The sequence below is a fragment of the Labrus bergylta genome, chromosome 12, assembly GCF_963930695.1.
Source record: "Labrus bergylta chromosome 12, fLabBer1.1, whole genome shotgun sequence".
Taxonomy (NCBI): Eukaryota; Metazoa; Chordata; class Actinopteri; order Labriformes; family Labridae; genus Labrus; species Labrus bergylta.
In genome coordinates this window covers 24,316,469-24,460,647 of record NC_089206.1, presented here as the reverse complement: position 1 = coordinate 24,460,647, position 144,179 = coordinate 24,316,469, and the positions used below count along the sequence as shown (strand labels likewise).

The 144,179-nt window shown below is 40.6% G+C and overlaps 3 protein-coding genes across 13 annotated transcripts in view; 2 read left to right on the top strand and 1 right to left on the bottom strand.

Moving 5' to 3' along the window:
* Window positions 1–31,673: 31,673 nt before the first annotated feature.
* On the bottom strand, window positions 31,674–121,289 carry mtor (mechanistic target of rapamycin kinase). Of its 3 annotated transcripts, XM_020635932.2 has the most exons (59): window positions 121,142–121,289; window positions 120,571–120,707; window positions 120,253–120,361; window positions 119,867–120,099; window positions 119,432–119,632; window positions 119,174–119,308; window positions 118,819–119,094; window positions 117,927–118,035; window positions 117,514–117,697; window positions 117,265–117,393; window positions 116,859–117,103; window positions 115,751–115,960; window positions 115,291–115,496; window positions 114,279–114,401; window positions 113,185–113,268; window positions 112,288–112,380; window positions 111,242–111,376; window positions 109,912–110,041; window positions 104,716–104,966; window positions 104,520–104,606; window positions 102,420–102,587; window positions 97,918–98,030; window positions 97,397–97,559; window positions 96,817–96,909; window positions 96,290–96,436; window positions 94,507–94,649; window positions 93,100–93,262; window positions 90,907–91,052; window positions 68,439–68,514; window positions 66,091–66,230; window positions 63,176–63,276; window positions 62,530–62,645; window positions 58,883–58,960; window positions 58,217–58,324; window positions 54,211–54,336; window positions 53,371–53,502; window positions 51,041–51,156; window positions 48,445–48,480; window positions 47,657–47,774; window positions 46,893–47,090; window positions 46,337–46,437; window positions 46,055–46,151; window positions 45,811–45,909; window positions 45,576–45,698; window positions 44,902–45,084; window positions 44,607–44,741; window positions 42,234–42,408; window positions 40,703–40,838; window positions 39,688–39,835; window positions 37,778–37,900; window positions 37,206–37,288; window positions 37,019–37,091; window positions 36,859–36,933; window positions 36,192–36,327; window positions 34,619–34,684; window positions 34,433–34,513; window positions 33,972–34,052; window positions 33,445–33,550; window positions 31,674–32,182 (listed from the first exon to the last, which is right to left on the bottom strand). In XM_020635932.2, exons 2-59 carry the CDS (start codon window positions 120,697–120,699, stop codon window positions 32,167–32,169), a joined length of 7,587 nt encoding a protein of 2,528 aa, XP_020491588.2. In that variant the 5' UTR covers window positions 120,700–120,707; window positions 121,142–121,289; the 3' UTR covers window positions 31,674–32,166. The 3 variants fall into 3 exon arrangements, 2 of the variants coding, with proteins under 2 accessions (XP_020491588.2, XP_020491589.2); XM_020635933.2 differs by lacking the exon at window positions 48,445–48,480; XR_010667513.1 differs by lacking the exon at window positions 31,674–32,182 and having other exon boundaries at window positions 33,490–33,550; window positions 34,433–34,538.
* angptl7 (angiopoietin-like 7) lies at window positions 84,021–86,933 on the top strand. Its single transcript, XM_020635935.3, has 5 exons — window positions 84,021–84,560; window positions 85,793–85,893; window positions 86,008–86,202; window positions 86,453–86,648; window positions 86,764–86,933. The coding sequence occupies exons 1-5, from the start codon at window positions 84,200–84,202 to the stop codon at window positions 86,931–86,933; spliced, it is 1,023 nt and encodes a 340-aa protein (XP_020491591.1). The 5' UTR covers window positions 84,021–84,199.
* Window positions 121,290–137,904: 16,615 nt separating the features above from the next.
* The window catches only part of agrn (agrin), a 285,753-nt gene continuing 279,478 nt past the window's right edge, over window positions 137,905–144,179 (top strand). For 4 of the 9 annotated variants that reach the window (XM_065961336.1, XM_065961337.1, XM_065961338.1 and 1 more), the window contains exons 1-2: window positions 137,905–138,353; window positions 140,297–140,558. In XM_065961336.1, the coding sequence (XP_065817408.1) occupies window positions 138,153–138,353; window positions 140,297–140,558 (463 nt within the window). In that variant the 5' untranslated portion in view covers window positions 137,905–138,152. The remainder of the gene's footprint in view (window positions 138,354–140,296; window positions 140,559–144,179) is intronic. The other 5 variants (XM_065961335.1, XM_065961343.1, XM_065961339.1 and 2 more) reach the window with 5 other exon arrangements.

Sequence of the window (144,179 nt, the reverse complement as noted above, 5' to 3'; positions counted from 1 at the left end):
ATGTAAACAGATGTAACCACAACTATGTGCAGTAGTGACCAGATGTAAACAGAACTATATGCAGTAAACGAGAAATAAATATATATATACAGAGCTATGTGTAAGTAGGCAAATACTAAATGATAAGTTATAAGGTGCATGGCGAATAATGGAACAACAGAACTAATATATACAATATAACTGTAAAGGTAAAAATGAGATAAATAAAGTGACCGTAGTGCAATGATGGATAAGAAACAACAGGAATAAAGTTAGCAGAAATGTATGAATACTGATATAAAAGGGATAGAATAAAGTGATGTAGTGCATGAGACCAGATAAAGCAGAGGCAGTTAAGGTGCATGTCAATATAAAGGAAGTTCACAGAAGTTCATGCAGGAGAAGTTGAAGTCTCCTGCCACAATAAAGATGCCATCTGGGTTTTTGTTTTGCTGTCTGATGATGTTGTCATGCAGTATGCTCATGGCTAGTTTGGCGCCCGGGGGTGAACATATACTGCTGTGATGAACACTGCGGTGAATCCTCTTGGCAGATGAAAGGGTCTGCATCTGAGCATTAAAAACTCAAGATCTGGGCAGCAATGTCTCTGGGTTACGGTGGTATCCATACACCAGCTGTTACTAATGTACACACACACGCCTCCCCCTCTTGCCTTACCGGAGTCCGATGTGCGGTCTGCCCGATAGATGGTGTGGCCAGCTAGCTCCAGCTCCTCGACGAAAGAGCGGGCGTTAGCTAGAAAGATGCTCGGTAGTGCAGCTCTGTGCGGAGCACCTAGCCCGGATGCCGGCTCGTCTGCCTCGCTTCGGCCTCCTCTCGCATCGCCTGTGTTGTTTCCTCTCTGTTCGACCGGTCTTCGTTCCAGCCTTGCACTTGGCAGAGCGAGCTATCGCCGCAGGAAATGAGCCGAATTCTTCAGGAGAAGTAGTAGTTGAAGCGTGTCTTAAGATTTATAATTTCAGTTTGTGTGTAGGTTGTATTTTTGGTAAAATCGCTGCTTAATGTCAGAGAGCTCCGGGCCGCAGCATCTGCGCGCGCCGCCATCTTTTCAAAATATTTTCAAAATGTAAGTAGATACATTCTTCTTTAACAAACATCTATCTCAAAGCCCACAGTAATTATTGTGTTGATTTTCAGCTGCAGTTACACTGTAATGTGGCAGCCAGCCATGCATGCAGCCACAGCAGGAAGTTTGAGTGGGCTTGTCAAGCAGTCGGAGGCAAAGTGACTCCACGGTCCTGGAACAGCAGTCTCAGTCTCTGCAGCTTCCCCTCATGTTGTCTTGCTCTCAGCAGCGCACATTAACATTTAATGAAGAAGCAGTCAATGCATCTACCGAAAAAAAAAAAAAAATGAATTGGAATTTGTGGTGGAAGATTTTTCCATCATGACATTGGCCATTGATGTTCATTTCACCTCCCTGCGGAGCTCCTGCTCCATTGTTGCTGGAATCCCAGTGCTGTCCACTTAAATGCCAAATAGCAGCTTCCTTTACTCTGCATAGAGATTATTATGACTCATCCTCTTACAGAAGGGCTAATCTTAGCATCCATTTAGCAAAGAAGTGTTCCACCATTATGACAAGTGACCCCCATTTCTTTTCATGGAGAAGACTGCTTCCTGCTTGAACCAGAGAATGGCCAGCAGGCACATAATTCAAATACTGTCCAGAAAAGTGCTGTGCCTGCAGATTACAAAGAAGGCCTTGAACTGTATGAAATATTAAAGCATTAGGACCACAAAAGGAAGGAAGCCACAAAATCTGCCAGTGTCTAGACGCAGATGAAAGGATGAGAATGTCAGGTTGGTGACATTATGAGAAATGTCTGGCCCTATTGCCCCATCGGAACTAATAAATAAACTGCAAGAAAAGTGGACAATACATTTAGAAATGTGGATGCCAACAAAAGTAAGATGCTATCAGAATGTGTTGGCAGGAGTTCAAAAATGGAAAGTTTGTTTTACAAATTGAGGGTGTATGTGCATTTAAAGGATGCCTTTCTCCACAGTAAGAGCAATCGATGAATGGAAATGTAATGACTGAATTTTGTCAAACAAAAAGACCACACGAAAGTCGATACAGTTTTCAGAGGCTGAAAACATGGGACATAAATACAGAAAGAAACAATAAGCAGGAACAACCACAAGAGAAAGCGAGATATAAAGCAAAACAGACAAAATGAAAGTCGGCACAAAGAGCAGCAATGAAAAAGAAAAAGCGAAAGCTCGGATCAGGGATAATCAAGCGTGAGGCAGTTGTGCAAAATGTACAGCGGTAATTTGGAATCGCACGACTCTGGCATCTGGATGAAGAGGGAGGCACAACAGATTCTCATTTGCCAGAAACAGTCAACGCTTGGTGGGCGTTTCCGCCACTGCTCCCCTCTCCCTCTTCCTCCATGTCTCCCTCTCCCTACCTCCTCCTCCATGTCTCCCTCTCCCTACCTCCTCCTCCATGTCTCCCTCTCCCTACCTCCTCCTCCATGTCTCTCTCTCTCTCCCTCCATCTCTGGAGTGCTTCTCCATTCGGCTCTGCGCACAAATGAAACCTGCGTCACAAGACAGGCAGCCTATCTCTACTATACCTGGGCAGCCAGCCTTGAAGACACAACACCGTGAGGGATCATTTCAATTGTGGAGGGCAAAAAGGAAAATGTGAATTGATAGACTCGGCACACTAAGAGAAGGACATTTGTCTTTTAGGGTGTGTTAAACCCCTTCCAAACTGCTGTGCCTTCTGCTCCTACAGTAACATCTTTATATCCATGCAAATGTTCTCCAGGGAATCTTTTGCCCATTTCCAAGGGCCCTACATGTGCATGTTGTCGTTATAGATATGCACTGTTTCAGGGCCCCAAGAGAGCAGTTTCTACTGGGCCCGGTGTAACTCGCAGACTCCCAGTAGTGAACGACCGCAATCCAGACAAAGGTGGAGACTACAGCGGATATTTATTGTTCTATTTATTTCCCAGGAGGGCCCTGCAGAAAGCACAGAAGTAAAGTCCATCTACTTTACATGTATTTGCAAATTTAATTGGCTAATGAACTCTCTTAGCCGATGACATTTACCTGCACTCCTTCAGAATGATCCATTCATACAATTTCAGCCGCTTGTTCGGGTCTAAGTTGGTCCTCCAGAGGCATTTTAAAGGTTTTCTAGGTCAGATGGGAAATAAAGATTCCTCCAGTGAGTTCAGCTTACACCTTGGCCCTCCTCCGTTCCCAGAATACATACAAAGGGAGGTTTCTCATGGAGCACCCTTAAATGCCTTACAACTGCCATAACCTCCTTTAGCTATGATTATAATAATTCCTCTAATAAAGTTCCTTGGTTTGTCATTATCAGCAGGTCCATGAGGTATATTTTAGACTGACTTTAGAAATTAGAAAACCCAGCACCATCATAAAAAAAATAAAAAATCAAGGGTTATCTGGCAGTGAAGCGGGTTCAAAATTTTCCAAGCCAAAGGGCTTAATTTTGCAGTAGCCAATCAAATGCAAGCACACACCCATGGTTGAGTATCTCTGTTAAGTGACAGCCATATTTCTTTTGTTTGAAAAATGATTATGCCAGCTCTCATCTTGATTAAACCAAACTCATTGCATGGTCCAAAGTGGCATTAAGTGAGAAATGGAATAATGCAATAAATCAGATTTTTTATTTTTGTGATTGACCAGTTTATTTTAATTTTTTTTAAATTTTTAAATTAAAGTATCCATGGTTGTCTTCATAATTTGACCTTAACTTAATAAGCCACTTGTATAAGAGCTATACGGACATATACATCCAGGTTGTATATAGAACCAAGCGTCATAATAAGATGGTCTGGTCTACAGAGGATTTTCTAATAGCATCACCAGCTGTTCCCGTCCTCACACTTCCACCTCAGTTGCTTCACATTTGTGGCACAGCTAGTAATAAAGCATGTTTTTTTTCTCTTTTACTCTTTATTAGAGAAATTTGGATATTAAGGCACTCTACCACAGGCATCGTAAAATCCATCCATATTCAGGAAAAAGAGATTGGTTGTGTTTCTCTGTCCGAATTTGAAGACTCATCCTGAGTCACAGCCTTGTTGGTCACATACAACAACACATTTCATCTTCAAACCAGCAATTTAAGGATTTTGGCCTCTTAGAGAATACACTAAAAAGCTTTGACAACCACAGTCTACAGAGACTCACAGAGCCTTCATGCTTCATGCAAGAAATTATGATATCGCCATTTACAAATATACGGCTACTGCATAAGGCATAAATCTAGATAAAAACCACCTTTCTAACTGCATGATAAAGACTATCAGCTGCAGCTTATGTGGGTGGTAGATGAGAGAGGAAGGTGAGAATAGCAAGAAAGTTTAGGAGCAACAGAGACACTGTGTCCCTGTACCCGTAGTCGCTCACTGTCTCTGTTCCTGCCTGCTCGCCCACAGTGTAAGGAGAGGGACCAACGCTTAATACTGCCAGAAAAACAAGATCCCTCCTGGCAGGCTTTATAGGAATAAATTACCATTATAGATTTGTGTATATTTCTGTCTTCCACCCTGATGGTTTGAAAACCTTGTAAGATTTTTTTGTCTTAATTTGTATGGGATGGGATGGTTATTTTCTTTTTAAATTGAGGTTGTATGTCCTACTTCTCAATAGTACTGTAAGTATATAAGCCTCAGGAGATACTGGTCAGCATGGCCTCTTTAATGAGAGACTGGTGTAAGTGCCAGCATGGTAAATTGGCTATACAGTACATCTCTGCAGATGGGATCGTTTGTACAACGTCATTTACCTAATTTGAAGGAACACAGAGCTAAAAAAACAACGTCTGGGTAAATGTATACATTGAGAAAGCTCTCAGCCCTTTAATTTCGGCTAGCAAGCCACTTTGTTTTAGCACTACTTCAGAACACCAAAAACATGTTCCTGTGACTACAACGCACTGATCAGCTGTTTGGGTCTGCAGGCTTATAAATAGAAAACTCTAAAACATTAACAAAAGGTAATTTTCTGTCACTATGTGATACACAAATACATTTTTTGGAATCTTGAATCTTGAACATTAACACATTTTTCAGCAAACACAACACACAGTTTACTGTGCATATACTTTCATGGACTGGATTTGCCAGGGATAAAATGTCTGCAGATGGAGACCTAAAGTAACATGGTAATGGAGTGATCCATGGCAGCAAAATTTAGGTTGCCAACCGGGTCACAGTTGACAAGGTCAGAAGATTCTCAGCAAAAAGTATTCATAAACAAACTGGTTATTTGGATGGAATGCAATGCACAACAATAATATATAAAAAGGAGGCCTACATCTTAAATTAAAGTGAAAGGTCAGGCATGCCAGTAGCCTATTGGTTATTTTTCACGCCCCATTGTCCTCTAACTGGGCCGTCCGAGTTCAAATTACACCTGTGGCTCCTTTCCCACATACCATTCCCAACCCTCTCTGTCCGATTTCCAACTCGATCTACTGTCTATCGAATAAAGGCATGCAATGCACCAAAAATGAAAGTGAAAGAAAAAATTGCATGGAGTAGCTATCTGCGGACAGTTGCAATACAAAGCCAAGAATCATCATTTGCCTTTTAAATGTAACATGTCAATTTGCCACTCACATTGTTCAACAGAATAGAAAAACTGAAATCCACAATGATCATTATTTTAACAGAGAAGTCACTAAACATAAAAAGAGGCCGAGCTACACAAGTTGTGTGCTCAAAAGTTCCTATGGCTCCCTGCTGCAGTGTCTTTTCTCACTGAGCAAATTTTAGTATTAAAGAAAACCAGAATCATCATATGCTTTCACTTCTAATCTGTGTAAGCATTTGATCATGGCCCATTACCTCCAAGACATTTTTCTCTTGTACTTCATGAATACAACAGCGAGGTAATTTGTAAAGTACAACAACAATCTACAGAGGGACAAAGTCCACTGTCGATAACGTAAAGAAATAAGAAAAAAAAAAGAAGCTGAACCAGGGGCATGTTTTACCACCACTCAGTGATATTCTTTTAAATGAATGGCCAAGTGGTGCATATTCACTTCACAGCTTTCAAACTCTGGTTACCCAGAAGAACAGCCTGCAGTTTAATTAGAAAGCTCTTGGCTCCATTGTGAGGGGGGAAGTAAAGTGAAGGAGGAGGAGGTGGTATAGTAGTCACTGATTGAGCACTCTGTCTTCAAACACATTTAGCAGAATAGAGCAGAGGAAGAAACCTTAAGACGGCAGAGGAAGAAAGGCAGAGAAGTGTGAGATGGTGTGATTGTTTCAGAATCCTAACGAGGGAGAAGATGAGATTACTTCTCGTAAAGTATGGAGGAATGTTTGGACTGCAGGAAAAAGCGTCCTAAATAAGACTTTTTGCTTGTATTATGATCTCAGTAAACTGGTATCTGCATATAAATGCAAAATCCATCAGAATGACGCAAGATTTTTTGGGGCCTTCTGTATTCAATTTACCGTCTGAGTAGTATTGACCGATTGCATTTGAGTGGGTGTAAACAAGAACAGCCTGTGTGGACGGCACAGATGCAGAATATATTTACCAAAATGCAATCCTGTAACCAATCAGCTATCATTGAATTTCCATTAAGCTTTTATTAATCTCCTTAAACATGTAATTACAAATCAATGAAGATATCAATCTGGTCTTCGATGTCATCTTTCAACCTTCTTTCTGGTGTCTCAAGCTGCTAGTTGAGCCATTTAGTGGGCTAAATAGAAAATTGTGAATATCTGATGTGAGTTATACAGATCTTCATTGTCTAAATTACAAGCCCCATCATATTGGCCATCACCCCCAAAGGCTTTGACCAAATTATAGCCAATGGCTTCCTAGATTTGCTCATGTGTGACTAAGATCAGTTTTTTTAAATCATAAATGTGTGAAGTGTACAAGTCGAAAGGACTCTGATCTTTTCCTTTTGATTTGGGTCAGCTTATAATGTGTCCTGAGTCAGATACAGGACTGTCTTTTTGCAAAACAAATCATGGCAGTCAACTTAAAGGACTTTTCTTTGTCACTGTCGCCAAGTGTTTGCTTCTTTGTTGATAAATCTTGGCTGGGTGTAACACAGAGTACAGTTTAGCCTGCTCTTTATGTAAAATGTAACTAACCGTTGTGGTGATTTGGTGATTGGTAAAAAATGAATGATTGATGTCACTGTTTTCATCTATCCAGATGCACATTTGTCACATTTCTGTGTTGCCCGGAGAGAGAGAGTAAATATACACATAAAAGACAGCACTGCAAATCAACTAATAAATAAAGCATTACATTTTAACCCAAGCAGTTTCTTACTTCCAACCTGCAACATCCTGGGTTTGATGACTTAGTTGTTGTTCTTTTGCAGATAGGGTCGATCTAGGACTGACTTCTACACACTGGAATCTGATATTAGTCTGCCTTTAAAGGCTTTATATGTGATTTTTCTACACAATTCTACAATTCACTTAGCAGACGCTTTTATCCAAAGCGACGTACATCAGAGAGAACAACACAAGCAAGGATCTAGAAAAAAAGGGAACAATGTCAGTAAGAGCTAACGATCAGCTTTGAGTCTGATTGGACACACAGGTGCTGACAGGTAGTGACCAGAGGCAAAGCACAACACTGACGGCAGTTCTTGAGAGCTCTAATCAGTATAGAAACCATCTTATAAGTCGTAGTTATCAAACAAAAACCATCGTCACAACTTCACACTTAAATATAATAGAAATCAAGTATATCCTCTGAAAATAACTCTGTGAGTCATGACTGTCTACAATGGGTGTAACACCCGAGTCCCACTGTCTGTGATGTTTTCAGAGTTTTCAGAGTCCTATCTTCACTTTGTTTACATCGCCTGGACGGCCGGCTGACTCCTCCCCTCGCGTATTAAAGTTGTTTACTTGAGGGACTAGAGAAAATTAGAATAACATACTGTACTCACTGCTTAACTGTGTTTCTAGATCACGCTCATTTCAGGTAAATTTACATGCAGTGTGAAGATACGAGCATAATAAAGATCGCTAGCATTAGCATGCTAACACAGCAATGCACCGCAAGTTGTTTTGGTTTCATGCTGGTGCTCAAGGACGACATCTGCTGGATCAAAAAATCGCATATAAAGCCTTTAAAGAGATAATATGCACAGCCACACAATATACAATCAGATTTGAGCAGTTACTGCATATAGAGCACTACGTCTTACAGAGTTTTTAGCCTTTGTGTGCAGCTCTCTATTGAACCATGATCTGGGTCTACCAGCTTAAAGGAGCTGGAGGAAGGAGCTGGTCAGTGACTTCAGTTGGCATAGTCTTCAGGTGAATCAAAATCAAAATCTGCTCCAGTCTCATGTGGTTTCATATGCAGGCGGACCTGCCAACACATTGTCAAAGCCTGGCTGGCAGAGATCTAAACAGGCTAAATATGTTGGCTGTACAGCACGTAGCCGTGTTGCCCTGTGGATAACAAGCCCACCAATGGCACCAACGGCACCAACGATCTTACTGGACCCACAGCGGCATCGAGTAAATGCCATAATGCTCCCATGATGTCTTCCTATGGAGAGAGTGGGCCACCGCTGCCTGCTCGCCTGTGGTTTCGCTGTGTAATGAAATATGTCTCCCTTGATGTATGGCTGCAGGAGAAGCCCAAATCGAAAATTGAATCACACTAACTTAATTTGTGGTCGGGGCAATCAAATTACTTGTTTTGGCTGCAGTGCTGACGATGAATTCATCTTTGTGACAAAGCTGTCACGGCAGCGTAAAGGGGGTGGGGGAGACAGAGTGTATATATATGTGTGTGTGTGTGTGTGTATGTACTATGTTGAATAATGGTAAAAAGAAGTTAGCAGAGGAATTTAACGTCATGTCTGTTGAATGTGTTGTATGTATTGTGCTGGTGTAGTAGCCACCCCAGGCTTTTGGATCCTCTGTCAGTAGAAAGCATGAAGTTCTCCAGAGTTTCATAATAACAACAGTATATGTGTGTGTGTTATATTTTTTTAACAGCAGCCAATAGAGAGCTACAAATGTAAGCAGCTTACACGGGCTCGGGTTGCCCTGTGGAGTAGTTTGGAGGAAATGTGTCAGAAAGTGTCGGCGTCTACTGTATGAGTTCACTGCTGCTGCAGCTGAACAGCTTGACGTCAGCGCCTCAAGAGTCGAAGCTTTACATAGCTGAGGCTGAGCTGAAACACTCATTAATGGGTCAGCTCATCCACATAGCAAAACAAACATATTTTTACACTTACCGCCTGAAGCATTTAGCCACACTGATTACCTAGAATTCAAGACATCTATGAAATTGCGGCCTTCTTCCCAACACACTGGAGGTCAAAGAAAATGGTGTTGCGGTCTCTGTCACACACTAGACAAATACATTCAAACAAGTCTGACATGATTGAACAAGGTTCGTGGAAGTTCACCCGTTTGCCTCAGGATCTTTGCGGAAGATGATAAAATATTTTCCATAGTAGTGTTTGGTGTCTGTTGAGCTGTTAAATGCATAAGCTTTTAAAAGCACTTTCATGGTAGCATGTCAATATCTTGCATATACATTTAACTCTGCAGCCCACAGTTCTGTTTTAAATAGAAATTTTGTGAATTTTTAATCGTTAACAGTTTGGTATTTCCTGTGACAAATTCCTACATTAGATGCTGATGTTGAAGGAGCTGCAAACCTAATATTGTTGGTGGCCTCACTTTAAATTGAACTTATTTGGAAAAGAACATGCACATTACATTAACATTGATGCACCAGAGTTAGCTTAGAGCTAGTTTTAAGTCCCTTGGCAGGTCAAAATTCAAACATCACATACTTATAATGCATCACTAAAAAAACTCTAACAAACATAACACAGTATCAGTATCACAGAGCAGAACATTCACAGAAACCCCAAAATGTTGGTACAAATTAATTGTTGTGCCAAAGCTGTACTGGAACTCTCCATCAGTTGTTGGGAATTATTTTACAGAATGAAGGTCCAGCTGCCGTGGCACTAACAACAACTTGTGATGTTTCTCTTTTCTTTTTCAGGTTAAAAAAAAGAAAAATAATAGAAAATGCTGCTTCTGGGCCTACATACTTTACATGTTTGGTAGTAACTGTGCAGCGTCCTCTGCCTGCATTTTATGTTTTGGTTGACTCCGGAGGTTTCTGGGCGAGGAGTGGGTGTGTTTCCCCCAGCCAATAACAGCACAAAGAGGAGTTTAGGGATTGGATACAGGAGATCAGAGATTGGACGCAACAAACAATACTGACTATCTTTAAATGTGTTTGGAATTTTGGGGTCAAGATGCTTTTAAATTGTTCACGTAATCGAGTTGAATTGTTGAAAAATGTCATCTTAACAACTGTCCATGTGTCAAAATAAAACCAAGAAAATGAAACCAAATTCACCACATTCCCAGAGACAGACTAAAGTAAAATGGAAGTACTGAACCTTCAGCAGGTCATATCATGGGCTTTGTCCATGGAGTAAGTGTTGCAGGGCCACACTCATCTTTGGACTCCAGGAAGTGATGCTGATAGGAGGAGACAGAGAGGTTGGGGACACATTTGTGTGTCACTCCTTCTTCTTTTATTTCACTTCTCACATTGTGAAGACCAACGCCGCAGGCATGGAATAGTTATGCGCCGAATAAATCCCATAAAAGCAGAAATAATAGTTTTTATTCACCGAAAAGAACATGCCAAGCAGAATTAACAAGTTGCGAGATTTGTTCCCTGTTCAACCAATTTCCCCAATTGAGAATAAGTGTGTGATGGGCCATCGCAAATAAAGCCTGTCCATGCATACACACACGCGTATACTTCACATCCGGAGACGTCTCACTCCGATTGATGCAACACACATAAAGCACATTAGAGCTGGATACCCCCTCCTTTTTCAACATTTGGGGAGCACAAAGCCAAGAAGAAAAGATAAAGAAACGACTCTGTGGCTGAATTGAAAGGGAATGATGGATACACATCATTACATCAAACAGTTTCAGATGCTCAAACACAATTCAGCGGGCAAAATTAATGTTTCTGGTCCAAAACCCACAGTTTGAATGGTGTTCTTGCAGGGGTTTTTCTGCTCTGAGGACATTATTTATGAGCAGAATTATTGTCAGTATTGTCAGTTTTGTCATCAGATGAAGAAGACAAGTTCACTGAAAAGGACAAGAAAATGTCCAAAGAACATTGCCAGCATGTTTAGAAGACTTTAAATGTTTGCTGTTTGTATGCTCTTTGTGATAACATCTCTCAGCTCTTTCTTTTGATGGGGATTTAATACAGTTATTGTGAGGGCGTTTGAACAAAATGTGTCTGAACCGCATGAATGGTGTGATCTTACTTTTTGTAAAGGCTTTTTCACAAATGCCCTTCTGAAAAGTTCTGGACAGTCTGCCCCTAAAATCTTCCTGAATTACCTGTCCCTACATGCACCTAACAGCGGGAGACTTTCCATGTCTGACAGGAGTAGGGGGGCAGGACATGACATAAAAAGCATGGCTAGGAAATGAGGAATGATACAAAAGGGTCCAGTGCTTTGATGAGAGTTTTTGCCGCGTATCAATGCGATGTGGAATTGGGCGTATTCACAGCATCTACAAGTGAGTTGTGAAAAATGTGTTAAGACATACTGGTGAGCAGAAAAAAAGAATGAAGCAGCTTTACTTCATGCACAAAGATCACACCAGTTGCCAATCGGTAGTATGATACAAACATCCTTTGCTAAATGTTGCATAGTGCTGTGCTCATGATGGATAAATGTGTGGAAATAGTATAATAAAGAGTATCTAGACCTGCTCTTTTGTAAATTGTTTTGAGATAAAATGTGTTTTAAATAGGGGCGATACAATTAAACATTGATTGATCTTCATCCCTGCCTGCTCACTGGTGGGGAATTATCCTAAATATTTCCTGCTGCATTCACACATCAGCTCACCCTGACTTCACACGGAAATGTTACCAAGGAGCTATTTTTTGATGTGTGTAATTACCATTAGTGAAACTAGCTAGCTGGTTGTGATCTGAAAATACTCAAATAGTAGTCAAATTTAAAATCCAACAATATATTAATTTATTATGTAACTGCCAGACGAGCTTTTTCAGCTGGAAATTTCTGGATATGGGTATGAAGAGCAGATAAATTTTCACCGAATCTTGACATTGAGTAGTAGTAAAAAGTATTTAATTCCTGCCTGTTTTGTTCGAAAGATAAACAGTGACTGCCCTCTATAGGTTCAACCCAGCTATGGCAATTACATTTTTACTATTGTCTGATCTGGGGGAAGGTGACATAAGTGGTACGAGCTTTTGTCAACGACCCCTCAAATCCATCCATTCATTTTCTTCCGCTGATCCGAGGTCGGATAAGTAAACTTGATGTAGTTAAAGCTTCAATATGAAACATTATTAAACATTAAAAATTATGATAAAACAACAAAGTTTGATCATTGCATGTCACCAAAAATATTCACTTAAAATGTGTCTTTTATCAAATGCTTATCTGACAGTGCCCTGATTTGTTATTGTTGTTTTTTAAAACTAGCAGCTAACTAGCCAATCACAGCAACTCTGAGGAGAATGTTTTGAAAACAAACATCTTCATTTAATGTATTTTTTTCAGTTTGAACTAGATCAGTGATGTCATCAAAAGATCAAAGGTGACATTCTAGAACAGAGTTTATAAAGGGAACCCAGTGAACATAGATTCTGATTCTACATTACAGCATCTGAGGAGGACAGACAACGATTCGAGGAAGGCTAAGCTAGTTTAGTTACAGTCACATTTACAGCTACTCATTACGTTATTATCTTATACTAATAACAGCCACAATGCAGAGCCCAAACAGCCAACAGAAGCTGATTCAGATGTTTCCAGCGGTCGATTCAGAAACACTCCGTCCTGTCATCGTCAAGTTCCTGGAAAAGTTCACTCAGGACCAGTGGGTCAGTCTGGAGAAGGGGTTTCACGACCAGAAGATCAAGGATATCATAACGGCCATGTGTGTGGATATAATTAATGTTATATCCAGACACATATATGAAGCAATGGAGAGGAGGAACTCCCGACAAAGTACTCCTCATTCATACAAAAGCTCTGGATCGAACAAATCTAAGAGTGTCACCGAAGACCAGGTGCACCAGTGTCTGGGCAATTCGGTTTTAATGGCCCTTGCGAAGGTGATGCGTATCAAAAAAGTAATTTGTTGCCAGAGCACAGACAAGGTGACCGATCTTGTAGCTAAAGAGGTTACAGACAGAGTTAATACGGAGAGTGTCAGTGAGAGGGACGAACCCTCTGCCTCCAAGAAATTAACAAACCGGCTAAAGAAAATCGCAGATAATGTCTTAATAATTGTAAAAAGATTTTCAAGAACGATGACCAAATCTAGAAGAGAGCGTGAATGTAGAACAAAAAAGGTGAAAACAGTGACACCACATGAGGAGGAGCTGACTGGGGGGAGCAGTCAGAGCAGAACTTCCTCAGGATCTGTTCTTTCCAGAGACAGCGCCTTGTATGACACCAAGGAAGCTGTCAAGTCGATCCTGGAGAAACAGGCAGAGGATATCTCTGCTTTTGGTGGAGAGAGTGATATTTCTGTGAATGGATTAGGACAGCAAGAATTATGGGATGTGAAAAACAAAAACATGTTGGATAAAGTCACCTGTGAGGTTTTGGTGACGGGGCTGGTGAAGGAAATCGTTAAAAAATATCTGAGAAATCACTCTAGTGACACCTGCAAATCAGCCATCGCGCTCATGACTGAGCTGCTCTGGAAAGAGATGAAGGGCTCAAAGATCTCAGCTGATTTGACCCCGGCAAACATGACAAAACTTTTTAAAAAAGTTAACAAAGATCTCTGCAAGGTCATTGGTGCAGGGGAGCTCTGGACAGAAATGCTGCAGCAGCGTCATACCGTCATCACCTACATTATCGACAACCTGAAAAGTTACCTGGTGACCAAGCAGAGCATCACAAGCAGCATTAAAACCTTGCTGGTGCTTAAACTCTCAAGACCATGGTGCTAGTTCACATCAGGGCCTGAGCACACCTGCAGTTAAACCTGCAGGCTCACTACAGGGGGGGATTGGGTTTACTCCGAGTGCTTCGGTTTATCCCACATTTAATAAAAGTTTATTAAAAAAAAAAAATTAAGGGGCACTGGTGGCGCAGTGGTTAGGGCGCACGCCCCATGCATGGAGGCTATAGTCTTCCAAGCGGTTCGAGTTCAGCCTGTGGCCCCTTAGAATTAAATAATAATAATAATAATAATAATAATAATAAAATAATTAGAAAATAAAAATAAATTCATTTGAAAACTTACATTGAAGTCTTTCCTTACCCATGGTCCTTTCCACAGTTAATTTGATCAAAAACAATGAATTCATATAAAAAATAAAATCTAAATAAATCTAAAAAAAAAGTCATGTTTCTCTTTCTGTTCTGTATTCCTTTCCACATTTAATAAAATGTGATTAAAACAAATAAAAAATATACTAAAACACCCTAATTCCTCATTTTGTGTTGTTGTTAAAGTGCAGCACTTTAGTTCTGCTGGTTTAAACCAAGCGGCAACCCCGGTCTTAAAAAATGAAGACAATGTGGAAGTGCAAAATCCTGCAGTTCCTCAAGTGTCCACTTGAGGCTGACCCCAGTAACGCCGGAAGTCACATACACATGACTGGCAAAAAAGCTGTTTACAGCAGAAATAAACATGTTTTCGAAAAACTAAACTAGGTCTGATTAGTTATTGTCATCACTGGCACGCACTGTACGGGGGTGAATTTTTAAAAATAAAAAAATACGATTTTAAAAGTGATACTTGTTATCCATAGTTAGGTGTGTAGCTGACATGATTGACAGGTGGACGTGATGTAACGGTTCATGAAGTGGCTTAAAACCCACCTCAGCTCCAGCTCTCAGCCTGTCGTTAGGTTGACTGAAAGTTAGGCACTCATGCTTCGTCTACTAGTATTTACAGTCTATGGTCCCTGTGTGCCCTCTAGTAGGAACAGGTGTATATATGTGTGTTGTATGGGATGCTAAAGGCTCCTTTAATAATTGTGTTTTGAATTTAAAATGTGCTTCTGAATCTATTTGTTATTTTATTTACAGAGTTTGGCTTGTGTTTGTTTATTACATTTTTATTAAATGTGCGAGACAAATAAAATTGAACTTCTCCTCACTGACCACTCAAAATGCTGCATTGGTGGGACTTCTGATATCGACATAGACAACAATGATGTCGGAGGAGAAATTAATCCTTTTACATGCACAATTTATTTTGTTTTGTTTATTTAATTTACAAGCACCTGGACCTAGTTTTTGGAGGGTACAGTTACCATGTCTGGAGCTGCTGCTTGCGCCAGGACAGGGTTCCTTTTTCATTGATTTCTTTGTAAAATTTGCTAGAATAAAAGCATATTTTAAAACAGACTCATTGGTAATGGAAGTTCAACTTTAGTAACCTAGCAACAGTAGCGTTTAAAGTCCTCTGAAATTGAGGTCGTGGGTGCTGCCAGTGCAAAAATAATTGTTAGTAGACACAAGCCCTGAATGTGTGAAAACATGGTCCGAGTTTAAATTTCACATGAATACATTATGATAGCAAAAAGACAACACAGCGGCACAGTGAAGAAACAACAGCAGGGACAGAGCCCAGGATGAAGCCTGAGTTTTATCTACTGGAGATGCAATAAATGAATGGAAGTCAGTGACACTTAACACACAGAGTACTTCTATTGTCAATCCGTAGCATTTCTTAAACGGTAGATTGTGCTTTAAGCATTGTTGGACAACAATGTAATGCTGTATAGTGTAACATGACAGTTTTTAGTAACAGTGTCCATGATATTTTGAAATCACCAATCTGGTGCTGGAGGTGAAGGGAGGAGGCTAGCAACTATTAAGCTGATATTTGAGTTGTACCTTGTTCTGTTCAGCACTGGGGGGGTCCATGAACCCTGACACTTCCCTGTGAGAGCGTGACTGCAGTGCTGCTGTGTGCACTCAGTGAGGGGTACCTGAAAGAGATGTGACAAGCACGAAATGAGTAATTTATTATAATTCCCAACTTAACAAGCCCAACACCAAATGTAAAATCATCAGTCATTTGCAGTAAATGTTGTAAACACGCTCGAACCTCTTCTGGTGTGGTCCCTCATTTCAATGAATTCAGTTAGTGACCGGAGGCCTTAGCTGTCCCGTTAAAGCTGGAATTATGCATCGGTGTAGTTACAAGCACACATATGCAAAGAAGGGTGTTATGGGTAACCTTAAGTCACGGAGGCTTGCAGGGAGATGACAAACTCACCTCCAAAGTGTCAACAACAGTAGTTAGGATCTGCACACGCTGCACGCTCATCTAGTTGGTACGTCTTCTCAGTTTCTTCTGTCATCTCAGAACAACACAGGTGATCTTCAAGCAGAGTATAGGAAACTGAATTCCTCTTCAAGGTCCTTGGTGTTACTGTGTGCAGATAAATCAATCATCTTTTAGGTATGTTTCATGGATGTCGCAGTTTGTTTTCACTCCCTCTCCAGGGTGAAATTGATTTCCAGTAGTCATTATATACATTTTCTTTACATTATGGTTTCTAAAAGGAAGAATGTGCAACTTTCTGTTCCAGGAGATGTCGCTCTTGAGCCCAAACATGAAACCAAAACAAACTGCTGTTCGGCCATACTGAAGCCTCTACTCTCCTCCAGCAACACACCTTCAACCCCCCTCCCCTCGTGTACACATGAAGGAGTTTAGCGCAAGTGGCCGACAAAATTGTCCTTGGCCTGAGCTTCAATTTCTTGTGTCCTGCATTGTTGTGTTAGCAGGCTAATGTTAGCGCTCTTTAATTAGCTGGTAGCCTCACATTGCATATAAATTGACACAGAATAACCATAATCTAAAAACACTTAAGTGGCATCCAAATAAGAAGTGAGTATGTAATTCTAATTTTCTCTAGTCCTTGACTAAAAGAGCTTTCATACATAAGGGGAGGAGCCTGCACAGCCAGCCATGCTTCTCAATCATTATACACAATCATGACTTAGAGAGATATTTACAGAAGATATAATTGATTTCTGCTGTATTTATGTGTAAAATGTTTCACATTCTGCCTTTAAATGTAACATTACTTCTTAATAGACACATCCAACATACCCTCAAAAACCTGACAAATATAAAACTGTCCTCAACAAACTCTTAGGTGTGCACATAAATGCAACCAGGGGACACATGACTCCACCTTCAGTGGAGCTTCAGAACAGGTCGTACCACCTGATATACAAGTATACATGATGGATAATTGGCCTCCAGCAGAGCACACCTTCATCCAACCCGCCCCATGTCTCATTAACACCCCCGCCATAATGTTTCTGCTCCTCTGATATTTTGATTTTACAGTCACACACAGAAACCACACTGCTTCTTTCTACATAAGGACAGTCGACAGCATCCTAAAAATAGTTCCTGTTTACCCTCCTGTGTTTTGTTGGGCCTGCGTCCTGCTGTGACTCCCTGTGCCAGCTCACTGTTTTCTTTTTTCCTTCCCTTGCATTTCCTGTGTCACCTTCCATTTCCTTGAGAAGAGAGTGAGCAGATGAGTTAGAGCTGGAGGGAAAAAGGTGGACACGATACAAAGACATGAGATGGGTGATACTCGATGATAGAGAGATGTAAAAAAAAAAAAAAAAAAAAAAGGAAAAGACTAGAGGGAGGGAAATGAGGCTGAGGCAGAGTCATAGATGAAAGAAGGGAAATTTGGAAGGTTGAGGGGAGGACTTTGGAGCTTTAGAAAGAGACGGCTTTTAAGAAAGTGAGGGGGATGGAGGGAGAGATTGAGGAAGGAGGAAAAAAAGCTCCGGGGAGAGGACAGAGTTGCAGTGTTAAAAAAAAGAGAGAGAGCAGACCGACTGAATGAAAACTGCTGGAGAGATAGTAGGAAGTAAAGATGCAAAGGGGAGAATATTGTGTCAAATAAAGCTGCTCTCTTCATGTCCTGGCGGGGCACCACTCTGCTGTCAGGTCCACCTTCCCCTGGACAAGAACGGCTTGTCACGTTAATGGCCTAGAAGGAAGACCGTGTCACTTTATCACCTCGCCGCGACGCCAACATGGCCGTGGCTTTTGTCTTTTCAACTCCCTCTCTCCGCTCGACAACTCCCTGGAAGTGACTAATTGATCCTAGGAGACGAGGCTTTTTTGTGTCTCGGGGGCTGATGAACAATGTAAGAAAACGCAGCTGATAAAGGCGGGGAAAAAAAGAAAGAAAGAGAGCAGGATGTGCACCCGGGCTCGGAATAATGTAGCCCACTGTCTGCTGCAGTGCTATCTCATTTCCCCACACAAAAGTAACATCGCCACTTTGTAAATGAAAGTCAGTCAGGCGAAAGATGCCCCTCACGCTCCGGCGGCCCCTTCTTGAGATAATGGGCGCATGCACATTATTTCTGTAGACACAAGATCGACTCAAAAAAAAAAGGCAGTGTGTGGCAAGTAAATGAAATTCATTCAAGTGTGTGTGTGTTTGTGTGTATATGTGTGGCTCCTGAAGCCAGCCCTCCCAGCATTCCTATGTATTCACACAGGAATGCCGAGAATAATTAGTGGGCTTATATCCTATAACACACATCCATTTGGTTCACGGTATGACTCCATATCTCCTCTCATCTCTGCCGGCCTCAGCCCCTTCTTGTGTGGAGTTCCTGGAGGAGTTATTGTTTACTCATCTGCCTGTTGATGCTAAATGCCCCGGCATGCAAGTGAGAAGCGGGGTAAAAGAGAACCCTTGAGCACACAATATGCAAAAGTAAATGTGTTATATTTCAAGAAGGAGAAGAAGAAAGGGGAGGAGGTTTAGGCCGCAAAGCGCCATTGGAAATACGCCAAGAGAACAGAAGGCTGGAAAGCTATCTAACAGAGGCGAGAATCTCCCCTCCTTCAATAGCTCTGGCCCTGTCAGATATGGTTATGCTTATTGGAGACACAGGCGAGGGGGGTCACTGCACCAGCATGCCTCAGAACATCACCGCGCCTGGGTTATGATAAGAATAGTGCACTGAATCATAGCTTACAGAGCAGTTATGTGTATGGATGATGCATGGTGAATGAATTCAAGATTAGGCAAGGGAACTGGATGGGCTGGACACAGTTACACTTCTCCTCATTGTGTGCCCGTGGATAGATGTGTGTGCGGATCTATTTTGGCTCACGGACAACAACGCTCAAGGCCTGAGGATTCTTGGACAGCTGAATTACACGAAAGAGGGTTTTAAGTTTCCTTTATATATCCCCTCATTTCTCTTCTCCAGGATTTATGTCTTCTGGAGGAAAATGGTGGACGATCAAAAATGTTTACAAAGCCCTCTGGTGAAATGTGACTGGAAAAGGCTGAGGGAGGCAAAAATATGCTAATGTTACAGCTAAGTGCATCATTTGGCCCATTAAAGTCAAGAAAAAAGTTATATATCCCCGCTATCAGAGCCTTAAGTGATACATTCAAACTGTTTTTTCTGTTCAGCCAAGAGTTCTTTGCCCTAAGATATTCAAGTTACATTTATAGAAAACAGAAAAGAAACGGATGAGGTTAACAAAGGATTTTAAAAGAGGAGGCTAGTGCTGTACGATACATTTCATTCAAAAATCCATTGGTGGGGTCCATTGGTACCTCTAAGCATTCAGTGGATTATATATTGACTTTCTGCCATTTTTATTTAAGCGTTTAAAAATGCCCTCAAGAATTCCCCCGACACAATAAGAAAGTTCCTCTTTCCGAGAGCCCCTCAGCGCCACTAGAAGCATTTGAAGAGTGATCGGATGACACAAACCAACCACTTGTGTGCTTTGTAAATGTATGCCTCTATGAGTGAAAGTACAGAGAGCTTTCTATACATTATGTTTATGATTGTGTACACATGGGAGTCAGTATAGACATGGTGGAAAACCAAGAATGGGTTTCCAACTTCCTAACCCCTGTGTGTAGAAATTGGTCACTGTTGTATATATGTGGATATAAATGGACTTGAACTTGTATAGTGCTTTTCTACCCTTCTTACTACTCAAATTGCATTTTGCATGTCAGATTCACAAAATTCACACACTGATGTCAGAGGCTGCTATGTAAAGTCTTCATCAGTTCTACACATTCACATATTGCTGATGCAGCAGCTTTTAACCACAGCACGATGTTGATTCTTTGCCTCAACCTATTAAACAGGTTTGATGTGCCTTTGCTCGACCAAAGAGACATTTTCTTTTCACATTAACTTCTTGTTAAGAAGGAACATAATGAAGCTACTTCTCATGGCAGTAAAAGAACAGCTGTAACATGGTGTTCTAGTAAGTCATGTTCGTGCTCCAGCATGCAGAGTACCATAGCACTGGAAATGTGACCGCATACTGGAATGGAGCCCTTTATTATGCCCTTTTTGGGGTTCGTATATTTAATCTCTGTACCTACTAAAGTATGTTCACAATAGCTAAAGTTTGAAAAAAGTGTCTGTTTTCATGAACTGCCGCTCCATGCACCGGCTCGATTCTGACTCTCTCTCTAAGGCTCTGAAGTGCCCCCACGTTCAGAGTCCCCACGTGTGCCAAGTCTGATCTGATTGGTCGGCCTGTCGGCTCTGCCGTAATTGGTCAGTTGCTCAGCATGGTTCTCGAAAATGTCACGCCACTTTTACCATATTGGGAATCCAGCCACTTTGGCTCCGAGGGCCGAGCAAAAACATTAGCACCTTAGCACTACTGTGCTACCGCAGGCTACGGCATATCGTGGGCGTTCTACAGAAGTTAATGGGCGTGCAGCATGAGCTGCAGGGCTTGCCACAACGAGCCAATGGGCTTAGATCAGTGACATTACACTGACAAGACGTCACACTGGCAAAAAAATTTCGAGGGGGGCTAGAACCGATCGTTACATGCAGCTAATGCTACAGCTAACAGGAGGAGGTAGGAGAAGCCGTGTTTCCGCGGACTTTGAATTTTTGCAAATAGATGTGCCTAAACATGCACAGGACACTTGGAAAACACACTAAAGGGCATATAAAACCAGAAAAAGCTTAATATGACCCCTTTAAGGTTGTTCATTACACCTTTGCTTTTCTTTCAGGGACATAAATGTGTGCTTTGCAAACAGTCTATTCATTGACTTCAACCTTTGGTACTGAATGTTTTAGTTCACATTTCAAGCTGAGCAGAGAGTCCTGCTTTTGTCAAACACTGATTGCAACAGCTTGCAGAAACCCCCTGCAGCAAGTCCACCATGATTTAAGAGTCTATAAAAAAGAGCAAAAGGGTAGTGCAACAGTTATGAACTTCTCTTGCAAACATTAGCTCTACCTCCATTTTCTCACTGAACGCCATCCCATCTCATCCCACTCCTCCTCCCATCCCCATCCCCCCTCACTCCCCCTTTCACACCCTAATCGTTGAGACTTACAGAAAAATCAATTTCCACTAGCCGGTGGAGAGGTCCAATGTTTCACCACTGTGTCTGATTGATGACGTGCAGACGCCATCTCACACCCCGCTGCTTTTTATAGCATCTCAGAGTTGGTCGCCATTCAGTGCATTTTTATGGCAAATAATAACAGGAGATGTAATAGCTATTCCCCCCCGGTGAGTAAATCTGAGCAGGGAGACAAGAGGATGGCCCGCCCAGACAGCTGGAGGACAGTCACATGTCAACAAGTTACTTAGGCTGAATGATTGGGTACATGGCTCTGAAGGGTTCGGGGCAATTCGACAATCAGACCTGAAGGCTTTATCTGAGGTAGCCTGCATCCAACCTGAGCTTTAATACAACTAATATACCCACTGCTTTAGACTGAGGATGGGAACCACAAGGTATGGTTGCAACAGGTTTAACCTCTCCAATCAGAAACATGCTAGACAGTTGGCTCTCATACTGCACTGCACATGCTCAGTTAGATCTTACACCCACCAGGACGATAAAAGACACAACCAGTTTCTGCAATTACATATTTCTGAAGGATCTTTTGGAAATGCATTGAATAAATGCATGTATTCAATAACACATGTTTAAAAAAGATTGTAAAATTGAAAACCATTATTCTTTCTGTCTTAGTAATGTATTTAAATGCAACAAGTGTTGCAACCATCCCCAGTCTCCCCTACTGCAGAGTGGCCACTAATAATCTGAGCGAGATGCAGATTGTTCATGTTAATCTCAACTGCCTCCACACAGCCATTCACACGGCTGCAATTTAATACATACAGTGAAGCATGCAGACAGCTTCTATCTGACCACACATGGACAAGACATGTGATCACAGTGCGTGCATGCTGCCTGGTTTAGTTGGTGCCTGTCAGAGAGGCCCCCCCTGAGATATTCACACGTCTTCAGAAAATGGTGAAAACAAACAAGCATGCACACACTGGCAGCTCTGTGGGAGAAAACACCTCGTCTGTGAAACGGGTCAGGGGATGACCAGAGACTTGTTCAAAGCACCAGGAAGGCCGAACTAACAGCTCAGAGCGATGCTGGCATGCAGAGGGATGTCTGTAAATAATAAACCCATCACACCTCTCCTGAACTTGGCAGCTGGAGGCGTGCTACCTTAAAAAAGGAGGAAGAGGAGGAAGCTGTTTCATGATGAGCAGAGTGCTTGATCAGAAGGTTAGGACACGGTTACAATATCCCCAATTCCATTCAGACAAGTGAAATCAAAATTCATGCTTAATGGTTTAAATGTAACACTTGAGCTCGTATTGTTTTAAATAGTGACAAAATAAATGTTCCAAGTGAAGGCTCTAACACAGCAGAGGTTAGCCTCTATTGGCTTCAGGATTACAGCTCCTCTCCTCTTTGTAGCTTTTCTGCCACAAACTAATGTAGCCAACAAACGGACACCTAAGTGGCTACAAAAAAGCAAATGCAGAAGTGCTAAAAAAAAACTGCATTTCCTTAAAAGGCAAGCAACAAACGGGAACGAATCACAATAGACACATATAAATATACATATTTAGAGCCTGGTACCTGGGTCTCTATAATCCTCATTTTCACTCTTCTGAGGTGAGTTAGTATAAAACTCCAGCTTTACCACTGTCCACTGTCAAAGGACACTGCAGGACCTACAAGAAGTACCTACATCAGCAAGCTCCCAAAACCACCTTTTTCAAAACCAAGCTCACATTAATTTCAACATGTCACTCTCTGTTGGTTCAGTCGTTTAAATGGAGAGCAGAGCCCCCTCCCTCCATGAGTGCACCAGTGAAAGTGAAACTTCCCTTGTTAATAAACTGAATTCCTGATGAAGGAAAATGTTTTTTTCCCAGCTCAACAAACCTCAATTTATGTTGTAGCAGGCTGGTGGCTGTGTGTCAAAGGTTCAGGCTGGTAGACAGAGTGTAATGGTGTGGGCAGTGCTTTCTTGGCACACATGACGGCCATTAATAGCATCACTGGAACGCTGCAGTGTACCAGAGTCCACTGCCTGCTGATCAGGTGCAACCACTTCTGTCTAACAGATTTTCTCTAATAGATGCTTCTAGCAGGATGAAGAAAGGAAGCAATTATGGACTATAATCTCTGCACATCAACACTTGCAATCAACTGAGAAAAAAAAGGAAAAATATGCAGTAAAGACATTTTTTGGGGAGCTTTTAAGACTATAAATCTAATGGTTTCAAAATTTGTGAGGCATTTTCCAAGGTCTTAGGACTAAAAATGAACCAAATCTCATGCACAGCACAGTAGTTTTTGATGATTCTGTTCATTGTGCCTGAAAATTAGGAAAATAAGACGATAGGAACCTGCCTGAAGAACACACACACACACAGGCACATGTTTAAGGACCATCATAGTGAAAGTCAATGATTAGTTAAGCTGGAAATGTGCGCTTACTGTAGGGTTGAATTATCGTCGCAGAGCTTTCTGATCAGATCCGAGGCTTATCTGCTGAGTTTTACTTTTCAGATGGTGTGTGAAAATGTGTTCGAGAAGTGTCAGTGAAGGCATCTGTCTCCTATCTCTCTCTGCAATCCAATAAAGCCCAAATGTAATAGAAATGTCAAACTGAATAGCGTCAGTCGCAGCGACCGGCGCTGCAACTGCATCTGCAGTGAGCAGTGAGACAAACAACGTTTTAACAATCTTTATTCATCCAGGGAAGGATTGTGCTGAGCATGCAACCACTCTGAGCACATTGGGCCCATAAAGTCACACCTGGGAGCTGTCGCACACAACCGCAGACGACCCCCCCTCCTGCTCTGTACCACAAGCTGCTGAACAGCTCAGGTGAAGCAAATACAAAGTTAAGGTCAGATAACTGCATCAGGTTTGGAATAATATTATCAGCCAAACAGCCCTGCCCTCTCTCTATTTAACATCAGCTGTCAAAGCTCATGCTCAAAACCTTTACCTCCCCTTGACCCGCCAAATATTACTGGGTGGGGGTGGGGGTGGGGGGTTCGGGTTCAACTGGTGGAAAATGCTGGTTGGAGAACATATTTGACGACAGAGAGGTGCCATCATCAGTGGAACCAAAGGAAACCTTTAACCGCCACATTCACACGGCAGCAAATTTCCCTCTTAAACTCTGTTTAACGTTAAATGCTCTTTAAAAAAAATAACAATGCCATAGTGCTGTTTTCAGCTGGATTTCCAGTTTTAGCTGAGAGACTGACAGATTGTTACCTATTCACATCTTCCAGATTGATCAGCAACTGAACATTTGTTGTAAATCTGGGGAGACGATGGGTCATATTTAAATGTATAACAACAAGCTTGATTACCCATTAGCTACAGTAAGACAACAGTCAATGTTAGCATTTTTGCCACTTATTATCTACCATAACAGTTTGAAAGTGTAACACAATACCTCAGAAAATGTGGGGATCAGGGTCGCTGATGGCCCGGTGGTTGGGTCGTGCCCCTTGTATGGAGGCCGTGGTCTTCAGGGCAGGTGGCCTGGGTTTGGGTCACACCTGCAGCTCCTTTCCCCACTCTCTCTCTCTCTCTCTCCCTGATTTCCTACTCTATCGGCTATCCTGTTTATGTGGAGGCATGAAAAAGGCAAATGTAAGCAAAAAATAAATAAAAAATGTGATGATTGTAAGATTTGGTTTCAACTTTCTTATAATAGATTGGACAGAATTGTTAGCTAGGAAGTTGGACGAATGCTAACAATAAATGTTTGACAAGGGTAGTCTAGTGATTTTATCTTACAATTCACTTAGCAGACGCTTTTATCCAAAGCGATGTACATCATAGAGTGAGTACAACACTAATCCATTCATACACCACCACCGAAGCAGCGGGAGCAATGTGGGGTTAAGTGTCTTGCCCAAGGACACATTGGACATTTTGCTCAGCTGGGGATTGAACCCTCAACCTTAAAGGGCGACGACTCTACCAACTGAGCCACAGCTGCCCCACATCTTCTATATTATATTCACAGCAACAGTTTCCAGGTTGGGAAGCCCAACTTTTGTTCTTATGTCATACTGCTGTGTTCAATGTGGCTAATGTTTGAGAAAATGAGAAATGTTTTTTTAATTCCAAAGGGTGTGTTCAATGGTTTAAAATATGATATATTGTATTTTTAATGGTTTATATTTGCAAATACAAGAGAAAGACATGTCTGCCTTTTGGATGATAAATGTAGACAATACAGAAATTCTAGTGGTTTGCAGTTTGTTATACTTTCTACATTTAGACAAGCAACCTGACACAGCCGCAGAGCCATAATATTTTTATGAAGTGAATTAACTTCCAGGAGTGGAAGAGGGTAAGATGTGAATATGGTGGGTGGAAAATTATTTTCTTTACAAGGTCTTCTTGTCGATTTGTCTGATCCTCTGAATGCTTGCATTGATATGTGTGATATTGAACTACATCCTAACAATGGTTGTTAAGTCATCAGCATGAAGTGAAGTAGCGTACCTGAAGGTCAAATAGCAAAAACAAACGAAGGCCAAGAATGAGGATGTGCACAAAACACTAGCATGTGAAAACTAACTGTAAAGTTTCTCTGACTTCAGACTGCTGATTCACGGTTCATGGCAGTGATGCACCAAGAAAATTAGCAACACTCAACACTGAGGAAGAAGACTGCCTGCAAATATTCAGTTTTTAAACCATAGGCATGTGTCTGGGTGTTTGAGCATCACTGGGGAGGTGATGTGTTTTGTGTTTGTTTCATTTAAATGCTAATAAGGACACAGTTGGTGTGTAGGGTTGGTTTCTTCCAGGTCGATTTAAAAACTTGTGTCCTAGAAACAACACTTCCCAAACCTCGCATATAGGCAAAAGAAATTCTTACCTGCTTCTTGGACAAAAACCCACCTATCAATGATTGGCCAGATTGTGGGGCTTTAAGGTTAAGTTTTCTGATTGGCATTTTTTAACTGCAAGTCTTAGAAAAATTTAATTTCCTGGATTCTCCGGATCAATGTGAACATATTTTCAGCAATTTCTATCTTTTTCCAAAATCTGAAACTTGCTAGCCTCCGGCAGGTTTCAAACATTGTTTTCCTATTTTTGAGTCCAAACAGAATTGAAAATACATCATTAAAAAGATTGCTTTTGGATTGCATATTAACAATACAGAATGACGTGCTGCGATATCCAGAAAAAAGGGGTCAGCAGGAATGCAGCAGCACTGATCTGAATTTAACAATTTTACATGTCTCATGTTTGGGTTTGACTCTAAGTATAAAGTTTGGTCAAGATCTGTGAAACATGGCGTGGTTTGTACGTACACGCTCTGTCTTAATTTTTCAAATACAAGTTAAAACTTCTCAGATTGATTTTTATAACATGGCAGGTTCCTGAGAACTGAGAGCTGTTCAGCACATCCCCCTCATACCAGTGCAATCATGACTTACCTGTAAGGTGACTTAAAGGTCAGGGGTGAACATCTGTAGGTGTTCGAGTCCTGCCTGTCAACAAGGATGCATTTGTCTTCAACTCATTATTATATGCAGCGTTTAGCAGGTGTGTTAGCTGAAAAATGTCTTATTTTTCTGATAAAATCGTTTAATAACCAAAAACTGTAAGAAGTAAAAACTCAACAATACACAAATGTCTAGTGACTATCTTTTGAAAAAGAAAAAATCCCAGCAGCTATTTTATCCAGAGAATGAGTCTGTATTAAAAGGTTCACAGTGGGGTTAGTGGGTCATGAGGAGTAACTCTGGCACACAGAACAAAGCTGCAGTGCATTTTCATTGCAGATTATTCACAGATATCTCCAATAATGAGTCTATAAAACTACCTGATTGTTACGTAAATGACAAACTATGGCTTTTGATTATTACAACAGTTTCTATTCTAGCTACAATAAAAAAAAAAAAAAATTCACAGAGTGGAAAATAGAAAGGATTAGATAAAAGGTTGATTCTTTTTTTTTGTCAAGTCTTTCTAATTATAGGAACAAGATAGTAGAGACAGCGTCGCCACTACTAACAGGATTCAGTACTCTTCATACATTTAGGAGTGAATTTAAAGAGAAGATGTACTCACCAGTAGTGTCTCCTTCTCCTCTTGTTCCTCTGTGTTATTTGGAAGAACACAAACATGAGCATACTGTGCGCCATTAGCTGATGTCACTCGGAATTAAATCTGTAATTTTTCAGTCTATTGACTACTACACAATGCCATTTGGACCCCTCCACATGTAAAGTTCCTGGTGCAAAGCTTTTAATGGCCCCCGATTTTCATCTTTTCCCACCTTGGAGCAGGTCTATTTGTGTCTACAGTGCATTGCAAATACTGTAATTACAACACACATCATGTCATTCAAATAAGCTTCTTAGTCTGCAGTCTTAAGTCAAACAGATGATCACTAAGAGAGAAAGTCTTTCCACACACATTTCTGATGTGCCAGCTCTGCTGAACATCAACACACGGGGTAAACAAGGGTATAGCTGGCGGGAGAACGTGTGTGAAGCGTCCTTAGAGAGCAGCACATCTCAGGCGGGCTAAACTGCTGTCAAGTTCATCGATACCAGCTTTACAGCACAGTGCACAGAGACAGCCTGAGTCCTGGCTGCGGGTTCCGGCTTTAAAGGACTCCAGAGCTCGCTATCGAACTCCTATGTTTAGTCGTCGATATCGCCACTGCCTCTGTCTCTCACAGCTGCTAGTCCTGCCAAAGAGAGGGAGAGAGCTGGAGGGAGGCTGTGTAGCGTGAGACACAAAGTTCTCTTAGAACCATCGGGAGGCTGAAGAGGGTTTTCTTTCAGAGGATTTCTTGGGGGGGGGAGTCATGAGGGAGAGGGTATCCAGCCAGCACTCTGTATGTTTCCTTCAGCTGAACACCGATCTGGTCTAAGTGAACTTAGGGCACAAAAGTTCCCTCTCCTCCAAACCTGAGCGTCACACTTTTACAAGAGCTGTACATTCTCACGGCACCTTAATTAGACCGGCCATCCAGCTGAAGCAAAGACCAGCACGTCGTCCAACATCGTCCTTGGATCCCTGCAGAGGAAATTAATTGTGTCCCTCATTTAGTGGTCGCCTTGCCTGATCCCGTTTCTTTTAATTTCCTCAAAACCTCGCCTTGTTTTCAGTACTCGTCCTCAGCCAGTGAACACAAAATGACTACTGTGGCTTTGAAGGAGCTTTGTTAAGATAACTATGATGTTTTAGCTTGGAGGCTTACATCTTTTAATTGGAAGTCAGTTTTTCCAAGTTTGAAATTGAGTATTTTTTTTTATTTTTTTTTTCTAAAGATGTGACCGTTAACCAGGCCTGTAAAGGTAATGAGCTCCTTTTCATTTGCCGCACAGAAAGTGACAACTCCAGCATTATTCCTCCAGCTCTACTCCTTCAGTCCTCATCACACATTTTGGGAAGAGCTTTACAATTCATGACATCATTATTTAACCAGCCATCAAGCTGATGCAAAGATAGTGTTTATGATGACACTACGGTCATGTGTTTCTTTATGCCATCCTGAAAACACAAGACAATTTTTCATCCACTAGTTTTCACAGATTTTAACACATTGTTATCTGAGAAATATCCATCAGTGAACAAGTTAATTTGGATCATTTGCCAACAAACAGCAGAAGTCATGGTGGCGGCTCCAGGCTGACACATGTCCTTACTTCTTTAACCTAATGTTTCATTGTGAGTTTCATGAGCTGGTATCTTTAATAAGAGTTTAAATGGATTCCTAAAGGTAATCTGTCGATGTTAATAACATACAAGAGTCACTATTCTCATGTCACAGCTAGAATTCAAACACTTCCTGTTCACTTTTTTTTGTCACCATTGGTAAATGGTCAATGAACTTGAACATGTATTGCACTTCTTTAGCACTCTCGTCCTTTACTCTTCTATTTTCCTGAATTCGAAACACTCACCAGATCTTTCTTAAACTCCACCAAAATGTTAGCTGCTCCTGCTTTATCTTTTCCTCAAAACCACATGGCTCGCTTCTTTCTGTTGTGCTGTTTTTGGTCTAGGTCTTATGGGAAACGGTGTTCCTGAAAGAACAAGTACAAAGAAGTCTTAATATCTAAACGACAGCTAAATTAAAACTAGTGCAAAGACACTTCAAACACGTTCATCTGTCTGATACTAAGTTTATTATTTCCCAATAAGTAGGACATTTCAGCATTGCTTTTGCAAACATCTCAAAATTATCTCAAAAAAACATTACCCTGACATTGAACACAATGTTCATAAAAATAAGATACTATGACTTTATGTAATTATGCCTAGTGGTTGGTGTGTGCGTTCCTTTCCCGCATGACATTCCCCTAACTCTCTGTCCCCACCTCTTCGCAACACTCATGTAGGAGTCATTCTTTCATGCCCACTCCCCACCCTGAACACCTGTTCTAACACAGTGTAACTTTGTCTGAGAAGTACAATCTCCTGGGATATACAGCAGGGCTTTCTGGCAGAAAGCCCCGAAGGCAAATTCATCCTGGTACCTTTCTTAGCTCAGTATTTTCAGCATGGACTTCATTGAACAGGTGAAGCCACCGGAGATGATGTTGACCCAGAAGAGATAAAGAGACAGTGACTTTGCAAGATGCCAGAAAAGAGTTTAATCTGAGGGTGGCTTGAACTCATGAAGAGAGCGAGAGAATTGAATTGGGAAATTAAAGGTGGACCACATCCCCCACCCCCCGCCAACAAAAAATGAACACTTTTTGCATAATGGTGCTTTAAGGAAATGGAATTCTTAAAACTTGCAATTTGAATATTCTTCATCCTTGGAGCGTGCTTTGGTTTGTGTGACTACTCAAGAAATGGTGAGAGTTGGAGAGAGCACTTATGAAATCTCTTGAGGTCGAGGGAAGCTAAAGAGAGTGCAAGGAAGTGGAATAACATCGAGAGGGGAGCTCTTGTGGTTGAATACAAGCTCGAAGAAGGAGGAAACACGAACAGGCAACAGGAACAGGCTCTGGTCCCAGCGGTGAGGGGGTGTATAGTTGTGAATGTGTTGCGGTATCCCACCGTCATTCCTCAAGTTTTGGCTCAAGGTGCTGGGCACGGACTGCTACATGTGACAACCTTAAAGGCTGATGGAGCGTGGCCTGCTGCATCCCCTGCCTCTGCAGCCAAGCCCTTCACCTCCCCTCATTTAGGAGCATTGTCTCCCAATGAGATCATTTGTCACCATTGACTCACTCCATGCAGACACCCAAAGTATTTTTTTCTGAGGCCTGAGCCCATTTCCACAGTCGGTAAACAGCTAAATCCCTCTCCAAATCAATGCAACCTATTTAACTTGAGCTATTGACTTGCTGAACCTCTCAACAGACTTGAGAAGCAGAAAAAATACAAACAAATTAGACGAGTGAGATAGAACAACAGCATTGGTCGCATGGACTATGAAAAGTCACATTTTCAGTAATGAGCTTTTGGCGACAGGAGGAAAGAAAGTGACAGAGCAGAGGTAAAGGCAGCGAGAAGAAGGGAAATAAAAGCGAGGGAAAACAGAGGAGGAATGGATCAATATGAACAGATAATCACCAGGCCTCTTTCCCGGTGTGTAAAGAGTGTGACATTGCAGAGGTGGGCACGGCAGGGAAGAGATCAATGGGCTGCATTTTGTTGATCCGTAATCCTTAACTATCTATAAGTAATTAACCTTCAGAGGAGAATGCAGGGGGAAAAATAAATGGAGGAATAGGAGGGTGAATAGCAATGAGTAAAACAGGAGCTACCTTACATTGACTAGATAACAGCACAGGAAACCAAATTAACAGTTTGTCTCTACTGCTGCCTCTGCAATCTGCTTCATCTGATTCGCTTTTCTTTCTGTCAGCGGACGCATTCGCTGTAAATGACTGCATCTCCCTGTGCTGTAAAGAGGAGGATAAATATAGAGCAGCTGGCGTTAGAACGAGCAATCGTATGCCGATGTGGGAGAATGTTTTAAAAAAAAAAGTAGTCTGATTTTGGGGAAGAATGCAGTCTGGGTTTGATCATCTCTCGGCTGATGAGTGCATCCTCTCCTAGTGTTTCCTGAGAAGATGGAGGATCTTATTAGGAGTCACAGTGCCCTCTGTGGGCACTTCAGGAAAAACAAAGGACGGAATAACCGGCCTGTCTTTTCATAGAAAATCTGCCTGATGCCAAAAAGATACAACTTCCATTCATACTGCATTCTTTTTGCCTCTTTCTATTTGAGACTCCAGCAGGTACAGAAACATGAAACATCCTGCTGTGTAGAAAGAAAAGAGTGCGGTCACATGGGGTATATATACAGGGTTTAATGGCACACACATTCCCAAACATCACATCCAATACATTTGGACTTCTGTCTCATCGTGAGTAAACTGCAAAGAACGTTTTAAGTTAGTTAAAGGTAGACCATGTTATTAAAAATGTTCACATTCATATACAATGATGCGTCAGACTGATGGGCTTCCAAGCGAACAGCGAGTGAAGTGAGAAATGTCACGACTAATGAGAAGAATATGGCCACTGTAGAAAGCTTTGCGCAAAAATGATGTTAAAAGAAAGAACATTATTTGGAGAAATGGCAACAGTTTGAGTTAATTTATGATCTTCAGGTTAAAAAGAGCTCTCGAGGTACTTTCTCACGGGATAAAAAGGATCATTCTACAACACAAACTCCACTCTCAAAGGTTCTGCTTTGTGGCATAACAGCCTTTCTCAGTGGACAGCTGTCTGAGTCGAGTGCTCTCCCGTGATTACCAGTGATATGTAACCTTGGCCGAGGACTCTTCACCAAAATGGACACCTAGAAGACAAGAACAAACGATTCATTCAAGACTCACTCCAGCTGAAGTATTGTGATAATCAGGTGTAGACAGGTGATCACGTTTTAGATATGGAAAAAGGAATGCATGTTCTGCTTACAGTATGTGGATAGGGCTGTGTAATAGCAACATTCATGATCATAATCATCAATCATTTCACAGAATTAACCTGCCATCTTGACTGGAGGTGAACTAAACAGACCGACTGAGAGTGACGCTGTATTAACATGACTTCATGCAGAAGACACACTGCGCCATAAGTCGTTTTAGTGAAGAGAGCAGGACATTAAACGTACACAGAGAATCACAATAACAGTCGACGGTCCTGTTTTCCTTAGTTCAACATTTTTCTTACTACCGGTAAACAAAAAAGGAAAACACTTTTTTGTGTTTGTTCTTCCTGAATTCAAAATTATTTCTGATAAAAAGCTGAAAATAATGACCCTTGCTGATAATACATGTAATGTGCTAATCTACTGTTGTGGATTGAAATGTCTTGTTAAAGGCAGGCTTTAAAGTATCACAGTAGAGGTGATCACTAGGGTCATCAAGACAACAGAATTTTTAACTTTAATACGATAACAACATCGACATCTGTTTCGCTGCAGCGCCAACAAAAAAATATCGAACTCCTAGGCATCCAATATTTGGTTATTTCTTATTTATAATTAACGAATAATTATAAGCAAACTCCTGCACACTGTCCAAGTTGCACAAACCCATGTTGCAGATGAATTTGTGCAATACAGACGATGCAACGTAATTTACACACAGACGTAAAGCTAGTTCACTTGCACAGGTTTCTGGAAGACGAGGAGCTAAATATTTGTAGTCTTGTAATCCTGCAGAGTGTTTTTTTTTTTTTTCTTGTGCAGTCGGAGTCAGACCACTGTGGACATGATCCTTTGAGAACGGCGGTGCAAAAGTGCACCGCTCTAAAGGACAGGGTGCACTCCAAGATAATAAACCAGTATGTTTATATAAGAAAATATGCTTCTGCTGGCCTAGATAGCTGATATAAATTATTTCTACATTCTGTATAAAATAACTTTTTATTTTCACTTCATCTTGTTTTAGTTCAACAACTATTTATGCTAATGTTTATTTTATTTAAATGTTTTGATTCTGCTCAATGTCACGTCCCTCTTCATGTTCTGTTTTAACTCTGTGAGGCGCTTTAAAACATTTGAACTGCAAAAAATCAAGTGAAGCAAAAGAGAGACGACCAAGCTGCGGCTCTCACCATCCGATGTAGCACTGGCACAGGTTTTCATGTGATGTGGCCTGCTTGATGAGGAGCTCCACTTGCGTTGGCACATCCAGCGTCTCGTCGTGAGAAAAGTCTCGACCTGCAGGAAACAAACTCCCGTCAGAACGCTTAATCCTTCACAGGAAAATTCAGTGTAGCATGAGATGAAAATCACCAGAATTTCTCCTTCTACAAATCAAAAGTCTACTTCAAACTGTTTCTGACAACATTCATTAAGGGCGCACTCCCACTAGGCCAAGTAATCCTGTGTGCTTTAGCCTGATTGTGAAGTGACAAATAATTTCACTTTAATCTACACTGTAGTTTACGAGTGGATAAGTTATATGCCAATTAAAACCTTTCATTCAAGGTTATGTATTAACAAATGCATACATTATATCTGAAATGATATCAGGAGGAACTTGTGGTGAAAAAAATAGCGTCACAAAAACTGCCTGCTTATTTTAGAGTTTTGACCTTTTTTGTAAATCTAGGTTGCTTCTTGTGCACTTCTTACTTACCTGTAAGTTTGTCTCTCACTCTGTTGATAATCTGAATGGCTTTCTTGTTGAGCGCCTCAGGTTGTACCAAGCCGTCTCCAACTTAAAAAAACAAAACACAACAGTCTATCATCAGCTTAAGAAAAGGCAGATTCTCTCTCTCTCTCTCTCTCTCTCTCTCTCTCCCTCTCCCTCCCCCCCCCCTCTCTCTCTCTCTCTCTCCCCCTCTCTCCCTCCCTCTCTCTCTCTCTCCCTCCCTCCCTCCCTCTCTCTCTCTCTCTCTCTCTCCCCCCCTCCCTCCCTCCCTCCCTCTCCCTCTGTTCAACTCTAGAAAATCAAAGTGCTGCCTTGAAACCGCACAGCAGTTGCACCAATCATTTATGACAGCTAGAGAGCTTGGTATTGTTAACAAGCAGAGAAAAACGAAAGGGGTCTACAACAATAAGTAATCTGTGGAATGACAAAACGAGATGGAAACTCACTGAACGAGTGAATGGATTCAGGCACGGTGGTCCCAGGTTTCTTGTGTGTGGTCTCTCCAAGGTCTATTCCCTCGAGTGCTTCTGCAAGGACACGACACAATAACAGGTTCACACACATTTTTTTTTCTACATTATTGAATAGACAACAGGAAGCTTTTATGGCCACAGTTTGTACTTAGTACTCACCCACTGACTGCCCAGCAGTGTACGAGTCTGTCCTGGTGCGGGAACGCTTGTTGCCTTTGGTGTTCGCTGGGGGTCAAACAGGGGAGGTGTGTAAGAACAACTTCTTTTTGACATGACAATTACTACTCTAACCTAATACTAGCACTACTAGCACTCTGTAACCTATTTGTGTGTCACACAGGAAGCAGCAGAATCGTTCTGACCTTTTCAAATGCAGAAGTTCTTTTCCCCTTCAAATGTTGCTAAAGCTCTGATATTTATGAAAAACACAGGTTTTACATAAAAAAAGCAGACTGTGTCTAATGTTTAAAATGTTACCTACATACATACGTATAAGAAGAAAATGCACAGCTCTTTACAATAAGTAAGCTCCTTTAAAGATTTAAACTGATGCAGCCTGCAGTCTCTTTAAGTTAGTATGAAAACATGGTGAGTAAATATTGTTTTTGAAAAACACCTCAGAAAATCCCTGGATAATTATTTCTTCAAATAAAAGTAATGTTCAAATGACGACCCTCATTCATAATGAATGTAATTATTTCTTCTATTGTGAATTAAAAAGTCTTGTTGTAGGCAGCCCTGACAGTCTAAGGCATGTCAGGCATATTAATGCGACGACAAACAACCTTTCCATGTCTACACTACCTCTGTAAGCGTTTGGTCAATTTCACTTCCGAACATGAGTCAAATAGATTTCCATTTTACTTCCAGGGCAACATTTTTTTTTCTCTTTTGACCCAATCCGATTTGATTTAATGCCTAACATTAACAACCAACTCAAAAAAAGTGGAAAACGTTTTGCTGAAATTCACAAAGATAAACTTTTAAATTGCGTCCCTGACATCGACTTTGTGCTCAGCAAAGTCCACAACATGCAGTTTCTGTGCAGCAGTGTATCTCTTTCTAGTGCCGCTTGTTATGTCCATGTGGGGTTTGCAATCCTGCTAGCTACCCGAGCTCTCAGCCTACAGCAATGTTGAGAGCTTCAAAGTAAAGACCCACACCCTCCCACAAACTTTCCTGGAGTCACGCTGCCCTCCACAGGTCGTCACTTCTATGTCTATGTCTTTAGTTGAGGAGACTTTTCCATCAAACCAGCACTCACATCAGTAATGTTTATTTACTTTACCGTATGCCACTGTTTTCTTTAGATGCATGATTATGACCTCATGAGGAAGAAAAGCTGTTAAAAAGTGGCACCACCAGCCTGGTCTGAGATGCTACAGTATGTTTCCCAGCACATTTTGCAAAGTGAAGCTGCTGCTTGAAATACACAATTCATTTGGGCCTGGATTTTCAGTGGGTGAGGGTGGCGTCTGCACTTGCATTCATAACAGCACGTCTCAGCATTTTAAACGCGTATATTGGTGGCACTGGTTTATAGGACGCAGTCAACTGTTTAGATGAGAAAAATAGGTGCAAAGTGAAATGTACGCTCGTGGGAATTGCCATTGTTACATTGGGCTGTTTGGTTATTTGGTTTCGACAACATGTTTCTGTTTTTCTCTTCTGAAACCTTTAGAAGAGCACGCTGAATGTGTTGGAACATAAACAGGAATGATTCGACTCTTACTGTCCATGAGCCTCCAGTTGAGCAGCGGATCGTAGACGAAGGCCTCCAGCACAGCCATGACGCTGTCCCTGTGCTCCCTCAGCACCTCCATCACTGTGTGGCACGTGATCCGGTAGTTTCCATCCAATCCGGTCACCTGGGGCACAATCAGAGCATTAAACATACTGTTGTTTGTACATTAAAGAGAGGTCTGTGTATTTGGTATTTTGGTATTATAACGAGCAGGATCAGCTGTTTGAGGCTTTATTAGATCATCAGGTTGTGCTTTTAAAAAGCTTCTTAACCATATTTCAAACTTTCCAGTTGGGTACAACTTTAACCTCCTCTGATGTATTTTTCTTTCTCTAATTTGCTTTGTACTTTGCTCCAGAGGGAGTCATAACTTCTGACAAAACAGAGAACACTTGGAAAACATTCATTGTTACTGTAGTTTAAAAATCCCCACAGAAGACTCAGAGAGGAAACCTTGACAGGAATCTGGTTAACCAGAAGAGAAGTTATGTAAGGAGTACAAGTAGCAATAGAATAACTCTTGGAAAAGTTGAAACTTTCTGCAACAAAGTGTACGACTTTCAAAGCTGAACCAATCTCCCCCTGCGGCTGCTTTTAAACCGACCATATATTATAATATATACACTTCAGCCTAAGATACCACAGAGTAGCATACCTCCATGGCATTAGTCAGCATCCTCGTCAGCCTGAATGGGATTTTTTCAGGGAACTTCTCTCTGGTCATAGCAACCTGTTGAAGGTTTAAATGAGGGTCAAGTTCAAATACAGTATAATATATAATAATATGTGTATTGAAATATAAAATCTCATCTCACCTCAAAGCAGTCTCCAAAGTCAATGTGGAGGATCTTGCCGCTCAATCGGTCCAACATCAAGTTGGAAGGATGCCTGAAGAATTAAAAACATAACCTCTATGTTTGTGTTGTATCATAACTACAAATCTGGTTTAGTTAAAACAGTCTACTTGAAAAAAAAAGCATTATTTTTGGCTGTGAAACTCACCTGTCACCCAGTCCCAATATGTATCCCACCATGGACATCACAGCAAGGGAGCGGGTGTAATTTGTCCTCCTGTCGAACCACACCTGAATGGGGTATAATATCTGCATTACGAGAGCTCTTCTGGTTCACAGCATTAGCATCGTTAGCCGATAAAGAGATGGAAATGGTACAGAAATCTCAGGCGAAAATGGATTCAATTTGAAGGTCTCTTTGTGCAGTCCTGCAAAGCCAGTGATTTGAAAGTAGGACGCACAACCCAGAAAGCAGATTCTTCGGGGAAAACAACAGCTCATTTCTCTCCTGCTGTATTAACTCGATAATTAGAAAAAGGAAAGACTTGACGCACTAAAACACTTTTCCTGTGCAGTGAATGAAACCCTTCTCAAAATGTCTGCCGCTCCAGCCTCATGGAAAATGTAAGTCCATAGATCCGTATGTTATCTTTTCTACAGCTGACCACTTTTAACTTTTTACCCCCAGAGCCACTGAAACATGATGCTGGATGCTGAGAGGATGAAGTACTCTCCATCATCCCCCCGTGTGCTGTCAGATTGACAAGTCAAGCGTCTCACCTCGGAGCTGGGGCTCTTGAGCCATAAGAGCTTGGCCAGGTCATCTCCGGCCGTGTTGTTGACGGCGTGCTCGAACACCTCCACCTTCTCCATCAGTGTCAGGTGGTCATAGTCCGGAGCCATCTGAAATACACAAAAGCCATCACAAAAGGAAACAAAAATATAGTGCTGAAAGTTTATACAACTTATAAACTCAAGGTTATTTTTCAATGTCTGACAAGTGCAAGTTGAAGCTTATGCTTTTAAAAAGTTGGGAGAAAAAATGGTTTTGCAGCATATAGAAAATATTCTAAGGACACAAGGGAGAAAAGCAGCATTCTGATATTTTAGTCACTAGTTTTGTTGTTAAGGTGAAGACAATTTCCATGAAGTGGCTTAAAATTGATTCATCAGCATTTATTGTGTCCGCTTGGACTCTCTATGCTCCATGTTTTCAGTCTCTGTTGACACCTACCACAGAAAAAGAAAGAATTCAAATAGAGATAAATTGGCCCAGAAATGCTCCACATGTAATTATAATCACAACTAGAGGGCTGTAATTAAAGTCTCAGCCTTTTTCAGGCCACGGAGAATTAAAGTGGGTGTAAAGACATTACAGTAAGGCTATTCATTATTTTGAGAGTAAATGCTTTAATAACTGTTTGGGTTTCAGTGTCAGTGACCGTGTTTCGCCTGCAGGGGTGTAGAACTGCAAATAACCCGAGTAATAGTGTGACTTTAATGAACACTTCAGTTTGGGATTGAAAAAAACAAACAAACACTGTGAAACACAACAAAGGATCAGTGTCTCAACCTCAGTCTCCTCTTCTTCCTTCAACGGATTAATCTGCACCTTTTACCGGTCTTAAATTGAATCTAACACATCATTAATAATTTAAAAACTATTCGAAAAATTCAAATAATTGTCAACAAATTCCTTCAAAACCTGTCTGCAGTAGAAAATATGCTGCATTGCAGTTTGCATAAAGGCTTGTCTGAGTGACATCAGAACCTGCTAAATCCCAGATCATGTTTTCTGTCAGCTGTTAAACATTACACTTGTTATTCATCAGGCTTTTAAATAAATTGTCCCCTGTTGTTTTGAAACAAAGACCTGTTTTTTTTTTCCATTGAATGACTGATTCACATTCATTCCCTCTGTGATTGGAGGACAGTTGACAGAAAAGATGTGAGTGACATTTTATTCTCGTCTCCTCTCAGTCTGACAAGGTTAGCTGTGTTTTTTTTCCTCCCTTGAGTTGTGAATCATGGTTTGACATGATGTCACCTTCCTATTGTGCACCAATGAGACTTGAACTTGTGCCCTGTCATCTCCTGTAGCCATGATGTTTCTCTGGATGGATGTGATGTATTTTTTTTTTCCAGGTAGGGTTTTTAATTGAACCAAACGTGGTGCACAGCAGATTAGAGGTCCCTAACCTTTCTGTGTCTCCATGGATGGCTCTTTCTCTGCAGTGACATTTCAGTGAGGACTATTATGGTCATGTGTTTTCTCTTTTGATTAAAAGGACATTTGGAGGCTCAGATGTGTGGTTCATTTGTGACTATTAAGAATATGTGAGTGTGTTTCCATTGGAGCGATTAGGATCCATCATTATAATCACTGAAAGCAGATGCTTTCTCCACCTGTTTAGTTTCATATAAAGACGTTTCATATTAAAAGTACAGATTTACAAACATTTCATGAAAGGGGGTCTCCTTGTTTATTACACTAACATGCAACCACACAGGCTCATTTACACATAAGTTCAAATCAATATAAATAACGTGATATATTATAACAAAAAGATATCATAGTTCATTTCAAATCCATCTAGAAAATGTCATTTTAACATTTTAGTGCGGCTCACTTAGCTGCTTTGCTCTGTTCGGTTCACAAATAACAAGAAGCAGTTTCTGTTGTTACTCACCCTGAGCATAATGCGATGTTCGATGTTGAGTAAAATCTTCTTCTTCTCTCTGTAGTCTCTGATGAGGGCGTGCAGGGTGTCACAGTGGGGCACCCAGCCAATCAGGCCAGAGTTGGTGGACAGGGGAATCACTGCATAGCGCTGGATGCTGTTTAATGCAACACACAGCCAAGACGGGGACAAACACAGGAAACAATTCGTTGTCAGAGTATTTAGAGTATGTGTTTCTTAACTTTGTGTGCACAAGACACGTTGCAGATACTTTATATTATGGGCTACGTTTGTGTGCACATAAGGGTCGTTATAACTTCAATTTACTACTAGTGGACAAAAAAACAATATTTCATAACTCACACAATTGAATGTATATCTTTTCTATTATTAACCTGACAGATTGCTGGTACAGAAAAAGTTAACAAGGCCATTTGCATTAATTTCCATATTGATGAAAGGCACAATGAATACCTAAAGAAAACGATATCTTTCTTTTTCTTCACTCTGCATTACTTGACCAACTGCTCTTTTGCTAGCTTGCTTCTCAACTTAATGATGAATGCTTGTCCCTTTTTTAGGAGCTGCATTAAAATTGTAACTACGCATGGATTTTAAACTTTGGCGGCAGTAGCTCAGTCTGTAGGGACTTGGGTTGGGAGTCAGAGGGTCGTCGGTTCAAGTCCCGGGGTGGATCAAATTACAGAAGTTGTTTTGGTTGCTGGAGAAGGTGCCAGGGCACTGTCGAGGAGCAAGGCACCGAACCCCCAACTGCTCTGGTGCGCTCCCTGCATAGCAGTGTGTAGCAGCCCCACTCTGACATCTCTCCACTAATGCATGTCCACAGAGCCTGTTTGTGTATGTGTGTGAGAAGCATGTCTCTCAATAACTGAGTGTAAATCAGAATTTCCCTCAGGGATTTATACAAAATTAATAATAATAAATAAATAATAAATAAATAAATAAATAAGCAACCCTTGTGTGTGTTATAGTCACTTGTAGGTAATTGTGAATGTGTGTGTACCTGAGGTTTTTACGCAAGGATGCGGGGTCGTTGGCCAGCAGTGTGTTGACCAAACCAAACAGCTGCATGACCCTCTCATCCTGCCGCAGGTCCTCGTGGCCCTTCAACAGGAACATGAACTCGTGGCCGTTGCTACCTGCAGAAGGCGCCAAAAACAAAACATTTTTACACAGCTCTAAAAAAAAGGGTGAAGTAAGATGATGTAAGAAGAATTATCTAGTTGGATTTGGCAGTACAGGCTGTTCTCACCGGGGATGCTGCTCTGCAGCTGCATCTCCATTACCTTGGCCTGATGCAACGTCTAGTGAGCTTTAGCAGGCTATAAATGATTTCATATGAACCTCATCACTCTTACAGTAGGTAACCTCGTGGTCGCCCTCAGTTTGGAATGGTACTCCAAGATGACAGATGTAAGATGTTGTGGTAAGACAGCCCACTTTTAATTTGTGCATCAGAGCGAAGCAGGGACTTAACAAGTACCATACTGAATGTGATGTCTATACAGTTCTATATGATGACAGTGGCCAAGGCATTTTGGATGATCCTCTCACGTGGCGTGGAAAATAAGAATCGTTGCACTAAATTAACTGTGACATCTTCTCACTCCTCTGACACAGGGTGAAGAATTCAACAAGACAGGAAGGGGAAAAAAGTGTTGAACTGAAATCAAGAACATATGATGTCATTATTCTATCGTCCTCCGTTTTCTCTAAAGACCTCGTCTGAATGAACTCACCGACGCTGTAACTGTCATGCTGCCTTTAATGGCGTTAACTGATACTTCCACAGGAACATGCGAGGCCAGAGTCTTCTCTGTATCCCCAGGTCTGCTGCTAATGACAATCCCAGTGAATGTATAGTGTGTCAGTGTGGGGACACAGCGCTGACAGTAAATCTTAGCAGCCTGTTGTGGGGGACAGGTCTTAATCTGAAGTCCTGCTCCAGAGGTCAGGTGATTTATAAGCCATCATCTTTTACAGAGAATGTTTTGTAACACTGATGGGAGACATCAGAACAAGGTGTCATATACTGCAAGGAGGGCAAAGAGTAAAGTACAGTAAAGCATTTGTGATCGATAATGTGGGAATTTGGCGGCGCGACAAGGTGACTTTATAGCACTGTGCCTTTCAAGAAGCACTTCTGTGTTGTACTTCAAATCAAAAAAGCAGAGCTAGGGGGAAAGATGTCAAACCTTATTTATTTTTGTATTCACATAAATGCCAATCAACATTATTGGAGGATTCCTCAAAATTGAACGGTAGGAACTGTTTCTCGCAGATTTAAAAATCAATAAAATAAAATAAATTGTGCTTTGTTTTACCCAAACACAGAACGTGGCCATGAATGATGAATACGTAACAAAGAGCGTCCTTGTAGCCATTTGATGTTCGGGTGAAGATTTTTAATTAATATTGAATTTTCTCTAACCTGTCGGCTCACGTCGGCTGAAAGCATGCAACTTTGACTTCAGCCATTCTTTAATCTTTTTTACTATATGTTCAGGTTCTGTGCAATTTCCTGCTAATCTTACCCATGATTGTAAGTTTGCGTGGGCGCTGCTTGGAGGTGATGACCTGCAGGGACGGGGCAATGGACTGGATGCGGATGATAGGCTGGTTGGGGTCGTAAGTGCCTGGTACAGCCAGCTCCAGGTCCCGACACATCAGCAGCTTCGGAGACACATACTGTAGCTCCAGGGAGGTCAGCTGTGTGGAGAGTTGATGAGGTGGAGCACAGGGGGGGAAAAAAACATATTATTTTTTTTGTCTATTGTGTTTAAAAAACAGCAAAGCTCCTGCCAACACTTCCTCAGTCAATATGCAGAGTGTTGCAGACATTGGCTGCTGCCCAGGTTAAGGTCTTAAAAGTTGTTTATACACAACCTTTAATAAACAACTATAGAGCATTTTAATTTCAATGTGTCTGTCAATATGCATTCTATGCTTCTATGCATTCGTCCATCACTCATAAACTGTTAACGATTCAGACTCTGCCGGTCTATTTAAATGCTTTTACGGTTAAATTCTCATTGCTAATGTTTGGTTACTTCATCATAGACACAACCTGCTGTGGAGCCGCTGTTTGGATGCTTCCTGGAAAGGGTTTATTTCTATGTTAATGCCCGGAGGGGGAATATTTGCAATACCCCCCCTCCCCATGTTATCATGCTGAAGAGTATTTCATGCTGCTTACATTAATGTCCCAGCAGGGAGCCTCACTGAGAGCAAGACTATATCAGAGTGACAAATAAAATTGCCGTCTCCGTATTGCTATGTGAAGGGAGAGTCGCTGACAGAACTATTTTTTATTTTTTTGTTCTGCCTTTACTCAAAAAGCAACCAGACCTGCTGTAGGTACTGTTAATGTTGCAGAACACACCTAATGCACATTTATCAGAACAGAATTAGCTCATCAAGCTTCTGGCATTCAGCGTCCCTATGTGTAAGATCACAACAAGAATATAAATTATTGGACAGTGAATGTCGCCGTTCACAGACTTCTTTGTAGTTTCTAGACCAGAGGGTACACATATTAAAGTTTGTATTATGAAAATGAACGGATATAAAATGAAACTGTTGACATGTGTGTTATTATGTGTGTCATTTCTGTCTTTAGACGCTATTATTTCGCCGTACGACTGCCAGAAGACTGGAGCCGAGTTAGTGGCTCACAAAGGGGCTTCTGTTCTTGTGTACGCTTTACAATCACTGACTGACTCATGCTGGAGCTGTTGAATGATTTTATAAAGGTTTTGATCTGATTTTTTGCAACCTGCAAAGCTAGCCAACCAGCTCTGTATTTAGGCCTCTTTTTAATACATACCGGTATATATAAATAAGAATAAGTTGGAGAGCTGTGTGGCTTCTATACAGTCTTTGTTAGTTTCATGTAACCATGGAAAAAATGTGGAGCAGCCCAAATACTAAACATGCATGCTTGCTCATAAGTTGAATTCTCAAGAAAACCTGTGTCTGTTTGTGCTTTGGCATTTAAAGTGTGATTTTTGAGATGTTGAGGAACGTATTTATCTTTTATTTACACAAAAGCCCTTCTAGGGACAAGTGTTGCAAATTAGCACTTGCTATAAACATTATGATACTGGCATTTGATTGTTGTTTTCAGCTTGTCTTTGTATATTGTATCTGTCCCTATCAAATAATGAAGAAAATAAAGAAACATAATAATAGTACATCAACAAGCAACAAAAACAATCTAACAGCTGTGACAAAAAAAGATGAGTTAAAAAAAGTCATCATGAGAGAACAGACACCCAGGGGAAAATCAGCTGCGACTTGTAGAATCCATGTTCCAAAAGATTTCTGGCCTTTGTGGATTTGACGTGATGTCTATTAAACTTCTTGTTTGAAAGATATTTAAAGGAGCAATGCTTTCCCAATATGTTCTGCCTTTCCTCTTTGGCTTCCATCTTCCCTTTATCTCATCACATCCTGCAATCCCTTTAACATCTTTCAACACTATTTTTGGCATGTGGTTCAATGACTTCCACACAGAGAAGGATGAATGAAAGGAAACCCTTGTTTCTCTGTTATTATGTTCCAAACAGTGCTGCTGAAAACCTGCTGCTTTTTTAAAATTCAATCTCACATGTCTAAGAGACAGCGTGTACAGATTACGCTGTCATCATACCAAAGACGTAATCAGGACATGAAAGACATAAAATATCTCATCACATCTCATAAAAGATTTGTATGAACAAAGGAATGCAGGACTGGTTTAAAGCCAGATTTCATTTTCCCAGGAGCCTCAGCCTCGCCCTTACAGGAGGCTTTCGTCTGATTCACATTACTTGTGTTTGGCTTCAATAAGATGAGTTGATAAACATAATAAACACGTTTTAATGCGTATCAGAAAACTGTCACAGGTAGAAAACAGTTTCACTCACCTGTGGAAGCTGTTTGGAGATGCGTCTGAACACGTGATAGTAGAGGTCCCACGCCTGGGTCAGGTCTTTCACATTACCAGAGCGCATGTACTTCCTGCACCAGTCCTGAGCCTCCATCAAGTCCCTGCCATAGGCCTGTATGATGAAAAAAGACAAATGAGCCTGTGCAATAACTACATTCTTGAACAGAGGGAAACTGGTCTGGCTTTTGGCTTTGCTGGACAGAAGACAATCAGAAGCTACAATCTGAGATGTATAACAAAACAAGTCTAAACTCCAGCCTGAGAAGACCCACCTGGTTAAAAGAGGTCTCTTTGAGGGTCTGTGGTCCTCTCTCCATCATGGCGTGTAGAGGCTCAAGCACCGCAAACATGCCCTTGACATTGCGCTCCCCAAAGTAAAGACGTGAAGCCTCCTCAAGGCCCTCGTGCCACATCTCATGCCACAAGATGGCCACTCGGATAAGCTCCTCGCTCACCTTGATGTGGAAGACAAAGATGGTAAGGTCAGAATGTGTATTGGCACTTAAACTTTACGATATGACACATCAGGTTTCGGGTAAAAAAAAAAAAAAAAAAAGATATGTCACTCTCTGGAGACCAGGGCGATCCTCACACAAATATCTGCTCTTAACAGTCATGGTAATTTTTCTTTTCAGAGATCTTTACAACAAATGTAAAGAAGTACAGAAAAAAAGCTTTAGATTTGCTGAGAAGAGACAACACACAATTCTTATGCTGCAACTTTCTTGTTTGATGTGACCAGCAAACACACTTGAATATTAAACAAAAGAAAGGAGACAAGGAAGAGGAACTCTTGCTGCTAAGTCGATAATTCCGGTCATGTTAGAAAACATCATGAAGGTTTGTCTTGTGAATCAATCAATCACAAATGACGGACCAAAAGCTTCATTTTTTCAGCTGAATATGGTCTCTAATGAGTTTTGATGAATGATCAAATGTGCCGTACCATGATGGCCTGCTGAACCAGAGTGTTGCAGTGTTCACACATGTTCTTCAAGATCTTGTTAGCAGCGTTGTGTCGGGCTGTGGTGGTGGACTTGGAGGCCACGGTCAGCGGGTAGATCAAAGCCTGAAGGAGAAGAATAACCAATCACTGAATGCTTTAAGATACTAAAGGAAAATTGTTCCTGATTGTGCTTTGAATAGTGGAACAACATTAGCAGTAACATGAGTGGACTTACTTGGGGATGATACCGTCCAATGTCTGTGAGCAGCTGGTGGATGAGACGACCGACCAGAGCTCGAGGAGTGTCGATTCGAGCTATGAGCTGAGGGATCACCTGGACAGGTAGAGAAATAATGAAATAAAGATTCTTTATCTTCAGTTTACTTTTGAAATTAACCGAATTCAATTCATTTTATTCATCCAGTTTCTTTATTTACAGGCGAACTCCACTTTAGAGTGTACATGTGTGAATGAATTACCTGCAACCAGGTGTCTATTTGAATGGTCTTGATGCCCTCCACCAGAGCTTCGTTCACTTCAGGCCAATGACCATAGTCAAACCACAGAGTCAGAACCCTGAAAGGTACAAAAAAAACAAAGGAGATCAAATAAAATCAGAATCTTTTCTTTCTTTATTACATATAATGACATTCACAATCGACCACTAGATGTCCTCGTATCCCCACAAACCATGGAGGGTGTTCATGTTTATGGGTGCATGTGTTTGCCTGGACTACTCGTCCGATGTAACTGTAACTAACCTGAGTGTATCCTGCAGGTTATTTCCTCTGGACAAGGAAATGGAGCGGAAGAAACCTTGAACAGCAGGAACTGTGTACAGGAGCAACGTCTTTGAGAGGTCCTGTGGAGGGACACATCAGAGCAGAAGTGTGCATCATGCATGACAAGAAAAAGCTTTGACAGTCAGTAGACTTTAGGATTCAAGATACCTAATTTGATCATTACCCGGGACTGCAAAGATTCAAACAGTGCAAGGAAAAAAATAATTTCTGTCGTGCAGTGCTTTTCTTGCTCCAGAAATGTGTTGGTTATTAATTCATTTTTTATTATGAAGTGTTCAAGTTGCAAATATTCATTCATATCTTGAAGCAAGGCTTTCCAATTATGTATTTATACTTTAAAATCTGAAATGGGCTTTTTAATGCGACTTAATAAAGCATTTTCATTGTTAGTCTTAAATACAGGGCGATGTTTACATACATGTAGGTATGTTCACTAACACTTAGTTTGACTGGGAGAGCTGGAACAACACTGCATGACTGATGTTGATAACAGGTAAGAATCTGTGACTCTCACCTCATTGACCTTTTTCTGGCCTGGTGAGGGCACAGGACTGTGGTCAGTGCTGTCCACTTCGCTGTCGCTATTGCTAGCTTCACTGTTTGCGCTGGCACCGCTCGCATGCCGCAGCTTCTTCTTCTCATCACGTCCTTGGTTCTGGTGCTTGTAGTGCAACACTGCTTCAAAATTCATCACTGCCCAGGCATGCCACGCCTGTGAAAAGATGGAACAAACCGGGTTTAACTGGATCTCTGAGAAGTGCTAGCTGCCTATGACTTCCAAGTATTTTATGTGCTTATTACCCACATTACTTAGGAACAGTCACAGAAGGTACCAGCTGGCTGTATTTTTTGTCTTAACTAAATGCAAGAGTTTGGTGTAAGCTGTATTTAAAACCGTCTATTTAAGGTTGGGAGCTTAGGGGAGTTGAGGATGACTGGGAAGAGGGCTTGTGAGTGAAGTGACACTTTCAAGCTGCAGCATATCTTCTCAGCTCTGCTATCAACTATTAACTGTGAAGCCTCACAAGAGGTGCTACGAGTAAAACAGGCTAATGAGTAAAATAAATAAGCCGTGAACAGAGGCGGGAAAAACCCCAAAAGAAAATCAAACAATTTTTTACGACATGTTTGGCTAAAGGGCAAAACAACAGAGTCTTTATAGAGTCTTTCACTGTGAAATATCAACGTCAGGGGGACATTCTGCGGTCACAGCTGGGGTTTGACAAGGCCAGGGAGAAGTCAAAAGTGAGAGGTTAGAGTTGAGTGGGAGGGACTGACCTTGTACCAGTTGCGGTCATGCTCTGTGGAATGGCTGTAATACTGCAGGACTTTGGGGATGGTGCTCTCATTAATACCCTGCAGACTGAGCTGCCACTCTCCGAGCTTCAAGAAACATCTGCATGGCAGACAGAGGGGCAGAAAAGGAGAGGGGACAATTTATAAAATTCATTTTTAAATCAGTGTTTATTCAACTTTATTTGAAAAGTGTAATTGTTAGTAATTTCAGTTGAGTTCCCCAGACCAGGCAAAATATTTTTTGTATTAAAAAAAAAAGAGGCTTTTATTTGAAATACAATAAAGAGCCGCACCATCAGTAGCCCCTTTTACATTACTTGATCAAGCACCTCACCAGCAATGTAAATGTCAAAAAGGTGTTATGGTGGGGTGAAGTTTTCCACTGTTAACAGTCACAGAAAGTAAAAGAGAGGTAACAGCTTGAAGGACTGAACAGTGCTGTGAGTGTGTCTGACTCTGTGTGTGTGTGTGCATGAGAAGCTCACTCTAATTGTTTACTTGTGACTCTTGTGTTGGCGCTGTGGCAAAATCTCAATTTGAAAAGGACTTAGTGTCTCATACAACCCTGTGACAAAGAAACATCTATTGAGATGTGCTACCTCCATGTAGCTGTTGTCTAATTTCTCCCCACCTAAAAATCACAAAGTTTCAAAGTGTATTGTAGTGTCGGCTTTTGCCTTCCTTTTCTTTTTTTCAGTCTTTTTAGCTGTTTGTGAATTTCTTCATTTAAAAAAATAATCATTCTAAAACACAACTGTCTTCCAGCTCACCGTAAAGAAACTTTTTCTTTGATGTCATTGTTGCAACTGTTGACAGTTAAAGATGCAAAAAACAAAAGGATTAATACTTATAGAAGGTGGTTTATTCATCTTATATTTACATTTCCTTAACATATAAAATATTGAATGATGACAGTGTTTCCCCTAGGCTTATCACTTAGGGAAGGTGGCCTGGTCTCTGGTCCTCGGTGGTGGTGGGGGGGAGGTAATGATGATCCTTTGTGTACAGTATGCACACAAACTTGTGACAGGCAGCCCCTGTTTGTGAGTGCACACACATTTTTGCATTTGGGTGGTGGGCCCAAATGAATTGTAGGGGAAACACTGGATTATTTTTTGGAATAATGCATGGCTGATACTTTTTAAATTAACATAAAACAATCAGCTACCCTCTAAAGTACCCCAGAATACCTTTACCCCCCTTTAAGAAATACTAACTGACTTTTTTAGGCAGCAGAGAGCTCATCTTAAACTTTTGAGGCCATAAAAGATAGTAATGTCAGAGGACAATGGTGTAATAGAAGCTCTGCAGTAATTCAATGAATTGAAATGACTACATGACAACACACGCAAGAAGGGGACAGAAGCACCTCATCGCAAGTTTAAAACCAGGCTTATGTTGTCACTGCTAATAAAGAGCTGGCAGAGGCACTCAGTGCACCCAGGGGTGGTCGTTTTATAGGGAGTGAGAAAATCATACAAGACTTGAAAATAATATGGGCGTTCATCAAAAGTATCACTGCCTGAGGCATTTATCTGATGAAAGATTTGGACATTAAATCAACAGGTTTTAAGCTGACAGTGAGCTCTGTGACATCCCTGAGGAAGATTTTGCTGCATCCATCTCCCCCACAAACACACATAGCTTCAGGCAAACATAAAACTAGTCGTGTTTTGCAGGGCCAAAAAATATCATTCAAATACAACTGAGTGACTGGCAAAGGGCGTATTGTCAACCGATGCATCAGCAGTCTGAATAAATTGTTTTTTTCTATCGGGGTTACGTCATGTGTTCTGAGAGCTTTTCCATGCGTGCGTACAGTTTGAGTTCAGCTATGCCAAAGAGTTTCTGTTAACTGTTGGTTGGACTGTACGGGAAGAAGCAGCAGGAGGATGAGGTGTTCAGGGACTTTAGAACAACATGTTTATTTCCACAGGAGACGCCAGTTATAGAGCTCGCTTTGAGTAGCAGTCAAGTTTCTCTGGATTCTTTTGGGAGAGAGTGGAGGCATCTATATGATTGTGTGTGTGTGTGTGTGTGTACGTGTGTGTGTACGTGAGCGCCTGACTGAGCAGTCCAGGTGTGCTTCATACCACACAGCCGACCTGTATTCAAGAAAGTGTGTCAGCATGTCTGGAGAGAACCCGTCCTGACTCACATTTTACAGGTGTTTTTTCTGACATGCATTCCTTCAGGCAGCCACAGTCACTTCTGGGAAGATGCAAAGATGAAAAAAAAAGTCCCTTCTGCCTGTTGTCACGCTTGTGTGTTTTGATGTTTGATTTATGAAATGGGAGGGTGCACATGACTGGTGTGTGTTTGTGCACAAGGCCAGATGAGACTACTGTATGATTTACTGTACAGTGATTATACCTGTCTGCTCCCAGGTCACACATCCTGCTTGTTTTGAGTTGTTTGACCAACACGATGTATTACAGACACATTCTCTTAAATGTGATCTTTTTCTCACCTACACGTGTAGGCAGCTTACAAATTAAAAAAAAGGTACTTTAGATGCCCAGCGCAAATATTTCCATTCCACAACAAGATGATGCAAACTACTTCTTTAAGACTTTGAAGTTATTCCAAACAATTATGAGGAAACTTTCCATTTTCTAATCGCCTTAATTATTGTCTAAAGAACACATGACAGTTATTGAAATGTCAAGGTTTTCAAAATGTGGGCGTGTCGTTGACAGCCTCTTGAAACAGACTGCATACTGCATCTTTCCCTACTGTCAGTTACAGTGATGATAGTGGAAAGGTGTGGAGTTGTGCCAGGGCTGTCAGCTGAAGAGCACAGCACCCAGTGGGGAAAAAACGCTTCACTGTGTCAGGTTTAAGATAAGGAGGTGTTCAGGAAACACTGTCGCAACGGGACATTTTGGTGAGACGTTTGAGGTGAGACATCAAAGAATCTCGCCAGCATAAAAAAGGGAAAAAAAGGGCGCCAAGGGACAAGGAAAAAGGTGCTGCGCCAGACTTTGGTCATGCTCATGGAAAAGAAGCAGAACACACTGTACACGACCTTGTGTGTTCACAACATGAGGCAAGAAAGTACATGAGGTTACTTTTTCCTAATTTTAGCATGCTGCTTTGTTTTTCCTCCATTGTGCTGGAGTCAGCTTGTGGACACCACGGGTAGTATCACACGACAACCTAAAGTATAATGGCACACTGGCTATATGTCTGGCAGTTTTCTTTAAATAACTCAGTGTTTGAATCATATGCACGTTTGCTTTCTATACTTTTACTGGATAAAAAATTCATACCATAGAAAGATGGCTGTTTGTACAAAAGAAAAAGGACCTAACATGTAAAGCTTCAATAAAATCCAGCTGTCTCCATACTCATCTGCATACAGACCTGGCCATTAGTTTGTGGAGCTCCAGCTTGTGCTGCTGGTCCTCAGCTGCGATGGCATGCTGGGCTTGTTGCTGCATCCCCTGCACAAAGTGCTGCATGTGCTGGAAGGCATCGATCTACAGAGAAAAAACACAGATACAAACTTAGAGTGAGACAAAAAAAGATCCCTCACCACAGTGATTTGGGATTAATACTATTTTGAAAGACTGGCAATAAAAAGCAAATATGTTTTGTTTTGTATTTGTTACACAATGCAGAGTCCTGAATGCTGAAATATACATGCTTAAAGATGCAGAAACTGGGAAGAGAGGGAGAGAGAGTCAGGAAGGCCATGCAGGAAAGGAGCCACAGTTCGGACCTGAACCCAGACTGCCTGCTCTCGAAGGCTCCTGCCTCCGTACATGGGGCTCAAGCTCTAACCACTAGACTACAGGCCACCCCTAATATCCAAGTTTTGAGACCAAAATGTATCATTTGAACATGAACATGATATGACATATTTCTTAAAATGCTAATTTGTTAAGGTGGAAATTCACATGAAAAACCATGTTGCATCACAACATCACATCAGTTATGACATCAGTGTCCTGCCCGTCCTCAGTACAACTACCTGCTATTTGTTGTTGTCATTCTGCTGCTTCTTGAAAGCACACTGTGCTGTCAAAATCACGAACAACAAGGGAAATTATTTTTAGTTCATATCAGTGTTGCTGGACTCAGAGGGTCACTGGGTTTAAAAAAACTCCTCTGTTATGGTTACTTTGTTTGATTAACTGTGATACGGCGTTGGCAGTCTCCAAGTCTGAATTTTGTCTTAACTTAATATTAATGATTCCAGAGTGAGGGCCAGCGATTGCATGGTTTATACTTAGTAAGTGTGATGATTGACATGTTGTGTGTGTGTGTATATGTGTGTGTGTCTACTTTCTTCTGATATGACTGGTGAGCTTTTCAGTTGGCCCTAGCTACAGCAAAGCTTTTGCTCACACTTACCTAAGTCCCCTAATGAGACCTGCAAACATTATTCAACACCTGGCAATAAAAGTGGCTCTGTTTATGTGAGCCTGGGGGCACATATATTGTTTGTGAATGGGTGTATATATGTGTGTGCGCGGCAGACAAATGGCACAGTGCAGATCCCATGCTGCTCAGGCCAACTCTGCCGGAGGTTTGGCAGGTTGTGTTGTGTTGGATGTTCAACCACAAAAAAAAAGCACAAATGTTGATGAATAAATACTAACATTTATAGGTAACCTTTTTAACTAAGGCTTACTTCATCCACCATCACCATGGACATGACACATTAATAATAATAACAGAAATCTGAGTTGGGTTTGTTTCACTGATGAACTCAGACTTTTTTTATAGGGGGATATCCAAACCTTTGAGAAATAACTTCAGACTGAGCTAGAGGTCTGTAGACCCTACAAGATCGTAATAATGAATGTATATTAAACTCCTTAAATACTCGGTGCAAGAAGTCAATGTGAAATTAAAAGAGCACCTGCAAATGTCATGGGAAAAAAAAAAAAACACTACAATGTTTTTTTTTCTATTAAATTTGGACGTCTGTAAGGCTCCCAAATTAAATGAAATCTGACATTAACTGCAATGAATAAACTTCATTACAAATACGTTAACAACAGAGGGGTTTTTTGTTGGGCAGCTGGTGCTTTCAAATGGATATAAATTACTTGCAACAGGCTTAGCAACAATTCTTGTTGCCAGTTTTGACATTTGATGTATTGCAGTTTGCACTCCACCCACGGAGCTGTCTGGATGAAATCTACCAAACAGGTCGATCAAAAAGGATGGTTATGGTTTTATATAGAGAACTGATTTTATTTTTCTTCTTGAATATTTTTTTTACCCTTGAGCTCTTTCATTGTTTCTCAAGCTTGGTCACAAACTTTTTAATCACAAAAACACAGGAGAGATCCTGGTGGGAATTATGATTCAGCTTTGACTTTACAGTCACCAGATTGATATTTAACAGTCATCCTGTTTCCTGTATTTACAGATGTGGTTTGTTGGCGTTAATGTTTCTCAGGCTGTTTCTCTCACAACATTAATTAGCTGTTTATGTCACTGAAATAGCAGTAATTCACGCTCTCCCTTTTCTGGCGAATTTTAAACTGATTGTTGCCTCATGTTGCACTAAAAGCTTTGCACAAAAATGTGAGATCAAACACAAGCTGAGATGCCCTCTGTATTCTCAACAAGTTCTGCCTGGACTTTTCTTTTCTCAAGTTTGATAAATTGTTGAAAAGATAGAAACAAACAACAAATGCAAACTGTAAGCCATGAACTGCACAAAAGTTTGCTCTTACCTTGCGGGCACTCTTCCACATGTACTTCATATATGCGTAGGTGACGTGTGGGTGGGCTGTGGGCAGCGGGTGATCGAGCTGCTTGGAGGGGTCGACACCAAGAAGGAGCACCAGGGTCTTGTGGGCCAGTGCCTGGTGGGATGCAGTGGGCAACAGAAGCGGAGGGAAACAAATAAGAAAACCAGAAAGTTTTTAGGGGCTCAAAAGACTTGATAAAACTTCTACTTTCATACTAATTTAAAGGAAGTAAAAGTCAGCAAACAAGTGAGTACATAAGATTGTGTGAATTTCCAAAAAACGAGAAAAATACATTCTTAAAGGGGGTCATTCTTTCCGACCCCTTGTAATTTCCATTTCCTTCTATGTTAAACATTAACCAATAAGCGTTATCCAATGACATCATAGTTTAAGATTATGGGGGTTTTGTGTGTGTATGCACGTGTGCAACAAGAGTTTGGTAAAGAGAAAAATTGAACAATTATCTGCCACCCCGTGCAATCAATCAGAACAACAGTGAGGTAAAGGATGGAAAATTGCACCGATTTAATTGTGCAGATATGCAGGTTCAGGTTTCTAAACAGTGTGATTGAGGAAACTGTGCGACTTTCATCAACGCCAACTGAGAACAGGTTGAAATGAACTCGAAATTTCATGGCTGGAGTTCATGTCTGCACTTAACTCGGTCAGAGCTCGACTTCCCTTTTCCTCTTCACGAGACTGATTTAATCACCTCTGATTTATTCCTTCTGAATGTTATGGGATTATGATTAGCTAGGCATGATCAGAGGGCAGATTAGAGAACACTGAGGGCCTTTTGTTCATATGCGTCAATGCACTGACCAGGCGTCCGCTCTTCCCACAGAGGCTGGCATACTTCAACCAAGTCCTCATGTCCTCGTGAGGGCTGATGACGAGCGATCTGACCATCAGGATCCTCTGCCAGTCCTCCACGATCCGCTGACAACCCTGGAGAAAAAAACACAGAAATAACAAGGGAAAGGTGGTTTTAAACATGTGACTCTTCTCTTTCTCCCTTCAAAGAGAAGAACCACCTCGTTAAACTCAGAAGAGAAAGAACACACGTGAGAGGGGGGTACTGTTGAAAACCAAGGGGGCTACTATTACTACCAGTGGTCCCTGTCTTAAACATGTCCACGTGAGCACGGGTTCACGTGCCAGAAAAACACAAAGCACAAAGTCTGTTTTCATATATTTCAGAGTACAACTTGCTGACTTCCTCTATTAAATAGTGATGACCTCGCCATCATGATATAACACACTGCTGCAGAGGCAGGCAGACAAGACACTGAAGTAATACAACTTGATGAAACATGTATGATCCTTGATGTAGGATTCAAATTAAAAACAAAACCTACACATGGTAGGCAAAATAAAACAAACATTTCATAAAGAGGGCTTCTGATGTATCTCAAGTACAAACACTGCTACAAGAAGGGACCATATGTCGAGGTCACGTTTAGTACCAGCAAATCAGAACTTTTTTTCAAGCATCAAAACGTTTCAGCAGGGATGCTCTGCTTACTTCAAAGATAATGATCTTGAACATGTTACTATTTCCCTTAAATGGCAAAAGTATGTTGCGAGCAACCCCTTCAGTAAGTGCTTGAAAAATGAAGCTAGAATTAAATAAAATATCTGAAGGAGGCTTACCATGACGGGATAAAGGGCTGAGTGCAGTGGAGTTTGAAAGAAACTATGACCAGTGATTAAAAGACTAAAACAGTTTAGACTGGATTTCACAGCAAGGAAGGAATCATTGACTTTATTCAGCAGAAAGGCTTTAAGGAAAGGCCAAATCATCAAATTCATCCTGCTTGACTGAGAGGAACAACTGGGGGTAAGTGGGGGTGTAATGTGGACAAGTGGTCTTTAACATGTACCAAGTAACTGACACATCCATTATTTGAATTTGACTATGGACCCTTGCTACATTTTATCATCTGTTTCTCCCGACTGATTCCTTCTCTACCTCTTGAATGTTAACTATAGAATTAGTAAAATAATAACATATCATTAAAGAACATAGATCTAAGCCAAAGTCTCCATTATCCTTAAATTAACACCCATTCTTAAGATAACAAAACATTGGTTTATCCGTGGAGTAGACCCAATTAAAGTGTTTTAAAGTGTGTGTAGAGGAGAACAGAGAGGAGAGTAATGACCCCATGCACTCGACTTTCACACGGAAAAAAGTTAAAAGAAACAAAGACAAAAAAAAGGCAAATTAAGATTCACAGCTTCAAAGAAAAACCTACAGCTCTGAGACTAGAAGTCGATGAGGTTCTCACAGTGATGGAAGTGCTAGTAGTCACTCATTAACAAAAGAAGAGTTGGAGGCAGTATTATCATTCACTCTTAACTATACCTCAAATCCTTTGATCAGGGAGAGGCTGTTCTAGAGAGAAAGAACGTGTAAAGGAGCAGGATAGAGACTCCCTGACAGATGTGTGAGGTCAAGCTCCCATAAATCACTAAAGAGAGGAGAAGCCTGTCAGCCTCAGCAGTCCCAGCCCCGCTGCTGTTATTATGAACCCTGGCTGTTTGGTCAGGGAGACCCCTCCTGATCCAGAGTCCCTCATCCTACCAACCCCGTCAGTTACAAAAAGTCAAGGTGATCAAGAGCATCTTCATTTTACTGCACAGGGATTGAGTGAGTGAAAGTGTGAGTGCGTGTAATGGTTTTTCACTTTAATGGGAAGACATGAAAATGTAACATGAAAATTTGTTGAAATCTGTTAAAAAATGATAGGGTAGGTAAGGACGGTAGGAAGGTAACAACGGCATGCAAAAATACAGCTTTCAAGCATTATTTGTTTTGTTGTGTTTCCATATCATTTTATTAGTAATGACTTAAATCAAGCCTCCAACTAAAGGAGAAAATACTAGCAAGTCTAAAATGGTGCAATGTTTAATTATATTTTCATTGAACCCTTAATATTTTACCAGGGAAATGTTCCCCGAGATACAAGATCTCTTTTAAGAGAGCAAAAGAAAAATATGGTGCAGCATCTATTTCCATGCCTCTAAACGTATAAAAATGCATCCAAATGCTAAATACTAAATGCTGGACAGCCTCTCATTTCTGAAGATCATCCAATTGGCTTTCAAAACTAAACATGAACAAACTTTGAAAGCATATTTGTTTTGTTTTAATTTTTGTATTCAGCTGGTTTCGGCAAATCACTAAGAAGATTATGAATTTCTCATGGACATTGCTGATATTTACAACACAAAGCACACTTTAATATAGTAAATATATTTTTTTAATTTTAGATGAGTTCACTGTAGGCCTTTGAGCTGGTAGATGCATTCAGTATTTAAAACAAATCTTCCGGGGCTAAAGGGAAGGGAGAGACTGCTGCATGTTTTAGTTTGTTAGAGGAAGTCTGTAACATCAGATCAGGAGATAAGGAGCAGGAGACATGGATGCTGTATTAAACTTAAAAGCCTTGAAAACAAAAATCAGGAATGGTGCATCACAGATCGGGGGCTTACACGTATATCTGTGGCTTAAATTAAATCAGCATGCACATCCATGAACACTCCAGATGCTATCCGGTTTCATTCAGCAGTAGAAAAGGTCAATATGGAAAAGATGAACTCGAACATTATTATCTAAGATTGGATGGCATTTGTCTGTAATTCTTAAGGCTTGGCAAGCAGCAATTCATCCCGACTGCTTGAGGGTATGTGGTTCTTCAACTCATCTTTAATAATGATAATAACAGTAATCATAATCAGTTCGAGGAAGTAGGAAGGTTTGGTTTCAGTTTGGTTTAAACAAAATGAGACACACTTTTTCTCTTTCTTTTTGTGGAAATTTATGGCAGGGCCGTTGCATGCAAGGGCATTATTTTGCCAAAATTTATTAGTATTTTTAAGGGAGCTTTTTGTGGGAGCGGTAGCGGGCTGATTCTTTAGTGTCTGAGTAGGACAAACTTTGGCTCAACACAAACAGGTCCACTTAATGTAATTTTTATGTCACCTATAGTAATCAAGACCATCAGTTTTGTACCAAAACTAGGTTGAAGTGAGTTTTTTAAAAGTTTTTTTTAATTGCTTTAAAGAAAGACAGATTATAACCCATTCTTTTAAGCAATTAAAATAGTAATCTATCTAATTAAATACAGGCTTTGTGATTAATTACTTAAATTAAGCACAGATATCATTTTTGTGAGAAGCTCTGCATCAGTCTGCTTACACTGTTTCTTGTTGGTTATAATTTACATCCACATTTTATTTATGTGTTATTCTTTTCTTTACTCGAGTATCTTTGTCACAAAGCACTTTAACCTGACCACCTTGACTCCCCTCAGTTCTTCCCCTCTCATCCCCCCCAAACCCCCACCCATTTGGTCTGCAGAGTATTGTACCGTCATAGCTCATAGCCGTCAATAAACATGTTACTGTAAGTGCTGGAATTACAGTAAATGGGTTGGGGTGGCCTCTGGGTGTTAAGGTGATGAAAATGTTGTAAATATATTTCCCTTAATTAGTATTGACCCACCTACCAGTAGATATAATTCTACATATACAAATCTTAATGATTAGTTTCTTATGTAGAAATCAAAAAACAAATCTACAGGCAGGTGAATCCTCACTCACAGAGGTTATTAGTGTGCGTCTCTGCATGTATGCACGGTGTCGGCCTTGTAATGTTTCCCATTAGTAACAGTAGCCTTTCCAACATCTGCTTTGCATTGGTAGTTGCACACGTGAGAGAGAGTGAGAGAGAGTGAGAGAGAGTGAGAGAGAGAGAGAGAGAGAGAGAGAAAAAGAGAAAGTGAGTCTGAGTGTGTGTCCATGTATCATCCCATGTAGTTACCTGAAGCCTCTCCCACCATGTATCCCTGATGATGTCCCTTCTTTCTGGTACCAGCTTGTACTGGATCACTTCTTCCAGCTCCGAGAGCATCTGGCAAGACACCATGGCCTAGGAACAGATGCACACATGGGTCATTATCATTAGGGCTGTTTATTGCTGAGATGGGGGGAAAGCCCCTTATATGCAATAAATAAAGAATTATTCAGGCCTGTATATTAATCTGAATCTGCAACTGAATAGTTTTGTCAAATTCACTGAACGTTCTGTCGGAGAAGGCTGGCCATCTCCACATCATGGCCTTGTTTACATCTGTTATTTGTAACAACATCCAGGATCCAGATGCCCACCTTCTTTCAATCTTCATGGTCAAAATCTAAAGCATCCACTACAAGCAAAAGGGCCTCATGATAATGTTACCTGACTGCTTAATGCTGGGTGGAGCATCAACTTGTGATTGAAATGTTTTGTGGATAATAACACATATTTTTATAATAATACAGGAGAACAGGGTGTATTGAGAAACTAATTTCAGATTTTTAAGTCATCACTTTTAAGAACATTTTGTTACAGCTGAATCATTCCCATGCACATGAACGGTCTGGAAAAATGAGACGGTCTACTGAAGCCAGGTGTTGAATATCTTGGCTGTCTCAGAGGAGCACTTACCCCGTAGGCACGACTGTAGCTCTCTCCAGCCATGGCAGTCAGCTCAGCATCCAGGAGATCTCTTGCTTTGTCAATACACTACAAAGAAAAAAACAATGACGATATATTAATTACTCACTCTTACCCTGCACATTTGCCCCCAACCACCTCCTTCTTTCAATTTTTTTTTATTATAGATTTTTCATGAATGGTTGTATTGATACAGTTTTTTATTTAGAAACCAAAGTAACAAGCGGTGGTTTACTCCATGACTTGACTTAGTCGACTCCCAAAGTGCCTCTCAAACTCTTTTCTAAAGCTGACATATAATCATGTCAACGTAGCATGACACCCAAATGCACCACGACACAATATTGTACTCCCCTAAAAACCCCTTGCATCAGGACCAGCTTGGATTGGACTTCACCCAGGGAATAGAAAACACTTTGTACAGACGAATGAAGGCATGTTATTGCTTGCTGCTCACACCCTTTTCACTTAAAGAGCAGCCAACAGTGACCCATTAGTGCAACTACAAGAATGCCTGCTTGTGTAACCGAATGGTTTGATGCACTGCAGAGTGCCAAGTGTTTTATGGGATGAGTTGCATGAGCTGCAACAGTGTGACAGTTATGTAACCACGGCTGTGGATGTCAAATGTGATTTTTAAAAAAGCACAGATTGGTAGGCATATTTAAGTGAAAAGAATTAGAGGGCGATGAAGAAGAAACCAAAACGGGGCTATTAGTCATAGTTCCTGTCAATTCTGTGACGCAAAGTTTGAAAACCTGATGTTCAACCTGACTGTCACAGTACATTCATGCACTAGAAATGTGCTCCTTCCTATTTTGAAGAGTATTACTATATACATGTGAGCCATTTGTTAAATTCCAGATCCCTGACTTTCCGAACAGGACTACACTTCTCAACATTCGAGGATGCTGCAGACATTCCTTTTCCTACCAACCTTGAGGGATGGAAAAACAGTAACTGATCCAGAGCAGCAAAAGGGACAAACAAGGACACAACTATTACGGCCGATTTCTTAGACTTCTTGGGCCAATTTCCTGGGAGCTGTTATTAGTGGGAAGATAAAATGAGGGAGGATGACTTAAGGAAGTTCTCTGAGGCAAGGACGCACAGCTGTTTCAGACCGACTCCCACCAATTATTATTTTCTTGTGGGGAGGGAAAGGAGGAATGGCGTGCACCAACACCTCTTCAGGCATGCACAACAAGAGGAGGGTTGTGGGAGGGTGGTTGAGACGAGGTGACAATGAGGCTGCTTCTTTACAGCCTCCACGCAGTTAGGGTCTTGTTTACTCCTGAATTACTGCGCTGGGGCCTCATTGGAAATGTGCAGTCCAGACGGCTCCTGATAAATGCAGTGTCTGGCTTCTGGCATCACAAACAAACCCTGCCCAATCTTCCAATCTCTTACATAAAAGGTTGCACTTGTGTGCTTGTGTATCCTAAGACTCCTGACTTCTTGACTCCTGAGAAAAGTCTAGCTTTTTCGAAATATTTTTCTCAGATGAATGATGGAAAAACAAAACATTTTTAGGTTATCTCTTGCAGACAAGACACCCAAGGCTCAAAAAAAGACAAAAGAGCAAGAACGCTGAGAGAAAAGAAGAAACATCGAAGTAAAAGAAGAGTTCATCTTACCTCCTGCTAGGGTTGAAACATTTCAGAAACTAGTATTGCTATTATCTTTTGTTTCTTAAATATTTTATCTGTATTCATGTACCAATTAACAACAAAGAATCATAACTTGAATTATTTAAATTCCCTAAAAGTCTATTGCCCAAGCAAACTTCCTCCTACTTCTGCCACCCTTCGATGAGTCTTCAGCCACAGACCAGGACACTAACATGGACAGGTGAAGAGAACACTCGCCTCGGTAATCTGCCTGCCCACCTCTGCCTCTTTGTATCAGCAGCTGCATGGTGTACATGTTTAAAAGGCAGGTGATAAGCACGCTCTTTATTTGCAGTCTCTCTTATGGTGAAAGGGTGCACTTTTGATTTAATAACACAAACTTTTCTTGTAGATTAATTGCAGCATTATTTTTTACCATTGCAGGTAAATGCTGAAAGAATTCATCCTGCAGGCCAACTTGTCGTGCTATCCCTTCATTTCCTTCTGACCTTCTCTTTCCAGGTGATGTGTCTAACCTTAATATTGAATGCAACATTTGACAAAAAAAAAAAATCACACTACATAAAAATTAACACATAACTTAAAGAATAGAAAAGCTAGAAGAATGCTAGCGTAAGCTAACAGACTATCTTCTTTAAAAAATATATATATATATATATATATATATATATATATATATATACTGTTTTTATATAAAATGCTCCATTCATAAAAAAGCATGACTACACTTACACTTGGGTATCAGTCCAGTAATATTAAATTATCATTACAGCGATGCATTAAGAACTCTATGTTAAAGCTTGAAAGCCAAATCAACCACAAGAGATTACATGAAACCAAGTACTGAACTTTGAAGTTAAAAAAGCACTCTGGTTGAGAAAAGCATGACACAATTTACAAATTTAATGCACACTGGAGGACTGGGACTGATCCACCAGGGAGACCATGACTGCCGTGTGTACACATCATCTCTAGAATAGACCAAACAAGGGAGATTTACAAAGCGACGTTAACTGAAACCTTCCACAAAAAAGGCACACTGAGACTCCTGGAGCACGTCTGGTTGTTGGGGGGTACAGTGGGAGGAAAGAACAGCACTATGAAATCAAAGGAACCTAAGTGCGAGGATTACAAACCACATCCGGAAGACTAGACTGAGCTCATGTTGACATTTAAGCTTTAACCCTTGCTCCATCTGCTTTTCATTCCTCTCCATTCACTCCAAGCATACACATTGTCGCCAAGAGTCAAGAGTCTGTTTTCCCTATTCAACTCATGAACAATCCTATAGACCACACCTGGATCCAATCATCAAATTAAAGGAGAGAGGGAGGCTGGCTGTGGAGGGATGAGGGGGCACAGAGAGCAGGGCTCCTGGGATTTGTAGTGAAAAAGAGGACTTGGAGGATGAGTCTAGGGAAATTGAAGGCGCAGGTGTTTACTGGTGTCAGTGCTTATGTTCGTTAGACATGTTGGCAACCGGCTTGGACAAATCCGTCTCCAGGGAACATGAGCTCATCTAATATCCCAACCTTGATTAAATGAGGAAAACACCACCCTAACCTCCAGCGGAGCTTGTTGACAGGCTGACAGAAGGAGTAATAGGCTCTTTTCTTTGTTTCAGGCTGAAAGCCGTGATGATTTATAATTAAAAAAAGTTGCATAACATTTCCACACCAGGGAGGTAGCACATCATAAACGAAAAGAAAACAAACAAATCGTGTGCATTTTATTCCTTTTAATAAGGAAGCCTGAGCTGATGGGGGAATTGGATCCTGTCTGGAAAAGCTGTAGACCCACTTTATGTTTTTTTTCACAGGTTTCCATGAGTTTCACTTTTCATAACATGCAATAAAAGTGATGAAAATTCCAGAAACCATTAGAACGGCAAAGCGCAAGTTCCCATGTGGCTTGTCTTTACGAGATGTTTTCCAAAAATATAGCATTTGAATGTACATTGAATGGGAGGAATGTGATTGTATGTATGTGATCTGTGATGTAACCCACCTGCTGGGCCAATGAGAAGAGGTCCTGATGCAGCGCTAGCACTGCTCGATAAAACGCCCCATCGTGTGTGTCTCTTGGGATCATACATGTGTACTCCTCCATGCTGTCCCAGTGCCCTAGGGAGAAAAAACAAAAACGTTAAGTAAAAGCACCAAAACAGCAACTTGTAACAGTGACCGCAATGATCTTATAATTCGCTGTCCTGTGACCCAAGTTAACAAGACTGAAGCAGATCGAAGTTCAGCAGACAGTCAATGCTGTACTGTACCAGACTGCGATGTCAACACTTCCCACAACAACGTTTAAACGAGTGTCTGGGTCTTCAGAGAGGCCGGCCTGGTCTCAGGGTTTACGATTAAATTTGCAAAGTCAAAACCACAGACCGCAAACCTCAGAGGGTTCCTTTGCAGTGTGGTCCATGCTTTCTCCACCATTGCACGTTACGATAAGTCAATGTTATGACTGGATACTACTCCCATCTGGTTATGTGATGCCGTCTTGGCAAGAGCTGTTTTCTTTGCTGCTCGGTGTGATTGCACTCTTGCTTGAGTCAGACAGAGGACTGCCTTATTGCTACATGCACGACAGTAATGATAGTGTTTTTGTTTAGCTCTTTTATATCTGATACGAGTGATTTTAAGTTTACCTAGTCCCCAGGCGGCGGCGGCAGCCATTCGAGCCATCTTGGCCTGGGTCTCCTCGCTCACCAGCGTCCACTCTTCACAGCACTGTTGGTGCAACTGGCCCCTGGAAAACAAGAACCACAGGCTTCAGGTGGCAGATAAACAAATCCAGATTTTTTTGCAGTCCCAGGTAAGGAGAGTGGTGACATCAGTAAATCAGAAACTTGCAACATGTTTCAAAGCTGATCAGGAAATTTGGTTAAGAGTATCCTTTACACACAGCATGGATTTCTAACAAGTTTCTTCCTCGTGTGCAAAATAAATTCTCTATATGCGCCATAAAAAAACACGTCTAAAAGGATTTTTATAACTTTGTGTCTGAAAGCAATGAGAAAAATTGCTGGTATTTCAAAGTTAATTAGACATCATACCAGATGGTGAAACAGTCTTTGGTTCGAAAGAGAAGTCATTCCTGACTGAGTCTGATTACCAGATGAGTGTAGGTTTAAAAACTCATCAGATAAAAGCCTCTTCGAAAGTCCCAGTCCTAATCAGCATCCATAAAGTCGAGACAATAAATTAACGTTTCCTGTGCCTGGCACCAATGGAAAAACTCATTCCCCAGAACAGCCGAGAACTTCTGGCCCAGGATGAGATGGAGATAAGAGTTGTTTTTTATTACATCTGCCATTATTTATTTCTTCATTTGTGCTTAAAGATGAACATCTTAAACTGGAGTACCGTCCCGCCACGGTCTGATGGAATCAAGTATCGCAGCAGACAGATGGATGCTTTGTTCCCCTCGAGGTCAGGTGCATCTAACCAAGACTAATTCGTCATTAACAACAATCAGTGCAGCATTGTCCAGAAGTAGATCACACCAAACGCATGTGTTGTACAGGCAGGATGCTGGAGCTAGCCTATATGAGGCAGAGAAAGGGAGGACAGGGGTCAGTCAGGTGAAGCCGTTCTCCAGCTGTCAGGCTATCGTATAACATAAAAGCAAAAAATAAACTCGCAGATCTTTTTCTACAGCAAAAACAAACAAAACTGCAACCATTTTTACCCAGTGGACCTTGTGGGTACAATGTTAGCAAAACATCCTGAGACTTTAATTGGTCAAAGTACATTTAATGATGACGGTTTTTTATTTTATTTTGGGCTATACATGCCTTCCTCATAGAGATAGGTCAGTGGACAGAGTTGGAAATCAGGGAGGGAGAGAGAGAGAGAGTAGGGAATATTTGAACTTGAATTAGTATTTGAACACGGGACGTCCGCTTAGAGGACTATGGCGTGTATGGGGTGCGCAATGCTTTTAAAGGCTTGACATAATACACACTTATGTAGCTGATCCTAAAAACACATCTTCTCATGACTGTGTGAGCCATGCCCACATTGTGTTTGTTTAACAGAATTCTCCCTCTTCTTTGTTTGCGTGCGGCATAAACACCTTCTTTGCACAGTCGACAGATGACCTTGTTATGGCGTGGAAAGGACGGGTGGATCAAATTAATTGAACGATAACTCACTTCAAGTGTTTGTGAATCAGTGGCGACACTGTGTGGGAAGGCAGAACATTAAATGTAACATAACTTTGTTGAACTTGAAACATGATTTCTTGCACATGTAGCCATGTACTTACATGTTACTAACATCATACTTTAACAAAATATTCATATATTTGTGTGTGTGTGTGTGTGTGTGTGTGTAAAATCTTGAGATCATGACGAATCACTTGAAATAAATATACAAATGCTACAAATATTGAATATAACCACAAGGTCATTTATCATGTCAGAGTTGTGGTTTTTTAAATGATGAAGTATCCCATGCACCAACAAACCCAGCTGGAAAAAAGATGATTATTAAGTACCATTTAGAGAATGCTTAAAACATGAATCAATGAAGAGGGTAGAGCTAATTGTAACTCCTTTAGTGTTCATACTTTTCTGTCAATGCTCTCGATTAAGTGACTGAATAACTGCATTCTGGCTGAAGGTCGCTTCAGAGCTGCTCAACACTCGACTCTGGTTTGAGTTTGAGAGTCAGAGACATTAGGTGACTGAAACAGTACAATATTCTTTTACCTATCAGGGGACATTATGTTCTTTCAAGTCTGATCTCCTTTGACTCCTGCTTCGGTCAATTGTTACATAATCTATCAGCCTTAACTGTGCACACACAAACATTCAAACAAAGCCTCTTTTCAGCCGAATGGTTTTTCTTGCAGGACAATTGAATCATTTCTTGAGAAATGAATCACAGTCACAGTATACAACAATAGCACAAGGACTGCATGTTACATAAGCAAATTAACATCTGCTTAGGTTCATGACGATCCACATATTTGGATCCCTCTGACATCTTGTGACTTTCTTTTTCCCTTAAAAAACTTTCTTTGAGGGTGGGCGGTCATTCTGAAGTCGAGCCTCAGCTGTGGTGAGGTTTCATAGGAGTGGCGGTGCCTCTTTCTAGCACTGGATGTCTGTTCATGAATTTCCCGGAAAAAAATGACCTATGTCAACTTAAAGGAAAGTTTTCTCTCTCTTTGCCCGTCCTGTCATCAAAGGCCCTAATGTCAGGATTCATTAAGGGAATAGTCTTCCTACACACAACCCAAGCAAGTGAAAAGCAGGAGATGGACGAACTACCAGAAAGTATACAACCTCCAATTCTGTCTTTATTCATCAGGTAGAAGCCGAAAGACAGTGTTTGCTCTATTTTATCTCTTCAATGTTTCTATCAAAGAGCCCAAGGGCAGACTTTGTAAGAGGAAACACACTTCATGTAAATTATATACAGTCAGAAACCATAACAAATACGTAGTCTGACTTTAATGTATACATTTCAAAGAACCTGTGACCGGAAGGCCTGAACGTTGATTCAAACAAACTGTTCTGCTGAACTCACAACATATATATATGTAGTGACATACCATTCTCCCAGGGCCTCCAAGCAGCGCATTCTGCCCAGGATGAGCTCCGGATCCTCTTTGTTCATGTCGATTTTCTTGTCGTATGCTACCAAGGCATCCTCCCACTCATGGAGCTTCTCATACCAGGTGGCTTGGATTTCCTATTAGGGAAAAAAAACAACGATAAAAAAGGTTTACGTGTAACTATATGCATCTCTGTATTTCACAAAATCGGCAAGATGAGTTTGACATCTTGTGTATTTCACCATTTAATAAATCATTTAAAGGGTTTTAGAATGTCGCCTGTTGTTCAGTTACAGTTGGACAAAGACACTGATCACGATGGTGTTGGATGGCTGATTGGTGATTCCCAACTCAACCAATCACTCTCTCATCCACTCTCTCATCCAAACACTGACCTCTCCTCTCGAAAGTGAGTTCTTGCTATCGACTTATTCTGAAGGGAGTACAAAGATCTCTTTGAACCTTCGCTGTACAGATGAATACTGACTAGTATACTAAACAGAAAAACATCACATCCTCCCACAGTAAAGCTTTCCAAATGGTCACCTCATAAACAAGGTTCCTGGAAATGCACAGTGAACCTGTTTTTAATGAGTCTTTTCACTTTTACCATGCTTTCTAAGAGAATACAAATGCAGTTCACAAAGGCAGATGGAAAGACCTTTTTCCATAGGAATCGTCTCATGGTTGGGGAAATAAAAAAAAATTCTACTTGACTTTGTACTAAAAATGACCGCTGTCATAAAAACACGTGGATGCATCTCCGATGTTTTGGTCACTGACTTTTCCAACAACATCCAAACATTCAGATATCATTAGCACCTCCCACCGGCTAAGCTCTTGAAGTGATATTTTTCACTTAACTGTACAGATCACTGCATATTATGTTACTCTGCTTGCTTATAACTTTTATTATTATTTGTTTACTGCTCTTATCGGCCACTAAATCTTATGATTTCAAATCGCACAACGTTATATTTTGTGTGCATGCCATCAATAACTGTTTATTTTCAAATCAGATGAAACTGTGAGACACTTTAAATCAGTGTTTGAACCTAGATAATGAAAAGGTGACGATGCAAAAATGATTTTAAAAAATATGTATATATTTATATGATTTTTACGGAGCCCCTGGAGTCCCAAAAAGTTAAAAAATAATAATAATAATAATAACAATAATAATCTTGGGTATGCAGTATTTTTTCTAATTACTTTTTGGGACTCCAGTAGTTTGGAAGATTTTGGAATCTCAGTGAATATATTCAATACATGTCCAGGTTCATGTAAAGGAGAACATGAAACACTTCTCAGAAATGTTAGGAAAACAGAGACTGATACACTGGTAATAGTTATGTAGTGAGAGAACGTAATTAGGTTTTAATAAAGTTTGTATAATGAAATCAAAAGGCCGGGCATCAGCTCAACATAAATACCAATACCAACATTTGAGAGTGATACATTATGTGGCTTTCAACTTCAAAGTCACATGGGGAGCTGGAGTGAATGAAGCTATTTAGAGACCTGAAACTAGTCGCCATTAAAAAAAAATCACTTTGTATTTTTTGGCACAAAACATTGCATCATTATTTGTGCAAAAAGAAGCACAAAGTAATCCCAGTAGTTTTTGAAAAACACACAGCAGAGTAATATAAAAGTGTGCAAGTATTTAAGAAAACTCTTACATCCTGTCAATTGGACAAAAAGTCCATCATTCTGCTTGTTGCCCTTTACTACTGATCAGTATAGCAGATGGTTTCCTCACGTGCTGCACATAGAGAACACGGTGTTCTGGGGGTTGAATCTCCAATGACGATAACTCCCATGTTTCAAAGTATGTATAAAGAAAGAACACCATGGGAAGAAGTTTAGCAAGACAAGAGACGACATGCAAAAGCAACCACGAAGAAACGATGTTGTACAAGAGTGGATCCAGAAATGAGAAAGTGCAAATAAGTTGGAAAAGGTTTGGACCTAGTGTTAAAATGAATAAATCCTGTTTTAAACTCCATGTTTGAAGACAGATGAAGGGAGACTGCAATATGGCTCATACTTGTATGTGGCAGCGTTTTAAACCCAAGTGGGTTATCAGTGCAGAAATCAATTATCTAAACTAAACAACGTACTTACTGGCTGGTACTGCAGCTGGAATAAATGCTTGTATTTAACAAACAAAATGTGATTTCAGATGATGATGACTAAGCTGCAGCAAAGCTCTTTTTAACTGAAAAAAGGGGGCTTAGTTTGTGTGTCCCAAGGTTGATTCTTATTCAATGTAATATAAAGTAAAATATTTTATTACGTAAGGAAATAAATTGACCCAAGAGAAAAGAACAAAAAAAACTCACCAGTTCACCGAAATGTTTCATGGCGTACTCCAGCACCCCTGATGCTGCTTCTGGCTGCTGCAATTTATTGTTGATGCTGCAAGATAAAACAAAACAAAAATACATGATCCGACAACATTCAGGGAGATTTGGCTTAAGATGTTGACAATGAGTAGATGTAGGTATCCTAGCACTTTCATTGCATTAACCTCAAAACAGCAAACTGTTCAAGTAAATTTCTAGAGGTTTCACAAAGCAATTTTTGACTCTTACAAGAAAAATGGCCTTTTCTGCCCAATGTTTGATGTAATTCCAGCTGTAGAGGTCATATACATCAGGCAATTTACCGGCCAACATGAAGGTTTTTTTAGACTAACCAACAAGCAGGAGTAAACGGTGTAAAAGCCCTATCAGCCACGATATTCACGTCCCTGTGATGTTTTGCTTCCAATGTGAATGTTGGGGAGGCATCTGACTGTGTGTCTATGTGGGGCTTCCGCTGTGCCGTGCTACGCTGAAATGCAATGTGAATTGACAGACTGGGACACCAATATAACACCGTCGTGGAATCAAAATGAATGTACAAAGAAGTGATGACGGCTGAGCTTAGTTACGGCACTTTAGCAAAATAAAAGCTGTCTGAAAAAGGCTAACGTATTTGTCCTTCATTAGAGTTCCAATCAAAATCACTAATGAGGGGGCAGAGTGGGTTCAAATCCGACCTTGGCCCTGTCCTACCTAATAAAGGCAACAAAAAAAAAATCACTACTGGGGTTATTAAAATGCCAGCAAAGTCGAGACTAGACACCGACCCAAGGTTTCTCATGAGGTTAGAGAAACTTGTCAGTGTGCGTTAAATAAAATCACTGATAATGGTCATCTGACAATAGGTTAGTCTTATTGCTAACATAACAACCAAACATGCCCCAAAACGTTTTGGCTTTGCAGCGGAAATATTGACTGTTTCAACAAGGTGTTTACTGGCAGAAGTAAATGCACCGTTTGACATTTGTTATGCTTTTTTGACAAATGATGCAGTATCTGTCATGACGACACAATTCCCACTTGAACGCTGTCCACTCAGCCGCACCATCACCACATCTGGAAACACTCGTAGGAACCTTAAGTCTATTATATTTCCTCAACTGCTAAACCTGTGCGCAGCCACGGCCAATACATCTGTAAAATGTAGCGTTTGAAGAGCACTGGTATGCAGTGGAGTTCCTGAGGACAGCAGGCGAAAGTTGATGAAGGATACTTAAGCGTATGTGTCAAGAACTTGGTTCGACTCAGGCTAAAGGCCAAGAAATGTGATGAAACGGCCCAGCAAGTGGTCATGCCAAAGCTTTGGGAGCTGCTGGTGCAGACCGGCATGATGACAGGTAAAATAGCAAATCATCCCAACAGGAGATTTCCTGTAGTATGTTGGAAAAAAAAGACAAACTGACCACTGAAAGTAACTTTCAAGAAGTGTTCTTTTTAAGCAATGATTTAAGTTTCAAGGGTCAATGTTTGACCCAAGAATGAATTAACATAACTAAGGATGCAACATTTTTCCCCCGATACTGATTCTGAACGAATACAGATAACTGATTGACAATGAAGACTGGTACTAGTGCAGTTAGTTTAATAATTTAAGGTATCTTTGACTCTTATTAACCTCCTACATAACCTCCAACATAGTTTTAACTGCAAATGTTCAGATACCATCAATGCACAACACTTGTTATAACCAGAGCTCATAGGGTTTTAGATATGGTTTCAGTATATGAGATATGGGCCTGTCTATGCAACAACAGCAATTTTAGCCATTTCGCTTTAATCATGTACCGTCAGCCTCGGTTAATGACAACATTTTCCCTTGGCTCTGATTTACTGCACAACAGATTTGACTAACAGTAAGACCTGTTCATATGTGCATTCAATGCAGACACTAGACTTTATTTTAAGGGTACTGACTACAGTATTGTGTAAGTTGTAAAGGAATAAAACACAGTTTAACACAAAGACCGAACCTTTTAGGGTACCAAAAGTTACTGGACAGATTGTATACAACATGAAATATAAAAATATCATATTTTTTTCTGTTTAAGCTGTCTTTCGTTGTTGCTTGTTTTAGGGGTTTTGACTTTCATTAACTTAACTGCATTGCCTTAGGTTCTCAGCTCTGGTAAACTTTCTACTTTTGGTCTTTGGGTACCATTGCAGTATGTTTCAGGTTATTGTCTTGCTGCAGGGAGAAGACTTCCAAAATGCACTCGGTTGAATCTGAGCAGATAGGGTTGCTCTGTAAAACCTCAGAGTTCACGCTGCTTCTTTGGACTTAATATTCTCTCCACCAGACGGGGTGGTGGTATGCATAGGATAATGGGCTGTTCTTTTTCTCCAACACTCTCCTCTTTCTACCACTCTGGTAGAAGTTCATCTGTGTCTCATCAGACTATAAGATCTGGTTCCAGAGCTCGACAGATTTTTTGAAGTATTTCTCTGAGAACTGTAACCTGGCCGTTTCTTTCTTATGATTTATACGTAGTTTTCATCTTGTGGTAAACCCACTGCAGTTATTCTGGTAAAGTTGTCTCCTTATTGTGGTTTTTGTAAAAAAAATAAAATAAAATAAAATAAATCCCCATGTTGTGGAGTGGCCAATATTGGAAAAAAATGCTTTTTCTTCACTAGGCAAAAGGATCCTTCTGTCATCCACCTCAGTAGTTTTTCAGGCTCTACTATGCGGTTTTGTATTTGTCATATACACAGACTGTTTATGAAAGGTAATCACACAGATGTCAACCATTGGCTTGTCAACGAATATTTTCAGCGTCCTTTTCTTGATTCCTAAGCATACAACTCAGTCATTTTGCTCTGAATAGGATGAACATTTTGTATATGAACAAGGAGCTGTATTGAACAAAAACTGAAAGTTGCTATTGAGATGGTGAAGTCATCAGGAAATTGTTCTAATTATTCAAATTAGCAGTACGTTTTCTTTTTACCTTCAGGACTTACAAAAAATCAGACTATTAATGCAGCCAGTAAAGTACCCCCGACATTTTGATCATGAAATTTCAAATCTCTCATGGTGCACAGTAGAGGTGGGGGGGGGGGGGAAATATATATATAAAAAAATCTTCTGAAAGATCATTTCCAAAAATCAATATTTTTTTGGTTAATCAGTCACCGCCTGCTAAGTGCTAAGGCTAGCTCTTTAACTCAGTAGAATGCCAAATAGAGCAATAGAGAGATTCAGCCAGTCTCACAGTATGGACTAATTCAAAAATAGACTTTAAATCAATTAATTGTTTTGAATCGAAAATAGATTCTTAATCCAATCGTGACCCCAGAATCGAAATCGGATCGAATCATGAGACACCCAAAGTTTCCCAGCCCTAGCGGAGAGAGCCACGCAAACAAAATAGCATGGCTGTCCAATACTTAGGAAGCTGACTGTCTGCAAAGGAAATGGCAGTATCTCTCACAACAATGAATCACTATATCTTCTAAATATCATATATGTGACCATATCCCCAAGAATGTGTCCAAATCTGATGTGTATAACAAGTTATTCATTAAAAAAGAAAGGTTGCCAGCCAATCACAGAGCCAACACAACCATTCATTTTCTGTGATTTAAAACTGCCAGTTAAACAAAGTAACCTAACCTGCATTGGGCATTGGGAGAAATCTGGAGCTCTGCAGAAACTCTAGCTGCGAGGCGACCACTGCAACACTGTGCTGCCCAACAAGTTATATATCATTAAAAAAAAAATCAAAGTTGTTTGCCTGAAGAAGAAAAAAACTGAAGTGCTCTTAAAAGGGAACTGTATTACAATCGCAACAGTCTTCAGAATTCATTAACAAGATCCATCACAAACTAAAGTAAACAGGTATATATTTTGTATTCATCTTGCATGGCACTGTATATTATCCTCTCATAAACTCTTCCATTGTAAGGGATTTTTAAAATGCACCGCTTGAAACTGATGAAGAAGGGTGCAAAACTTCAACACGTGAAGGAAATCAGATTGGACAGAAGGTGATGACATAAGAGAAAATGAGCTCATTTCAGTAGATAGACATTTTTAATGACTCCTGTGGGGTTTGATAGTTCCATGCACTGTTTCAGCATCCCATTAAATAACTATCTCAAACACTTCAATAAATACATCCAGTATTCTAACTAACATTGACGATATCACAAGGGCATGCCGTCTGACTTGGATCAAACCATTAAATCGGCTACTTGTTGTCAAATACTCAACTTTTAAGCACCAAACGAACAAAGAACTGAACAGATTCAGTGTCCCACCACACACAAGGTGCAAAGGTATGCTAAAGCTGCCCAGATGTGGTTTCTTTGGAGGAGGTAAAAATCAGAATAAGGCTTTTCTCTCTTCTTACCCTGGAGATTTCATTGTCCCTCAGCTAAAGCCATCTGGCTGCCAGCTCCAAGCACGCGCAGTCTAAACACATCCAGATGACACGACTCGCATAACGTTCTCTATCAATCTATGAGCCAGCAGAAAACTTCTCAAAATCCCTGTCATGTCTCTCTCTTGTGCAGAGCCACAGTATTGTTTCCAAACTGGAACTGGGAGATGGACAGCTGACTAAAAGATTTTAAAAAACGTGCAAAACTGTCATGATTTATCACTTTTTACGTTGTAGTTTAGACAATTTGCTGTGTATCCTAAATCAGATTTCTTTGAGGTTTCATTCTAAACCCTGAATGAAGTTAGCATGTGACTCTTTTCCATGAAAGCTAGACAGACAGGATACTTAATAACTAGAGGTGGGACAGATCCGCTGAGATCTAGTGTCGGTATGAGGTCCGATATTGACGTTATTTACATATCGGTTATCAGACTGACGGCGCTGATTCAGGTCACAATAACAAACACTCCCAGGTCGTACAGTCTCACTTTGAAGACGTTCAGACTGAACTGTAAGAAGTGTTAACAAATTGTCTCCATGAAGACGTTTAGACGAGATGGAGCAAGTCCCTCTATATGACCAAAAGTACAATAACTACACTTCAGTTTAAAAGATTTCATTTAAAAAACACACTGCTGTTGCTGCTTCCTGTTTCTATGTGAGGCCAGCACAAAGTTCAGAAACATTTCTTTGGAATACATTTCATTTTTATGCTTTTTTTTTTTTTTTTTTTGATCTTTCAATAAGAAATGCAATGCCGGGTTTACTACAGGTTTGTGTAGCCTTACACATAATACCAACAACAACGACAATATTAATTATGATAAAAATAAATATCGTTTTTATTATTGATATCTGTACATGTGTATCGCAATCAGATACGAACTGAAAAAAGTGGATTGTGTGTCTCTATTGATAACACTGTTTAAATGCACACGGACAGATTGTAGTGTCTGTAGTCTAAACAAAGCAAAACTGCCTAAAGAATACAGAGGCTACTTTAAAAGACAGATGGAGATCCTATACCGACAATTGACTATATTCTTGACAAATTGCAGAACAAACTGTTTTCTCAGTCAACTGACTTTATGAATACACATTTCTATTTCTTCTTAAATGATCAAGTACAATGTTAGGCACATATCTCTGGCAGGAGGAAAAGAAAATAGAACACCTTAAAAAAATCCTTCCTTATATTCAGGTTTTGGCATTTAACTTTTAAAATATGGACAGCGATGGCCAATGGTTTTGAAATATTTAAATGTGAAACCTCAGGACCTCAGAGAGAGAAACAAATCACGTTTCACTCATGTCTCTAGAGTGTAACACAAATGATTTATGTCATTGCAGACTTGAAACCAGCGTGTATACATTAGATGTTGTAATACATCTAGCCACAGTTACCTTTGGTCAGAAAGAACCAAGAGGGAGTAGGAATGTGTATATCATTTTCAAATATTAAAGCTGAACGGTTTTAATGTGGTTTACCTTTTTCACTGAGAAGAGAAATCAGATCCCTGAGGAAATGTCAGATGTTTCCCCCCATACAGAGGGTAAGATGTATGTGAATCACACAAAAGGAAAACCAGGCCTCACTACTGGACCTAATCTAATCTAATTAGGAAGATATCCACTTGATCCTTACTGATTTTTTTGGCCCATTGCTTGGCAAGAAACTGACTATTTCTTTAATGTTTAACATATAACTTCAGAATGGAAATGACTATCTAAATACTGTTCAAAGAAAAGCTAAATCAAGGCCATTGACTTGATTTACTTTAAATTTGAATGTGGTCAACATATGAGGATTATCAGTGTCATGAGGTGGGTTTTTTTGTTTTTTTTTCATGGAAAATTTGTCATTTTCAACAACCAAATCAAAAGCAGGACGTACAATTCAAGTACAACTATTTCTTTTTAATTCTCTGCCCTTTGCCTCTGCATGCAGCTGTATAAACTGATAAACCCAAGCCATGCAAACTATTGGCTTTTTGGTTTGTTTACAAGTTTAAGAGCTGACAGTAGAGAAGCAACAGACTGCCTGTCACAAAATGTGGTACAATTCCCAATTTAATATTTACACGACCCAATAAGGGATGTCAAAACTCAATGTTCTGTTCTTCTTTACTGCTTCCTATGATTGTGTTTTGTTTTCTGTAACTGACAGAATTTATATTATAGTAATTGTTTTTTATTTGTTTGTGATTTTACATCTGTGGCTCAGAAGGGTATGCAAGGACAGAGTTGCTGAAAGAGGCATGACGAAAGTTTGGAGTTGTAGCTGACCTACTAGTGCTGTTTGGCCAGCAGCAAGTTGATTCAGTTTAGAAGAGAGAAAAATGTGTACCCATATACATTGTAATATTATTTTTTTACTGTTTGGTCTGGATGAAGGTTGCTGGTTACATGAATTTGGAAACTGGAAATTTGGGAGGGAAAAGGTCTGTTGCTTTAGCAGCAAAACTTGGCTGCTCCATCACTGGGACAAATCCGCAACACCACTGATCCTTACACTTGCTTCACTAGAGAAAATGTGGTCAAATTAAAATAGAAATAAAATAGGGACACCGGCTGTATGACACTTGACTAGCTTCCGTGCATAAAGAACATTTCATCCAGGGGGCAGCCAAAACGCAATCAACAAATTCCCAGGCAGAATGAATCAATCTAAGACGTGGATTTCGTTCCATTACACAGACTTATCCCAGCAAAATGCAGATGAGGAACGGGTTTACTTAGTAATTTGTTGACATCACCTTCTACGCAACTTCATTGTCTCTAAAACAAACACCTCTTAAGGGGACAGGCCATGATCAGGGCAAGTAAATAAACAGTCCACCTTACATGACCTCATGTTTACGAGGAAAATACGTCAAGCAGGGGGGTCATGACGTGATGCTTGGATTTAAGACCTATTTTGCAAAACAAGAATAATTCTATTTTGACTAACAGGTGGCACATTTAAAAGGAAACCTTCACAAATCAAAACTCCTATATACACACTCAAAAATATATAAAGAAGTAAAATTCAACCTTTGCAAAGAACCATTCAAGAATGCAAAGCTCTGCCAACGTCATGTAGGAACTAAAATAACACCAGTAGTTTTTATCATGATTAGGCCATTTCTTTTACCTCTTAAAATCTGTGAAAGACCCAAAGAGTAAAATATATAAATCTGGCCATTTCACCAAATAGAACTTTATCCTTAACTAATCATTTGAAAGATGGTGGGATTCAAATCATTCTTGTTTGTTCATTATACTCAGAGACCAATGAAGCATGGGCTTGCTTGGTTTTCCTTCTCGATTGATGAAAAGATAATAATCCAATTGGAACATCCAAGTCATGGGCAATTAGAAAACAACTGACATCTGGATCATTTTCTGGGCAGAAGGTTTAAGTTTTGAAAGAAAAAGATTTGGTCCAACTGAGAGCTAAACACGTGAATCAGAAAATAAATGAAAGCAGGGCAAGAAAAGAAGACTCTTTAGAACACAGGAAGAGATGGAATTGCTTAAAGTATGGCTTAAAATGGATAAAAAACATTTCAAAGAAATCGACAGAAATGAGAAACATGTTAAGAAATGAAATATTACAGTATCAAGCCAATCTGCATATTTTTGCACAAAGTACTGCTGCTTAATTCTGACATTCTTGCTTCAAAAGTCCAGAACTAACAATAAATAAATGGTTTTAAATGACCAGTGCTCCATCCCTCATTTAGCTAATATCTTATATAACAAGCAGTACTGTTTCTGAAGAGTTTCAGCCAACACCTTTTAAATGAGACCTAAAAATTGTACGACATAAATCGACATGGCTGCTATGTGCACATCTTTGAACACAACGAGCAACATGTAACACAGACCTCGACCTCTGTGTGTCTTAAGAGACAGAAGTATCCCATGCATCACTGCATGAAATAAGCATGTAGGCAGAGGAAGGGGTTACCTCAGTAACAGACTTCCTTCCTGGGATGTTGTGTGGCTGAAGGAAAGTTGAACTCATGTGTGACACATGTGACTAGCCCTTTGTCTCCCATTTTTGCAAAGACAAAAAAGTGGTTGTTTCTTCCCTGAGCAGATGCTGCAGCATGGGGAAACACTTAGTATTCCCTCACTTTGAAACTATTTCTTCGAAATGACCAAGCTCTCTCAGTGAATCATGAAGCTGCCTACAGGAAAAGGGAATAGGAGACATTTTTTTATTTTTTTCTGTGATGTTGCTGGGAATTCTAAACATACAAAATGAACCTTGTTTTGTTAAATAAATAAAGAAAATAGGATGATTTTAAACATGATTCGTTTTCCTTTCCCTCTTGTAAGTTAAGCGTGTTAGGATGCCATTGAGACATCACCTGGAAGACTCATGTTTACACCCGACTATCACCACACTGGGACACGGCTGCAGAATGTGTCTCCTGGGTTCCTCACCTTCAGGGTCAAGAGGCCAACAGAACAAAGGGTCTCCAGTGGGCCCAAAACACACAAAAACGCCATCTGACAGTTACCTCATTGGAATGCTGCCATGGCTTTGTGGAAAAAAAAAAAGAGTATACAATGTTTTGGAAAGTCTTGAGTTTCTGCAGGCTACATATTGACTACATTTTCAGTGAAATTATCCATTAAATATTTTCCAATGGAAGCTGCCAGCTCTTTGAAATATTTGCTTGGTTTTCATCAACTAAATCCCACTGTTAATTGATTGTTGCAATAATTGATTTTTTTTTCCTAAACAATGGAAGAATGCAGTGAGTCTATTTGTCAACACATGATTAAACAGCTTCAGGGTGTCTGAAATGAAGATGCCAAAATGTCTGACCACATCACAAAGGCATGATCAAATCTCTCCTATTTCAGGTGCTCGTTAGTGGCTATTTAGCCATGTTTGAATTGATTGTAAAGGCACTGCACAAAGTTAAACAGATTCTAATTTTCCTGTCAGCTATCTGTCAGTCCACAGCTTGAAGACCTCTTGAAAAGCCTTGTTCTATACTCCAAGAAATAGGCAAAACAAAAGCCGACAAAAGGGTCTGTTTCTTTAGCTTTGTACAGGAAAATAAGAAGAGCCATTTTACTGACATTCTTCCAATCACTCAAGTCATAGCTTCCCATTTGGCTTTCCCATATAATTAAATATTTTTCCTGTTTTTTTCTTTCAGCATGTTACCTCAATCCATTATTTGAATCTAAAAAACAAAATAATGAAGCTGAAAACTGAAAACAATTTGTATAGGTTCAAAGACAAAACAATATTTATGGTATTTAAACTTGCACCAGTAAAACATTTAAAATCAGATTCAATGACTGATCTGTTGTAAATTCATGGCAATGTATACATGAGTATGTACAGTCCATTCAGCTGTTGTAGTTTTCAGCATAACAACATTTCATGGTGAGTTTTACACAAGATCCACTAAAGCTAAAAAATTCTTAAGGGATTGAAAAAACAGTCGACTCTAAAGAATGGCAGGAGTGTTTTTTGTTTTCTGCCTGGTGACACAACTGTTTTTACATCCCAGTGTCACGAAACGTCTCTGTGAAGCAGTGCCACTCAGGCTTAGCCAAAGTAGGGGAAACTATTCCAAAAGGATAGTGGTTAATCCACCTTCCTCCCCTCTAGTACTGTTTGTCCCTGCTACTGTTGTGTAGCGTGGTGAGCAGATGCCCGCTGCCAGGCTTGCATGTGGTGTATGACAACAGATGCCACCTGGTAGCCATCACTGGATTCAGCCACCAGACCTCTTGAGGGGCTGCCAAGCCATGAAGTCCACACAGTGATGGAGGACGCCTCGGTGCATACCGTCTTCTTCATTATAGAAAATATGGAACTGTTTATTTTACCCCTTTACGTGACCAGGTTCGATTCAGTTGAACATCATTAGCCATTGTAATCTTTTGAAATACAACTCCTTGGTAACTCGACTGCTTGACCATAGTGGCATGCGTTTGAAAAGAAGATTGTATCCATCTCACGATGATTCTATATTACTGAAGAAGTATTGTCAGACAGGTCACCTCATTTTCAGAATGTTACTCAAATCTTTAATAATTCAGCTCATAAATTAAATATTTCTTTAAATGAATCAAATGACACTTTAAAGCAATGGAGAGGAATTTTGGTTTGGTGTGCTTTGGCGCCCACACAGGTCTCTGAGTGCAACTGCACTGTCGTATGACACACAGTACTGTTAATGCCTCCCCCTGTGAAACAATGTGCACAATGTCGACTGACAAGGTAGAGTAATATAACTGGATTTTGTTCAAATACGACTCTGTTAGCGTCTACAGCTCGTTGTGTGCAAACTTACTGCAAGTGAAGTCTGTGTATTCAACTGTTGCCAGGATATGTATGGGCTGTGGCTAAATGGCTACACATCGGAGAGGGTCATTTATCATCGTAGTTGAGTATATCCAAAAGGAAAGCTACAACTTTTTGGTTAAAATGGATCTATTTACTTATTTGTATGCAAGCCTGACACACAACTTGGGTAAGATGACTTTCTGCATCTGGTAACGCTGATAAAAAAATGTTATAACTGAAGACTTGTGGGTGAACTAGTGCAGTAAAGCCATATGCAGCACATCTCACAAGATGACCTCAGCCTGGTGCCAAAGCTACATACTGCAGTAAACAGGCGATCTGTGGACATGGGAGAGATGCCATTCTCCTTGTTGAATGTTATTGTGCTATTTCATCGACCATTGAAATTACTATTTTAAGGTGGAACAGTTACATATTGTTGTTTTAATGAGACAAGAAATGCTGAGTGAAATCCCCACACGGATATATATGATACATATAAAGGCTTTAAAGATGCCAAAACAGCTGCAAAACTTGCCAAAGGAAAAATAAGGATCTTCTTGTGCGAACAAAAAAGACAGGTGGAAGGGGTTACTGTTAATAAAGATTACGTAATTTAGGATTTGCAGATAGAAGCCCTGGAATCCACTGGCTTCTGCTTTCACCTCCTGCCTTTCCTGTAATTGAACCCATGAGCGCTCTGCCGACAGCTTGGCCCTGGTGGTCACTGTTTGATTGCAAATCGTTTTTCCAGTGTATTTAGGGACCAAAAAAGCCGTCTGTGAGCATATTCTGACTGAAGACACTTTTTTGTACGCTCACACCTATCAAAGATAAATGACTGCTGTAATGAGCGCAGCAGGGTGTCAGACTTGTCTTACAGGGAAAAGGGGGGGAAAAAAACCTTTTCAAAGAAACGTGTGGGTTTAGGGGGAAGTCAAATAAAGACAGGGGGTTTGGTAAAAGTTTAGTGAATCTCTCTAATGTTAAAGGGAACCGTGCATTTTTCACACATAGCCTGGTGAGACATGGTTAGAGGGTAAAAGGTGTTTAAAGGAGCTGTTTTGAAGGAAAAAACAGCGTGAAGCTAAACTTATAAAACAGCATCCAGCTGAATGACAGAGTCCAGGTCCAGAGGAAACTGATGCCGCTGGGATGCATTGCTGGAGAGTGAGATGTGACTCAGAGTAGTTAGGGCAATGAGAAAATCCAGAAAGGTCAATAATTCACATTTTTCCAAAAGACACTGATGCACATCAATGACTTCAGGGCAAAACAAAGAAGGGATGTCAAAAGGCACCACCCACCATCAAACATTACAACACTGAAGAGCTAGAAACACCCTCCTACTTTGGAAAAATGATAAGACAGACGTGGAGGTGAAAACTGTAAATATTTTAAATACTTTTAGATTCTTTACATGCAAGAACATTAGACTTTCTGCAGTCTCTTCTTTAGCATCCATGTTGGGAATCTTATAGATTCCTACTCCAGAATATATTGAACAAATCATACCAAAGATACTGGTATACTACACTGACACCAAAGGAATGCAGTTTAACAACTGGCACCCCTTGTATACAACTATTCTCAATATGGAGTGCAAATGCTGGATGTCTCCCACCTTCAGTTGAACAAATACTATTAAGTGTAATTCTGGCAATTACATTTATGTTCATTGATTTAATTTTCTTTCTTGTAGATATCATCTTTAGACTTCAACGTGTAATGGAAAATTCAAACCGAACCTCCAGAGGAACATTATGAGCTCACTGCATGTTACAACCATCACTTTTGTGTGCTGTTTTACGTTAGGACTAACAGTGGGTACATGTGAAGGAGCCACATAAATATTGAGGTTGACAATAACATTGTTGAAAGTTGTTGTCATTCCTTTTTGACAAATGGGAGAATCGAAAGAAGGCTCATGTTTAGAGTCTAATCAGGACTTCAGAATTCGCCTGACAATTAAAACGCTGCAGCAAACTGCACACGGAGCAAACGTTTTATGTTTGTATAAAGATGACAAATGGCTTGTAACTTCCATTTGGATCTTAAAAATCAAATAAATACTGGGAAGTAAAAGCACATGTCAACACTCGAGAAAAGAAAAGGGGAAGAAAGGTTATGAGTAAAGGGGGAAATTGCAAAGCAGTGACTTGTAGTAAAAAGTGGCCAGCATCATTCAGGGAGATGTCCGGGGGAAAGGAAGAGCTTTTAACATGAATATATTCACATCTAACTCTGACACCATGAGACAACAAAGCAATAATAGATCATCTCTTAATTATGTAATATTTTGGAGTTCTAGGAAAATAAATACTTTTGGTGTGCTCTGAACCACACGGCTGTTCCCGTCACACAGAGATGATGATGATGATGATGTTGAGCAGAACCATCTTAAGTGTTTCTTTATTTATTCATCTAACCAAGTGAGGAAAAGTTAGGATGGATTTCAGCCCAACATTTGGCAGGAGGAACACTCAAAGCTTAAGATTTAGAAAATAAAAATAAAATCTCATGGGGGACGCCAGATTATGTAAGATTATGATGTTAATAATAAGTAAGAAGGTGGATGGGGGTGAAAGTGTCATGTTTTATTTCTATTCCAGAGATGAGATATTCCATCAGACCAAACTATGACTTAGCTCCCAGCTGTGTGATTTCATGGGTTATATAATTTTATATAACTGAACAACATTACTAATCAGGAATTGCAAGTCACACTCACTACATCGAGGTTTTCCTGTTCAGCACATGACAGTGTGTGTTTACAAGAAATTTGAATCTCTGTCAAGACATGGAATCATCTTGTGTCTCGAATTGCAAATGGTGTTTTAAGGAGGAATCCATTGAGAGTGCTCCCTACTGGAGCAGCTGTGCTAATGTGATTTCTCTCATCAGTAAGGTTGTAGGACAATAAACCCAAGTTGTCACAAGTTTATTTAACAGTGTGCTATCTTGGCCTCTCCCTTAAAAGAGGCATTCAAATCTTCAGGGACTTTCTGGTAAAAAAAAAAGTTTTCAGTCAACGTTCAAAATCCATGCAGTTCAGCCTGAAATACCTTTACTGTAGATTTTGTCAGATACCAACCCCCTCATAAAAACATTGCTCCATAGAACTACAAGTGGTCAAAATCTTTCCAGACTGTTCCAGACAGCTCATTCCTGTCCATGTGGAGAACGGAGAGCCCATAAAGTTTAAGTAAAAACTGACAGGAATGTCCTGGTTTAGCCATGTCTCAGTTAGATCTGTAAGGCACAGCTCGCAGTATTTACAGCTTACTCTGGCACTTCATTATGGCATTGTTTTCTGTTCTGCATTACAATAATCACACAAGGCAGATTATCATTTAAGTCATGTATAAGCATAACCTCTGGACTGATCTCTAAAGGCATCTTTTCTAAATTGGCAGGTCTGACCGCTCCTCAGGGAACTTTGGAAGAGATAGAGATTCCATTGAATGGAAATTGAAGAAAGCCTCCCTGATGTCTCACCAAGCCAATGACTGGCATTTTAGAAATCTTAAAGAGAAGACCACCCTAAAGAAGGAATCTTGCAATCAATATTAAGCTGCACAAAGGTACCACATTCAGCAACAGTTTGTAAATGGTTGTTCAAACCAACAGGAAGGACAACACTTTCACTAAAACAAGACTGCTTTGTATTCTTCACTGATGTTGGTGCAAACTATTTGGCTATTGCTTCCAATGCACAATGACCGTCCTAAGTTCTTTCGAGTCTTTCCACCCAAAAGTGTTTCCCCTGCAAATCCACATAAAAACCAATAATAATGTCGTAAAAAGATGCCAAGTCTGTGATGTTCATACAATTGAAATGGTATATAACCTTGACTTGAACAAGTTATCATTCTCTTCCATCCCATCTTTCACATATTTGATTTTTATTTTGTATTCCTCTTTTATAATTTTCTACTCTTAATTACTTAAACTTTTTGACTTCTGTTCCGTTTGTTTATGTTTTTTATTGATTGGCTGCATTGCGCAGTATAAATATAACTAATGTGCTTTTCCAATCTGATTGTATTCCTTGTAAAATTATTTTAAATTTGTAAATTCTGCAGTGGTAACAACATGGAAACCAACGTTTATATTGTCTGAAAATAAAAGCAGCTGATTACGGGCTTATAATGAAAAGTCACAAGACAATTTCATATTAAGTTGCCTTCTGGTTCTCTGGTCACCATTTAAGGTATTTAAACAGGCCGTGCATGTTTGGTGGCAAACTGTGAATCCTCTACACACGTAGACACTGAGCCTTCTCCGATCAAGAAGGCAGAAAACATGCCTGTTTCAACGTCTGCCAAAAAGAGTAGCATCAATAGAACACTTAACCTACAATTAAGAGTACTTAGTGACTTCACACGTCTCCTAGCATGTGAAGACAAAATTTAGGGAAGAAATGTTCAGCCCAAGGATATAGTAAAATCTGTCATTACAAGGGCAATTTAGGTGTGAAGACAGGGAAGGAAAATTACATACAACTGCTCTAAGCACTAAAACAAGTGTTCTAATGTTTTAGCAATGTTTCTGTATAGCTCAGTAATTTACAAAGAAATCCCATTTAAATATCCTGGCAGTACAATAAGATCAGACAGAAGCCAGAGGTTTGTTTCCTCGACTCTTTATGCTGCCCTTCCAGGCAAAGACAAAAAAAAACACCCAGCCCAGAAACCATCAACACCTGACAAAAAAAGTGGGAAAATGTGGGCAAAGCTCTGTGGAATGAGTGAAAGTAAGATGAGGGGAGAGGTAGAGGGGGCAGGGGGAGGAGTGACGGGAATGGTCCCCCACCCTGAAGGTTGAAGAGGGTCAGCCCGGTGAGTTGTGCACACAGGGAGAGAGGGGGAGGACCCAAATGCAAAAATATTTAAGTTGTTCAGGCAGAGCAGGGTTTCATTGAGGAAAAACAACTGAGCCTGCTGGTCAAAGAAGAGCTCCAATTTAAGACCAAGACCTTCAACGGGGACTGACTGAATTCAAACACACCTGAGATTGTGTGAAAATAGAGAACTCTTGTCTAGAAAATGGCTCAAGTAAATCTAATCCTAGTGGCTTTTGGGGTCACGCTTCTCCTGCTGGCAGAGACGGGGGCCCAGAATCCCAGGAAGAGACTGGCACCTCCAAAGCCTCCCAAAGGTCAGTGCTGCGATGAGGTCCGCTCTCTCAAGGTTCAGGTGGCCAATCTAACCAGTATCCTTGAGGAGATGAGCCGCAAGCAGGAGACAGACTTGATGAATGTTGTGAGGCAAATTATGGAGCTGGACAAGAACAACCGGCAGCAAGAAGCCAGGGTCACCGAGGCTGAGAGCAAGTACTCAGAGATCAACAACCGTGTGGAGATCATGCAGCTGCAAACCCTACAGTCTGCTACCCAGACTTCATCAGGTGAGCATCAGCAGCTTATTAAGAAATAGGATTAACATAACATACTGGGCAAAGTTCTGTGTGCTGCTTTTTGTGGTGATAACATCTGCAGAAATAAGTTTTAAGCTTAACGGTTATTTTGCTAAATTTGATCCATGTGAAAGCACTTGGAAAGAGTTTTTCTTAAACGTTCACACATGGTAAAGATGATCCATCACTGGCTTAAGTGCATATTTGATCCACCTGTGTCTTTTCTCTCTAGCCAAATTCACACACCATGTGTTTAAATCATTTCCACATATGGACATAGAGTTAAGATATGCTTGATCTAAAAATAAATTGCTTGCCTACCACTCTTTGCAGCTTGAAAAAAAAGTTATTCTTACATTTATTGAAGTTCAGTTGAAACTTTTTTGTTGTTGTTGGTAAAGGTAATCATTTTTAAACTGATAAGTTAAACTCTAGTATATAAAGTGTGAGCTATACAATATAATTTCAGTGGAATGTGAGTACCAACATTTCCCAAAACACTAATTAAATAGGCCAACTAGTATGCACACACAAGACTACAATTTTTTGTAGCTATAGAACACTATAATCAGCCCCGTCTTTTGCTTTGAGAGTCGCAGACGACTGCTTTGAATCAGTCAGGGGGGGTAGCATTAATTAAGAGCTGTAGAGTCCCATCTGAAAGATTGTCAATAATACGCCCCATCAAAGCAAAATCATCTCTGACATTCATCTCAACTCTGAAACACCACTAATCAGTGTTGGCCACTGTAGAGAGGTTAACCAGGCATGACGTAGTTTATTATTTCAATACCTTAACTGTGTGGTCTAACAGGGCCACATTTATGTCACTGGCAAAGGGAACACAGAGGGCTCTTTAAAACTAGAGTAAATTAGAGACAGCAGAGCAGAACAGGAAGGGATGCAAAGATTAGAAGAAGTGGGGGGTTTCCATCCCTTTTTCTTTAACACAGACTTCTTCAAGTATTGGGCTCCTTTTTTTCAGAGTGATCTCATAGTCCCATTAATGGCATCGACAAAAGTCCGAGCCATGCTGAGCATATTCCCTTTGGTTAGGTCTTTTCTGCTTTTGGTGGGAGTAAAGCTTCTTTACTCATCTGTCCAATCACTCAGATGTCCATAAAGCTGTTAGAATTTATGACGTTCACATTTTTTTTAAAACTGCTCATGAAACTGCACATGGTTTTGAAATAACTGAAGATATATATTTTTTTTTTTTGCAGATGCCATATATGACTGTGCATCCCTCTACAGCAAGAATTACAAGATCTCTGGCGAGTACAAACTGCCTAAGGATGAGTTTCTGGGTACACCTGAGATAAGCGTAAGCTATACCTGGCCTACTATACGTATGACTTATATGTATACTTTTTGGCAGAGCATGGTTATGTCTCCCTCTTCTCAAAGCCTTCTATGACATTTTGATAAATGTTTTCAGGTATTCTGTGATATGGAGACAAATGGAGGTGGTTGGACTTTGATCCAAAGGCGCAAGGTGGGCCTGACATCATTCAACCGGGAATGGAAGCAGTACAAAACTGGATTTGGATCCATCCGGGGAGACTTCTGGCTTGGCAATGACCACATCTTCCGTCTCACAAGGCAGCCCAGTGTGCTCAGGATTGAGATGGAGGTACGTATTTTAAAACATGGCACTTGTTAGGCATGGACACGAAAGAGTAAGAGTGCGTACAAAATGCACTAACAATTGGATGGTCAAAAGTAAGAGGGAATAAACACAGAGCCAGTTGATACCTGAGCGCAAGACTATTAGGAATAAATCAAACTTACTTTTAGAGACGTCAGGCAGATCAAGAGCCAATATTCTCAGGTTTTTTTAACTGTCAGACTCTAAATCCCTTTATATGTCTTTTCCAATGTAGGACTGGGAAGGACAGACGCGCTATGCTGAGTATGGCTTCTTCAATGTGGGTAATGAACTCAACAGCTACAAGCTCTTCATTGCCAACTACAGTGGGAATGCTGGAGACTCTCTGCGTTACCACAACAACACCAACTTCAGCACCATCCACAAGGACAACGACAAATGTGTGGATGACTGTGCTTCCCTGCGCAAAGGTAAACTATAATTGCAAATATACTAACACTCATTTTATATATTTACAGTACATGTTACTTGAAAAGTTTTCTCTCAGAGTAACATAGTGTCTAATACTTCTTCACTTCTTTCCAGGTGGTTACTGGTATAACTGCTGCACTGACTCTAACTTGAACGGAGTGTTTTACCGCTACGGTGAGCACACAAAGAGTTCAGATGGGATCACTTGGTATGGCTGGCATGGGTCCAACTACTCCCTCAAAAAAGTGGAGATGAAGGTCAGGCCAGTGGGTTTCCAACCATAAGTGCTTCAGCTGTGTGGCCTGGATCAAGATCATAGGCATAAATACTGAGAGGTCTCACTGATACTTGTTTGAACAAGTTGTGGGTTTTGCATTGAGTGCGAAAGGATTAAGAATGTTGTTTGTGATGGTTACATTTCTGTCAGATGAATGTGTTGTGTTTTTGCTGTGTTTGATTGTAAATTGTAGTTCATTTTGTGTATTTATCAGTAAGATATTTTATTTTTTAAAAGCTTCGATTGATGCTCTTTTACCACTGTCCCCAATGGGTTACTGCATTTAAATGTTTTCTTTCATATGTCTTGAAAGCACTACAATGTATTTTTAGTCATTACAAGCAATTTATGGATAATACCAAAACTCAGTCCAGACTGGTTTGGTTCAGGTGTAAATCATCAAGGAATGGTAGGAACTAATAAGAAGGATTGGAAGGAGGCCAATCACCAAAGGTATTTTCTATGAGTTACGCTGCATTTCTATTGTGAAACCATATCCATCGAATATGGAAATGTGTTATTTGTAAAATGTGTACAGCTTTGTAATTATGTTGTGTCATGTGATAGAATAATAAACATATTTTTTAAAAGAATAGAGGTGCAACACGTGTCTTTAAAAGAAAATTCCACATTATCTCCTCACTTTAGAGGCTTAACAACCAGGTTTAAGCGTGACAGAAGTCTAAAAGCAGATCAAGGTCTTGTGTCCATTCATGCCCAATAACAGTGACATATTAGCCTTTAGCTGCTGACCTCTGACTGTTGGGCCATCGTCTTACATCCTGGCTAAAGGTCCAAGGCCATCTAAGCCAAACACAGGAATGAAGACCACACACACATTCTGCAATCGAGATCAATGCCTTTAGGTTTACTACCCTGAAAACAATGGCACCATTTTGCTTCCCTCTGTGGCAACAAAGAGTTCCTTGGAGCATTCAAATACCAACAAACAAAAAGCTCTACCAATATAGCCTTAGTGGTAGGCTTAGTCATATTCTCTTCTGTTTACAAGGTGTCAGTTAAGAGTAAACATCTAATAAAAGATATCCATTCAAGGACATTCATTCCTTCCTATAAGAAGAATTAACCACTGTGGAATAAAAGCCCCTAAAAAGACCTTTAGAGGTTGACAAATGACCCGGTCATTCTATTCTAAGGTTTCAGACTATTCAAACAATTCCAACAATATACGCTGACCTTGAACAGTCATTGGTGATTAAATGCAACAACAGCAGCTAAGTTACTATTGGCATAACATTGTAAGTCTAAGTAGTTGTTGCAGCACAGTACTAATGATCAGCATGCACCATTTAGGAAACCCAAATGTTCCAAAGTGTATTTATTGTAATAAGCAGATGTAATTTTCTGAAACTTTAGTAAACAGGGCTGCCAATAGTATTGGCAATAATCTGAAGGCGCCTTTCTATGAACTGAATGTTACTTGACCTCTGAGCTCCACAATCAGTTTTCAAACCAAAGACTAAGAAACAGTGGTGCAGAAATGGAGACTAAAAGGTGATCATATAGTAAAAATTGGTACTTCTGGTTACAATATCAAATGCTAACTGAGCTACAGTTTTGAATCATCTGTGTGTGTGTGTGTGTGTGTGTGTGTGTGTGTGTGTGTGTGTGTGTGTGTGTGTGTGTGTGTGTGTGTGTGTGTGTGTGTGTGTGTGTGTGTGTGTGTGTACATACTGTGTGTATGGTTGGATTATGGTCCTGGTTTGTGTGCTCGAGTAGGAACAGGTGTATGTGTTGTATGGGATTGGGCAGTGTCCTTTTGTAAATGTGTTTTGGATTTAAGATCTGCTTTGTTCATTTTTCTTAATGGGTTTGTCTTGTGTTTGTTTATTTGTGTCTTCTGTAAAGCACATTGAGTTTACATTTGTATGAAATGTGCTACACAGATACAATTTAATTTAATTCAATTTAATCAAAGTTATCCTACTATTGTGTCAACCCTTGTCTACTCTCAACTTTATTTAAAATTCTATTTCCACTCTATGAGTAATCAATGATGTCCATTACTATTTTGGATACACATTACCAGTAAACATTAACACGTAGTTCATAGCTCCAGTTGGTCCAGTGGTGATAGAACCTCAACATTAATATAACTGGTTTTCTGACTTTTAAATATCAAAGACACAGCTTTGATCCTCTTATTAATTCTTACCAGTATTCAACAATATTTAATAAAAGAGATATTAATTGCAGATCCAAGTCCACTAAAGACACTACTTGATGTACTAATATCATCGCAACGTACGGCCAACTGTTTAATAACAGTGCTCTTTTCTTATTGGGAGTTTTGGGGAAACTGTGACCAATTTCCTGGCTCAATCTGAAGTGGTAAGACCTTAAAATGCTGTCACACCACCAATTTATTTATTGTATTTATATGCCTCATACACATTATTCAGACCAGACAAAACTCATAAACCTTTTATCGGTAATTGTTTGTCAGTTTTTTAACTAAGAATTCATGTTAGAGTATTTATAACACTGAATGCTGAATTCTTGCAAACTCACCAACTCCATCATGAGTCATCAGGCATTGAAAAAGCAGTGACCATTCTCCCTGTTCATAAAAATTGTGCATCAAATAAAATGTTTGTTTGTTTTAAGTGCAGAAACAACTTGATAAAGCCAGGTTTATGCAGTGCTTTTTGCACACCAGCCTCTAGATCTTTTATGGGAAATCCTGCAGAGGTGAGAACCAGATGGGAATATTGAAAACACCAGAGTGCCGGCTCCCATCATTCATCATCATCAAGGCCCCTGAGAAATTGAAAACAGGCCCCAGAGAAACACAAGTCCAGACACTCGTAGATGAAAAGGGGGCAAGCGTCCAATTAGATGCCTGGAAAACAGATTTCTCCATGCCATGCCAAAGGCCCAGAAATAAAGAAGGATGAGAAAAAAGGGAAAGCGTTGGAAAATATGACAGATGATATCAAAGGACTATGGGACAGGAGGATATGTGAAATACAATTGCTTAATGTATTACATTCAAAATTACATTTGAGGGTGTAGTTCAATTTTGTCACTAAGTAATAAATTCTAATGTGATAACCGTGATTCACAGAGAAGTCTGTGATTTTTTCAGAAGAATGAATCAATGGCAACAAGAAGGGAGAAATATGCTATTTCTTACTTCCCACCCTGGAGCCTAATGTTTTTCTTGTATGTTCTACACAAGATACCCAATAAGCAATGGCCTATAGTCACAAAAAGTATTTCTGTGTGGTCTAAATGTCTCATGTAAGTGGCCTTCAGTGGCAAAAAAGTTTTATCCCTATGCTTTGAGCCTTAGTCAACACAGCACAACAGTTGCTTTAGCAAAGTGTTATGCTTCGGTTCTTAAACAGCAAAAAAGATTGATATAGCAATGAATAACTTAGCATTTGTAGCAGACACACTTACTGTATACAGCAGGTTTTAAGGTTTTTGTCAGGCTTTCACAGTGAAAAATAAATTATCCTTTTCTGCGCCACTTACTAGCTTCTGAAAAACGACAGCTGACCCTGATCCTGACATTCTGACCTACCATGAAGAGTGAGTCATGTCAGATTACGTTTTCAATTTAGTTCACCAGATCTAAGTACAGGTACATTTTCTTATATTCTCTAATAGACACCTTGTCCTAAGCCGTTAGGAAGATTGTTTAGTGAAGTCATTGATGCATTGTATGGCCAATGGACTTGAGCTTGTATAGCACTTTTCTCGTCTACTCAAAGCACTTTTACACCTACACATCCACACACTACTGGGTGGCCATCAGAAGTAGCTAATCACATTCATACACATGCATACGCCGCCAAAGAAGCAGCGGGAGAAACTTGGGGTTAAGTATCTTGCCCAAGGAGACATCGGACATGTGGCTGCAGGAGCTGCTCAACTTTCCAGGTTGAGAGACAACATACTGAGCCACAGCTGCCCATAATACAACATCAAAAAACTATTTGTTTTTCTCCTACCTGATAAGAGACTCCAGGATGAGTGGAGAAGCGCCTTTCTGGAACTCTAGCTCTTTGTAATGTAGAGCCTTGGCATAGGCACGACATTTCGCAGCTCTCTCGCCAAGCAGCACAATGCCGTTATCATCTCTGAGGGGCAGAGGGCCCTGAAAAGAAAACAGAAGGAATACAATGATAAAGTTCTCTTAATAAAAAGATGAAATGTAAATGACAAGTTGTATGCGACATTTATGGTCCTCTGTTGGCAATTAGTAGTTTTTAACATCAACACAACTTATAATTCTGTTAAACCCTTATATACTGTTATTTGATACCAATGAATACCTAGAATAAGCTTCCTGCTGCATGTAAATGATTTGTACAAATGCACCTCTGGTCTTCAAGTTATCCAGTAAATGGTCATCTGCTAGCCCACAGAAACCATCTAAAGACCCTCTTTTCCACTGGCTGGGAATACGACACTTTATGTGTGTTTTTACTGCAGTCTCACAGCAGGAGGGAACCTTGCTGAATTGATATATTATGATCAAACCATGAAGGTCTCCACCTTAAATGTAACAGTATCGTCACTAATTAGCTCAGCATGTGTGGTCAAACCGTAGAATAAAGAGAAAGCGCTCTGTTGAAAGGAATTTTTTAACTCAATCTGGAATCTAAAATCCAACCAGTAAGGGACTTTTTTAGGTTGATAGTTGCCGATTACCAATATGACATTAAATAAAGTAAGATTTTGGCCAGGACACTCTTGATAAGGGTCTTTTTAATCCAAACGAGTTTCATTCATAGTTAAATTAAATGTTAAATTAAATTCAGCAGTAAAAATAAACCCTATCTAAAAGGATTATGCAACAGTTCTTTTCTCATACCACATAATGATGCGAAGAAGGCTTCTTTTCAATAATATGGAGAGAAAAAAAGGTCAGGAATATACACTTGGGAAACACAGGTATATCTCTCAGGTTCTACTTGAAACACCTGTCAATAAAAGTATTGCTGTGGTCTGAACCTCAAAGGTTACGGATTTGTTCTTTATGAAAATCGCTGCATCCTGAATGCTTTACTTTCTTGATGTTATGCAGTGTGAGCAAACTTTGCACAACAAAAAACACAACAAAACAGTGTTTAAATGTCACTGTGCCTACATTCAAGCTGCCATGCAAGAGTGTGACAGTAGAAACTCATCTGTAGTAACTTTAGGCATCAGTGGCACATCATGGACCTTTGTTTAGACTTGGGTACTTCCCTCTTGTTTTTGCATTGATACATTTACTGACTATATCTTTGCAGGTTCTGCTATTTGCAATCACAAACTGTTTTGCATCTGGTTCAACACATAAATTCAAATCACTGACACAAAGCAGACATGTTGATGACAAAAAAAAGACATAAAATGAACTGAGCCAAGTGAACCATTGTAGTTGTTTCCACAAAGTCAACACTAAAGCAGGTGAGGTTAGCATGTGGCTGCTTTGCCAGTTGGAGATTTGTGTAGTACCACATGTTTTCAAATGGTATTTCACATCATGTAGTACCCAATACACATGTACTCTTTGGTACAAAGGGGCTGGACAGTTTGTAAATTAAAAAAATATCAAAAATAGGGAAGTTGTGGTTCAGCCATTGGTAGAAATGAATAACATTGAGCCATAAAAAGCATTAACTAAATACTGGCTTCAGGGGAATCCTCCCAATATGAGACTCTTCATAAACATTTTAAATTCTACCTGCGTATGGAGAAAATGACTTTTACTTTGTGGCTACAAAAGGAGAAAGGAAATGAATACTGGAAAAATGGGATAATATAAGCATTTCTGTACATCAGAATGTCTCTGCATTGTCCTGTATCTGTGTCTAACACATTATTTGTAATTTCTCAGTGATTATACAGTGATGTCCTTGTCCTCATTTGTTGTTTGATGCTTGTTTGACAAAACATATAGAAATGAAGAACATCTAATCCATGTAGATTTTTGAGGGGTGGTTTGAAATTATATTTTATTTTGCAACTCTTCATTCATCAGCCCTTTAAAATACATGCTTTGTATGAAAAGCTTGAATTTGATGCTGACTTGAACAGGAAAATGTAATTTAAGATACAGTCCTGAAATCACCCAAACAAAAGAAGCAGAATCCACCCCAAATTGTATCGCAGTGATTCAACAGTTAAAGTGGTTGTTGCAGTTTCTTGCTAACCTTGTCACTGTGCTCCATGAACTCTGCCAGGTTGAGCAGAGTCTGCGTGACCTCAGCGATGTCCTGGGATGTCAGAGCTAGCTCAATGCTGCGGATAAGCTCATCCTGCTGGTCCTCACTGAGCTCAGACCAACAAGACAGGAAGGCGGCATTGAACAGATCCCTGTGGACAACATAAATAGAATTTACATAATAAACCAAGATACCAAAACACAAACACATGTAAGTCTGGATCGTCTAACTTTTTGATTTCCAAAGACCTTCATGAACTCGGACAACTAAAACTAAAATCCCTTTGGACATAACTGGACAGACTAACACCCAATCAGAGCAAAAGGATGTGTGACATAGTGATTGGCTGCTTTGTTGTAAATACAGACCAGGTAGCTAGCCTAAACTTAGTGTGGCATGAGGTTATGTAGAAGCAACAAAATGTGATCTTACTTTGAGTTCATCAAATTGATTTTCTTGTGCAAATGGGTTCAACGCTACCAAGCCTTACTTTGCTGTGAGCAGCTTAAACTACTCATCTGTGATCTGCTGTTTGTCATTGAAACTATGCACAACCTAATGAAACTAGAGTTGGTGCCTCAACCTGACCAAACTCTGATCATGTTCAAATGGTTAAACATTTTCTTGATTTGGTTTAGACAGCGAAATGACTTGGTTAGGTGGGAAACAAAACTCAAAAACAAACTAAAATATTGAGTTATCTTTGACATTTGCTTTCACAGCGGACAAATAAATTGGGTGAAAATGGGCGAAAATGTTGCATTTGATCTATTAGCTTAGCTCATCTGGCACAGGAAGACAGTCTGAAGTAAGAGTGAACCAGACACATCAGACAAAGAAAATAAAACACGAGCTTGCAGAGTAGTGTGATTCCGAGGTTAACTGTGTTTGACACAACTGTAACATTTATTTATTAGGGGGAATCAGACTTTGAATCAATTTGGGAGGCCAGCAAATAAATCTGGAGTATGATTTCTTTTTAGTGTTCAAAGATCACTGAAGTAATGTTGTTTAATAGATTTGAAAACAGAGCATTTACAATATTTCCCTGAAACAATCTGCTTCACATTTACAGCTTCACACAGTAACATCTGGAAACTTGTAGCTAGTGCAACAAGTCTTGTACTGTTGGTAACTGAGAATCATCACAACAACAGCTGATGTCTCCCTGCTTCGCTCAGACGAGGCATCCTAACCCCTCGGCTCTTAAAACATGAGATGTGCAAAGTACAAAGACAGAGTTTAAGAGTTGTGTTTTGCCTCTTTGGTTTTTATGTGCTTCATGAATTACGTGAATGTTTTTTAGCTGTCTATCGTGGATGTGAATCATTATGAAACTAAGCTCAAGAAAAGAGGACGTGAACTAGTGAGGCAGACATGACAGAAGTAGCGTACCTGGCCAAAGGGATGTAGGTTTGGGCGAGCGACCAGCATGATCGCAGGGCTGGAGAGGATGACTCTTTGAGCAAAACGACACTCAAGCGCCGCAGCCACTCCAGCCAGTCATCTTTGGACACCTTCCTGGCTGCACCCCAAGCCTATTGGAAGACAAACAGTAAGTCATGCATCTCAGGAGTCACTGGGAACTAAGTGGGAGCTAGACAGGTTGTCCAGATTGGAGTGTCACATACACGGCTGGATGATCAGGAACACATAATTTAACCTCACTTTTGATTTTAGCTACTTGTCATCAAATGTATTAAATAATGGAGCTGCATTTTATTCAGTCAGTTTAATGCTTATCTCCAATTAATAATTGTTTTTATTCAGCTGGGAAGAATTTAGAAGTCTGTGCTACTGTGCAGGTACAATATAACCAGGATATTTATCTGGACATACTTAATGGGCTTTTACTCTAGCAGAAAACTGCTGAAACGCCAGATATTGTCAGGAGGAGCTGTATGTGTGAACGCAAAGAGCCACATGTTTTACTCTGACTTTATCAGTACTTTTTATTTCACGTCTTGCCTCGGGAAGTGAGGTGCATGTGTGAACAACCAGCTCAGGAGGATTTCAGGAGCAGTCCTCCTCAAATTCTCTTGACATTTTCTGGAGTGCATACATGAAAACGGCTCGAGCTACTCATCTAAGGATCTCCTGATCTAGTCATGAACACAATTACGGTTAAACGGATCAGAGCATTTTCAGCATATTCCCAATAATAAACATGGACAAGTCTGCTAGAAGCAGAGCGGCACATTTTGTTAAGAATATACATTAAAAAAAGAAGTTTAACGCATAATCAAGACGAAAGCAAAACATCTTCAGCTGCCAAATGTTGGAAAGACAGCTGGTAAAATAATCACAGACTGTGTTATGGTTCAATTAGGCTTATAATGTGACTGCACAATCATTAGCACACAAGTAGATGATAACATTTGTGTAGTTCATGATAAAATGACTGTGAAAAGTGAAGCCTTATTCCTTTAGATGCAATCATGACAAAGTTTTATAGACACAGAAGAAAAACAAATGTAATACAAAAACATAATTTAAAGGCGTATGTAGGCTTACTCTGTTATCTGTTAAGTACAAGTTCAAGGCTTTACTCAGTGTCTGTTGTAAAAAGATATCAGTATAAAGCACAATGAATATTTCATGGAAAAAGAAATCATCTCTGAAACACAACAGGCTTTACCTTACACTCTCGCCCTTCTCCTTTCTCACAAGCTGCTCATCCAGCTCTGACATTAAAATAATTGGATGGCTGGTAGCCGGTTCTTTTATAAGGGTTGCTCATATCATTTGCTGCACTGCTAACCTGCTTCAACACAGTTACCATAGTGATATAAGAAGTGAACCACTGTCGAAGCCATTAGGTTAACTTGCTCACCAGATCTCCTGTTTGCAGTTAAGGCCTCTGATGACTTTGAAGGCCACATGATTCACATTATTTAGATTTTTTTTTTTAAACCATACAGTGACCCCATGGTGGCCTGCGGGGAAGCATCTGCATCCATCGTGTTTCCCTGCTCCTTTGTTTTTCCTTTAATTAATCAGCAGTTTGTTGGTCTGAAGTTCAAAACAAGTAAGCTAATGACTTGTAAACAGGATTGTTTACTGTACACAATCTCAAGACCTGCAGTCACAGCTACGCAAGTGAAACAAACAACAGACCTGTGCGTGTTACCTCCTACTATTGAAGAATTCAAATTAAATGTCAACTATGTCTTCTGACCTTCTGCAGTGCAGTAGTGCTGACGTGAAGCTTCTTCATGGGTCCGGCCTCCACTGGCCCGCTGACCAGAGCATCACCTTGGTTACCACGGAGCTGGCGGTGCTGGAAGATTAGAGGGTCCTCTTCCTCCTCTGCCAGAGTGTAGCCCTATGGAAGCCACAAAAACACACATACACACACACACAGGCCACACACACACACAGGCCACACACAGACTGACTGTTGACTCAGGCCCTCAAAACATGTTTTAGAAAGCACATTTCCTTCCGGGGAATAACTGTTGATAAACAGGCAAAGGTAATGACTCTCTTATGGTGCACTGTTCCCAAGACAAGTTTTGTTTATTTATGATTATGTAATGTGTGGCTTGACCATGTGCATTTACCCTGCGTCATGTGTACTAATGTTTAGGCCTGACTGAGCACAAGGCAAAAAACATTAGCTCATGAATTCAGGAAATACGTTATGGCAATGGCATGGTGTTAATTGGAGAAATATGTTGGACATATATATCAGGGGGGACTTACCTTAACAATGCGACATATCAGGATGTCATAACGCTGGTGGTTGATCCTGTGCTTCAGCATCACTTTGTTCACCATGGGGATGAAGATCTGGTACTGATATAAGAGAGAAGGGAAGGAGAGTAAATAAAAGGGTGTTTGTTCTTTATGTGGTTAAGCCTAGCTACCGCTTTCCCCTCGCCTTAAGCCACATAACTTGGTACCCTGCACTTGTATCTAACCATTATGAGTCCCAGATCAAAAGCTTTCCCCGGCACATTGGTTGCCAGACGTGGTTGCACATGGACTGGTGGTTCTGTGGCTGGGCTGGAAAACCATAGGAGGGTTTAGGGGATAAGGGAGGAGAGGGTTCAGGGGATAAGGAGAGGGAGAGGTAAATGTGACCTCATCTACTCTAGTAAACAACACCCCCTGCCGCCTAATGGTCAATGACATCAGCAGTCTGGCAGGAAGTAATAAAAGACTGAGGGGGTGAGGGTTGCCGAAATGCTGTTCATGAGAAGCCAGCAGTAGGGAGGCTGGAAGTGGTCTTCCAGTAGTAACAGCTACTTCTAAAGGTAGCCCTCAGGACAGCCAAAAATACCTTCTTGCCCAGCTGGAACACAAGTGAGGACAGGGTGTCCATGGCAGTGGAGCGCAGCTCAGGCGTACTGTCAAGTGCACGAACAATTGGGTGGATAATGCGTGAGGCGTAGTCAGTGAAGTCCAGGGACTCTGTCAGCCGGTCCAGTGTCTCCAAGGCAACCCTGAGCCACACAGAAAAAACAGAGAATCCTCAGCTGAACTAGAACATTAACAGGACAGAGGCCATCGCTGCTTCAGATGACATTTTAAAGCAGGACTTTTAAAGGTTTTAAGTATTTGCCAGATGAACATTAAATGTTTAGCTGTTAATCATTCTACCAGCAGACCCACATCTGGAAACATAAAACTGAAATACCTGGATTTTTCCATTTCAGTGGTGCAATTATTTCAATTAAAATTTGAGTAAGTAAAACTATGTATCAAAGTTGAATGAATTAGGTCCACAGTGGAATCCTGTGAGAAATGATGATAACTTTACACAAGATCCAAACCAAAGATTCAAACATGCGTAGTACTGACTTGCGAGCCTGCAGCGGCACATCAGGGGCATCAAACAGCTTCACAATAGGAGGCAGAAGCAAGTGCAGGTAGTCATCGAGGTTGGCACCAAAAAGCTGGATGGCATTGAGCAGCTGCAAAGTAGAGCACACACAGCTAAGTCTTACACCAACAGTAAACATGAGCGGTCCATTTTAATGAGCTAGTTATTGCTAAACAGCCTTTTTCAGGAGTCCTTTAAGAAAAGCTGGCTGAGTTTTTTATTATTCAGCGCGGTGCTGGCACACATGCTAGCCTTCCAGGAAAATTCCACTTTGCTATAAGTGAATAAAACGTGTGTGAGTGTCTTTGAGTGTCACCTCAAAGCCCAGAGACCATAAAACACAGCACAAAGAGCAATGGAGCCAACAAACGTGTGTGAAATGTTGGGCTGAGGCGCCGGTAGCCTAGTCGTTCCCCATGTATGGAGACCATAGTCCTCCAACCGGATGGCCCAGGTTACAATTCGACCTGTGGCTCCTTTCAGAATCAGAATCAGCTTTATTGGCCATGTATGCTTACACACACAAGGAATTTGTCTTCGGTGAACTGAGCTCTCAACGTACAAAAAGTATAACAATAAATATGAACATAAAATAATCAATGACTAATATATACAAGGCCAAATTATTCCCTACTCTCTCTCAAAAAAAAAAGAGACATTTTTGTTTTACGACTCCTATACAGTGGGCTACAAGGCAAGGAGCATAGATATGAGTAGGTGCTGCCCAAATGTGGCAAATTCTGCAGAAAGAATTCAAAGGGTGACGCAGGCAGCCCATGTTATAGTGAGAGAGGGATGTATCCCCAAAAAATATCTTCATGCAAATGGATTGGTCAGTTATGACCCACTGTCATACTGAATCTAAAAGATCTCTGACATTCACTTTTTTTTCTCAGATATTGTTGATATTTTACGAAGGCTTGAATCGCAGCCAGGCTAAGAAGACATAACAGCTATCATATCACAATAGTACAGGGCTAGAAAAATACAGCTGTTTAAAAGGATCAGTATCTGATCAGTTGTTGGTATAGGGAGATGTACTGGTATTCATTTTCTGTCTTGTTTAATGAGACCCAACCCTTATATGATATTCTGAACTGTATCATTATGGTTGCAGGGTTCCCTAGGTCTTCCCCTGAGAGCGAGCTGTCCACAACATATCTTTCAAATTTTAAACTTGAGCTGTGTGGTTCGTCTTAGGGAAAGGGTTTCTGTATTCCTGTGTAATTGTCACGTCATGTTGTGTGGAGCATATGTGCATGGATAGGTGGTGGTCTTAAAAGTATGACGTAAGTTGCAGCCAACAAACTCACCCCAGCCCCTTGCACCCACCATGACCACCTCTGCTCTTTCCCAGCACTTCCTCCCCCACGACTAAATTGTGCACGGCGAGACAGCAGGAAGCCGAGGTGGAGGAATAGATTTGTGTGTGTGTGTGTGTGTGTTGAGGGGGGCTGCACAGAACAGCTTCTTGAATGATGGAAGTATGTTTTTCTTTTCTTCTCCTTTGGACTAGAACGCAACTTGACTCCTACTCCTACCCCCCCCCCCCCCCCAATTCCGTGACCCCATCCTGTGCTGAAGATTAAGCTCAAGACCCTGGCCTGAGTCAAAGACTATCCAGACTGTGGGCTGCTGGGTTATCTAATACAGCCGACTCTGAGAAATAACAGATGCAGACTAGAGAGCACTAAATGACTGAGCTTCTTATGATTCTGTGTTTGTGGTTTGTGCTCAAACCATGATTTAAAGTTTGAGAGAAAACTCGACAACTACTGGCAGCAGCTGCTGAAACAGGAGAGTGTGTTAGCTATAAGTCTATGCAGTCTTTAAACTGCTGTAATACAAGTGAATGGCTTGGACCCGAGCAGATATTTTGATGGATATCAACGGAAACGGTGAACAGAAAGCAGCGCCCCATTAAGTCAACTGTGCACTGAGCTCCTGTGCTCTCTGATACAGTGTGGGGCGATGGGAACATATTTTAAACACAAAATCAGTTTGGCAGGGCTGGCGAAATTAAGTCGTCTACTCAAATAACAACTCAAAACTAACATTTGATCTTTTCAATCTGATTAGTGGGCTTTCTCCACCAGATTTATGACTCACTACTTGCCGTTTTTTTCCATTTATCAGAACAGCTGTCAAATGTCAAAGAGAGCCGTGTAATCAAATCTGAGCGTTCAAAAAAAGCCACTGCATTATATAAAAGATGGGGTAATGCTCAACTAAGAAATGCATTTATCTTTTTAACAATACTAGACTTTAGGTTGTGTTTTAAGAGGGATTGGGACAGACACACTCACACCAGCTTTGGTGTACACTGAGTGTGTGTGTGTGTGAGAGAGAGAGAGAGAGAGAGAGAGAGAGAGAGAGAGAGAGAGAGAGAGAGAGAGAAGTCAAGACTTATCAGACAAGATGCCTGCTTTTGAGTTTGTTGCTTCTGCTGAATCACCACTCCACTTCCTCCATGTGTGGAACGAAAAGGCCAGAAGATGCAGATGTTTGGTTCTAATCATTTGCAACGTTATGTTTGGTGCAGAATTCAGTCGTTTGTTTGCCTTTTTTAATGTTGTCAACTTATATTTGTGTTCAAGTGTAGTGTGGTAGTTAGAGGCCAAACACATGTTGTTAATCTGTTCTATAAACCCTTTGGTGTACACTGAGTGTGAGAGAGAGAGAGAGAGAGAGAGAGAGAGAGAGAGAGAGAGAGAGAGAGAGAAGTAGGACAAAACAACAACACAAAATATTCTCTTGCATCTCCATTTTCACAACAGGTGGGATTCATGTAGGGAGACGCAGCAAAAACTAAAAAAGAACTAAAAAAAGTTGAAAGAAATTTCAGTGTGCATTTCTTTTAGATGATGTCTTCCAATTAAGACAAAAGACATTAATGTTCTTATTTTCTACCACTCTTGTGTTTTAAATATTTATCTGGTTTATTTCATTATCTGGTTCTAATTTCTAAACACTTTGTAACATTATTTTAAAAAGGGCTAGATGATGAAGATTTTATTAATTAGTATTTTAATATGTTTTCTCAGAGCATAATCAAATATAAAGGCAGGACTGAATTATTTGTCTCCATGACAACAATCATTTAAAAGGCGTCCTTAACTTTGACCGGCAGTTAAATTATGTAAAAGTCAGCGACAAGAAGTTGAGAGTGACTGTAGAAAACGGAAAATGTTGCATTGCTGGAGGACTTGGCTCAGGATGCAGCATAAAGGGAGGGCATCATTAAAAAGCAACACACTGAAGTCTCTCTGCTGATCACTGCACTCGGCCACTGCAGGCTGCATCGGCTGTTTTACTGGTATTATTTTATAAGGTCTCAATTTCTTTTTTATTTCTGCTATTTCTCTGCACTCTGCTGAGTAAGCATTCATGGCAGCAGTAACTAGTTTTAAAGTTCTATGTTTTTATTTGTTGAGTCTCGGCTGAGGCTTCTGCAAGCGACTTTTTTAAAAGCTGTTCCAGCTCTGTGACCACAGTTTCAATTCCAGCCTCACCGAGTTCATTTCTGTAATCACTCAATTTGTCAAGTCTTTATTGTTTTGATTTTCAACTGAGTTTTGAAGTTTATATTCTCCTTTTTCTTCCCCTGATTAATTCTGTCAGTGGTCCCTGCTGTAATAATGGCATTTAAAAGAACTGTATCCCTTCTGTGATTTTGAAATGTTAAACTTCCAGGGTTCATAGTTTCAGGGCTCAGCCCACATCTATTTGAATAATGGAGGGGATAAAAAAACTGCAGGTATATTTGCACAAAAGTATAAATTCTCACTTGTATACATGTAAAGAAAAACATTTTGTGTGTTTCTGATGTTGTCATAAACACATGCCATGAGTTTATATACCAAAAAATCTGGAATATAAATCGCACTGGTAAAAAGGACGCACCCTGTTTTTGAAGGTCTCTCAGAGAGACAAAAAAGTTTACACTGTCTTCCTATATGATGATTTCTACTGTGTTCAGCAAAGTCTACAACATGCAGTTTCAGCTGTGCCGCTCTTTTTGCACCGTCTGTGTTCACTTGGTGGCGTTTGCACTCCTACTAGCAACAGTACGGTATTTGAGCTCTCAGCCTGCAGTGAAAGTTGTGAAGCACAGACCACTAGCTTGTGAGCTCTCTGCCCAACTCCACTGGTCACTCTTTAACTTTAATATAGGACTCTATCAATCAAAAGAGCACTCCACATGGTTTATTTACGGAACAATACACCCCTGTTTTCTGTAAATGCAAGATTATGACCTCGCAAGGAATCAAAGATGTTAAAAAATTGCACAGCCAGCCGGGTCAGCTGTCTTTCCCAGCACAGCGTTCGATCAGCTTTCAATAAACAATGAATGTGGATGTATTTTTAATTGTGAGAAATATTAAATGAATGATCTCCAGAATGAGAGTCAATGGTCTGGGACACACAGTCAGGATACCCAGCAGGATTGGTGACTTTATCCCCTGAATGTTTCACTCACCTTGATGGTCACACTGCGTCCCGTGCTGTTGTCGTGCATGAAGACACGCAACATGTGCGGGATGAGCTGAGGCAGGTAGAGCTTGAACTCTCCACCCAGCGCCACCACGATTTGCTCGATCAGAAGGATGATGGTGTTCTGCATGGGGTTGTTTGGTGTCCAGTACTCCTACAGGGAACAACAAAATATGTGAGTTTTAATTAAAATAAAATCACATTAGTTATTTTAAAGCTGATTAATGGAAAGGAAATCTCTATTCTTGCTTCTGTAAAAGCACACAACAGAAAGTCGATTTGATACTACCTAGCTCATCAAGGCATGATGTTAACTTTCCAAGCTTTTTATATTCAGTGTTTCCCCTACCATTATATCGGGGGGGGTGGCCCGTCCCCCCAACGCCCCCTCCCCCCGGAAAGTCAAGTAAAAAAATAAAAATAAAAATAAAAAAGAGATCTGATAGTGGATAGAGTCGGAAATCAGGGAAAGAAGTCATTTAAGGATAGCTTTCCGATAGAAAAGGACATCTGTCATTAAAAGTAACACATGAACACCAAGATTCCTTCAAGTGTTTGTGTCGTCGTGTCGGCATGTCGGCTTGTCCCCACCCCCCCAACGCTGTAAACCTAGGGGAAACACTGATATTAATTGAAAATGAGTTAACCAAGCCGCTGACCAACAGGTAAAATATTTAAGCAGGTGAGGTCGCTGCAAACCATGAACAAAAGCTGATATCACCTAAGCTAACAGACAGCTGCTAAAGTCTGTTAAACTCTTTTTCTGAATAAGACTGACCTAAATTGAGGTGCATCCAATTTCAGAATATAAATTTTTATAATATTCAGCGGGTACATCCAAAGCACTACATCATTCTCTTTGCGCTCATAAAATACAGAAGGTTTTGTTGTTGTGGAGAATTGGGTCAAAGGAATTGCTCCAATCAACGATCTGAATGTAAGTGAGACTTTTGGACGGATGCTCTTTGGAAATACAAAACTCTCATGTGCCAGACGCAGAGAGGGAGAATCGTGATACTAGATGGCGAGGAATGGAGACAATTTCCTGTCAAGTGGGACTGACATCACGTCTCTGTGTGGCTTATGACACCGTTTTGGGAAAAAAAAACTAGGCACTGCAACTGTGTGTACATTAGAGATAATGGCAATTGGAGTTACAGTGGAAGACTTGAAGTCACGCAATGCGTCAATCAGTCAATGGGCTTCAGCTGTGAGATCTGGCAGAGGTGTTTTGTCAGGGACCAGAGGTCTCGAGCAGCCCCCAACTTCCTGCTTTCCCTGCCTGTGGCAGCTGAGCAGAGTGCAAGTGAGTGTACATCCTGAATGGCTATTCCAGCCCCCTCATCTGGATGCGGGAGCAGAGCTGGAGCAAAAATGAATAGATTCTTTGTTTCACTCGCCATTTATTAACTCAGAGGGACTTGAGGTGCACTGGTCCAGTTCTCTCCATTACTAACTTCAGGAGGAGTTACCGCCATCGCAAAAGTGTCAGTAACAGTATTACCAATATTCCGATTGGAGGACAGTTATATGATATTTTGTGCTGTGCTATATGATTATGTGTTAAGAAAGTGTGTTTGAGCAAGTGCGAGGGCCATGACTTGAGTAACAGTTCTACTTCACGTGCAAAAGGTGAATTTCAGGGCCCATCGTTTTTCTCTTTAAACATTTTCCCTTCAACAATTAATCACGCAGCGTGAATAGAAAGGTACCACAGAGCTGTATGGCTGAGAAAGTGTGAGTTTTGAGAACGTGTTGTTCTTAACAATGAGCCAAAATAAAGAGGAGCATGAAGAGAATATTATCCAGTACAAATACCATGATTTTCTCATTCTCTCAGTCCTGCAGCCTCTTTAATCTTGTTAGCTAAGTACTACACCACACATGATGTACACTGCAGTGTGACAGGGGGCCAGACTTCAACCACAGGCCCTGAACACATTACTCCTAATAGGGAAAAGTGTCTAGCACAACTGAGCACAATTAAGGGTTTGCAGCTGTTTGCCTGACTCACAAAATATAAGAGGGGTTGGGTGATCGTTGTTTAGGGGTTGGGGTTGGGGTGGTTGTTGATTCTCACACTTACCCTAATGAGTGTGAAGATGTCGTCCATGTAGGGACGGATGTGGATCTTTACAAAGCACACCACCATTCCCATCTGCTGGAAAAGGAACTGGAGGACAAGAATAGTGCAGAAAGGGGGAAAAAAAAAAAGAGTAAGAGATTTGCATTGAAAATAACAAGAATTCAACCAGACGGCATCCTTTGGTGGTGTTAGCTACCTCTCTGATACTGGCGTCACAGACCCGGATGACATTGAGGAAAGTGGGCATGACCTGGGGAAGAAACTGGACACACTTGAGACCCAGAGACTTAAAGATGAAGGTGACAGCCTGGACCACCATGGTATGGTGGTTGGAGAGTGAAGGGTCTCTCAAGATGCGCATCAGAGTGACAATGGCTACGGCAGGATAAAATTCATCCAGTGGCAGGTTGCCCATATTCACCAACATCTCACTGGTGCTGTAGTCCGCTGCAGAGGAGACAAAACAGATTGAATGACTTTAATTCTTGTGAAACATGAACTGAACAAGACTTGTAACATCTCCATTCTTGAGAGTCAAATGGTTATATAGTTTGTAATGCAAATACATTTTCAGGGAATCACTTTGCCCTGACAAATGTATTGTTTATTGCTTCAAACATCAATAGTGAAGGAGGTTTTTATTATTATTTAATATAAAAAAATGTTGTCCCCAGTCTGTCTACAATTGCTTTATTTTACTTTATGAGAAAAGTCCATCCTCTCCATCTTTTGCCTGCTCCACTTTTCAGAAAATGTGTGCTCAAACAGGCCGTTTGGAGATTTTCCCTTCATGACATCACAAAGGGCAGTAACCCCTCCCCCAGATGGGTGACACTCCCACAGCTAGGTGTTTGTTCTGTCCTCTGAGTCTGCCTTCTCACCGTAAACAAAAGGGCATGGAGCAAGAAAGCCCAAGCCACATCCTCTTCCAGAGAGGGGGCGTGGTCAGACACAGCTCATTTACATTTAAAGCTACAGACACAGGAACAACCTGTTCTGAGCAGGGCTGAAATAGAGGGGTTTATAGACATGATCAAATACAGGATCAGAGAGGATTTTTCGCTAGAAACTTGACATGTTACTTGAAAAGACATGTTACAGTGGCCTCTGGATTTATTTCAACTGGATGAAAATGAAGATAATATGTAATGTAGATAATATGTAGATTAGTAAACAATAACAACCTAAAAAGGAACATACTGTCAAGAGTCAGCTGTGAATTACATGCAACTAGTGGTTTGAATCATGGGAGACAGAAAAAATTTCAACTTGAGCCAGTACCAGTGTCAGTCAGGTGCAATAAACCTTTTCTAAAACCAGACAGTAAAAAGCTCTTCCAGCTCGATTCTTAAAAATAAAAGCTTTCCATATAACCTACTTCTTGCTATTCCAAATGTGATGGTATCATCACTTGTATTGGAGCTTATTTTATGACTATAAATCCATGTCCAACTATAACTTCATCAGTCCAACCTTGGCGACTATGTAAGACAGCCAATCGTGCCGTCACGACACTAAAAGACCATTAGTCAGGCATCAATCCTCCAGTGTGCAGGTGTGAGTGTATTAACGGTGATTTATGGCATCCCAGACAGCCCCTTGTGCTATCGAAATCAACACTGCGTCCTTCACATGGAGTGCTCTAGAAAATGCATCTGGTGCTGGCCATAAAATTAATATTCTGATGGGAGAGGAGAGCTGATATTGTTGGCTTGTTGCTGTTGGTTCTGGCACAAACATTTATGATATCATTGGACAACAAATCAAATCAAGAGTTTTCTTTGTCTAATAAGCCAAAGCTTGATTACAGTAGTTGATGAATGTACTCTGTGTGTTTAGTCTTGTTTAGACTCAAGAACAAAAGAAAAACTATTCTGTTTGCCAACATAAACAAAAAAAGAAAATGTTTGGTTACTTCAACGTGTAGTCAGTTAATGCATAAATCTATGTCCACTAAGCACAGGATATGCATGGTTATGACAAATAAGACAACGGAGGAATGCCTGATCCTGACATGTCCGTTCGAAGCTAAACAGAACCTTCTTTAATCCAAGTAAAAATAAAAAAAAAAGAATCCTCCTTGTTATATTTAACAAGACTGCTGCAATGGAACAGCAAGAGAACCTGATGCAGATGTGGTTCCCTAATGTGCCAATGTTCTGGCAAAAAAGCAGGTCATCCAGCTGAAAAGGCCAAAGCTGGGTCAACTTTGCACACCGACCTCTTGATTACTGAGGAGGGGGGGGAGTAGGGCTTGAGATGATTTGCAATGTTAAGATCACTTGGACTTGGTGTCTGATAAACCTTCATCAACACACCCACGCCAAGACAGCCCTTTGGTTTTCTTTATACCAGTTTTTGGAGGGAACACCCAGTAATCTCACTTTTACCCTTAAATTAAGATGTCAATGTGATTGCTACAATCTGTATTACGCTTTTTAAGAATCAAGCTGAAGTAGAGGACAGTCTACATGTCAGTCCATATGATAGTTAAGAATAGTCGTGCCCAGAATTAGAGAGAAAAACTACTCTTAATAAAGCAAAAGAGTTGCAGCCTTTTCACTTTTATAATGCATTTTTTCTCTTTGTAGTGAGTAGTTTTATGCATGCTTGTCTGTGAAAGAAAATGCAAATGGGGTCGGTCTGTTCCTTTTACTCTGCAGAGCTATTGACTTTTACGAGGCATCTGAGAGCACAGACGTTTGATTTTCAGCATTTCACTGGCCATCTGAAGGAGTACAGTTTCAGCTGCTCCAATTCTGTCTCCCTTAAGACCCTCGACTGTAGACATAACAGATTGGCACAGAGCTTGTCAGGCTAAAGAGGGTAGCTTTGTTGTTGGATCTTTTATTATTCCGGCCTTCACCAAGTCTAGATTAATGGTTGTGATAGATGGCTACACATCTGTATCCTTACAGCCCCACAAACAGGCAAGGGAGGCGGCAGTGCTGCAGTAACTCAAGCTTCAACTGTGTAGGAAAAGAAAACGGAACAGCTTCCTTGCCATAAAAACAGATGTAAATACAGCAACCTACTCAGAAGGTATACAACATTTCATCTGTTTTATTACCCCTTCTGCTTGTAGTGACCTGTTTGAAGTCAGGTGAGGAGACTGGCCTAGACAATGAACTCCCACATAACAAAAGACATGCTGTCAAATACTGCAAGCTCCAGACACTGACCCTGACTAATCTGCCAACAGATGCACAGCCTCCAATTCTGGTCACAGTCCATTTCGCGGGAGAACAAACTGGTAAAACCATTACCGTATTGTCCGAGGTCAGAGTCTGAGACACACGACTGGATCTGACAAGAGAAGTCCTGCGTTCTCCATACACAATGCCCCATGACGAAAGACAGATGAGCCGTTTTATTGTCGTTGTTATGAATTTCTAAGATCTCCAGCAGGTGACAAGCTTCAAGGGACAGCATGATCTCTAACTGTGTTCCACTGGTCAAACATTTCCATCCATGTCAAAGCCTCCACAATTACCATGAGGGTGTTTGTGGTAAATCACAGTCAACAAAGGATGGTTCTTATTTCTAATGTTTTGTTGTTTCTATCCTTCAGTAAGAGCCATAAACCCAGCTTTCTACCCCATGACTAAGAAGACTTTGAAAGGAGCAAAATCAATTGTATAGCTTTTTTCACATACGCACTAAACTCCTGAAATTTCCTAAAATTTTTAGGGGTTAGCTGCCTGTGTGAACACAAATGGACACACTTTTCATCTTGACTTTAGCAAAAAAATGTTACCCTACTTTTTTCCTACCAGCCCCCTGTGGTGTTAGTTAAGGGTTAGAACCATTCTATCACTGCAGATCCTGAACATATTTATCAATGTGTGTACACTCATCAAGTCCATCAGGGTTCAGGACTGTCCATTTGGACCTCGATAGATCTCAACCTCGTCGTTTTACAGTACATTGAATGGGTGAAAGTCAGCACAGCAGGGGAGAGAGAGGCATGGTGGGGAAAAAATTTGATCCAGATGTGGAACCTGTGTTACTTACTGAGGACAGTATTTTATCTTTCCAAAGAGATACTGGAGAGGAAAGAAAATGCCTCAAGGATTAGAGGCCATGCTTGTGTGACGACAAATAGAGGCTAAATAGATTTTGACAGCAACGAAAAAAAGAAGAGTTCAAAACTTTTTGTATTGGACTATAAAAGTTTGATCAGATATGGTTGCACATTTAAGCATAAATGAATGTTGACTGCATCAGCAATCTGTTCTCACACAGTGTTACTTGAAACAAATGAACATTATATGTCTATTTTTTTAAGTCCTCTAAGAGCTGTCTTCTAAAGTGGGTCATCTTAAATTCAATCCAGTTGTGAGGCTATTTCCCTCTGAACTGGCAGGCCCTCACTCTGGAGGTGGTTGAGCAGGGTGTAGGTCAGACAAAAGCCAGAAATTCAATCCTGAAAGAAAGAGGCCTCCAACGAATCGAAAACCCAAATGCAAGGGCAAGACCTCGAAAAAATTTAGTTTTGTGATTTAGTTAAGAGTGAGCAGACATATCACCTCCCTGTGCTCACTTCTAATGAGCCGTAGATTTATGAAATATTAAACGGCAGAGCTGTAAAGTGTTTCTGGCCGGACAGAATATCATTGGTTTAGAGTGAGCCAGATTCAGCAAATCAAATAACTGAGGATGAAATCAGCTCCTCTCAAGAGCGATCATATTCTGACCACAGGAAAAAAAAAGGACTGCAAGATTGCAGAGGTGTATTCATTCACACCTCTTTGCACAGAACCGACTGAAAAACTTCACACTTCTATTCTCAGCTACTTTACAGTATTTATGATCTGACTCCTCTCATTTCCAAATCAGCTGTTTCATTATTCACAAGTACAAAGTCAACTCAATGTCTAGCTGGCATTTTATTATTCCAAATGTAACAGAGGAGCTGAGAAGTCTTGTAGTATATTCGAGAGGACTTTCAAGAAGGACATTTACATGCTTCTTCCTAAATGTAGCTTGCCACTGAAGTATTCTGACCTTTAAAGCTGGAGTTGTTTGTGCTCTTAAGTTACCTCAAAGTCCACCTTTCTGAAGTGCGTTAACATCTAGGCAACCTGCAGCTACTTGTGTGTACACTTTGTGGTTGGAGCTGTTGTTTATATTCATCTACAGATAACTCTATACATGCCCTAATGTTGTTCAAGCACATCCAACCCTTAAAACATGTCATTTAGGAGAGGTTTAGAGTAGTTAAAAGGTGTCAGATGATAAACTGTATTATTAGTGCTTCTAAGGTTTTGAGGAACCCTATTTCTTCAAACATTTTTGTATCTTTAATTTAGAGACTTTCCAGCTGTTTAAGTGAAAAAAATAAACAAATCATCCAAGAACCTTTGAGTGGTTATAGTGATAACAGGCCTACCTGAATCCTGACTGGACTTTGACTCAGAGAGACTGACAGCCGAGGCATCTCGGGACTGATCAATCATGCCGATGTTGACCTTGTGCTTATAGGGGTCCAGAGCTCCAAGAAGACCCAGTACCCGGATAGCCTGCAAGAGACACACAGCACACACCATGCTAGCAATCTTCTTCTGAGGCATCAGTTTTATAGTGAGTAAAAATCCTCATGAGAACTTCAAGACTTGACTGCTTTTAAAATAGAATCGAATAGAATAGAAAATACGTTAGTCGACCCTTTGTGTGTAAAAGGAAGAAATGTGTCTTCTGGTTGCACTGTGCAAATACATACAATAAATACACAAAATGACATCACAGTTAATACCAGATAAATAGAAAACCCCATTAACTTGAAATGATCACAATAGAAGCTGCACTAAAAGAAGAACTTGGTGTTCTACATTTCATAAAAATTCTGAGGAGAAGATACAAAAAGCTGTGGGTTGAGGTAGCAGGCTCAATAAAATAAGGAAATGTTGTGAAATAAATCTACGCACTTGTCCTAAAAATAAGCCTTTTTCCAAAATAGTTACAAAGTGTTATGTCCTCACAGCACTATTGAAGTAGCCTAATGAGTCACGTTGAGCAAAGTGAGGACCACTGGAACAAAAGAAAGTGTGAAAAAAACAACCAATAAAAGGGAAAGTAGTGCATATGTGGTTGTGAGAATTGTTGTTAAGACACATTTTGTCCTTTCTGGAATAGCTGGTCGGTGGTGTGAGCCTGCAGTTGGGTGATCCTCGGATTAAAAAACACAATGTCTTGTTGTAAAAAGTTTGTAGTTTATTCTTCGAGGAGTGTTAGTGCTGTAGAGCAGAGTGAAAAGTCAACCTAGCCTCTTGGTACACATATACGATTGGTTAATAATCCAAACAGTATTTTAACTGCATTAGAAAGTGGATCAAAGAGCAGGAGTTTCCAGAGCCAATGTTCAATTGCCACACACCATGCACAGCGACAATGTGCTCTCTGAGACACACATGATGTTATACGCAGGCGAAGAAAAAAAAGTGACAATTATCACTTACATCACAGCTCAAGACTTAGGAGAGAGTTCCATATAATGATGGAAAATGTGTATAGCCTCATTCTGTATGTTCTCCTGCTATTATAACTCACCAGTCAAAGTCAGTACATCTAGACAGAACTTCATGTGTTCATTAAAAGTTGACAGTTTGGGTTTCTGGCTCCACAATAAGCCACTGAGCGACACAGTTGGGTGAACTTTGCCACCACAAGAACTTAGGGGGAAAAGAAGAGTTGGGAGCCAAGATGGAGGCTCACGTGCATACCTCTCTCCTTATGCCCTGGTTTTGTTCTGTCTTCAGGAAGTTGAGCAGCACCTCCAGTAGGGAGGGGTACTTGCGGTAGGGCTCCACCACATAACCTGTACTCGCCACCTGCTGGCCCAGAGTCCATAACGCCACCTGGTGGAAAAATTAGAAGGCAGACTTTCTTGTAAAAAGGCCACTGACAGGAAGAAAAACATGTGAATTTATTTACATTTATTGTATTCTTAGGCACCGTGTCCACCAAGCGTTTTATTCTGAGCGGCAGCGTCTTTTTTCAATTGTTTCAAATGAGGAGAGAGCGTTCTCAGCAGAAAGTGGACGCCTGGAGAAAAGGCGCAGCACCAAGCATCTTTTCTTCCAAGCGCCCTTTTTTTGCAACCGCTTGATTTGAAAAGCTTTTTTTTCTTTTCAGAAAGGCGCTGTTGACATTAATGGTGCTCTTTTCCAAATGTGTGACATTCCCTGTATTATTCGGTCTTGTACCCACATCCTCTTTGCTCCGTGTCTAATCGGGTAATAAACGATCTCAAATGTAAAAAATGCAGTAAAAAGTAACGGAGCAGTGTCGGTCATACAGCGGCCGTTGTCAACAGACTGTTGTCATAGAGACCAGACGGATGTGTAGTGCTTTTCTTCTCCCGCGGAAATAAAACGCTAGGTGCCTTACTCATCTTATTCTGTATCATCAAATGTTAATAATTACAACTGAGTATTTGTTCTTCTACTCCTGCCAACAAGTCAACCATCTCAGAAAGTCATTGATAAACCATTCTTAAATCCTCTTGAATGATCCTTCTCTGTGTTAGCTACAGGCACACAATCCTGTTTAAACTGAAAACAACTGGAGCATAAGGCTCTGAAATACTTTCTGAGTGACTTTAAATGTTTAGAGAAATATTATCCAGTTATGTTTACAGAAATAGTCATGCATTTACTGTACCCAAGAAACAAACACGTTTTAGAAGTTGGAGCAATGCTGAGGACACACACGCACACGCACGCACACACACACACACACACGAAGATGAGTCTCTTCCTCAACATACCTGTCGTTTGGCCAAAGAGGAGGAGTCCTGCAGCATGTCCATGATGATTGGAAAAAGCTCGTCCATCCACTTCCTCATCTCCAAGCCACTAACCTGACAGGGGGAATGGAAGAAAACAAATCAAAACTAAGAATGTTTTATATTCTGTCCAAAGTCCTGTCAGGGAAATCCTGTTTAGTCTTTAGATGTTGTGCATCTGTCAACATCAAACCTTAGCCCTTATGTGTAGAATTATAAAGATAATAAGCATTGTCAAATTATTCTGAGTCAGTTTAAGTTTGTTTTTGTGTAACTTAGCGCTGTCTATGTAGATGTGTCCCTGGGGCTATTTCTAAAAGGCAAGGGGGGTTGCTTTGCTGCACTCAATTCAAGTTGGCGAGATTTAATTTTCATTCTACACATACAGACTTGAGCTTGGATACATCTTTTGTTTTTGATGTTGCATTCATTCAACTACATTCATTGCTTTTCATCTGTGTTCCCTACATTTTCCTGAGTCTTCCTGTGCTCGTTCCTGAGCAGCTGGCCTCCTGCCTCTTCCTGCACTGAGCCAACTGTGAGCAATCGGTATACCTGAGCATCTCCTGCACTGTGTCTGAACTGCAGGGTCTGCCTGCCTCTCACTGTGCTTTCCTGGCTCCTCTGACGAGACCCATGAAAAGCCTTGACACTCTGGAGCAAGGATAGGCATCGATGGATGGGGCACTGCGCTTCTACATTTCTAACTCACAAACTGACAAGATCATATCGCCTGAACCAAACCAGTTAAGGTGAGAGACTCTGATAATGTAATCATGTGCACAATAATGCTCAACGTTTAGCAGTGAAACAATGAATACGATGTACAGGCAAATAATCTCCTTCTTCAAGGAAGCAAAACTTTAAAGCCGATCTTACTTGAGCCAACTCCCCAATGGTGGCGAGGACACTGATGACCACAGCAGGGTTGGGGTCTGGGTCTTTCAATTTGAGGATCAGAGCCTGTAAAGAAAAAGGGTTAAGGAGTTAAGAACACTAATTTCACTCCTGGATTTCATTATTTTTTGCCTTGAAGAGAAATAGAATGAAAGAGTTTCCTACTTGTGATAGACAATGTGAAATAGAGAATCAAAATTAATGCAGCCAAACAAGATATCTTATCTTATTTATTTAATACATTCTCGACCTCAAACGAATGGCTACATTTCCAACTATTTCACCATCTCTGACAATTGTGTTGAACATCAATCCAGAACAGCCAATGTGGCCTCAGAGGTGAGACATAGGGATGGCGATCGTAATTGTTTTTTTAACGTTATTGATATTGATTATCAAGAATCCTAATCTTTACTGATAAAACAACCGGTACTTTTCTGTAATTTGGTGAAAAGACAAGATGTCAATTCACTTTTAATAGAACTGGCATATCCATTTTATATTGCTGGAAGAAGAAAACAAATCTCTCCTCCATAGAATTCAAGTTTATTCAAGTTTTGGATTTAATGCATTTTGTTCAATTTGATGTGCAATTCTTGTTGGATTCAATTTTATTCAAAAACTTTATTAGACAATCAATACCTTTTTATGTCTGTGCATCAGTGATGTTATTTTATTACATGACTCGATTGGAGCTAAAACGTTACATTACAGGAACAAAAAGACTTGATAATAGTATTCATAAGCTCCTATGTTATTGATTTACTTTTTTTTGAAAATTGTGGGATCTGGTACGGAGCTAGAATTTAAAAATTTGTAGTCTAACTGATTCTGATGGAAGTGACATGATTTCAGGTCATCTATGAGATTACTTGGAGCTCCAACTGAAGGAGCAAAAGGCTTTAATCAACTTTTTCCACATGGTGCAGAAGATCTCCTAACGGCCTATTGATGGACTGTTGTGAATATTTGCTCATAACTTCCCCTGCTCTGAGAAGTCTACAAAGTTCAAATGTTCATGTAACAGTGCAGTTTTCACTCACAACCTTCACAAATAAGAACCAGCACAGCTGTACCTTGAGGATGGGCTCCATATATGGACGAATGAGTCGAGGGGCGTTGGACACTAGATGACCCAGCATACGAGCACTCTGCTCTTTGTTCCTGCCGACACCGCTGTGCTCCAACTCTGTTAAGATCTGCAGCAAAATTCAAAACAGAGTTCAGTATGACACATCCACTCTTCTACATCTGAAATTAATATTACTGAGGTACACTTAAAGTGTACAGAGTGGTGTTATGGAAGAATCACAGGTTTTATAGAGAAATGCTTTGGGTTTTGAGGCTTTAAAGAAAAAACCTGGGCCTTTGCTGCCCTCTAGAGGTATGCATCTGAAACTTCTGATCAAAGGAGTCCTTGCATTTAGAAGTCACCTTTTGGTTCATGCAGATGAAGCTAATAATATAAGTACAGTAATTGTATTTAAATTATTGACAGAAATAACACAAATGAAAAAATAAACGCATTTGAAATTTCACTTCAAATGCTGAAAATGGAAATTGCAAATAAAAAGTGTTAAATTTTAATTAAAAATGTGAAGATTTATATGATCATATCATGTTTCAAATTATCTGCGTGGAAAACATGTTTTCAAAGGAGGCTTGTTTTCCTCCATGCTCATGTTGCTTTATCTCTGCCTGTATTTAAAAATTAACACGTACATTTCATGGATTAATAGTTGTCAGAGTTTGTGAGATGAAAAACAAAAATACCAAAACAGAATTGATGGTGAACCATAAAGATCTATCAAAGAAATTGCTGATCACACTGCAACTTGAACAATTACTCATCGCTTATTTGTTAGGCATAAATCTGCACTCATGTTGTAGGTCAAAACTTTGTAGAACTACTATTTCAAATGATAGATCATTTTTATGTTAGCATCATTTTCATGGTAGAAACCTGTAAGACATGTTTTTATAGTGAGCAATTCAACCCCACATTTCTCCTTGACAGGTAAAAATTAAACCCTGTAACCCTACTAATCATTAAACTACTCAGTGTATCGTCTGTCACATCTCTCTTACCTGGATGAGCATCTTGCGTAGGAAGGGCATGACAAAGGCTGGGTTCATGCTGCTGAGGCGTCCGATTGTGCAGATGGCCAGCTCTCTGATCTCAAACACCTCGTCGTTCAGGGCGACAAACAGGGCCTGCAGGTTCTCGGCTTGGGCGAGGTGAGCGTCAAAACGCTCATCGAGAGACGCCAGTACACAGTATCGAATATCTGGATCTGCAGGGGAACAGTGACAGGAAAAAGATCAGGTACATTATTATGTTGATCATCATGGGTCATCAGAATTTAAGATTGGTCTGTATTTCCAGCCAAAAAGCTCTACAAGATCCATGCCAATTCTTAAAATATTGAGTTCCAATTTATTTTGAGAATTTAGATCATTATATATTTGAAAAAGGCTTTACTAAGAAAAAAAACTTCCATGGTAAACTTCCCCATCCCCTCCCCTTTTTTATTCCTTCGTATGTTACCTGGATCAGTGATGCCAACAACTAGCAGCTTGCTGAGCACATCTGCAACCACCTGCACAGCTGTCTGGCTGACAACATGGCCGCTGATCAGGTGGATGGAGGGGGTGAGGAGGCGTGAGCATGTCCGAGCTGCCTCCATCCGGATTTCCTTGTGCTCACTGTTTAGGAAGTGATCGGCACAGTGTCGCACGAACTGGGTCAGGGAGTGTCCTGGAGGGAGTAAAGATACTTCATGTTAATCCCTGAACTGAGAATGTTTTTTATTTCACTTTGAGCCTGATGTATAAAGCTTTACCTGACAATGATTCACTTCACTGCACATCATAAGCTGGAGGAGTCTTTCCTCTCTATCCCCACAGGCCCTTAGGATTCAGACTGAACTCTTAAGACGTCTGGTATTGTGTTTAAGTACAACTAGTTCAACAATTTGTATTTAAAAGATGAGCTATACATATTCTAAACACTCATATGACATAACACTCCATCTTTCATAACAACAGACTTTGAGAAGTTGTTGCCGTTAGCAAATTTCAAGCAAGTCAGGGAGATTACACACCGACTATAAGTCCTCTCCTCCCCCTCATGAACTGAGTTTCCCCTCGAAACGGCCTACTCAACGCATCAAGGCAGCTTATCCAACAAGCATTCAACACGACTTGTAATGAACACAAATCTTGTTTATGTTTTGTGCAATCAGGTAGCGTTTAAAATGCTGTTTACTTTAGAAAGAAATAAAGTCAAGTAATCAGTACCACTCAGGAGAAAAATATGGCTGACGATAAACACATGGATTCTATTAACACATTTTGCGATCATCTTCACTTTGTTGTTGTTTCTCCTGTATAGATTTCCAAATTCCAGGCAGACTTTTGCTTCAACTTTCCGGTTGAGAGGTGACAGACTCGACCGACTGAGCCACAGCCGCCCACTGTCAATAACATTTACTCTACTGACAGAACCACATCTGAAGATCTATAGAATAAGGTATATTTATTAGATCAGGGGATGTGTCCATGGTTTTATTTCTGTGAATATTCCCCCCCTGTCTTTCTCAAAACTTAATTATGATACTGCTGCTTTCAAGCCTCGTCTTTTGTAAGGTTCTTGCCTTCAAACTCGAAGCTTCCCAATGTACGCAGGGCCAAAGTGATGCTGCCAACATCACTGGCCTCAGGGATGTTTGTGAGGCTTGGCGAGGCCAGCTGGTGAGCCAAGCCTTTGGGCATGCCGGGATGACGTAGGGGCTTGTGCATCAGCACCAGGGAGAGCATCTTCAGCAGACCGTCCTGGATGTCCTTCTTCAACTGAGGGATTTGTCGGCTCAGGTCGTACAGCACGGCTGTCAGTGCAGGACTAGATGAATGGAACAAACGATGCAATATTACAAACCATCATCCTTAGACAAGTCTGAGACGTGTTTAAACCATTCTGTTTGTAATATAACAGATAAAAATCTTTTTAGCCAGTGAGCAAACTTTATTAGTTGAAGTATAGCGATAAGTTTTGCGTCCTACCTGAGGCCCACAGCCAGCATAGGCTCCAGCAGCTCCTTGATGTCTGGTTGAATAGTGGGACCCATGGCTCGCGACAGCATGCTGATACAGGTGAACACTGTGGCGTCCACCTGCATCGTCTTCTGTCTCCTGTAAACATAAAGGAGCAGAAAGTTCAGGACGCGCACAAATTATAATTTTCTTTCCTTTCATAGACATCAACTAAAATATGTTTTAAGATAATACACCTTTGAGTGTTTTATTACTGACTTGTGTGCAAAGTCCTTGGGTGGCAGAGCAGCCTTGATGATCTCGAGGACCTTGGAGAGGTACGGCTGGATTTCTGTCCTGACGGCCACCACCAGCAGCCCTAAAGCCTGGAACGCTGCTGTCCTCTCCTTCTCCTTCTTCAGACAGCCCAGCAGGTAGCCCATAGTGTCCGACAGGTACTGGTCTGAACAGTGGATGGGATAAATACAATTAAAAAGAGTGAAATTCAGATGCAACACATAAACAATCTAACAAAGAGAAAGTAAAAGCTTAATATTACAACAACAAACACATCAAATATGAGCAGAAAGGGGTTCAGAGCCTATAAATGATAAGCCCGGTGGATAAAGTGATGGAAAAAATGAGGCTGCATGTCACTGTAGATATACTGTACAATCATTAAAAAGGCCCACCTGTAAAGTTGTTTGGCTGGAAGGCAGCGAGGCGTGGAAGAAGGTTCAGGATGGTCATCTGGATTAGAGGGTTTTTACTGGTCCTGTATTTCAGCACCCAGCGACATACCTGGAAAAGTATATTAAAAAGTTTGTGTGTTAAATGTTCATCATTTGAAGCTCAGAACAGAAATGGCAATGTTGTTAAGTGTTTATGTGCATTCCTCAAATTACTTCACTACTGACTGATTTGCAGTTTCTTAGAATTTATTCATTAACATTTCGCCTATAAAGTGTCAAGAAAGTTTTCCAGAGGTCGGAGTGATGTCTTAAAATAACGTCTTTTGTCCAACCAAAAGTCCAAACCCCAGAGATTCTTCATTTATTTCGACAATGAGAAAAACAAGCAGCAAATGTTTGACGTCTCTGCTAGGAAAATGACTCAATGGACACTCACAATCCAGGGTCAGCTTGTAGAGCAGGTTCTTTCTTTTAAATATCTGGGAACAGAGATTGACACTTGTCTCTCCTTTTCACAGCATGCTGACTCTGTCTACCAAAAATCACAACAGAGACTCCACCTGATGAGGACACTAAGGACTTTTAATGTCAGCAATGAAGCACATACCAGCCTGAGGGAAAGGAGGATACGTTTTTTAAAACATCCCTGGTTGTGTCAAATAAATACCCTGACATAGCTTTTAATGCATACTCAAGACGTGCTGTGACACAAGAATGCAACATATACAATGTAAAACATATGGTTCCTTAAATTGATATACTGTGCAGTGGCATGGTATAAATTACGTTCTTATCGAAAAAATAATAATTAAGAAGGCTTCTTTCAGATAAAGCAATTATATAAACAGCTGTTTGAATCTTGAAAATGCTAAATCTCTGCTGCAAAATCTACCTGATCAAATCGCTCCTCCATCAGCTCCCGGCAGTATCGACTCTCCACCAGCGAGCTCTTGGCAGGTGCCGGTGCAGCTCCAAAGGTAAGGAAGCCTTGAGGCGTGCTGTAGCCCAGCAGGCCCAGGAGGGCGTTTGATTGCTGTGGCTGCACTGACTGGAAACTGGTGAAGGGTGTGATATGTCGGGGCTTGGTTCCAAATCCCATTAGCTCCTTGCAGTACTTGTCGTGGACAAGCTGCTGCTGCGTGATCTCTTCCATCTCCTCACGCATGCGCTGTCATGAGGACACGACAGTAAGCGGTAGGTTTTGCTTGTAAATGTGAGGAAGTTTCAGGAGTGAAGTAAGTTCTCACCTCTCCCTCCATGCTGCTGATGCGAACCAGCTCGTTCAGGATCAGAAGAGCACCGTGGACCCGGTCGTCACGATTCATACCTTTCTCTTTTGCCAAAGTCTCATCAAACCCTTTCTCTGCCTCCTCAAAGGTTTGCTGTTACACAAAAGATGAAACCTCTATCATTGTCTACTACAAGAACACGACATTTCCCCGGGTGATTTTTTTTAAGAGTAAAAGAAAAGGTGGACTTTGAAATGATATGCTGATGTGTCTTACTTTGTACCACTGTGGTTTCTGCATCTCTTTGGTCTCCCTCTGTGTGGTGAGGATGAGAGACGCCCGCAGGGCAGATACAGCACCCTCTCGGATGGCCTGCTTGGGGTCCCATACTGCGTAAAAAATGTTGTCAAAGAAAGGCTGAACTTGCTGGAAGAAGAAGGTGGGCGCGCTCACAGCCAGCTCCCTCAACACCAGCACCTGAAAAGGAGAGCATTTTTATACAGCTGTCATAGCACAAAATAAACAACTTGACAGTGAAGACAAACCCTTGTGTAAAAGTAACGTGATTAGAAGTTATTAGGCTGTAGAGATAATAGATATTTCCTTAACTTTAACTGTCTTCAGAAATGCCCTTATCTCCACCACACAAGAACACCCCAATGACATGTCGGTGTTTAAACAATAAACATAACAGTTCCTGATGTCACTTACTGCAGCATGGCGCCTGCCTTCATTTCTGTCTGCTCCGAGCCACTCCAGGGCCCTCTTCACCTCAAACTCCACATACTCAGCAGTGAAGGTGTCCCCTGCCATAGAGAGGTGGCCCATGGCTTTAGAGGCCATCTCCATGACCACCGAGTCGCTGGAGGGGAGCAGGTTTCGCAGGTAGTTGGCAAAGCGGCTGATTCTGGTGGCATTGCCTCCTTCAACTCCAATAAGACTCACTGGAATATATTATTGATTCACATTAGAATAATGTTTCCTAAGAACAATATGTGAAGTATAACACACACATTTTAATGAGACAGCTTCTTTCTTTCATCACACTTAAGTAAATCTGTTGAAAGTATTGTGTAAAATTCATGTTTACATCTTACCTATGGCAAGAATTCCCCCTTTCTTCTCATTCACATCAGAGCTGGATACCAGCTCAAATATGTGGTGGTTTAACTCATCGTAGAATGTCGTCGCTTCATCTTGACTTAACTGAAAAAAAGGCACAAAAGCATGAATATAAAAAGAGGGACGTCTCAATCCCTGAGAGAAGCGAGACGTTACTTATGATACCTGTGAAGTTTACACAATTGACTTCTGAAGCTGATTACACTTCTTGGAGACAACAGAGCCCATTTGATAAAGTGAATGCTATCCTTGAGGTAGGTGTCTGTTACATCCATGTGTATCACTGTTGTTACCTCTCTGAGCTCTGTAGTCACGTAGTGTTGTAGATCTTTAGCAGATTTTGCTCTGGTGTCTTCATTTCGGCTCTTCAGACCACTGACAAACTGTTGCAGCACAGTGGCTGTGCCTGACAGGATCACCATGGCCTTCTCTGAAAGGACACAAACACACAGTGAAATGAGTTCACTAAAATATTCTAGGTCATAATACACAATGCAGCACGTAAACTAGCATGTAAGTTAAAATGTAACACTGTAAATAAAGGTATAAAAGTGTATGTGTCCTTAAGTGTTGACACAGGTCAATGTTGTTGTCAGCTAACGTTATGACTAGCTAATGTGTCTGCTAAGCTAGCGAAATAAAGTGTCAACTAGCAACGTCACATTTACCATTTCGAATCAAAAATATGCACTTTCTTGAACCTTTGGTACACAACTGAGATGTTTAAGTGACATATGTCGGGTCCAGTGTTATTCAGAGCATCATGTGCATCATGCTGGCTTCGTTAGCTTATGTTAGCTAGCGCTACTGTTGAGCTACCTAATGTATCAAACCACTGGAAAGAAGTTTCAATTCACCACTTACGTGTTTCTATTTATATATCGGCCACGTTATTGCTATTCGGCTCCTGCGGAATATCTCTCATTGTACGACTGACTTGAAGACCTAGGGCAATGTTAGCTAACTGTGGTGTCGCTATGTTCAGACAAACAGAAAACTTCAGGAGCGCCGAGCTGCGCACAGGAGGCTGCGCAGAGCGTTGCGCAGAGCGTTGCGCATGCGTCTCTGAGATCCAAAATAAAAGTGTTAGAGCCACATTTTGGAAATTAGAGGATTTCCTGGGATTTCAATTGTTTTGACTCTTTGTGCTTACACACACAGGCCTGAAATAAACTCAGAAATAATACACATAACTTGGGGAGAACTGTTAACTATTGCTGCAGTGAATGCAGTGATACTCCTGCCTAAATGCATGGACGTTCAAGACGTATACAGTGGCAACTACTTTTGTCTAACAGCTAAATTGGGAATATGACCTATTAAAGCATAATATTGTAACAAGCAGTGGTTTAATTGTGCACAGTTGACATGGATTCATTCCCAGACTCATTATTAGCCAAAATGTACTTTTATTTCTTAACATTTTCGACAGCTGATAACTACCAGTGCACCCAAAACAGACTCATGGTTCAAACAGTCCACATTGATAAAAATTGCAACTGCATGTCACCAATGCATGATAAACTGTAATGATTAATACAACATTAATAACATTATAGAACTTAAACTTATGTCTATTGTCCCATTCAAGGTGGGCAAACTAACACTCTGCACCTGCTGGGCTGAAAGAGGGCTGAAGTTGCATCCTACTTTATCACTTCTTCTTTTTTGGCTTTTTTTGTGCCTTTATTCGATAGATAGGACAGTGGATAGAGTCAGAAATCAGGGAGAGAGAGAGTGGGGAATGACATGCGGGAAAGGAGCAACAGGTCGGGCTCGAACCAAGGCTGCCCGCCTGGAGGACTAGCCTTCATGAATGGGGCGCACACACTAACCACTGTTCCACCAGCGCCCCTATCGCTTCTTCTTGACATTATGTTTTGAAATATCTCCAAATCTAGTTTGAAAGCCTTGATGACATTAATTTTGCTCTTGTACGTTGCATATTTCCTGAAAAACAGTCACACAGAAACCATTGGCATATTTTATAACTCATCTGACATCTGTATGTTGCACAGAGAGTCATAAGTAAATAATTTGATCTTTATACTTCCTTATGTTGTATATTGGAGCATCTTCCCTTGAATTAAACAGTTCTTAACTTCCTACGCTTAACTGCAGAAAACTGGTACGGTCCATCGAAAGAAATTAAAAGCAGCATGTCCGTTCATCAGTAGTGTTTTTAAATTAACTGGTTCAGTCACTGAAATCTGCCCAGTGTCAATAATCAAAACAAATGAGAAAATTAGACTGGAAACGACAATTTCATATTTTTACGTCAACATTCATTATATTTAATTTAAATGTGACCATAACAAAAGTATTTTGTTCATGTTATACAAACGCAAGTTTCTGTGAAATCGTCAATGACTAAAACACTTGTAAAAAAGAAAACTAGCCTTAAAAAGTAAATGTATACATATACATTCATAAAAAGCTTCCATGCAGTCAATGCCATAGACTAAATATTAAGGTCAATGCATGCGTGTGGCTGTCTCTTTTTTTGTCCACTGTCAAACTTCCACCTCTAGGGGGAGACATTGTCTTCTAAACAAGCATCTTATTTTAGGTGAAACCACATGAAGCTCTACATCTGAGTACTGACATTTACCACAGTGAAACACACCAATTACACTCATGCCCTCTTATTTTCATTTCTAGTAAATTGAACCCTAAATGTCAAAAGCATTTTCATCATTGACATGAACCATAATAACCATTTTTTTTAACATTTCCGCCATCATAAATGTAAAGGTAATGGTATGATCAGTGCTTCCTCTGGGAAACAAACAATTAAGCTAACTCACACTGTTAGACACCCATGAAGGCTCTGTGGTTCCCAACCTGGGGTCTGTGGACCATGAGTGGTCCTCTCGGAGGCTCACAAAAGGGAATTACTTTGAGTTAAGATAACCAAAGAAAAGTTATAATGAAATCTGATTTAAAGTTGTAAGTGTATATTTCTTCTGGGGTGAAAAATGTTGTCCTTAAAGGTACTTTGAGTGCAGAAAACGTCTTCCATGCCTTTCACAACATCTAATACGTGATAGCTATATGGAAACATTTCTTCAGACTCCTCTGTGTGTATACTGTACTCCCAGCAGTCTCATAAGCGTAAAAAAGCAGATCTGAAATTCCTCTTATTATGGATTGTCATCATGTAGAAGTTATAAAGCATTGTGAAAAAAAATTTTTTTGAAGAGAATGGGTGACATTTCATAAGCTCTTAAAAAAGATTTAATTCATATACAAACTACAACCAGATGAGAACGTTTAAATCACACAAGTATCTGGATTAAAGTTGACTCAAAATTACCTTTGCATATTACATTGATTAAGGTTGGTGTGAAAAAAAAGGATGAATCCGGATTCATTTTAAATAATGTTTATAAAGATTTAATTTCTGACTTTTATGCCTTTATTAGACATACAGGTTGCTGGATTGAGTCAGGAATCAGGGGGTGAGAAAGAGGGGGATGAAATGTAGCATAAGAGCCACAGTTCGGATTCAAACCTGGGGTGTTCGCTTTGAGGATTGCATGATCATGCATGATCCACGCATGGGGCACGCAAACTACCACAAAGCCAACAAAACCCCTTAATGAAGCTTAAACCTTTGATTATATCAGACCAAACTTCAAATTTAAATGAAGAGAGATTACGTTTGTAACCTTTATCTTCAAATCTCATTTCAGTTTTTACTGTTCAACAACATACTTCTGCTGAACCAAAACTTTAAACTCAACAAAATTTAAATAAGATCCCTTTCACCAAATTTAACTACTTGGGATGGATTGATCAAAAATTATCAAGTTCCTCCAAAGTCAGGGGACTGACTTGAATTGATTGAGTTTTTATGATGCAGTGGAAACAAGACACACATCGTCAAATGTATGTTCTTGTTCGTTGAGTACACAAAATGTGAAAGAAAATGTGTATTAAACTTCAATCAATCTTGTTGGTGATGTGCAGCAGTGTGCATATGTACATTTCTTCTTTAGTAAATGTGTATGATGTGGTTTTTGTGGAAACAGAAAGAGAGCCCGGCATCATTACAACCCTGTAAATGAAGAAAATGAAAGGGTGAGGGAAAGGGGAAATGAAATGTTACAGGAGGGGGGAGGGGAGCAGATCTGTACTTTTACACCCAAGGGCCCCTCTCCCCTCTGAGCCAAACATATTTCACTGATGAGACATCAGCTCAGACAGTAACACTCACCTTTCTTTTCATCACATCCTTTCACTGGTGGAATGTGTGGGTCTTATTGTGTGTATGTCCAAACCAAACCATCAGGACCCAAAAATACTGCAAAGACGAAGATTGTTTATACATACGTGTTTTAAATATAAAGAGATGTAAACGCTTCGATTCCACTGCAGGAACTTTCCCCAGCAACCAGGGTGACATTATATAACACAGAAACCAGGTTCTAATAAGGTCCCAGGGACTTCATTATACGCCCCAAAAGGTCCCTGCTCCTGGGGTACTCTGAGATGGGTCTGCAGTGGTTTACTACAGGAGAGGCTTTTTTCACATGTCAGCATTTTATATGCCTTATTTTTACAGGTCTACAATGGAAATGTGCACAACAGTTGGCTGTAGGAACCTTAAGCCAGTTGAAAAGATGCTTCTTGGACCAACAGCGGCTGCTTTAGGTGGAAATAAAGCTTCTCAAACCCTATTAACATGATTTGAATGTAATTTAGTTGAGAAAGACAGGTGTAGGGGTTGTTTTAAGGAGATGAAACATTCAGAAACTTGACTTCATAACATATACCACTCACACACCACAAAAAGGCTGCTCGCTACAATAAAAGGCTCTTTTCCTAACAGGCAGACGGCCTTCTCTGCTAAGTGACAGACAGGATGTTAGGAGCACTTTCATCAGTCCAAGCTTTTGATTCTTCTGCCGTCGCTCCTGTTTATTTTCCGCTTTGCCTCTTCACTCAGCTGTGCTTTTAAAAAAAATTCCCCTATGATGGAGCCTGTCACTCTATGTAGACTGAGGGTGGGAAGGTAGAAAAAGTGAGCTTACTAACTCCTGAATTTTTACTCCTCCACCCACCTTCATAATCTACCGTCCATCCATCCGTTATGGCTTCCAAACCTCATCCTTCCCTCCCACTGTCACGCACTTCATGATTTACCCTCCATCACCCCAATTTATCCCTTTCTCAATTTTATTCCTCCGCTGGCTCTCAGGGATTTTTTATGAAGCAGAAGGAGGCTTTTGGTATGAGTCACAGATTCCTGGGTAGAGATTCATTAGGTAACATCTGCTTCTGGATGCTGGGGGCGGCTCTCATCCCCCACCTGGCCACAGCCCAGTACTGAATCTGGGCCTGAATATATCCGCCCACCTGCACGGGCAACACGCCCATGAATGTGTTAAATATGTCACTTCTAATAAGCCTTCTGGAGGCAAAAGGTGTTGATGTAGGCCTTCCATTATGGCTTGGCTACCTTCCCCAGCCCACCTGAAGGTCAGCCATCTGATTGTTTATTATAACTTTGAAGAGCACACTCAATTTTGTTTTGAAAAGTATTAGCCTCGCTACAATATTTGTAATAGTCGGGCTAATTTGCATTCCACCTTTGAGGATACATTTACAGATGGCACAGCATAACTGAAATTGTGTTTCCCCACATGAAGAGCTTAAGAGATAAGAGCCACACTTGTAGACCACGTTCTCAATCACGGGCTTACAATGGCCGAGGATGGTCGAAGGGTGCAGCCAAATGTTGGGAGAACAACTGGAAATACTGGAAAGTATATGATCGCCAGCCAAATACTATCCGTATATACTAATTTGACTGTCTTATCTCATGTCAGGAAGGGGGGGAATTGGGACGCAAGTGTGGACCCAGGGGTGTCTCAAAGTTATCCCAGAAGGATATCCACAAAATCGCGATAGATCGGAAAGGGGGGGGAAGAAACAACCAAACTGTTTAGAGCCACAACAGGCTTCCTAACCTAAATAAGGCACAGAAAAGGATTAACTAAACCACTGCTGCCAAGCAGCTGACCCAAAACCAAAATTGTCCAGGAGACCCAGAAAACAAACAAACGAAACAAAAAGCAAAGGCTGCCAGGGAGACCTTTGATAACACAAGACTGGAGTAGACACGAAACAATCGAGCACCCCAAGTTAAACACTGGGAGACGGCAACGGAAATCTTATGTAGAAAGTTCTTAGTTGGTGTTTATACGTAGATACACAGAACCACTCGAGAAACCACAGGGAGAACCTCTCACTACCTCTGAAGGTGAGATAATGAGTCAGCACAGAGCACTGGCGACTTAGGGTATTTGAAAACGCCCCACACCTGGGCTTAATCAAAGCCAATCAGTGCCACACACACCTGATTGCAATAAGTTGATACTCTCACTGAGCAGAAAGAGTGAGTGCCCTCACAGTACACAATGATACAAGGACTTGTCATTCTGATGGCACTGACATGTTCATGACACAGATATTTACTTTTGAGAGATGAACTAAGGATTTTGAGCAAGAGACTGGCTTTTGCAGGTAATCCATGGTGTTTTGCTATTTGTATGAATTGTTATGAGAAATGCACTTACTGTTTTGCAAATGTTGAGGATGATTCGAGAAATGGACCAAAGCGACTGAGAAAAACTGTAATAGTCAAGGTGTTACCATAGCAGTCTGTAAAAGAGTCTGTGCTCCGTTTAGGATGTGTATTGAAGATAAAAAGTATTGTGAATCTGATTAATCATCATGAGTTCATATAACCTTCAATATCTTTTTTGATGGGTACGAGTTCATCTAAACTTTATACCAAGCGTAAATTCAATGATAAAATAATGCTGCTTTATTGACTCAGCACGGCTGGTCAGGTGAAAAAGTGCAAAGTCGTAACAGAGACAAAGGAGTTTGCAATTAGCTAATGCAACTGGACACCCATTTTGGGCGGAGACCAAGTCAGCAGGAGATGAAGCCATGATGATGCTGCACTTTCTTGTCCCAGTGCTTGGTTTGCCTTTTATTTTGTCAATGTCTGACATTAGTGGTTAGCTTTCTGACTCAGGAAGGGCAAAACACACACACGCACACACACACACACACACACACACACCTATTTAGACAGATAGATTTAACACCTTCACAGGCAAGTAGAAAGTAATGAAGATCATCAAATTACAATGGTTGTATTGCATAATGAAGGTAGATGGTTTCTAATGGAGCTTGAAAGGGGGAAATATATTCAGCCACAGTGGAGTGTGAAAGGTCAAGAAACTGTACTTTCCTGCAAATTTGAGGGTCTAGTTTTTCAAGGAGAATAACATCAGGGCTGCAGGTAGGAGATTTTAGTCCACTGACATTGAGAATTTTACTTGGAAAAAACATGACTGAAAGAGCTCCTTATTGCGTCACATCAACAATTTATTGTACTTGGGAACAGAGAACCCTGGGAATGAAGATGAGAAAGAGTTCCTGTACGTCACTTAATCAGGGAGCAAAACAGTGATCACTGGTGCCGCATGGTTTTAAATGGTGTTTGTGTTTCCACTGAGGGATTACTAATGGTTTCTACAGGAGCCCACGGTCTTCCTTCAGGTAATCCTGTTGTAACTGTGAGAGTAAATGTGTAAAATAATTAGAGGAGATGGCGCATTGCATTAATGGTGAAACAGAAAAGTCAATTTTACATGAAAAAGTATCTCATTACACATCTAACAACAGGAGCAGCAAAAAACAGCAAAATCAGCCCAAAAGTTTAGACTGAATAATTGGCTGTCAGACGGGGTTTGATCTCGCCATTCTCCTGCTGCATTGGGGTTGTCGTGGGCGTCTGCAGCGAACTCATTTCCTAATGGGCTCTGGAAGCAGCTGCCAAAGATCAGGCAGAATGAATGAATGAATGAATGAATGGTATCCATTAGATAAAATGGCCGGCTGTAAATTGTGGCCACTCTGCATAAACAAGCAGGAGCAGGGCTGGAGCTGGAGCAGATGGATGGAGAGGTCTCGTAACAAACTAGTTGTAAATAGTAATGAAGGCTGGCCTCGCTATCACTCACTGCTGCCCTGCTGTCAATATGGCCAATTCACAGTTTACAGCAGCTTTTAAACATAGTGATTTACAGAAAACTCACACTCACATATTGAGTTTGATATGTATGTTTGATTTGGGGAGTTTTAGTGATTTAAGGGGGCGTAGAAAACTTCAAAGAACCTTCATGATGACTTTTTTTAAGCTTCTGATGTGCTCGTAGGGAAACATGACAACCTAAATACCCTCTTAGGGGCAATACAGTCACCATGAGGTAGTGAGGAGACTTTATCTAGGACCCTATCTATTACAAGGCAGACACACTGTTAATCCTCACTGACACTCCTTTATCTTATCTCCACTTAGCCATATCTATGGCAATCTATTGAGATAAGGCAGATACTTATGATGGAGGAGAACCTTGAAGACCACAAGGCAAGTATTTCATGAACAAATAAATGAAAAGGTATTGCATTTTAATATGAGGGTCCAAGACAAAGATATTGTGTATTCACCTATTTGCTCACAGATTAAGACACAAACAAGAAATACTTCAGGTCTGATCAAAGAGTCAAACTGCAGACTCTCCGTCTAAAAGAGAAAACCAGAGAGAGCAGGGAAAGGGAGAGGCTCCACACCACATTGAACTATCTGACATTCCAGGCAAATGCACAGGGATAAAACCAGGTGTGAAACCAGCTCTCCTGTTTAGACATGAAGTAACAAAGCACAGGGCCATCTGGCTAAACACACTCTGTTTGCTGCAGCTCTACCACCTGCACATACAGTTTGTCTAAGGGAAGTGGGTCCCCAAGTTAAGGACTCTTGTATGAAACTGAAAAGCACCATAGCATCTAGCATCTGTAACTATACAGCATGGGGAAAGAAAAGAGATTTGATTGGAAATAAAGTTATCCAGTTATTTTTTTTTTTTTGCACAAGATGATAACATACACAAAACTTGCTTAGCACATGCTGCATCAGTTTCTTATATTAATGCTGCTAATAGATATCTGCAATGACTGAGACCATCAAATAATGTGAAATTCCTAAAACAATCTAATATTGTCAAATCGCAGCTCATTGTGCTGGAAATTTCTGTTAACAATGCAAAAGAAAGGATTATGAGTCAATAAGTGTCTTTGTTTAGTTTAATTCTTCGTGCAAGTAGAAGGAACAAAGCTTCAGAGTGTCAATACAGTTTGAAGGAAAGCTCGAAGTAATCACAATCCGCTTGGGTTTATATACACATGCTTCACAGAAAAACCTTCATGCCTATATAAGGATTGCAGATACAGGCGCAGTCAAATATCAAATACATTTCAACACGTCGCACAACAGTAATGTCAAGGAAACTTCAAGTCTGAGTATCTTTTGATATTTAGCTATTTGTGAGAAACCTTCATCCTTGGGTAAAGACAAAACAAGAATATTACATATTAAATCATTGTAGCATTTCTCAAGCGAGCTGTAAGTAAAATGTCCTCGACAGTAAACAGAATTTTTTACATTACATCATACAAATTTAGGGAAAGCAATTAACTTAGAATGAACTTCCAACCAGATGGTATAATTGCTCCCAAAGTAGATTTGAATTGTGCAGTTAGAAGACAAAACACAATTTTATTATGCAAATGCATCAAGCTGCTGGCAGTTTTTGTATACTGCTTATTTTCAATTCAACAAGAAGGAGAACAGATTCGCAGTAACATCAGAAAATGAAAATATCTGCCCAAATAGAATGAAAAGGGACATCCATCTAACAATCATGTATTCAATGAATAGTATGAAGACAGACTCAACAGCTTTTTGGAGAGTACTCTCACTCTTGTTTCATAAAACTTGGAAAAACTACAAGTGAGTCCTGAATATTTACATTTCAGTTTGCATGCATTGACCTCCCTGCTATCTCTATCTCTATCTCTATCTATCTATCTATATATATATATATATATATATATTTATTTTACTCACAATTTCTGTTTGTGATGCCTGAGAGTGAACATGTGTTCAGCCAATGTTTAACTATTCATGTCAGGCTGTTTCAGAATAATCTCTGGTTACTGTAAAAAGACAAAACAAAGAATTTATTTCCTCCGCCGTCTGAGATTTTTTGGGGCGAGTCGACAGATTCCTCTTTTGTTTGTTACCTCTGTGATTCTAAGTGTCCTACAGTATTGTAACACCTCATGGTATATGTGTCTGTCCGCCACTCTGAAGTCTCTAAACTGCGTCAGCAGTTGAACATCTGCTGTAAGATTGTAGGCCAACCCATGCAAAGAATCCGCCTACAACAAAAGCATTTTAAGACTGGCTAACTGCATCACCTCTGACCCTGACCACGCCCTGAACACAGAGTATGAACTATTACCATCAAACCGGAGATACAGGGTCCCACGTCTTAATAAGGTCAGACTGAAACACTCTTTTGTTCACCAATCAATCCTTAAATTGAATGTGGAGCTGAATCCTCGACCAAAGCACGTTTAGGGCCTCTGGGCATTTGTTTGGCTTTTGAGTGTTGTTTCAAATGTTTATATCTTTGTTTCCTGTCTTAATTGTTGTGCCGCAAGCTGAGCCGCTGTGACGCAAGGCAAGTTTCAGACTATGTCTGACAATAAAGTATTATCTATATATCTATCTATCTATGTTAAAATAAGGTTTTGTTCTGCAGCTGTAGTTCCACACATAATACTGGTAACACAACATTTCTGAATTCTGCATGTAGTCTTTGTGTCAAAAAGTTTGTATTTGTTGTATACTCAACACAAACTGAGTCCTTACAATCAGTTACAAGTGGATGATTAATTGCATGATCAAACAGGAAGACAGTCTCATACCCAATTCTGCCCTACACATTTCCATTCTTATCCATTGATTTAAATGGGATTTGTTTTCTGACTCTCCAGTTATGAATTAGTTGTACCCTTAAAACAATCTTTGTTGTATTAATGTTTGTGACAACATCAATGTATAAGGGTTTGAAATTGTGATAAGTTTCAGTTATGTTACTGTTATATGACAAGTGGTAAACATGCATGGAGAGGTGCAGATATGTGACTGTTTCAGGGCTTTATGTTGACATCAAGTAGGATGTCCCAACTTCAATTCATGTTGTCACAATACCTCCTCTATAACATCAGTTTGTATGGAGGTGTGTGTTTTATTTTCAGAGTTTTTAGTGTAGAGTGCTTGGTGTGTTTTTTCTACCCCGGTTGCCTTGTCCTCTGTCTTCTTCACTCTGCTGACCTGCAATGCATCTGCCATCAACACATCTGCTCACCATCAAGCGATCAAATACTCTTCTAAGAACCCTGCACCTACAGTCAGTGCCTGCTGGATAGTTGTGCCCTACACGGTTTGTTTTGGTCAAAAATGAAACTCCTGTTTAGCCTCAAAGTCAGAATTGCCTTCTTGTTTGTTTGCCTGCTACCTCATTCCTGTCCTCCCTGTCTCCATGATCTGATCTTCAGTTTGCCAACCAGCCCATCTGCATTTTGGACCACCAACTTACTCCCCAGCTCAGATCGACAACCAGCTACCCCTTCACTACTCCCCTGCCTGCCTTTTCTAAATAAAACTCAGTTTTGACACCGTACCTGTCATCTTGCATCTGGGTCCAGCCTTAAGTTCTTCAAAAACCTTAATTCAAATTTAAAACGATTTAAAAAGAAGATCAATAATCTTAGTCATTGCAATCTGCTCAAAAACGTAGATCATTCTGCTCATACCAACACATTTAACTATACACATATACAGTCAATGGACATCTTGCCAAGGCACCTTAACATTTTTGGAATGCACATTGTGATCTGGCTTGAATGTGAGGGTCAGTGATGCTTCTAATCTCTTGTATTATTCTAACACAATTCAGAAAGGGAGATCTAAGTATACATGTACATACAACAAGAAAAAAACACAATGACTGACTTGTATTTGCACAGAGTTGGTCTGCAGCGGGCTTTGTCACACAGGGCGACAGCAGAGAGAGGACAGGCTGTGCAGCAGCAAACCAGAGACTGTCTGTCGTAGAAGAGCAGATACATGCCAGGCAGGCGAGGCTCCCTCTTCTGTTCTCATGCTGATACCTGATAAAGGAAACTGGGCCTGTCCTCTGAACAAAAAACAAAAGAGCTACAGCAGCCTCATTTGATAAGGCTGGAATGTGTTCAGTGTATGTGTGTGTATGTGTGTGTCTGTGTTGCAATGCAAAGTGGGAGTGTGCCTGCCCTTTATCTATAGGAGCAATGTAAAACATAAAATATGAAACAGAGGAAATCAACAGACACATTCAGAATAAAGGTTAAAAGAGAGTACAAACCTGAATGCCAAGATGCTGAATAACTTCAGCGGGAGTGGTGCATTATTTATGCGACACACAGTGTAAGATATCGCTTACATGACTCTGAACTTAATCCAAAAGGTTGGATCGGTTTTCGATATTGCACTGCACAGTGATTCTCTGGCTGACCATGGTGCAGTGATACACAGGGGGTGTAGCAGTGCAGCTGCTTCTCTTTGCGACCAAGCCCAAAGGCTTTGCATACAATTTGGCTGCTAATGTAGTATCTCAGGTTACTCCTCTTTCTTTCCAGTGACACACGTCTGGAAACAGAGTCAGCTTTTCCCAGCTGTCATGGAGCCCTCTGTACAAGCCATCAACGTAAGTATAACTTATCAAAATAGATTATAATAAAAGACTCCATCTGGATCCATCACTGTCATAACTGTGAAAAGCACAGATTGACCACTGTAGGGCTTTCTTAGGCCAAAAACAATACGGCACCACTCGGAGGATTCACTGCTGATATTTGATATCATCAAACTTGAAACCATTCTCCTGCCAAATATTTCAAATAGACGGACTGACTTTGAGATAGCAGAGTTATCAAGCATCTGAAGCAACTTACAGAGTTTTTCTCCCAGGCAAGCCTGTGCAACAAATAACAATACCAATGCATTCAGTACACCTTCTCCATGTGAGCTGGTAAATCCCCTCTAAAGGGGGTGTTGGTTGATGTCTTTGCTCTCGTCTTCTGCTGTAATTGCATCTGCTTTACTTTGATGCACCAAAAAAAAAAGGCCAGTGAGATGTCTTCTTTCAGTCATTACATGTCAAAGCTTGTTTACTTTCTGGGGCTTTTGTGTTAAAATATTTGTGGGAGGTGGCGGTGCTGTCAGGAGATAACTGGAAGTGGGGAGGACGTGATGGTTCATGTGCTCTGGTAAGTTTCACATTATGATGAAGGCTTCATTTTTCATGTTCTGGGTCCACTGAGAAACACAACTGGTAACGTAATGCAATGCTTTATGGTTGTTGAATCTTTTTTTTCTGATATAGAAAATGATTGAAGGCCACCTGTCTCCTGAAAAGTATTTGTAAATGACATAAAGGATCGATTCTATTCTTTAAATGTTGGACAGAGATTTACCACACAAAGAAAACAAGCTTTTACTTATGCATAATAAATAACTTTTACATCATTTGTGGTACTTAAGACTCATTTTTTATCTTTTAAATCCAACATGTTCTCAATTCAACTTGTCTGAAAAGGCCCCTTGATCTGTGGCCTAAGATTTAAACTATGACACTGAATGTATCTTAGATTTGGGACTGAATGGGGATGCTAAATAATAATGATATATAAACAATACTGATACATTTGGGATGGGATTGACTTTTATTTTGGCCATTCATTTACACCTTCATTGATAGGACAGCTGAAGAGAAGCAGGATATATTGGGAGGAGAATTGGAAGCTTGATCCAAAGGCAACAGGACTTGTTTTGCAGATCTTGAAGGCCAACCAAGTCCAGTTGCCTTTGGATCAAGATTCCTATTTACCATGACCCTGGATGATCCTACACAGACATATTAGAAGGAGGGAATGGGGGCAGACATGGAGCAGAGAGATGGGTCTGAAGTGTTTGGAAAGCATAGTTATGAAACTCTTCATATAAAACTAATGTGCAAGATAAAGTGATATCTGGATGTGAGGCTGCAGAGTGCAACAACCTGAGAATTGCTCTGCCACATCTCCATGCAAGCACTGACAGAACATTTGGGACACGTGCACCACAGGAGGACACCGCTACAATTTTCAGTCAGAAGTGGGAACAGTGAGGAAAACTTAAACGAGCACAAAGGAAGAGAACATCATAACAAGGCTTAGGGTTGGTCATACAGCACTAAATAAAATACTTTATAGATTAAAGAAGCCCCCTCATGTTTATGTGGACACGGCCAGGTAGAGGAATCAGTAGACCATGTTCTTATACAATACTTCAGAGAGAGAGAGAGAGGAATAAAAAAAGGGACATCAGGAAGATTGGAGAGGAGGAGCTAACCTTTTCTTCTTCTTTTTTTTTTTTTTTAGCATTTATTAGCATAGAGAGCTTAATGTGCTACTTGGGAAACATTGTGTTAATAAACATAATTTAGTCCTTCTTTTGTGTATTTTGAATATTGGTGGGTTAAAATATTAATTCTGGTCCACACTCCAACACCAGTAGGTGGTGGTAAGTCACCTGAAAGCTGAGTGTCACCTGCCATAAAACCGAATAAAGAACGAGTAGATCGTACTGTGTCCACTAGGGGGCGATGGTCTCAGGTGAACCAAGCACTAACATAAAGTCTTAGAAAGTTGTTTGGTGAATGTGTAAGCAAACAGGGATGAGAATCCCTCTAAGGTTTCATACAAAGTGCAAGTCCAATATTCACATCAGCTTAAATGTCTGTTAAAGTCTTCACCTCTCCTGAGAGAAATATCTGTTTCTTTAGCTAACAGCTAACAAGCTAACAAGCTAGTCCCATTGTCTGCCTTCTGCTTGGTGCTGGTAGTGTACAGTACTTATGAGAGTATTTTAGCTAACATTAGCAACCTTAAGAAGAAGAGGGAAACAATGGATGAAGAGAATGAAAAGATGTTGCTAATAGCTAGCTCTTAAAAATAAACAACAGGTTGATAAAGCTTGAGCTGAAAGGGCCTGTGGGTGTGTCACTACATGCAACTCTCAGTAAACAGTACTTTGATCAATTGTTCACTTTGTGAAATAAGAAATATTAATTATTTTGCATTAGGAATATGAATTTTAGGGTCTTCCGCCCCAGACATTTACTAAAAGAGACCCTCCATTTCATCTCTGTTTACTTATAGGTGAGCCTTTACTGTTAACTGAAATGGGATTTAATGGAGGGTTTTCTACAACACTGACAGCCACATGCAGAAACATTAAGTCTTATAATAGAATAAACTGGTCATGGAAATGTCATTCAGTTTATGCTCTTGTTTAAACTAGTCATTACTGCCATAAATTTAAATGATTTGAATGGAAAAAGCTAATAAAAGTAGTTATTTGACAGTGTGCTGTTAGCGTCGCAGCTTAATAATATACCTGCAGAGAAATAGTGTTTTCTCTCTTATAATGAACTGAACGCATGTGGACGTTTTCATACATTTAATATAAATATATATATCTTTATTTATGTAAAAGCACTGACAAATTGTATAATAATTCACTCAGAGGGTTGTCTATTATGGTTTACTCAGCTGTCGGAGCCGAAGCCTATTTGAACACATTTCTGCAAATATCCTCTCTCTAGCAAATGTGCCTGACCAAGCCTGTTATTTTCCCAGGAATAGAAGGCTAGTTAAAATTACAGCTTTTGACGAGTGGAAATTTACGCACTGTCTGTTCCTAAATAGGATCTAACAAAATTTCCATATGGTAGCATTTATAGACTTCGACGTGGTAACTTTTGCGATATAAGGGGAATCTTTAATGACATATGACATGGTGTGAGATAAGTATCCGCCTATGGAGTGCTGAGTTTACAAGAACTGGAGTGCACTTGTTGCTTTATATCGTTGCTATCAGATTCATCACATTGTTATTCAATATAGACCCTAATGAACTGCTAAGAAAACTTTATTATTTCATTGATTTCTTATCCTCAATTTGTGAGCATAAGCTTAAAGTAGCACAGCACACAATGAGAAATCTCAGACTAAATGGTGCTTTCACTTACTTTATTTGTCTACTTTAGGGAATCAAGATGTAACTTGCGTTATGAATATCAGCTGGAAGTCTTGTTAAGTCCAGAAAAACAACACTAAGCAATAATTCTGTTGCAAAAAGCTCCTTTAAAGTTGACAGTACGTTGAGCTCCATCCAGGTATTGATTGTAGCAGTCAATAGTCATCACTCATACCTCACCGCCTCGTATCGATTTGCATCTTTATGTAATGAATGAGGTGTGACTTGAATGATCACAGTGGATCCACATTTTAAAAAAATGTTTCAAACATGTTAATTTTCTAAATGTTTCACAGAGCTGACATTTTTTACAAGATAGTTTAATCTATAACCTTTTTTTTTCTCTGTCATCTTGTTAAGACAATATCATACATCCAGACATTTTGAAAGAACATGGATGACATACCTTCCTTCATATAACAATCAATCAAACTCATGTGTTGTATACTTGTCTCTTAAGCTTTAAAAATAAATCTGAGTTCCTCTTGCTTCTGAATTTGAGCGGGGAGGCAGTGGGATTGAAGTGCTTCACTTATATGTCTATATGTGATAACATCTAAAATCACTTTGGAAATGGAGGACAGTGCAGCAATATGTGAAAAACCAAAAGTATACTTCTCTTTGTTGACCATGGGACAGATAACTAATCGTTGATAATGTTAGGCTTACAGGATTTAGGGTTTAGTCAAGATGACGCTGCAGAAACATTGCCAATGTATTTGTGCAATCTAGACAGTCACCGCCTCTGCTGTCAGTCTGTTTGTAAGAGACGTTGCACCAAAGACGACTTTAACTGTTCTGCTCCTGAATGCTCTGTACTAGTCTCGTTATTATTAACATGTTTGCACACTGCTAGTAAAAGTTTCACCTCATGGAAAGTTACCTACTAGTTCCATAATAACCTATTTTATCATTTTTATTTAAGCATCTTTTGCACCCCTCACCACGGTAATTTTGTCCGACTGTCTAAATGTTTTTATAGGCTATTTTATTATATTGATATTTGTAGGCTTGTGTGTGACATAATGTTTGTGCATGGAGACACCATTGATCATATTTCTTGTATACCCGGAATATGAAGCTGGTTCCAGTGATTTATGCTTTGCGTGCTATTACACATCTGCAAGATAATTATGAGGTAAGATTTTCATGAGAACATGGGGCCGTTAGTGGTTAGCTAAAGTCCATACTGCAATGACTCCATCCAGACGAATGGGGATCAGGATGTGGGGTTTGTTGCTGATGAGGTAAACTCACTGTCTGTCCGACTGGGGGCGGCGTTGGATAGCCACTTTCTACTATCATCCCAACACGCAGCTCAGAGTCCTCTCACCCCCAAACACCCCCCCCCCCCCCCCCCCCTCCCTCACTTGTGAGATCAGCAATTCAGATCTTATGCAAATCCGAAAGAATCAGTGTGTGTGTGTGTGTGTGTGTGTGTGTGTGTGTGTGTGTGTGTGTGTGTGCACGACAGAGGAAAAGAGAGGGGGACAGAGAAGTGCAGTTGCATTCCTGGAGAGAGAGATCCCTGCCCCTTCCTCCTCCTTCCTCCCTCTCTCTCTCTCTTCCAACCTGCTCTCCCAGCCGGCGGCGGCAGAGAGGGATTTTCTAACCCGGGCTGCAGATGCAGGGAGCAGGGCTGCAGAGTGAAACAGACACTGGTAGTCCGTAGGGAAGTTGTGGAAAGGAGGCTCGGCGCAACATTTTAAACGCATTCGAAATAGTTTTGGAGTGTGTTTATCGGACTCTCCGGGCGGTAACATTTTCTTTTTTTTAGGAAAGTTTACTTTTTTGGGGGGTTCCTACATCCGTGTGGTGAACATGGGCTCCGTGCGCACACTCCCGGCCGGCCGGTCAGCGCTTCTTCTGGCGGGGCTGCTTGTAGCTCTGTGGCAGCTCTGCGGAGCAAGTTGTCCGGAGAAAGACTTGGAGGACCGGGAAGAGGAGGCCAACGTAGTTTTGACCGGCACTGTGGACGAAATCACTAACATGGACCCGGTGCACAATACCTACTCGTGCAAGGTAAGTGTTCTCATGTGGGGTTTGAAACGATAATGCATTAGGGTGGGGGGGGGGGGGGGGGGGGGGAAGCACCTGCTTCTTGCACGGAAACAACCAGACCCCAGACTATAAGAAGTCTCATCATTTTTAAACCTCTACCCTCGTGCAGCAGATGGAGGCCATTACCACCGAGTTTGTTTTCCAACAGCTTGCCTGCAAAACATTTTACAAACTCATTCATCCAGAAGCATTTGGCAGCGTTTACACGGACACTGACAGAAGATCCACTTTCCCTTCAGGAATAGATAGATGGTGTTTTTTTATTTCCACTTACCAATTACATAGCTACTAGGGAGGCCTTTCACCGACCATGTAATCATCCCAAACATGCTGCAACCAGGAGCCTGGCCCCTCACCGGCCCCTGGCTGCAGCTCTCACTCATTTCCAATCAGAAATGTTGCAGACATGAAGCCTAATTTGCCTGTGGCTATAAAGACGATCTCTTGAGTCATGATTTATTCTGTGGTGTTGCTGACATTTGCCACCACATATATCTTAAACTAGAGAAGTGTGGCTTGTGGCTATGACTTTAATGTCCCTTTGGATAAAAAAAAAAGTGCATAACATGTAATAAGATCAATTAGACTAACCACTGACTTAGAGCACAACAGTACTGTGATTTGTTGGCAATTGTTTAGAGTGTAAGAGGCAGTATGGATATCTATTTTCTTAAAAAGTGCTGCAATCAAGTTGTGTATTCTTGCTTTAGTAGCATGTGAATCCGGCTGCCATAGACCTGAAAGTCTAAATTTCACCCTTTTTTGTCAAATGTCCCATTTATATTTATATCACTGACTTCTGCACCACTTTGTAAAAACCAATAAGTTCCACAAATGAGCACATTTTCAGTCAGGAAGTGCCCTTCCTCCATCCTCAACCCAGGGCCATTCATCGTGAGACAAACATTTTGCACCATCCTGGACTTGTGGTGCACCGCTCTATAATCTGTCAAAATAAACAAGTTGTGTTTGGTCAGCTCTCTTCACTGCTCGTTTCGTCAGCGCCCACTTGCTTCCCGTCTCCCCAGGGTGAATGAGTGGAGTAGATTAGAGGCACATGAGCTCTCACTCTGGGGAGAAAAAAAAGAAAAGAAACCATCACCGAGTGTTGAAATGAAACAGAAGCACAGCCATGAAACGGAAGAGAAGAGCTTCAGCATGACTTACTGGGCATAAAGCTGCTTTTTTTACGACACTTCCTGGGATGCACTTTCTGTGGGTTCATGCAGGTTTGAAGTACATACAAATGACTCGTTATTGGATCTATTTGTTTCTTCTCTGAAAGATATATTCTACTAAAAATACCTATACTTGTGAGGAATGATTGGTTGCAAAAGTAAAAACATAAAACAGTAAAGTTAGAGAATCACAAACCTGTCATCAGAATCAGGTTCATTGGTGAAATATGTTCAGACGTGCTAGGAATTTGACAACATTGTCATTGTCTCAAAACCAGAATGAGCCAAGGTAAAACATGGAGGGAGAGCGTTAAGGATGGGTAGAAAGAGATAAAAAAAAAACACCTGTGAGGCTACAATAATCGTCGCTTTTCTTCTAATTTTAATAAATATAATGTGGATTAATGTGTTTTCTGTGTATGTGGACTCATGTCACGATGAAGATGCCCACATTCTTGGACTGTTCTCCCAGACATTAATGCCAGTACTGTGGCTCTGACAAGTGACTATATTTTGCAATTGTACCTGACGACAGGACATTTTGTTGTAGTTGTTAAAAACTAAATGGTATTCTGGGAAGAGGAGAGCTGAAGACAGATCTGAGGAAGACACAGTCCCCAAATCTCTAGCCCGGTTCATCCTTACTGTATGCATGAGGATGCATTCTTTTCACTTCCACAAAGTGCTGAAACATGTGCTCTCTTTCTGTCTCTTCGTTGGCAAAAGGTCAGAGTGTGGCGCTACCTAAAAGGAAAGTCCAACGTCAACAGAGAAATCCTCCTGGCCGGCGGAAACAAGTTGATGATCGGCGGCTTCGGCAACCCCGGGATCTGTGACAACCACGTGTCCACGGGGGACACCCGCATTTTCTTTCTCAACCCTGCGTCGAAATCCATGGGCCCTGAACACAAGAACGAACTTATGCTCAACTCCAGTCTGATGAGGATTACTCTGCGCAACCTGGAGGACGTGGAGCACTGCGTGGAAGGTAAGCAGCGAGGTTTTAAGATGGAACAACCGGCAAATGTTGATGTCAGTAGGAGACAATTTGTGAATTATCAGACCTGAGAAATGCTATTGAAGAAGCTAATGTGCTTCTGTCAATATTCTGTCTTACCTGTGAGAAATCGGTGTAGGATCCACGCTGTGGTATGAACGCTTATCGTGTTTGTGAATCACTTAAAGCAGGGAGGATTTCATTCACCGCTGGCAGCTGAAATTACACAGCCTCGGGCTCACAGCGTCAAAGTTTCCTTTGACAGGGACACCTGAGTCATTTTAAGAGCTTTGTTGCCATGGTGACTCTCTAGCTTTTCCAGGTATACATAGCCTGAAGGTGGCGGTGGGCGTGCCCAATAACACTGTAAGGACTCAGATTGAGTAGTTAAGGGATGATTCCCGACCTTTGCACCTTGTAGCCGGGCCTTTTTATTAAGTCAGAGGTCAAACAGTTCAACCCTTACACGCTCATAACACAACCTGGGAGTTTACAGGGCAACACAGGTTCCCACACGTTTTTTTTTTTTTACAACTCACTCACTCAGATTCTGTTAACGTCATCGTTAGAGTATCACAAATAAACCTGGGCAAGACTTGCAAGAGTAGAAACAGGCAATTAATGGATGAGTCAAACTTTCTCACTCACTTTTAAAATGCTTTCAAGTGAATTTATGGAGGGAAAATGTGATCATTGTTTTTTATTCTTCACGTTTTTTGTTCAAGGACTTGAGCATTTAAAGGGTTTATGAAACGCTATTATTTTCCAGAGTCCTTTTTTGGCTGAGAAGTCATTTGTCAGGCTCTTATGAGACGAACCATACAGCCATGACTAATAAATCTCAGAATCCACCGTGACTGTGAGAGTGTAGCAGCCTGTGCCCCCATGCCAGTGAACAGTGAGCTTGCTGCTGTTTAACTTTGAACTGGTGCTTGACTATGTTGTTGGCAGCTGTTCAAAGTTTCAATCTAACACACTCAGAGCGAGCGGGAGCACCGGGGGGAAATGAATCAGAGCACGAATCACCTTGCTGTTGCGGAGTCGCAGAGTCTGTGTTCTGGGTACTTTCCCCTGAACAGTTCTGGGTGGCAGGATGTTCCATTGGATGGAGCTTGTTTGCAGTGTTAAGTTGCATTTGGCACACACATAAAACTTTCTTCTGTTTGTCTGTCCAGGCACGAAACACTGCACTGCTAACCTTTTTATTCAGCTGCCTTTTCTTCCTCCAGGACTCCTCTTGTGGAGAGGGGAGTTTTCTTGGCTCTGACAAACTGTCTAGAATGTGCCCTTTTTGTTTGCCGGGCTTTGTGTTTGAAGAGGGGTTTACTTCACACAACCTGATTTTTCTCATCCCACCTTACAGTTTGAAGGAGTACAGTTAGAAAATGCAGCAAGGAGTCGTGAGGAAAAACACAGAAAAAGTCTGACATAAGACGAGAGCTGGAACGGTTTATCCAGAAAAGAATCAGTTTTGATAATCAAGGATTCTTTTTGGTGTCAAACGTTTTCTGTTTTCAGCTGTTTTAAACGTAAGGATCTTATTTTTGTCTCATATTTTAACTGTGGATTTGAAAAAGAAGCTACTTGAAGATGTCACTTTGGGTTCTCGGAGATGAGCTTTTATCACAACTTTCTGACATTTTAAAACTTCATAATTAATAGCTTAATCATAACATTCCTTTTGTTGCAACACATAACATATAAGACATCTGAAAGAATTTTCCGAGGAAGGCTTTTGAACTGATGGTTATATATACCAAATAATATCCTGGGACTATTGTCATGTTCGGCTCCACCGTATAATCCGTTTGTTTTTTCGGGGAGTGAAATTGGCCCTGATAATTAGCTGGCATACCTCCATCCAGTAAAGAGAGCGAGCTTTGAGGCTTGTTCAAGTGCAGAGTTTTAATTAAGAGAGTCAAGTCCGATCCCGTCCGCTCTGTGCAACCACTAACACCCCCCCCCCCCCCCCAAGACTGTGGGATGTGAGTGCAGCGGGACAAGACTCTACCTGCTGCAGTACTCTGTACCCTCCCCTGCTCTCTCCTCATTCTTGACATTTTCGATAGCTAGGATAGACTCAGGAATGCCTGGCAGTGAGCGAGGTGGGGAGGCATATTGTCTGAGGTGGAAGAAAAAAGGCTTTGTGCGAGCTCCTTGCCACCTAGAGTTTAGAGAGGGAGACAGGCATGAAGGAAAAATCCGATGAGTGATGAAGAATGAAGAGGTAAAACTGAGGAATTTTGTCTTGTCTTTGTCTTGACTCGTGACATGAGGGATGTTGTGTTTGCTGCATATTTGTAACTTTGGATCAGTGCCATCATGCCATGTGAAGATAGATCCCTCCAGACTTTGTGTTTCACACTATTTTTTTACTCCCATGCTCTCCCCACAGGTCAGTGGCACTTCAGGGCCACTCGGTCCATGTGTGCAATCACTTAGCTGCAAGCTTTCATCTGCCACAGAGCTGCCCTCCCCGGAGGAGTGTTTACAAGACCTCAGTAAACACTTGCTGTGCTCTTAAAATGCTCTAAGCAATATTTATGAAGGATGCCCACTTGATCCCTTATCTTAACCTAATAACACCTTACAGGCATGTATGTGTGTGAGGATGGAAATAAGAACGCTTAGTGGTACTCCTCATCTTAAAGTGCTGCACATCTACAACAAGGCGAGATGGCAAAGTTGTATAATCACAAGATACTGCCAGAGTTAAACTGAAGAGTACATTTTATCTTCATGAGCTTTCTACTAAAGCTCATTCTTTTTGTGAGAACGGCAGCTTTCCAGTGATAAACTCTGTGTTTCTACGACAGGAGTGAAGGGGCTTGTTTCCTTTTCGACGGCTTCAGGGCCCCTGAGCTGAGCTGCAGCAGAATAGAGCTCAGCTAGTTTTTTGTGTTTCTTTGAGACCTGCACTGACTTAAATAGCTCCTGTGGCTGTGTAAAAAAGTAAACGCTGATGATCTCACAAGTGACATTGACATGAATTGTACAGTAAAGGCTGGCACACACCAAACTGACAACAAAGAACAAGCTAGCATATGTATACAAATAGCAGGGTTTGTAAACTCGTTGATCATTTTTCTGATGAAGGCGTTCGTAATTGCTTTGACTTCAAACAGTGTCTGAAGATAAGGAGATTGTACTGGCGTTACATGAGAAGAGACTTCCTCTTGACTTGTTTGTTTTCCTTCATCACGTTCATGTCTCTTCTCGTGCCCTGAGTCGCTGACTGAGAACCAGTCAGAGTGATTTCTCTCCCTGACTCATTGCCGCCGATTCTACTGGTTGAATCAGGCGAAAAGCCTCCGACAAGCCCTGAGCATTTCCACCGCTGCTGTTCACACCATAGTGACCATAACCACAGAGTCTTTCTGAAAGCCCTGACGAGCCCCGACCCCGATGTTTGGCTCGGTGTTTACCTACCTTAAACAGTTGTCGCCTGTAGTTGCTTCAATGTTGGGCATGCAAGCAAAAAACTGAAGCCCTTGTGTTAAATTCACTATGTGTCAGCTCTTCGATCTATCCCTATCAACTGAACGTTTTTTTGATTAATTTTAATTTCGTCATGATCCGATATTACAATTTTTTTAATCCACTGACATGCTT

Excerpts from the sequence above, each read along its gene's own strand:
- angptl7 (XM_020635935.3), top strand. The coding sequence starts at position 84,200 with ATGGCTCAAGTAAATCTAATCCTAGTGGCTTTTGGGGTCACGCTTCTC. Across the intron at positions 85,894-86,007 it reads TGGGTACACCTGAGATAAGC|GTATTCTGTGATATGGAGAC; the intron begins GTAAGCTATACC and ends AAATGTTTTCAG. Across the intron at positions 86,649-86,763 it reads CTGTGCTTCCCTGCGCAAAG|GTGGTTACTGGTATAACTGC; the intron begins GTAAACTATAAT and ends ACTTCTTTCCAG.
- mtor (XM_020635932.2), bottom strand. The coding sequence starts at position 120,699 with ATGGTGATCCTGTCAGGCACAGCCACTGTGCTGCAACAGTTTGTCAGT. Across the intron at positions 118,036-118,818 it reads TGGAGGAGCGATTTGATCAG|GTATGTCGCTGGGTGCTGAA; the intron begins GTAGATTTTGCA and ends ATACTTTTCCAG. Across the intron at positions 44,742-44,901 it reads AAGAGACCTCTTTTAACCAG|GCCTATGGCAGGGACTTGAT; the intron begins GTGGGTCTTCTC and ends TTCATCATACAG.